At 49.6% G+C, this 117,562-nt stretch overlaps 39 protein-coding genes across 39 annotated transcripts; 26 read left to right on the top strand and 13 right to left on the bottom strand.

Annotated features, from left to right (window-relative positions):
• Positions 1–942: 942 nt before the first annotated feature.
• Positions 943–3,161, bottom strand: BDW47DRAFT_97051 (putative COP9 subunit 3). Its single transcript, XM_024820335.1, has 5 exons — positions 2,822–3,161; positions 2,482–2,718; positions 1,971–2,426; positions 1,757–1,909; positions 943–1,698 (listed from the first exon to the last, which is right to left on the bottom strand). The coding sequence occupies exons 1-5, from the start codon at positions 2,996–2,998 to the stop codon at positions 1,207–1,209; spliced, it is 1,515 nt and encodes a 504-aa protein (XP_024676399.1). The 5' UTR covers positions 2,999–3,161; the 3' UTR covers positions 943–1,206.
• Positions 3,162–3,664: 503 nt separating this feature from the next.
• On the top strand, positions 3,665–5,164 carry BDW47DRAFT_114618 (glutamate-5-semialdehyde dehydrogenase; the record flags this gene model as incomplete). Its single annotated transcript, XM_024814692.1, has 3 exons — positions 3,665–3,965; positions 4,016–4,177; positions 4,245–5,164. 3 exons carry the CDS (start codon positions 3,665–3,667, stop codon positions 5,162–5,164), a joined length of 1,383 nt encoding a protein of 460 aa, XP_024676400.1.
• A 105-nt stretch (positions 5,165–5,269) lies between these two features.
• Positions 5,270–6,318, bottom strand: BDW47DRAFT_10 (60S ribosomal protein eL18). The gene is made up of 4 exons (XM_024811340.1): positions 6,213–6,318; positions 5,987–6,091; positions 5,548–5,915; positions 5,270–5,482 (listed from the first exon to the last, which is right to left on the bottom strand). The coding sequence occupies exons 1-4, from the start codon at positions 6,214–6,216 to the stop codon at positions 5,405–5,407; spliced, it is 555 nt and encodes a 184-aa protein (XP_024676401.1). The 5' UTR covers positions 6,217–6,318; the 3' UTR covers positions 5,270–5,404.
• A 1,605-nt stretch (positions 6,319–7,923) lies between these two features.
• Positions 7,924–9,978, bottom strand: BDW47DRAFT_97056 (putative mitochondrial carrier protein). Its single transcript, XM_024820336.1, has 6 exons — positions 9,856–9,978; positions 9,305–9,795; positions 8,935–9,255; positions 8,554–8,832; positions 8,369–8,505; positions 7,924–8,262 (listed from the first exon to the last, which is right to left on the bottom strand). The coding sequence occupies exons 2-6, from the start codon at positions 9,410–9,412 to the stop codon at positions 8,040–8,042; spliced, it is 1,068 nt and encodes a 355-aa protein (XP_024676402.1). The 5' UTR covers positions 9,413–9,795; positions 9,856–9,978; the 3' UTR covers positions 7,924–8,039.
• Positions 9,979–10,638: 660 nt separating this feature from the next.
• BDW47DRAFT_97059 (RNA-binding protein) lies at positions 10,639–12,662 on the top strand. Its single transcript, XM_024820337.1, has 5 exons — positions 10,639–10,825; positions 11,114–11,170; positions 11,226–11,325; positions 11,378–11,753; positions 11,886–12,662. Exons 1-5 carry the CDS (start codon positions 10,743–10,745, stop codon positions 11,936–11,938), a joined length of 669 nt encoding a protein of 222 aa, XP_024676403.1. The 5' UTR covers positions 10,639–10,742; the 3' UTR covers positions 11,939–12,662.
• A 907-nt stretch (positions 12,663–13,569) lies between these two features.
• sac6 (fimbrin) lies at positions 13,570–16,492 on the bottom strand. The gene is made up of 5 exons (XM_024818309.1): positions 16,023–16,492; positions 15,703–15,913; positions 14,952–15,640; positions 13,864–14,846; positions 13,570–13,803 (listed from the first exon to the last, which is right to left on the bottom strand). Exons 1-5 carry the CDS (start codon positions 16,043–16,045, stop codon positions 13,769–13,771), a joined length of 1,941 nt encoding a protein of 646 aa, XP_024676404.1. The 5' UTR covers positions 16,046–16,492; the 3' UTR covers positions 13,570–13,768.
• Positions 16,493–16,721: 229 nt separating this feature from the next.
• BDW47DRAFT_97061 (DDHD family phospholipase) lies at positions 16,722–20,013 on the top strand. Its single transcript, XM_024820338.1, has 3 exons — positions 16,722–18,352; positions 18,416–19,597; positions 19,673–20,013. The coding sequence occupies exons 1-3, from the start codon at positions 16,854–16,856 to the stop codon at positions 19,797–19,799; spliced, it is 2,808 nt and encodes a 935-aa protein (XP_024676405.1). The 5' UTR covers positions 16,722–16,853; the 3' UTR covers positions 19,800–20,013.
• Positions 20,014–20,961: 948 nt separating this feature from the next.
• Positions 20,962–21,732, top strand: BDW47DRAFT_97062 (PaaI family thioesterase). The gene has a single exon (XM_024820339.1). The coding sequence runs from the start codon at positions 21,018–21,020 to the stop codon at positions 21,501–21,503; it is 486 nt and encodes a 161-aa protein (XP_024676406.1). The 5' UTR covers positions 20,962–21,017; the 3' UTR covers positions 21,504–21,732.
• Positions 21,733–22,103: 371 nt separating this feature from the next.
• BDW47DRAFT_97063 (PX domain protein) lies at positions 22,104–25,268 on the top strand. The gene is made up of 2 exons (XM_024820340.1): positions 22,104–22,862; positions 22,915–25,268. Exons 1-2 carry the CDS (start codon positions 22,306–22,308, stop codon positions 25,241–25,243), a joined length of 2,886 nt encoding a protein of 961 aa, XP_024676407.1. The 5' UTR covers positions 22,104–22,305; the 3' UTR covers positions 25,244–25,268.
• A 211-nt stretch (positions 25,269–25,479) lies between these two features.
• Positions 25,480–26,262, top strand: BDW47DRAFT_97064 (transcriptional coactivator p15/PC4 family protein). The gene is made up of 2 exons (XM_024820341.1): positions 25,480–25,807; positions 25,867–26,262. Exons 1-2 carry the CDS (start codon positions 25,538–25,540, stop codon positions 26,098–26,100), a joined length of 504 nt encoding a protein of 167 aa, XP_024676408.1. The 5' UTR covers positions 25,480–25,537; the 3' UTR covers positions 26,101–26,262.
• A 1,829-nt stretch (positions 26,263–28,091) lies between these two features.
• Positions 28,092–31,762, top strand: BDW47DRAFT_114623 (uncharacterized protein; the record flags this gene model as incomplete). The annotated part of the gene is made up of 3 exons (XM_024814693.1): positions 28,092–28,961; positions 29,018–31,514; positions 31,575–31,762. 3 exons carry the CDS (start codon positions 28,092–28,094, stop codon positions 31,760–31,762), a joined length of 3,555 nt encoding a protein of 1,184 aa, XP_024676409.1.
• Positions 31,763–32,362: 600 nt separating this feature from the next.
• On the bottom strand, positions 32,363–34,895 carry BDW47DRAFT_204 (putative C6 finger domain protein). Its single transcript, XM_024818438.1, has 2 exons — positions 34,495–34,895; positions 32,363–34,308 (listed from the first exon to the last, which is right to left on the bottom strand). The coding sequence occupies exons 1-2, from the start codon at positions 34,642–34,644 to the stop codon at positions 32,479–32,481; spliced, it is 1,980 nt and encodes a 659-aa protein (XP_024676410.1). The 5' UTR covers positions 34,645–34,895; the 3' UTR covers positions 32,363–32,478.
• A 609-nt stretch (positions 34,896–35,504) lies between these two features.
• BDW47DRAFT_97069 (uncharacterized protein) lies at positions 35,505–37,271 on the top strand. The gene has a single exon (XM_024820342.1). The coding sequence runs from the start codon at positions 35,822–35,824 to the stop codon at positions 37,262–37,264; it is 1,443 nt and encodes a 480-aa protein (XP_024676411.1). The 5' UTR covers positions 35,505–35,821; the 3' UTR covers positions 37,265–37,271.
• Positions 37,272–37,463: 192 nt separating this feature from the next.
• On the top strand, positions 37,464–39,328 carry BDW47DRAFT_211 (aminopeptidase P family protein). Its single transcript, XM_024818452.1, has 3 exons — positions 37,464–37,808; positions 37,884–38,916; positions 38,998–39,328. The coding sequence occupies exons 1-3, from the start codon at positions 37,642–37,644 to the stop codon at positions 39,208–39,210; spliced, it is 1,413 nt and encodes a 470-aa protein (XP_024676412.1). The 5' UTR covers positions 37,464–37,641; the 3' UTR covers positions 39,211–39,328.
• On the bottom strand, positions 39,284–40,942 carry BDW47DRAFT_97071 (uncharacterized protein). The gene is made up of 3 exons (XM_024820344.1): positions 40,460–40,942; positions 40,154–40,289; positions 39,284–40,097 (listed from the first exon to the last, which is right to left on the bottom strand). The coding sequence occupies exons 1-3, from the start codon at positions 40,696–40,698 to the stop codon at positions 39,579–39,581; spliced, it is 894 nt and encodes a 297-aa protein (XP_024676413.1). The 5' UTR covers positions 40,699–40,942; the 3' UTR covers positions 39,284–39,578.
• A 286-nt stretch (positions 40,943–41,228) lies between these two features.
• Positions 41,229–42,988, bottom strand: BDW47DRAFT_97072 (TIP41 family protein). The gene is made up of 3 exons (XM_024820345.1): positions 42,576–42,988; positions 42,118–42,508; positions 41,229–42,065 (listed from the first exon to the last, which is right to left on the bottom strand). Exons 1-3 carry the CDS (start codon positions 42,872–42,874, stop codon positions 41,952–41,954), a joined length of 804 nt encoding a protein of 267 aa, XP_024676414.1. The 5' UTR covers positions 42,875–42,988; the 3' UTR covers positions 41,229–41,951.
• On the top strand, positions 42,989–44,844 carry BDW47DRAFT_97074 (aurora family serine/threonine-protein kinase). The gene is made up of 3 exons (XM_024820346.1): positions 42,989–43,402; positions 43,468–44,427; positions 44,481–44,844. The coding sequence occupies exons 1-3, from the start codon at positions 43,307–43,309 to the stop codon at positions 44,619–44,621; spliced, it is 1,197 nt and encodes a 398-aa protein (XP_024676415.1). The 5' UTR covers positions 42,989–43,306; the 3' UTR covers positions 44,622–44,844.
• A 174-nt stretch (positions 44,845–45,018) lies between these two features.
• BDW47DRAFT_97076 (signal recognition particle receptor subunit beta) lies at positions 45,019–46,503 on the top strand. Its single transcript, XM_024820347.1, has 2 exons — positions 45,019–45,472; positions 45,553–46,503. Exons 1-2 carry the CDS (start codon positions 45,260–45,262, stop codon positions 46,303–46,305), a joined length of 966 nt encoding a protein of 321 aa, XP_024676416.1. The 5' UTR covers positions 45,019–45,259; the 3' UTR covers positions 46,306–46,503.
• Positions 46,504–46,950: 447 nt separating this feature from the next.
• On the bottom strand, positions 46,951–48,742 carry BDW47DRAFT_114627 (cystathionine beta-synthase CYS4; the record flags this gene model as incomplete). The annotated part of the gene is made up of 4 exons (XM_024814694.1): positions 46,951–47,565; positions 47,623–48,299; positions 48,360–48,394; positions 48,483–48,742. 4 exons carry the CDS (start codon positions 48,740–48,742, stop codon positions 46,951–46,953), a joined length of 1,587 nt encoding a protein of 528 aa, XP_024676417.1.
• Positions 48,743–50,665: 1,923 nt separating this feature from the next.
• On the top strand, positions 50,666–52,618 carry BDW47DRAFT_97080 (hydrogen/calcium exchanger domain-containing protein). The gene is made up of 3 exons (XM_024820348.1): positions 50,666–51,764; positions 51,821–52,114; positions 52,177–52,618. Exons 1-3 carry the CDS (start codon positions 50,983–50,985, stop codon positions 52,496–52,498), a joined length of 1,398 nt encoding a protein of 465 aa, XP_024676418.1. The 5' UTR covers positions 50,666–50,982; the 3' UTR covers positions 52,499–52,618.
• A 176-nt stretch (positions 52,619–52,794) lies between these two features.
• BDW47DRAFT_97082 (uncharacterized protein) lies at positions 52,795–54,696 on the top strand. Its single transcript, XM_024820349.1, has 4 exons — positions 52,795–52,995; positions 53,068–53,347; positions 53,404–53,883; positions 53,931–54,696. The coding sequence occupies exons 1-4, from the start codon at positions 52,817–52,819 to the stop codon at positions 54,540–54,542; spliced, it is 1,551 nt and encodes a 516-aa protein (XP_024676419.1). The 5' UTR covers positions 52,795–52,816; the 3' UTR covers positions 54,543–54,696.
• Positions 54,697–56,004: 1,308 nt separating this feature from the next.
• On the top strand, positions 56,005–57,437 carry BDW47DRAFT_306 (putative RNA binding protein). Its single transcript, XM_024818710.1, has one exon. It carries the CDS (start codon positions 56,107–56,109, stop codon positions 57,313–57,315), a length of 1,209 nt encoding a protein of 402 aa, XP_024676420.1. The 5' UTR covers positions 56,005–56,106; the 3' UTR covers positions 57,316–57,437.
• A 172-nt stretch (positions 57,438–57,609) lies between these two features.
• Positions 57,610–59,323, top strand: BDW47DRAFT_97085 (putative cyclin-dependent protein kinase complex component). The gene has a single exon (XM_024820350.1). The coding sequence runs from the start codon at positions 58,088–58,090 to the stop codon at positions 58,817–58,819; it is 732 nt and encodes a 243-aa protein (XP_024676421.1). The 5' UTR covers positions 57,610–58,087; the 3' UTR covers positions 58,820–59,323.
• A 264-nt stretch (positions 59,324–59,587) lies between these two features.
• On the top strand, positions 59,588–62,910 carry BDW47DRAFT_97086 (Palmitoyltransferase akr1). The gene is made up of 7 exons (XM_024820351.1): positions 59,588–60,253; positions 60,340–61,143; positions 61,212–61,284; positions 61,347–61,611; positions 61,667–61,779; positions 61,832–62,714; positions 62,767–62,910. The coding sequence occupies exons 1-6, from the start codon at positions 59,933–59,935 to the stop codon at positions 62,467–62,469; spliced, it is 2,214 nt and encodes a 737-aa protein (XP_024676422.1). The 5' UTR covers positions 59,588–59,932; the 3' UTR covers positions 62,470–62,714; positions 62,767–62,910.
• Positions 62,911–65,828: 2,918 nt separating this feature from the next.
• BDW47DRAFT_114630 (L-lysine 6-monooxygenase (NADPH-requiring)-domain-containing protein) lies at positions 65,829–67,360 on the bottom strand (the record flags this gene model as incomplete). Its single annotated transcript, XM_024814695.1, has 2 exons — positions 65,829–66,462; positions 66,543–67,360. The coding sequence occupies 2 exons, from the start codon at positions 67,358–67,360 to the stop codon at positions 65,829–65,831; spliced, it is 1,452 nt and encodes a 483-aa protein (XP_024676423.1).
• A 6,296-nt stretch (positions 67,361–73,656) lies between these two features.
• Positions 73,657–77,255, top strand: BDW47DRAFT_385 (tyrosine protein kinase SWE1). The gene is made up of 2 exons (XM_024818879.1): positions 73,657–76,326; positions 76,384–77,255. The coding sequence occupies exons 1-2, from the start codon at positions 73,822–73,824 to the stop codon at positions 77,116–77,118; spliced, it is 3,240 nt and encodes a 1,079-aa protein (XP_024676424.1). The 5' UTR covers positions 73,657–73,821; the 3' UTR covers positions 77,119–77,255.
• Positions 77,256–81,976: 4,721 nt separating this feature from the next.
• Positions 81,977–82,812, top strand: BDW47DRAFT_388 (cytochrome b5-like heme/steroid binding domain-containing protein). The gene is made up of 2 exons (XM_024818889.1): positions 81,977–82,334; positions 82,469–82,812. The coding sequence occupies exons 1-2, from the start codon at positions 82,158–82,160 to the stop codon at positions 82,544–82,546; spliced, it is 255 nt and encodes an 84-aa protein (XP_024676425.1). The 5' UTR covers positions 81,977–82,157; the 3' UTR covers positions 82,547–82,812.
• Positions 82,813–83,085: 273 nt separating this feature from the next.
• On the bottom strand, positions 83,086–86,995 carry BDW47DRAFT_121528 (putative nuclear migration protein; the record flags this gene model as incomplete). Its single annotated transcript, XM_024815643.1, has 2 exons — positions 83,086–83,921; positions 83,977–86,995. The coding sequence occupies 2 exons, from the start codon at positions 86,993–86,995 to the stop codon at positions 83,086–83,088; spliced, it is 3,855 nt and encodes a 1,284-aa protein (XP_024676426.1).
• Positions 86,996–89,847: 2,852 nt separating this feature from the next.
• Positions 89,848–90,347, top strand: BDW47DRAFT_97099 (uncharacterized protein). The gene has a single exon (XM_024820352.1). It carries the CDS (start codon positions 90,053–90,055, stop codon positions 90,242–90,244), a length of 192 nt encoding a protein of 63 aa, XP_024676427.1. The 5' UTR covers positions 89,848–90,052; the 3' UTR covers positions 90,245–90,347.
• Positions 90,348–92,444: 2,097 nt separating this feature from the next.
• On the top strand, positions 92,445–93,571 carry BDW47DRAFT_414 (haloacid dehalogenase, type II). Its single transcript, XM_024818963.1, has one exon. The coding sequence runs from the start codon at positions 92,687–92,689 to the stop codon at positions 93,482–93,484; it is 798 nt and encodes a 265-aa protein (XP_024676428.1). The 5' UTR covers positions 92,445–92,686; the 3' UTR covers positions 93,485–93,571.
• Positions 93,572–94,246: 675 nt separating this feature from the next.
• Positions 94,247–95,575, bottom strand: BDW47DRAFT_97105 (type 1 glutamine amidotransferase). The gene has a single exon (XM_024820353.1). The coding sequence runs from the start codon at positions 95,249–95,251 to the stop codon at positions 94,400–94,402; it is 852 nt and encodes a 283-aa protein (XP_024676429.1). The 5' UTR covers positions 95,252–95,575; the 3' UTR covers positions 94,247–94,399.
• A 313-nt stretch (positions 95,576–95,888) lies between these two features.
• Positions 95,889–96,266, top strand: BDW47DRAFT_97106 (uncharacterized protein). The gene has a single exon (XM_024820354.1). It carries the CDS (start codon positions 96,024–96,026, stop codon positions 96,186–96,188), a length of 165 nt encoding a protein of 54 aa, XP_024676430.1. The 5' UTR covers positions 95,889–96,023; the 3' UTR covers positions 96,189–96,266.
• A 7,246-nt stretch (positions 96,267–103,512) lies between these two features.
• rasB (Ras small monomeric GTPase RasB) lies at positions 103,513–104,666 on the top strand. The gene is made up of 2 exons (XM_024819111.1): positions 103,513–103,767; positions 103,837–104,666. Exons 1-2 carry the CDS (start codon positions 103,690–103,692, stop codon positions 104,479–104,481), a joined length of 723 nt encoding a protein of 240 aa, XP_024676431.1. The 5' UTR covers positions 103,513–103,689; the 3' UTR covers positions 104,482–104,666.
• Positions 104,667–105,533, top strand: BDW47DRAFT_470 (uncharacterized protein). Its single transcript, XM_024819106.1, has one exon. The coding sequence runs from the start codon at positions 104,851–104,853 to the stop codon at positions 105,454–105,456; it is 606 nt and encodes a 201-aa protein (XP_024676432.1). The 5' UTR covers positions 104,667–104,850; the 3' UTR covers positions 105,457–105,533.
• A 687-nt stretch (positions 105,534–106,220) lies between these two features.
• Positions 106,221–108,582, top strand: BDW47DRAFT_97109 (putative acyl-CoA synthetase). The gene is made up of 3 exons (XM_024820355.1): positions 106,221–106,684; positions 106,745–108,022; positions 108,126–108,582. Exons 1-3 carry the CDS (start codon positions 106,303–106,305, stop codon positions 108,548–108,550), a joined length of 2,085 nt encoding a protein of 694 aa, XP_024676433.1. The 5' UTR covers positions 106,221–106,302; the 3' UTR covers positions 108,551–108,582.
• An 86-nt stretch (positions 108,583–108,668) lies between these two features.
• On the bottom strand, positions 108,669–109,252 carry BDW47DRAFT_481 (uncharacterized protein). Its single transcript, XM_024819138.1, has one exon. The coding sequence runs from the start codon at positions 109,127–109,129 to the stop codon at positions 108,803–108,805; it is 327 nt and encodes a 108-aa protein (XP_024676434.1). The 5' UTR covers positions 109,130–109,252; the 3' UTR covers positions 108,669–108,802.
• Positions 109,253–109,375: 123 nt separating this feature from the next.
• BDW47DRAFT_121533 (putative GPI anchored protein) lies at positions 109,376–109,940 on the bottom strand (the record flags this gene model as incomplete). The annotated part of the gene is made up of 3 exons (XM_024815644.1): positions 109,376–109,592; positions 109,656–109,741; positions 109,791–109,940. The coding sequence occupies 3 exons, from the start codon at positions 109,938–109,940 to the stop codon at positions 109,376–109,378; spliced, it is 453 nt and encodes a 150-aa protein (XP_024676435.1).
• Positions 109,941–112,318: 2,378 nt separating this feature from the next.
• BDW47DRAFT_507 (putative Patatin-like serine hydrolase) lies at positions 112,319–114,630 on the top strand. Its single transcript, XM_024819194.1, has 3 exons — positions 112,319–112,499; positions 112,606–113,185; positions 113,256–114,630. The coding sequence occupies exons 1-3, from the start codon at positions 112,433–112,435 to the stop codon at positions 114,472–114,474; spliced, it is 1,866 nt and encodes a 621-aa protein (XP_024676436.1). The 5' UTR covers positions 112,319–112,432; the 3' UTR covers positions 114,475–114,630.
• A 668-nt stretch (positions 114,631–115,298) lies between these two features.
• Positions 115,299–117,332, top strand: BDW47DRAFT_121535 (DUF803 domain membrane protein; the record flags this gene model as incomplete). The annotated part of the gene is made up of 2 exons (XM_024815645.1): positions 115,299–116,057; positions 116,115–117,332. 2 exons carry the CDS (start codon positions 115,299–115,301, stop codon positions 117,330–117,332), a joined length of 1,977 nt encoding a protein of 658 aa, XP_024676437.1.
• Positions 117,333–117,562: the final 230 nt, after the last annotated feature.

Here is a 117,562-nt window from a genome sequence, read left to right on the forward strand (position 1 = left end):
AAGAGAGATAATTATTATAATTAAAAATAAAGATTAATAATTTAGCTTAATAAAAGTAGATAAGAGTTAACTTATAAATAGATATATAGCTAATATCTAATTAAAGAAGTTTTATTATATATAATAATCAGGAGAATCACTATTCAAGAGAAATAAGTAATTTATTTTAAATACTAATATACTTATTCTTTTACTTGTGTTTCTTCTATCTCATAAAGATATCTATTAATAAGTAGGGGATTAGCTATCTAAACAATATCTATCCCAATCCCCATATTAATCAGCACACCACTGCTTGCAAAATAGTCATTTTAAATGCAATACAGGGTGGGCGGCTCAGTCAGGGTGGGCGACTCGGTTGGGAAATACGTTAATTGACTAGTGATTATTAATTTATCTATTATAATCTAGTCTTTCTAGCTGGTAGTTAATAGTAGGTAGATTAGACCTTTAGCTCCAATCTGGCCTGGCCATGATAGTTAATCAAAAGTCTATATCTTAACCTGACTGGTGGTTAATGGTCAGATTATAGTTAAGGTACAACAGTCAGGTTAATCCACTCTACTACTACTACTACCAAGATATGAGATTAAGTTCTCTTTGTTTCCTTTATTTAACATATTTATATTTCTTGAGCTATTATTATAGTGATTATTCGGTTGTTCTCCTATATAGATTATGAACTTCTCTAAGTAAAGTAGTATTCTGTCTGTCCCCAGTATATTGCTGATGTGGCAGGACTACTATTACTACTAGCGACATATTTTGCAAAGAAAATTAGCATGCTGTAGGGCATGTGGGAAACACCTCTTGAAAGCACAAGGTATTATCAAAATTTCAAAATGTAATTAATAGCGCAGATATGGATTGAAACGTCCAATTAGAATATGATTTCCCCAATTTAATCAAAAATTATTTCGCTTGTCCTGAGTCTTTGAAATATTAAGGATTGAAGGAAGCCTGTTTGTATAAATAGACATACTTTAGAGCAGAGATAAGTTGTATACATCATACAACCCTTCAACCTCCTATAAGATATTCGAGATCACAAGTATTGTTAATAATGACTACAAGGAGAGAGATAGGGAAAGTCCATGGCCTGGTCATTGGAATCCTGTCATCAATATTCAGGAAATGCATCGACTCAATGTTATCTAATACCACAGGATGAAAATGAGAAAGAGCCTGGGCCAATGTTACTTGGCTTCAATGAAGATCACTCATGATGTCCTCATCGGCATCAGCAGCATTGGCATTGCCTGCAGGGAAACTCCTGCCAATCTTTCCAGAATGGTCCACCCATCTCTGAGTCTTTTGCAAAAACTGGAAATGGTCATTGCCGAGATCCAGTTCGACGTTGCTTTGGTTGACGGTGTCCGCGAGTACTTGAAACGACTGGTCCGCTAATATAAGTTGACATTGCACCCGGCGTTCCTGAGGCAAGCGGGACTTTGCTCCACGAGCAAGCCGAAGCATCGAATGATCGTCATTATTTCGTGGGTGTAACAAGACAGCATCTAACATGTTAGACATGATTGTGCAAGCCACAAACTGTTCAATTCCTGAGGATGGTAAACAGCCTGATACACGGTGTGCTACATCCTGCATTGTGAGAGCACAAAAAGTTTTCCCTAACTTTGTAACCATGAATTTAGGGAAAGCTCGTATAACCTGAGAGACAAGGCCCAGGTTATTATCCTGCATTCAGTCAATTCCGAGATCCTAGAAATAGGGACCACTTCATGTTTTCACTCACCATGCACCACACGGATTGGGCGATCTCAATCTCAGCAATGAGTCCACGGTAGTCACCCCGCTCGAATGCTTCAGCAACGGATGCATACGGTTTGGTTAAGGACTGGTAGATTCTCGTGACATGGGACGCAATGATCCCAGGCTCCGGCGTTAGCTGATTTATCAACACGTTAGCTGCTCCGGCATCTATTAAGTGACAGCTTGGCGGATTTTACCCTTCCATGGCCGAGGAGGCTAACTAGAATCCATTTCTTGTATGCTTCCACCATGATTTTGCTGACTGAATTTGTAACAGGAGAAGCAATCACCATACTTAAACAGTGTTGGGCCTTGGACCACTGCTTCAGTGCCATATAAACCATCGACCCATATAGAAGGTATTGGAGACAATCTCTGTATGTCAGCTTCGAAGAGAAATCTGCATTCTCATCGATCAATGCATCGCTAGGTTCATGGACTGCACAAGGCAAATGACGATGGTGCCTTTGATATGCTTGACCCGTGGTTGTAGGGAATAGATAGATTTGTCTATCCAGAACTGGTAACGCATGACCGTATGAATTTGATAGTAAACAAAGCCTAACAAAGACAAGGTGTATAGAAGTGAAAACCCGCGAGCGAGGATCTATTTTGAGTATAGAATCTTTCATGATTTGAACTGCTAGTAGGGGCTATACAAGTCAGTAACAACACCACTACACTAGAAGCAGGTCCACGCCACCCTACCTTTGAAACAGCCAGGGCAGCTTGGGATACAAGGTGAACAATGTTCCGCCATTCCTGACCGGCATATCTCATTTGTATAGGGTCAAATTGTTGTAAGAAAAGAACGGCCCATCCCCATGAATTGCCTCCCGGAAGTACATCATCTGGTAAGATGTTTTTGGTATTGTTCTGGATGGATTGTATGCGATAGTTGAGCACATAGAGATATGACAGGGAATGCTCTGATGGGTCAAGATTCTGCACATGAACAACATTAGCCGCTACTGCTTTGGAATGTATGATACATGAGAGCTATGGACAACACGAGATATGGACAAATGGGTCAGGGGAATTTGCTTACATCTAAAAGATACTGACTAGCATTCGCAATGTCAGAAGGCTTGCCTGGTTGCTTAAGGTAGGAAATGAGGTCACGGATTTGGCTATCATATTTCTCGTTATGCACACCGTGTGGAGATTGTGAACGGGGAGGCAGAGATGTCAGGCGGGTAAGGATCTCTGCCATGGTCATAGACATATGGCACGATCAAATGTGTATCTTGGATGTATCGAACGTATCGATGAAGACTTGCAGAGATAGAAGAAATTGAAGCACTGTAGCATGGAACGGTCCGTTTGATAATGCTGCCAATGGCCAATTAGTTGGTTGTACTGAGGCTGGAAAGTCTGCGTCATTTCAAGTATTGGCGGGGGGTTCTGGGCTATCATGCATAGGTATGAGTTTATGTAGGCCACCGCTTTTATCGTAACATGCCCCCGATTCGTCCTACTTTGTATGTGACAATAACAGGTAACGTGTATTTTACAAGAATAAACAAAGCGACCCACGCTTATACGTTACTTAAACTGACATGAGAACTGGACCCTTCCATGGAAGCCCGGTGTTTAATCTGAAGCATGGGCTTGATACCAGGCATGCTCTAGGGGCTTTAATTAAGGGCGGGTATTACTTCACTCAGTTCACAAAACTCCTTGGCAGCGGTCTTCTTTGTGACTTCTGATTAGTCATACAAGCATAAGTTGGTGAAGAGCAAAGTCAGTACCGAGAAAGCAGGAGCAATTCCGAATGCCGTCATTTTTCGCTGAACTCGCACCGATATAACAATCCATTTTACTTATTGACACACACTCATTTCTATTGACAATTTACCGGTCAGGTTTACGAATCCTCAAGACTTTACCAATGTCTCTTACGGAATCATCTGCCCATGACATCGCTAAGGCTGGCTCTCTAGCCTCTCGTCGTCTAGCCGTCCTGTCCGAAATAGACCGCAATGAGGCATTGACATCACTTCACAATGCCTTGTCAAAGAACAAGAGTTCCATCTTGGAGGCAAATTCTAGGGATGTGGAGATCGCGACGTGTGCTGCAGAAAGCGGTAACCTGAGCCACAGTGTCCTAAAGCGACTCGACTTATCGAGGCCGGGAAAGTATGATGACATGTTGCAGGGTATATTGAGTGTGCGGGATCTAAAGGATCCGAGTGAGTGTCTGAAGACCGGTTTTTGTTAACTTTTACTGACGGCGTCAAAGTCGGAGATGTCACCCTACGGACGCTTGTAGACGACGGACTTGTTCTAGAAAGAGTGAGCTGCCCAATTGGTGTCTTGCTCATTATTTTTGAAGCTCGCCCAGAGGTCATTGCAAATATAGCGGCGTTGGCAATTAAATCAGGGAATTCTGCAATCCTCAAAGGTAAAAACATGATAATATGCCCTATGTTTTCCCGCGAATTGCTCATTGTTTGCTGACCCGTAAAAAGGTGGGAAAGAGTCGACGCAAACCTTCGTTACTATCTCGAAAGTTATCTCTGAGGCCATTTCAAATACCAAGGTTCCTGAGTCATCAGTTCAACTAGTTGTAACAAGAGATGTCGTTGCCTCATTACTTGCCCAGGACAGACTAATCGACCTCGTCATCCCTCGAGGTTCGAACGATCTCGTCCGTTACGTCAAGGATAATACGAAAATCCCTGTACTTGGTCATGCCGATGGGATTTGTTCCGCATACCTTCACTCTGATGCAGACGCAGACATTGCCATTAAGGTAGTCGTGGACTCCAAAACCGATTACCCGGCCGCTTGCAATTCCCTTGAAACATTGCTCGTGCATCAGGATTGCCTTGAGACTATTTTCCCCAAGATCGCCGAAGCACTATTCACGAAACGGGTGTGTCTCCGCTGTGACGCACCTGCAAAAGCGGCGCTATCAGAGAAATTGCCAACTATACCGGATGGCTTGCTGCTGGATGCTACCGATGCCGACTATGATACCGAGTTTTTGGACCTCATCTTGGCTGTCAAAACAATTGCCTCGACATCGCAGCCCAGCGCTGCTATTGAAAAGGCAGTTGATCATATAAATTCACATTCGTCTGGACACACCGACGTCATCTTGACTGCGTCAAAGCAGGCAGCAGACATGTTCATGAACAGCATTGATAGTGCGGGTGTCTTCTGGAATGCTTCGACAAGATTCGCAGACGGGATGAGGTATGGTTTTGGTACTGAGGTTGGGATCAGTACGAACAAGATACACACGAGAGGCCCGGTTGGACTGGATGGTTTGACCATCTACAAGTATAAGCTTAGGGGGGAAGGCCACACCGCGGGTGATTACCATGAAGGTGCTGGGGGTAAGAGGTGGAAACATGAAAGTTTGCCGGTACATAACATCAGTTAGTTTGCGATTTGTCAACGCCTCATTTAGAAAACATATTCATTTCATTTCCACCTCGATTTCACATCTACGTGAATTTCTAATCAACCCACGACATTTGCTTTTGTTGCCACGTCGGCTAGAAATTCCGAAGCTAGCCAAGAAATGAGCCAGTCAACAAAGTACAGGTATAACCCTGTCCGATATTCCAGTTGACCGTCGCCGATTTTGCGATCAAGATCCACAATGAGAGAGAGCAATCCCTTAGACCTTGAAACCGCGAGACCTTCTCCGGCCGCGGGCTCTCTCGAACTTCCGACCCTTGCTTCTCACATAGGGTTTCTGCCACACGTTAGCATTAGACCTCCGGACACCACTTTCAACAGCCCTATAAAAAGTAGACATACCTTGTGGCTATGGGGGCCGAAGCCGAAGTGCTTAACAGCCTCGCGGGAGTTCTTCGGGCCACGAAGGAGAAGCGTGTTGGCTCCAGTAGGCGCACGGAGAGCCAGCTGGTCCAAAGTCATGGTCTCACCTCCAGCCTTCTCGATTCTGGCTCTGGCAGTAGCGGTGAAGCGCAGAGCAGCAACGGACAGCTTCGGGACGTTAAGAAGGCGGTTGTCATCCGTGACGCTGCCGATGACGACGACAGTCTTGCCCTTGTGGGATTCGGTCACGTTAGACGCAAGACGCGAGAGCGAAACAGGCGGGCGGTTGATTCTCGACATAAAGAGTCGACGCAACACAACCTTGTTGAAGTTCGAATCCGTGCGGCCTATGAAGTAAACATCTCGTTAGTCTCGAGCAGTCCGCGTGTTGCAGTTGAATAGGCAGGTCCAGTCGTACGGGAGAGGAAGCGGTACAGCTTCACGAGAACTTGAAGGTAAACGTTCTCGCTCTTCGGCGCCTTGCGGTGGCTGCTGCGCACATGGTGGCGGTCCAAGTCGATACCTATATTTTAAGATTAGAAAGAATGTCACCTGAATTACTCGAAAATTGCATGTAAAGAGATATGCATGAAATAAACAAGTCTTATCATTCAAAACCAACTTCAAAAGGGTGTGAAACATACCCATGGCTGCTGGTGATGGGGATACCTGGAGGTTAGCTAGCTGTCGCACCCGTATGCGAAGTCAAGCTGGTGAGGTTTTCGATCTACGATTTTACAACCGGACGGTGTGTGCGGGTTGTGCCCTACCTTACTAATCACCCAAAAATCCCGAATCAGCGTAGTCAGCAATCAGGTAACTTGTTAGTTTAGTAACTCTGTAAAGCAAAGACATGAGTTTGTAATCTTTTCCAACCTCGTAATATCTCAAAGTTCAGTCCCTACTACATTACCTAAGTAAAAGCTGGCACTCACCAACATATTTGCAAGGAATTAGCAAGGTGTCGAATACGCTGGGTACTTCTACCTGTTGATCTGGAGATGTCGGTATCTCCGACGACGGCTCATATGGTGGTGTTATCACTCATGAACAGACGATTACCCTGTCCCTATTGTCCCCCCGTCTGCTTTCTGCTGGCACTGCTTATTCCAATTCGCCGGCCGTGCATGGGTACTATTATACCATACCTTGCCATCATCAGTAGCGAACTATGGCTGAGTTCATCATTTGGATCGAGGTCCAAATACATATCTCTAGTCAACTTACCAAAGTATTCGCGAGTGCTAGAAACTGTTATTTTAATCAATAAATTTTCAGAATTTGTAGACAGACGGCGTCCTTTGGTTATCCATTATCAATCAAGTCAACAGCAGATCCCATACAACAGGGAATCGGAATGAGTTACTGTTCTCAACGCGACTCAAAGATGTATGTGTCGGCCGTGGCTTCCTCTGATACTTTCTGATACTTTCTTGTAAAACACATCCAGAGGCTCACTCCTTGGAGTAGAATTCCATAGGCGGGTCCAGATCCGTCACATCTTTACAACGTGCATAAACCAAAAAACGTACAAATAATGGTTCTCTAAGAATACGCTAGACCCGAAGTGGCTGTAGCATTCTTGAAAACTCTAAGAAAGAATTAAGCAAGGGCCTAGACCAGGGGTTTCTTATGGAGTCATGGCAGCCATGTAAATGTCAACTGGGGTTGCCCAAAGAAAATGACACTTGCCATGTTGCTTTTCTTCTTCTAATCATCTTAAACTACTTGGTAAGTATTGTTGTCTTTTGGACTATCAAGGTAAGCGTCCCATCGTCGGCCCGCCATCAGTTTCAGTACTCCCCTTGGAGTAGAATTCCATAGGTGGACCCAGATCCGTCACGTCTTTACAACATGCATCACCAAATTGACTTAAGTTCGTCCAGGTACCTGGTCATCCTGTCTATGCACATGTAGACTTGGCCCTGCAGCTTCAAGCTTAATTCGATATCAAATGAACATACTTGAATTACATTCTCAAACATATTTTATACAAATTCTCTTTTAACCCTGTTTACACAACGCATTGAGCTAGATCGCTTGAATTCATAAAACAGCCAATCAATTAGATTAGCCAGTAACGGTTATTGAGAAACACTACCGTCAATGTACGCCCGGCCCTCTTAGTCTAGTTATAAAGATTGACTGAATACTCCCGTGCAGAGTACTGATCAAGTCTGGGACATAGGGGAAGTCGTGATACATGAATATGGTTGTGGAAAAAAGGAACGAGAATTCTAAGAAAGAATCTGAGCCGGAAGTTAGAATTGATGAGAGAGTACGTGCATTGGCTACCTTGGATAATGCAAATTTACAAATTGATTACAAGATGAGTTATCCCATATTTATGGGCCCTTTATCTTGTGTTAGAAGGTAGATTTCTATCGCACTGATTGGACGTAAGGACATGATGGCTAAAGAGACAGCTGATCTATATATTGTTATAGGACACGAGGTGGATTCGTGAGAGTTCACTTGTCGCCTAATTCAACGAGGTAATCTCTTACTAGCTCAAAGCTGAGCCAACTGCTAGCCATACTGGGCGCCACTTTGAGGAGATTCGGGACTATCCCCTTGAAAAGACCACGTAATCCTTCATTAGCCACAATGACTTTCACAGCATCCCAAATTGAAGAGTATTGATAACCCATCCCAGTCATTGTGTTGATTTGAAAGCGTCGACGCAGAACATCACTAAGATAAACGGATAAGCCAATGAGTCCCACTGATAGTTGGGGAAAGCAGAGGAGGTTTCATCCTAACCACTCTTACGAGTCAAATGAAAAGGAAAAGAACTTACAAAGGATATGTGCACGTCTGGGCAACTGCGCCAGAAATTGCCCCAGCCAAAAGCTTACGTAGGGAATCTGGCGTCTTATCCCCTTCTGGCGTTAAATATGTGCGAACCGATTCATATGTCATGAAATTAAGACCAACCTGAACAACAGTCAGTGATAATCAGCATGTTGGGTTTGTCAGACTCACATATGGAGCAACACCGGCAACTGTGGGGACGATACCCCGATAGAGACCTATGATACCACCCTCATTTTTGTATATGAGAACCATGGTACGAAACATCCCTGGTAGCTTTTTGTCGGGACCGCTCTGACTGAGGACAGCAAAAGAAGCTGACTGAATTGAAAGCCGTGTCCGGACGATATCCAGAGGGTAAGTTATTACGACAGACGTAATACCGGCAGCACCTCCACAAATGAGGCGGCGCACCGGTGATAAATCCGCATTTGGTGAAGGTTCCGCAAACTTGAAACAAAGTTTTGTTAAAGACTAAGCGTAGCAAATGATTGAGAGGTGGGAAGAGAGAGAGCCCTGTGGGATTTGTATGAGATTGATAGTCCAACTCACTTTCTTATAGAAGTTATAGCTCCCAAACTGTACCGCAGAGTAGGGAACAATGCGTATGCAATTTGTGCCATTGCCTCGCATAAAACCTCTCCAGCCTTCTTCCTTTCCTATTTTGACAAGAGCTTTCCATATAGATAACCTATACTCTTCCCTGCCAACGCTTTGTATCTGAAGAAGAATCTTTAGGCGCTCAAGAGGCGAGACAATTGTTCTGGAGACTGCACCGGCCACGCCACCGCCAACAAAGGCTGCCGCTACCGGCTCAGAGACCCTTCCCTTGATTTCTCGAAGGAAATTAGGCGTGCTGGTAGTAAATTTATCCTGGGACAATAAGTAATGAAAATTGAGGAGCAAATGGGATTAGCCGTACCTCGACGGGCGTAGACGAAGGCGGCAATGGAGGCAGATGGCTCATAGACTTTTCCCTGACGCCCTTCGTTTCATCGCGTTGAGCTCCGTTTTGGCGATCTAGGCTCATTTTGCGGCTGAGAACCCAGCATCCGAATGCTATAGGTGCCTTAAGCTATCCTTGAGAATTGACGAACGTCCGTTACATGGATCGCACGAATCTGTAGGCAATTCCGATTGTGTTCCTCTCGTCGTCCTAGTCGAGCTTCGAGCATTCAACGAATGAGACCTAACAGGATACTAATATGGTTCCCGGTTTGTTCAGTTGTTGCTGTAGAACCATGAGAGCGACTTAATCCCAATCAAAGCAGCATGTTGAGAGGACACAGCCGTGTGGATATCCTTAGGAGGAAGCCTGTTGGAAAGAGCCGATAGCGTGACAGTCAAGATTATGTCGCTTAGTTGTGCTGCTTTCAAGTGTTGATTCACTGTAGGTATCAATCTTCTGTAGTTCTAGCAGTAATTTGATCATGATTAGTACTAGAGTACGATAAAAAGGAGAGAAACACTCACCTGAGATTAGGAGGATTTGTCAGTCTAGGTAATAGCAAAAGAAGTTAAGAGTGGGTGGTGATCAGAAACAGTGAAGCTGTCTTGTTTACCATCACCATCCAAGGCACACTCCGTGGAACAGTTAACTAGTTCAACTTGTTCATTGACTAACTCCCTACTCCCTAATAACAGCTTCCACCAGTCAAGTGGTCTCAAGGTTTGGTGGTCCGAGCCACATACCCCTGTAATTACTGCCCTACCAATACTCCGTACAATTCAATTATACGCCTATTTTGAGGAACAGATTCGTTGTCCGTGTCAAGGCTTTGTTACTTCGTACTGCCCAAGTAATAAACTCCCGAAGGCCTCTCAAAGATACTACGAGGGTTTCGGATGGCCTGAAATGATCAGGCTGCTTTATGCACTGCTAGGCTGTATAATTTATTACCGGCTATCTCCTAGCTCTCAAAAGTGAACAAATTTATGCTCTCAGCGGAGTAAATCAAAGGAAGCAGGCGATATTACAATGTACTGACAGTAGGCAAGTAAGTACCAAGGTACGGAGTAGTACGAAGTACGGATAGATGTTTGCTTATATGTGCTGGTGGTACCTGCTGAGGTTGTTTCACCGATGACCATGGTATCATATGTGTATTGTATGCAAACCTTGAAGTACCATACAGACGCTGTACATCTCGCTAACTGTAACTGGCGCTCAGGTAATATTAATAACGTCGTCTATGGTGTTTAAGGCCAGCCGTAGTCTCATGGTCATTCTTCAACTTCCTCATTTACTGATACTGTCCTGATTGCTCCCACCATCTGGCATCCAACCTACAACTTATCACTGTAGTGTTGCCCGTGCTACCCCGATATTCCACACGATCCACTCAACGCCCCCAACGAAAATGTCGCGCCCTGGTACTACTCTCTATGTTACCGGCTTCGGGCACGGCACTCGAGCTCGCGACTTAGCCTACGAATTCGAACGGTACGTTCGGCTCGTCGATTCTCACACGCTACAATGACCAGACGAATCGTTGCCCTTTCCGCAATATCCCTACCTCGTCGGAGTCTCGCGATGTCGACGCCGGAACTCGTCTTTCCCCTACTTTAGGAGATGTGATCCTATCCACTAGCTCCCTCCCCTCTCCCCTTTATCCATAGTCACCTTGCTGTGGAATCGCCCGAATGCATTGTTTTTGCACCGATTAGCCAAAATCACCCTTGCTGTTCATATTCGGCTGAAACTTTTACAAATATTCTGACCTCATCCTAGATATGGTCGCCTTGTTCGTTGTGACATCCCGGCCCCGCGTACGCCCTCTAGCAGACTGTGTGTTTATCCCTGTTTCGAAGCCTGCGTTTTTTCTCATACTAATCGGTGTAAGGTTTGCATTCGTCGAATATGAAAGCCGCCGTGACGCCGACGATGCCTATCACGAAATGCACAACAAACGGATTGGCAGAGATGATTTGCTGAAAATTGAAGTAAGTCCCGAAAAGTAGGATTCTCGTTTCGCTAGCTGACAATATCTTCAAGTGGGCCCGAACTCCTCCATCGGCCTCATGGCGTTTCGATTCTGGTCGTGACCGTCGCCGTGACCGTACCCCTCCTCGCCGTGGTCGTTCCCCATCCCCGCGCCGGGGTCGCAGTGACTACTCGCCTCGTCGGGATGATAGGTACGAGCGAGAGTTTGAACGGCCTGATCGCGACTACGAGCGCCGTGATCGCGACTACGAGCGCCGTGATCGCGACTATGACCGCCGTGATCGCGAGCGCGAGCGCTCTCGTGATCGCTCTCGCAGCCCTGATGACAGAGAACGTGAAATCAAAGATGATAGGGATCGCCGTGATGATGATCGTGAAAGACGCGAAGACGAGCGCGAAAATGGTCCAAATGGCGAGGATAGAAAAGGTACAGTTGTCACAGTCCCTGAACCGTTTCGCCTTTTAGCATCATCACCACCTTTCCACCCAGAGCAAGAAGATAAAGGAGAGTGGATCGGTACGTGGTATTGGAGATCAAACTAGTTACTGACCGGGATAGCTTCCCTAGACCCTTTAACTTCCGTCCATGATGAGCTCGACACCGCCGAGTAGGGCGGTAAAACCCATTCATCGCACCAGCCTCTCCTGTGTTCTGCCGAGGAGCAGGCGACTAAATGGAGAAAGATGAAGGACTTTTTCCCCATTGCTGATACCACGCTGTTAGATCAGCAAATTGAAACGAACATGAACACTGCCAGGAGAAATTGTACACCGGTATTTGTCCTAGACACCGAATCACCCTTTCTTGTTTGTTGTATACTCTCAATGTCTTAATCGTTACTGTCACAGTTGCTTCCGACGAAACGGGAAGTGGAGGAGAGCAAAACCAGGGCAAAATGATCCTTATCAATGGTGAAATGAGTTAAAATAGGGATCATAAACTCAGGGGTTTGGTTTGGTTTTTCGTGATTGGGTTTATTTATTCATTCTGGTCAGCAGCTCGAATTTTTGCCGAACGAATCTCCTTACTCCGCCAGTTTTGTCGTCATTGCGTTCCACACGATCTTCGGCGGCCCGTCGTCCGTTTTAATCACAAATTAAGTCGATTAACATTCCTTTGACCCGTCCCGTACGAACCGTCGATACGAGCGAACTTCCCATTATTGTCTCTCGAGACCGATTGTAACATCATAGTGGAACTGAATTAGTAGTAGTAACAATAACTTCGACGCGCGGTGGAGTGCCAGACTGAGAAGCGGAAGGCCAAACAGTGATTATATAAAACCATCAAATTTATGTAAAGGTATATGAATTGAAGGTCGGATGCTTACTCAAATGTTCCATATTCTCATTATGATCGCAAGGCTCAAAAAAAGACTTCTTGAGTCAGTTTATCAACATCGTTGAGGCAACAGGAGCAACGTAATTACGCATGAACTGTAGCAGTAGCCATGCCGTTGTTGAATCTGATGACACTTCGAATGTTGTCTATGCCGATTTTGTCAAAATGCGTGAATTGAGCTCGAAGGTCCGCCCTGAGCGACTACAGCTGGTATATGATATATGGGAACCCCTTTCATAACTCAATCTTCCGCAGGAGATGCTATGACTTACACTCTATGTACATCTTGAGAAATACCACCTCCCTGGCGGCAAAACCACCACAAACGGCGCGGAGCGACCCTATTTTCCATGGCGTTTAATGGTATCCAAAATTCTGTTAGTTCTATACGTCATATCTAGTTTGTTGTTGCGCTAGTATCAAGAGACAACTATCAAGGAAGCAAGATTTTTAGTCGAACTAGCACTTGGATGGACAGGTAGAGCAAGTGACGGATATGCAATTTACTGACTTGATAGGTTTAACCTGGCATAGATTGAGAGACCCTTTTCTTTCTTTTTCTTGTTCTTTTATCACATGATAAAGAATGTGTATGTAGCCACGCCATGAAACTATTTACGAAGTTGTCATGCGGGAGTGCGTCAGGGGGTGTGCCACGGTATTATGTTTGGAGGGCGGAGACGCAAGTAAATATCAGTTGGCTTCCTTTGTGGTTACCTTCTAGTGTGTACACTGAGCTCATTCGGCACTGCATCAACTGGGCCTATACTCCCTGCCATGTCATCTAAAGGCCATAACGCGTAGAGTAATGGAAACATGGTACATGTACTGTATATGCGTTTGAACCGACTTCAGATATAAAAATTTTTTGATCAGACCTAAATTAGACACTGATAGCGGTGCCTGCCAGGCTCGAGACTTGGCCCTTGTGCCTATCCATGTAGTATGAAGTATAATGGACTAACGCTGCTATATTGTTTTATTGGTTGAGCTGCACTACTAAAAACACAAAAGAGAAACGAGACTGAAGGTAGCGGATAAGGAAAAACGCTTGTTCCCTGCAACTGACCGTTGTTGGCATAGCTTGGATTAAACATAATCTATTGCATCTTCTCATATGCAGCCATAAGAGAACCTTTCGACAAAGTCAGTCACTACTGCTAATACAGCTCTAGGGTTTTGAAGGAAGACTCACCAATGAAGGTCGTGATAAGCCGAGAGCGAACTTGGCAGATATCCTCAGGAACAAGCCAAATTGTTGCACCCAGCTTTCTTGCGATGCTGATACTCAATTTCGCATTCGCATAAGCTTCTTCATCAGTGCGGCCGGAGGTGACGAGGTCATAGTCCACGTAGCTACTCTTAATGCCGCTGAGCACGTCAAGGAGGAATATGCCCGAGCCAATAGACGGATCCTTGAAGCTGCGTATGGTTGAAGCTTTGCCACCCTTCCGTGACATATCATTGGCCCAGCGGATCATTTCTGAATCTGTAATTTCACGCTTGCCCATCCGCTGTGCCAAGCTCGACAATGTATTTGTGATGTCCCTTCTCATCAATTGCCACACCAACCCAAGGGTAAGGGTCCGTTGACCGTCAGTAATATCGGCACCTTGGACGCCAACTAGGGAAAATCCAACATGCTTTCCAAGCTCGGTAGCATAGTTTGTGTTTTCAACTGCCTTGAAACGTATCATCTCATTACCAGATGCCGGAGGCTTGTTGACGTGTCTCCAATTGACGCTCCCTGGAATCACCTTGTCATAGGCTTGTAGCAGGATGGTGCCGTCGCGAAGATCATCAAAGAGAGAATTGACTGCTGGCTGAACATCCAGCGAGTTCAGCCAAAGCGTAAAAACCCTAGCTTCGCGTTCTCCCTCTGCGTCGAAATCTTCCACCTCAAGTTTGTCCTCCTCCGTGATTGGGTCAAGGCCTGGTATCGTGTTGAACAAATTGGCCACAAAAGCGAGATTGAGTTTGGGATTTCCAGCAACTAGAGAGGTTGGAGTGAGGAACTTGCGACATCCTACTTGATCTGCATTGGTCAGTACCTGCTCAGCTCGCTGAAGCAGGTCTCTGGTTTGAAGGGGACCCCGCGAGCATGTATCGGGTGCTAATTGGTTAAGAAGAACGGTATAGTTTTCACCATCTTTCACATCGGAGGAGAAATTAGTCACCCTGCGAAGGTATCAGCAAATGGTTTGCTCTGGGAGATTCCGAAAGAACACTGCTCAATGGTCCACGGGTTGTTTGGGAAAATTAGAGTTGGCTGAGCACACTCACCTTCGATCCCATTTAGCATTTTTCAAATGATAGTTGAACCAGCGCAATAAAATTTGCTCTGGAGGCAAACGAAGAAATTGCTCTAGCGTCTCATCATCCTCCAAGAGCCTATAAAGCTCAGGGTGGAGTTTGATGTCAATCTTGCCGAGCAGACCCCGACGGATGATCTGCCATATCAGACCTAAGATAAGGTGTTCGCGAACTTCTATGATATCGCCACTTCCGATATTCACGACCGAGCAACCAATGCCTTTGGCAGAGTTAATCACTATGTTATTATTCTCGGTCATATGAAATGCGTTCAGGCTCTTGATCTTCTTTCCTGGTTTATTCAGAACACGTTCGTCGATAGTGTCCGGAACGCTATCGTTTATCAGTTTTGCCAGAACAAGACCATCCTTGCACTTGTCGAACATCTCGAAGGTGTCTGTGGGAAATGGAAGAAGGTCACCGATATCGGGGTCGCCAGCAAGAATAGCATTGATGTGTCTTGTGAACTCAGTTCTTTCGTCTTCGTTAATGGTGTGGGTTACGTTCGCAGAAGAACCTTGTACTTGGATTCTTCCCCCGATGCTGCCTTTGGAGACATGGCGAGACGCGCCAGCTCCGCCCCCAGGGACCGCTGCAGGAGAGCTTGGGTCACGAACAGGTTTGTTATTTGCTGGAGTAGAACGAAGTTTAGAGATAAGCTGTTATATTGCCCCATTAGTCACTTTACAAAACATGTAGTAACAGGGAATGTTTCACTAACATCAACATAGTCTTCGAGTTCCACTCTGCGAGAGCTATCAAGCTCAACCTCTTTCAAGGCCTGCCGAACAACATCATAGGGCTGGCGCTCGGATTGTTGGGTGGCCTTTATAACAGTCGTCTCATCCAGAGAACCTCTGTCATCGAGATCTAGCTTCCGAAACGAATCTTGGAGAGCAAAGATCTCCCCTTGTTCAAACTGCGGGAATTTCCTGTGTAATTGAAAAAAGCAGTTAGAATCGATGCCACCAAACGATATTGGACCCTAGACCTAGAGCAAGAATAAGGCGGGAGAGTTAATGAAGACTGGGATGAACAAACTTTTGGAGTTTAATCACGTTCATCTTTGTGTTTCGCTCTTCGCAGTAAGAGTTGGTTTGGTATTCCAGGCCAGAAATGGCGGGTGTTGTAAAGAGTCGCTGGCAATTCGAGGCGAAATGAAGAACCAACGTGACAAAACAATCAAGCTTTCAAGAGCAAAATATTGTGACTCGAAACCGTGGGACAGATCCGAGTATGTTCTGACTGAAAGGTGGATATGAGTGATGCTCAATCAATTGATGCTCATGGTTAGGTGGCCTAGACAGTGCTCAATTATTCCCCCCTGGAGAACGATGTGGAAAAGCGGGGTGGGGTCGACTGAGCAAAGGGCAACAATAAGCCAGACTACTACGTACGCCCACAGTATCGATGGGATTTCGTCCCCAAGGCAGCATCGACGGTATTAACCCGGGAGCCTAATATGTAAAACTCGATGATCTTAGAATTTCTAGCCAATTATCAGTGTTGCAAATGTGATGTATTCGCGATCCAGTTACTTATGTATTGAATCTCTCGGGTGACAATGACGCAGTGGACTCGGCTCAGAGGGGCAATGCTTCCACATGCTGAATGTTGGCTGGCCCACCAAGCAAGTTTGGTAACTTACGTTAGTTACGTATTATTACTGCATAAGCCGTATTCAAATCTCCGATCTGCAACTTGTTCCCATGCAGAAGCTACCGAGTGTTTAGTACTTACTGTATCTTCAACTTCTTTTCTGATACGACTGAAGCTTAGTATTCTCTTCTCTGAACGACTCGGTTCCTACCTGAAAGCGTTTGATTAACCAAATTGGCTCGCGTTTCAAACATCCGAGCTCTCCAGGGCTCCATGTCTGGGGAAACTTATCGAGGGACATTCCTGGGGTCAATATCTCCCTGGGGTGTCTCTAGAAGCCAGACACCCCAACAAGCGATTACACATGGCAATGATCCAGGTGTTTTACAACGTTCCCAGGGCGAAGACCATACTGTCACACATAGACACAGAATCAGCTTGCATCGGTACCCGAAAGACTGTCCTCCTCTGAAAGTAAGATGGTTCTACGCTGTCGACTCGCCCAAATGGAAACCGGCGCTCTTCGATAAGGAGAGTCATGAAACGAAACAACTAGCTTCCCCGAAAAAATTCGTTCCTTTTTCCAATAAAGATTCAGAGGCTATTGAAACTACATTCCAAAAGTTTTCTGAATTGGAGCTTGGGGGCGAAAACCCCAACCCCAGGCATGGCGAAGACCATGATTGCGGGCGCAGCACATCAACCAAGGTGCCCGTCAACGAGGATTATCTATTTGATGTGGACGTGGACCGCAGAGAACTCAGCCCTGCCTACTGGAAAGGGCCCATATATGAAGTGCGCCGTGGGACTTGGTTCTTTCAGGACGGCTCCACTATCAAACCATGCGAGGAAAATCTCGCTACCCAGCTTGAAGAAGGTTATCTTAAAGTAAAGCCATGGCGGATACCAAACAGACGGCTTCAATCTCATCCTAGCCAGCATTCATCTACTTTGCCAGCCGATGATCAAAACTCAAGTGCCATAAATTCAAATACGGTCTTTGATTCCCCCGGTCCAACCGAGTTAACCTCGTCTGCATATCACAAAGATAACGCCAACATGCCCCCTACTCCGGCCAACCAGTCTCAAAGCTATAGACTATTTGGTGCTTACATGAACAGCATAGCTACGTATCAAGACTCTTCAAAAGCATTGTTGGCCAACGATGACTTCATGTCTAGGGTGAGCACAACTGTTTATCAAAAGTTAGGCGGTGTTCCTGGAACAAAGGTAGTGCGTGGATTCAGTGATGCGAGGAAGCAAAAGGAACCAGCTTCCAACAACATTGCGCGGAAATCAGATACAGGGTCGCCCTCTGGCTTTCCTGGGACGATTCCTACGGATTCTCAAGACAAAGCCCAAACAGAGACCCTCAAAAGCAGCACAGCTCATGGCCAAAGCCCAGGTAACCAAGGCGTTTCGGACAAAAGTCCAAGATCAACCCTGGAAAGACAAATGTCTTCTCTTGCCGGCGAACCACAGAATACAGATGAACTCGAAGAGCAAGCGCGTAGGCAGGAGGAGAAGGAGATGGAAGATTCGCGAGAAATCGACAATGAAGATAGGGAACGGGAAGTTGATCATTTGATCCTTGTTACACATGGGATTGGCCAAAGGCTGGGCTTACGCTTAGAAAGCATAAACTTTATACACGATGTCAATGTCCTGCGCAAGACTATGAAGGGGGTATATTTAGCCTCGCCTGGCCTCCAGGAATTAAATTCTTCATACGCAGATAAGCACAAAAATTGTCGGGTTCAGGTACTTCCTGTGTAGGTCTACAATTGCGGGATCACGATAAAGAACATGCATGGATGTGTGCTGATCAATCTTAGGAGCTGGAGGCATCTTCTTGACTTTCCACACCACGGTGTAAGGCAAAACCGAAAAGAACTTGATCTTACGGACGCAGACGTCTTAGACAGTGACCTTTACCCAAGCCTCGCCGACATTACGCTAGACAGCGTGCCGTCGGTACGAAATCTGATATCTGACTTGGCAATGGACGTGCTCTTATACCAAAGTGCATATTGCGAGCACATTTCTACCATTGTCAAGGATGAGTGCAATCGCATTGTCAAGCTTTATAAGGAACGAAACCCGTCGTTCCAGGGATCGGTGATTCTTTGTGGCCATTCCCTTGGTAGTGCCATTCTCTTTGATATACTGTGCCATCAAGACCAAAATCCCAGCTCTACAAAGCAAGATTCTGGTGCGGATACGAGCATTGGCCAGCAAGAAGCATCTCCAAGTCGTTCGTTTGACTTTAAATGTGAGGAATTTTTTTGTTTGGGGTCACCAATTGCACTTTTCCAGATGCTCAAAGGAAAGACAATCTCCGGCAGAAGATCTGTCTATCCGTCGCCGCCACCAAACGCCTCCACGCGCTATCCAGCTTATTCCAGTACCGAGTTTGGGTTGAACGACTCCAGATCTATTGTATCGTCGCCAAATTGCGGGCAGTTGTACAACATATTCCATCCATCTGATCCTGTAAGCTACCGTATGGAGCCACTGATATCGCCGGCAATGTCGTCGCTGAAGTCTCAACCCTTGCCATCTGTGAAAAAGAGTCTTTGGACAGCATCCGGGGAAAGCTTGTCAGTATTTGGCAATCGGGTAGGTCAAAGCGTAGGTTCTTTGTGGAATAACCTTACTTCTGGTGTTGCGAGTGGCTTGCTCAATCGTGGGCTGAGTTTGAATTCGGGGGAACATTCTCAGCAACGATCCTATATTGGCTCAGAATCCCAGCAGACCTCGACGTCAGGCTCTGCTAGTCTGGATTCTCCAGGTGGATCCGACGATATCGGACAGCATACTGTGCTAAATCCGGCTATGGAGACACTGTATAATGGCACACCTGGGCTTAACGATAGGTTCGGCAAAAATCAGTTCCAGCCGATAGGGCCCGAGTCCGATGACTACGGGCATACTCAGCACGAAATGAAGCTGAAGGCTGAGGACGAAAAAGTGCGGTCATTGAACTCGAATGGACGAGTTGACTACAGCATCCAGGAGTAAGTTATCCAACGCTGTTCAGAACTGCATCCATTGTAATATTAAGAATCAATTGCTAATATTTTCGTGAACAGAGGGGCTTTTGATATCTCTTTAATTGCCAGCATCGCCAGCCACCTTACATATTGGGCAGATGAGGATGTCAATCATTTCATGCTTTCCCAGATGTTATCTAGACGCAATTCGCGTCCCAAACAATAGCCAGGCATTTGACCACTGACTTCTAGTACAAGAATTTACCTCGGCAATGGGTTTGGATAGAGCCGTTTTTAGATGCCCACCTGGTTGAAGGGCTTGGTGATGAGGAAAAAGGCAGATTAACTCTCTCTCTGCCTATACACCTTTTGTCTTCCCATCTTTCTTTTTTTCTGATTAATTCATTGATGGGCCCGTTTTATACTGCCAGGGCATGGATCTAGAGAGCGCATACCAATTATATTTTCTTTAGCACACATATACTTGCGAATCTGGGTTGCCAAACCTTCTAAGCTTAGCAGTTGCCCATTTCTCAATGTAGACGAGCAAGACCCCTGCAAGTGACGGTACTTTATCGAGCAGTTGATGTCTTCTATACCTGCCAAATCGACTTCACCGAGAAAACATGATCGAGTATCACCCAGTGAGACCAGATGTGATGCCTAACAGCATATTGTTTCAAAACGCAGGGATGTCCCTCACCGCACGGTAGTTTACTTCCTAGTATTCAATGGTCATAATCTGACCTGAATAACTTCAAGTTGGCAGTCAGGGAGGTGTCAAGCAGCAACTGTATGATATACACACAACGATGGTTGCGCAAGCCTAGAGAAATTAGACAATTGTTATGCATATAGTATCTACACACCGTACCTACATGGATACCTAAGGTAGTCAGGCTACAGATACATAATCATCCAGGAATCCAGGAGGTTAGTACTGAGTGCCTATACTAACAGACGGCTCAGTACTGCCGGGGGGGGGGGAATGCCGGGCGCGATGCCAAATGAAGAGTCAGTCAATTAGGGTGCGTCGAACAGCAAGCCCTCGCGTACTTGGAACGTATCGATACTCCGTACGAAGACCAGGTATAGAACTTTACACACCTGGTGTATTTATTACCATGTCAGGGAAGCTAATTGAACCACCTCTTTTTAGGTTCATACGCCAACAGGTTATGTATTTACGTGACTATGGCCAGGTGACTGTCCATTATGCGCAACTCAACGAGATCGTGGTTATATTGATACACTAGATTCGGTAGTACGGTACGGTACAAGGGTGGTGTTTTGAGCTATAAACAAACGTTTGTTGTGTTTGCAAATCCACTTTCCGCACTATAAGTTCTCTGATTTCTTTCTGTAATCGATCTCTGCACCACCCTTCTCCTCAACCTTTGCTCTTTATCCATTGAGCCCGATAATTCGGCGCCAACTGATTATCATGAATCAAAATCAGGAAATGGATCAAGTCCAGAAGGTCTGGGGACGCATTCGTGTCAATAGTCCCATATATGCCTTTCTCCTTGACGACATAGAGATCTATTATGCCGAGAAAGGTGTTTTCCAGGCTCGTCTCCAGGTTACACCTCGTCATCTAAACTCTAAGGGCACCCTGCACGGTGTTTTCTCGGCCTGTGTTACTGATTGGGCAGGTGGACTTGCAATTGCTTCCTGTGGTCTCGACTCCACGGGTGTGAGCACCGATATCCATATCAACTATCTTTCTACAGCAACTGCAGGAGATTGGCTTGAGATCGAAGGCCGCGCTGACAAAGTCGGTAAGACGCTTGCATTTACAACAGTGTCCATCTCTAAGAGATTGGATGCTGAACACGTAACAATTGTCGCGCGTGGCTCTCACACGAAATACATAAAATACAATAACGGCCAACATCCCAGCAACAATACGCAGGACACTGAGCAGTAGAAGAAGGAAAGAAAGAAAAGGGGAGAGATGAGACGGTATTGAGAAAACTACAAAATCGCTGCCTTTTTCTTCCGACATGACATGCATTTACTTTGAATGTTTGGATTCACTCGGGCAGCGTAGAAGAAATCCACTTCTCTTTTGCCCTTTCTGCGGTTTCTACACAAACAGCGAGGCATTAGAGAACAGGACACATTATTATAATTATGTTATACATGAGAGATTAGAGTTCTGTACTATTGGTCTAATACGAAGGTTATTTGTTCCGCCATTTGTTCTCGCCAAACAGGATATCCGTACCTCTGGGAGATTTTTAGGGTAGACGAAGCTTACACCGTCACTCGTGTACTCTAGTAGTTACCGACTACGCCATACCCAGTAATTGACTATTACCGCATTGCATTATTATAGACGGTGTACGGAATACAACCTCGACATTGCTCGGTTTTCCCGCAGGCCTACCAAGGTTAGTTCGCCTGAAGAAGCACGCTGCATTGCTTGTTGTCCAGAGGCGGTGGCAGAATATTCTAAACCACGTCGTTGGTATGGACAACCCGCAATGACGGTCTAACGTAACCTGCCCCGGTACGGATACAGTACTATCTACTCCATATATAGGCCCGAAAGCCACTACCGTTAATTTGACAAACCACCGAACCAACTCCTATTGCAGCATTTCAGATTCGAGAGTCAGTTGTGCAATCGTCGAGTCGACTGGGTGGAGTCTATTGATATCCTCAAAGACTCGTTCTTGCACGCCTTGATTACTAGCCAATGCGACACCTCACGGTGACTTATAAACATGGTCACTTCAGATGATGTGTCTTCTTCCCACCAACCTGAATCTCAACCAGCTAAAGGGACGCGAATAACAGACAGTGCGGACCCTGAAGACGTGCAGTCCAATTCCTCGTCTCCTCTTGTCCAGCCCAAAGACGCACTTGACTACATTCTCAACCTCCTCGCAACATCGAGCACTGAAGGTCTGCTTGGTATTTTCGCTCTTTTGATAGGAGTGACATATATTATTTTGGGACGACTTGGTCTACTTTTGATTGGGATAGCTACTGGTGTCGTCTTACATGCAACGTGGGAGGGAGACGCAAATCATGCCGCGAGTGGACCATTGGATGCACGAAACCCCGTCAGAAGGCGAGAACTTGCATTGGACATCGCGAACAGGCTACTTGATTGGCCGACACGCAAATCTGGCGAGGTTGACCGGAAAAATGATGATCGCCAGGGACAGAATGCTGTCCAGGAAGCATCAGAGATACAATTGGATTATTCTTCCTTCCGTCCCGAAACAGCAGCTGCCTTGCGCTCGTTAACTGATGCAGTCATCAGGGACTACGTAAAGTAAGTCTCCAACTTCTATGTCAACTCACAGACTTACCATAATGGAGTCCAGTTACTGGTATGAACCGATATTGCCAACTGAGTCGACATTTCCCATGTCTTGCCGGCGATTGTTTGCCTCATTTGTCTACGCGGTGTCCTCTCACCTTTCGCGCAAACGCACATCAGATGCCTTTCTAGAATTTCTTACTAATTCCTCCTCCATGATCATTGTATTTTTAAACGAATTGTCCACAGCCCTCGAAAACTCCGGGTCTTCTGCACCGGAGCAGACCATCCTGCACTACATAGAATTACACCCAGAGAGCAGCCTGGCAAATCTTCTGGCAGGCCAGCAACAACAGAAGAAGCTCAACTTGATAGCAGACGATATATTATCTAACTTTCTGGACCAGAAGGCATACAGTTGTCCCACGGTAAGGAACTTTTTACGTGAAGTTCTGTCTGGGGTCGTTTTCGAAACGACAATTTCGAGTCTTTCGCGCCCTGAATTCATCAATGGCTGGATTATCTACCTTTTTAGTGAAGGTGAATCCGAAATTATGAGTGCCATTGATGCTGGCGTTGAAGGGGCAAGGAACCAAGGGGTCGATGGAAAGAAGCAACACGACGATATGAAACAACCTATGTCCCCATCATCGGAGCTTAGTGGGCTGAATCCAAACCGTTTCTCCAGCAGCAGTCAATCCATGCGTGATTCTAAGGATGCAGCTACCGAGCAGGCCTTGGCAGAGACAAAAAGGCTGAGTGACATGATGGTTGCGCAAAACCTACAAAGGCAAAGTTCTGAGCAAACGCGTCATGATGAATCGCAAGAAGCATCATTTGAATCCGATCGAGAAGACGGGGATTTGTTTTCTCAAGACAGCGGTGAAAAATCTAACATGTCCGCTGAAGAAACTATGGATCCCACTCAAGATACCCGAGAAACTGAGCCTTTTCCGATAATCTCTTCAACGCCGCCACCATCATCGATTTCACATCCATCCCAAACCACTTCGCGAAATGACTCGGTATCGCGTCCGTTGACGCTCCATCGTGCTTCCATCTCCGTGGATGATGGGTCAGGTCCTGAAGAAACGTCATTGATCCGTTCTAAACCCGCATTGGATTACCTGCTCCAAATCGAAGCTGTTTCTTCAGATCGCGCAGGATGGATGGTGTTTAGGAAGTACGCCGATTTCGAGTCTCTCCATGAGACGTTGGAAACAATTTCGCGATTGAACAGACTTCAAAAATTTAGAGATAACCATCCCGTCCTTCCTTCGTGGAAGGGCCAGACGCAATACGCACTATCAAGGGAACTTGAGCGATATCTGCAGGATGCTCTTGAGTACGAGCAACTTGCGGAATGCGAGAAGATGAAGAGGTTCCTTGAAAAAGATGGGCCCATCAGTCCTCAATCTGCTGGGAGCTCTGCAAAATCTGGCTTTTCCTTTCCCGCACAAGCTGCGATTGAGAATATGGGAAAGGGTGTTCTAGGTGTGTTCACGAATGCACCCAAGAGTGTGTCTGGGGGAAGTAAGGCCGTTTTTGGTGGTGTGGGTGGCGTCTTTGGGGTAGGGACCGGGAGAAATGCATCCTTCAGTTCTACTGCAGCAAACGGACAACAGGTCTCCGACGGTGTCCATACAGCGGTTGGGTCATCTGCAAGCCACGAAGGTCCTCAGGAACGAAAGGTCGACAATTCACACTTGGCGTCAGATAAGAGCGCAATGTCTGACCATCCAGCGCCGCAGTTGGACCAGGAGAATAGCAATTGTCAGGCTAACTATCCCACCACTCCGTTGTCGGGAGACTCTGAAAATCTAGAACAGCCCGTCCGCCTCTCGGAGTCTACGAAGGACGCCACCAGCTTTTTGAATAAGTCGGGAACTGGAAAACACTCTATCTCTCAAGACGAGACCCGAATAGCTGTGGAGCTCATCTTCGCAGTCATCAACGAGTTGTACATGTTATCATCTGCCTGGAACATAAGGCGCACTCTATTGAATGCGGCCAAATCATACATTCTGCGCCCCGGCAATCCAAGTTTGGAGACGATACGTGTCTTGATGCAAGAATCTATGATCGATGCCAATTCGTCGGATGATGCCCTTGGATCATATCTCACAAGACTGCGTGAAAATTCATTACCAACCGAAGAAGAGTTGAAGAATTGGCCGCCGCCACCGAGCGATTCTGAGAAAGAACGTCTTCGGAAAAAAGCGCGAAGTCTGTTCGTCCAGAGGGGCCTGCCTCAGGCTTTGACAAGTGTCATGGGTGCTGCTGCTAGTCGAGAAGCTCTCGAAAAGGTCTTTGACTGCCTTCAAGTCGACGTTGTTGCGAGAGGTTTTGTTTTTGCAGTCTTCTTGCAAGCCATAAGGGCCGTGACTTTCTAGTATACAGATTTCGCTGATAGTTTTATCGATCAGATTCAAGCAAACCACATGCTACCGTAAATTGAATACATATCGAGTACATAGATCCTAGAAAATGGTAACGAATTTGGGTTCCTGCTGTATTGTATTGTATGTCTTGGCGGCAATCCCTTCCTTCCCGAGGCGGTGGTGCCGTCTTCTGCTCTAGTAAACTACGTAATAACAAAATAGACGTACATATTTGTACTCGAGACCTTCGTCCATCATCTTCACCACGTCCCACTCTATATCTCACTTTACTGTCGCCTACAAGCTATGCCTTTCACTAGAAAAAAGCGCGTGCTTAGTTCCGATCATGATTCTGGCGATGATGAGGTCTCTCATGTGAAGAGAGCCAAACCGATCGGACAAAGTAAACCCGCAACCACTGCCTCAAACTCCTCCGCGAAAATTGACGCGAATGGTGACAACTACTGGGAGATATCCAAAATGCGACGCGTCAACGTCTCGTCGTTTCGAGGAAAGAACATGGTTAATATCAGAGAGTATTACGAGAAAGATGGGCAAGAGCTTCCTGGCAAGAAAGTCCGTTTTTATGACCCATATAGCACATTGCTAAACAGCCCTACTGATTAACATTGCAGGGGATTTCTTTGCCCGTTGACCAGTTTGCTTGTCTCTTGAAAATACTGCCAGAGATAGAGACTGCGCTTGGGGAGCTTGGGGAGCCTGTTCCCCGGCCAGAATATGATGCGATTAAGAGTAACCCAGGCGAAGGAGATGAACAGCAGGGTGAAAGCGAGGGCAACACCAATAACCCACCAGATTCAAAAAAGAATATTGAGATGACAAGCGAGGAAGATGAAAGTGAAGAGTAAATTACTACCAAACCAATACAGTTGAGACCAGTATTTCATATCATGGCTAAATAGCCAATTAAAAAAGTTGTGCTGGGTAGTGATTTTGGAGTCACTTAATAATATGGTTATTTGTGTATAAATATCTCCGAAGATATCTCTAACTAGTATGAAGCTATAGGCAGCATCTTAGTAGTGATACTATTCGCTAGACCAAGTCTTAAGTACTCTGATATATGGCAAGGTTCACGATGTTCATTTATTCAGCGCTAACTAACCATAAGTTTCAATGTTGATTTTGTATAATGTATGTACTTAGCCCTCATGCGTGACGTCTATAATAACTCGGATTGACGTTTACAACATCCCAGCTCAGAAAACATTGACTAAAAGTGGCCTAGTTACAAACCATCTCTTGCAACGATAGCCAGTATCTGAGGAAGGTCATTGGATCTTGTCTTACTCGGTCGAAGATGGACTATCGTTATCTTATTTTATTCATATGTTTTTGATATGAATCAATTTTCCATTTTTGATTATGAAGTATTATTCTCCAATTTTACGGTTAGGCGTATAACCATCCTTGTAGGTTACATAGGCAATCATATAATGGATGTATACATTTTGGAGTACTAGAACACAAGGGGTGGGGCATCAAGAAAGAGTCACCAGAGCAAGGTGTCAACCAAATCACAACTCAAAAAGCGAGATTCTCCAGGATATTTTGTGATATGTGGTCGCGTCCACGCTTTCATGATGAAGCAGAGTAGTAAAAGACACTATGGTATCTCATTGATGATAACACCAGGGGAATGTTCTGATATAGTATCTATGGATTTAGGATAAAAAATATAATGATAGGGATACATTAAAGTAATCCAAGATCCCTTGTGTCCGTTAACTCATTGGATCCAATACACTTGTAAGGGCCATACAGTTACAACATGTATCAAAAGCTGCTGAAAGGCGGGAAAGGGAGCCAACCCCTTTTTTGAGCATTGACCATGGTACCGTCCACACAGCTTCCGCGCTACATCTGGAAGAATAATACTCTTCTATCCATTCCCTCTCCATTCTCATCTTAGTGGTGCCTGACATTGAGAACCGATAACATTATATACTAATACGAGGTCTCATTGCTTGGTTATTGAGCAAAAGCCATAATTATATCAGGTATCAGTGTCCCTTTGGGATTGTGAGTGCTCTAGCCCCCCGCCCCCCCCGACCGGCTTCTTCAACACACGAAGACTGTCCATTCACTTGGAGCAGGGGCTAATTAAATCTGCACTTCGTATGCAGCATTTGCAGGCGGCAGAAAACATTAGTCACCAGACCAGTATCTGGAATATCATCCTACCTTAACCTTCACTTGCTTGTCGCAAACACAGAACAGTCACAATATACCATGCGTGGTGATTAAGAAAGGATCTTGATACCATCTAATTCGCGCCTAGAGGGGAAAGAAAGAACACAGGAGAAACAAAGCATGTGTTCCTCTTAGACTGCCCCAGTTTCCAGATCATGCGCTGAAGCAGACAGTCACTGATTGGGGAGCTAGCGTTCCACTTCCTCATCTTCTACGCAGATTATATTGCTGTAGGCGGTGATATTTGGTTCTCATACCTCAGCGACTAGAAAGGATGTGCGACAGCCCTGTTACATCTACAGTGTCCCCTACAGCTACGGCCTGACCAAGCTATTATATATCCCTGGATTTCACACGTGCGAAATTATAGTCTCGTCTGCCATTCTTTGACACCAATCTATGCTTTCGGAGAAGGCCTTCATCTCATGATTGGATTGGTATATTATCATCATATATGCATAGGGAAAGTTCGAAGCCGCCAATTGAGAACGCTTTATAGATGAGCTTCGCGCCAGATTTTACTACGATTGCCTTTGATACACCGACCTCCATATCAGTCGCCCGGGTCTAATCCTGACTTGGACGGGAATAAATCAACAAAATGGTTGGAAATCCGAAGTTGAAAGGCCCTGGATCATATGACGAAATGCTTCGGCCGGGGTCGACTTCACCCAATGCCACGATTACTGCTGGGGGAACTGCTTCTCACACATATTCACCATCATGGAACAAATTCAAGAGCGATGTTCCCAATGCAGCGGATGATGATTCGAGCTATGGTGCGGTAACACCGACTTTGGGCCGAATCACACCCTCCAACCCGAGCAGCCCAGGCAATAACAACATCCAGGGAGGCCTCGGTACCTTGAACCGGTGGTCCCAATCTACTACCTCCAGTAAAAGTTCCATCATTTTCGCCGGTCATCAACGAAACATTTCCAGTACTTCAACCTTTGATGCGGCCATAATATCGCCGCCAAACAATGGCCCGGTGTTCCAGGGACAGCATGGTTTTCAGCACCAAATGACGCACGACCAAGCAGGTGCCTCACTTCTGGGTTCCCTAGAAGTTGACGCTCCCACAGTCCCCGATGCTACAAATGCCGCCTGGCAGCAACCCGATCTTACTCCTACCAACCACGAACTGAAGTCTTCTGACCTTTTCAAAGACCCGTGGTCGCACACGCGAAATCCCGGATTTAAAGCTGCCGATGACCTTGGACCTCTCTTGGCTGAATCGCAAGATACCATCGTGTCAGAGGGTGAAACATCAATATTTGACGATTTGAATACATCTCTTGCCGATGGGAAAAAGAACGACAAACGCCGGAAGGGCCATTCCCAGAAAGCAATGCTTTCGAAAGCCTTGCAAAAGGCCAATACTGCTGTTCTTCTCGACAATGCAGCAAACTTTGAAGGCGCCATGGAGGCTTATAACGACGCCTGCCGACTCTTACAACTTGTGATGCTCCGGAGCAACGGTGGTGAAGATGAGAAACTAAAACTTCAAGAGATTGTAAGTTTTATCTTTTGGACGACAGAGCGTTCTTGTACCAAATCTAATGGTTTTAGCGGGACACTTACATGATACGGGTGACTGAACTGGAACGCATGGATTTCTCTGGGGGGGCTGAGAGTAAAGCCCTCCCACAACGCCCGATTAGCCAAGAGTACTATGGCGATGCATTGCAACCCTCCCTGGACGACTATCACCCCAAATCTCTTAGTGATGATGCGACTTTTACCCAATCCGCAGCCGTTCCCAGTCAGCAATTACCCGAAGAGCCAAGGGAGTTGACCCAAAGCCACATTCCTCCGAAACGTCAGACACCGCCTCTGTCTACATATGAAGAAGGTGATCAGCGACACACTGACCCTTCGATGGTGACCAAACAGAGCGATGCCAGCTCCCAATTCAACATTCCATTGGACAAGCCTTGGAATGGACAACGCACGTCTTCAGATGCAGTGGACTCCCATGTGGAAGTTGAAACTGGGAAGCGCAACATCTATGACCCTCGATATTCCGATTTGTCTCTGTTGAGTACTCACTCAAGGGATCTTTACGAGTCCACCTCATGGCTAGATACTATAGACGAATCTGGGGCTTCTTCACCGGCTTCCTTGCATTCTAAAGCCTCTTCTGTTTACCTGCGGCACAGGGGCAGCCGTCGGCTTAGCCGGGGCACAGAAGCTGAGTTTGATGCAGCCCTTGATGCAGCTGTTGAGGCTGCCTACGATGAGGGGTTGGAACCGGCGATGGAGTTACGAAACGGAAATGATGACGATGTTGTGGCAAATGCCCGCAGAAATGTCGAGTTGGCGAAGCAAAAAGTACGGGAAGCCGAGCAGGAAGCAGTTGTAGCAATGTCGCGTGGTTGGGAGGCGCGACGCGTCGAGCAGATGGCCCATGATCATTCTAGTGCCATGAACTCGGACTATCATGATGACGAGGCCGAAGAAGAAGAACGTTTATTGGAAGAAATGACAAATGGCTATGTTATGGATGATTTTGAGTTTGATCTTCACTCGAAGTCCGCTCTTCCCCGACAGTCGGATTCAAGCAGCTTCTCTGGTAGGACTTGGGAGAGCTCTGTTGCATCCAACATCACAACGGGCGGCGCTGCCTTATCTCCACTTGCGGAGGATGATGTTGCATCCTTGGCGGGTGAAAAGCAAGAACCGAACACCCTCACTTCAGACAAATCTGCTACAGAAGCTTCTGCATTGACAAACCCCTCGCAAGGACTGACATCAAGCCCTAGTGTTCGGGCTCGAAGAATGTCGGGCCAGACCACAACAGAATTGAAGATAGAGACCAATGCTCGCTCCAAGGATATGGTTGCGTCTAGACCCAACCAGTCCCCTGAACACTGGGCTTCTAGGCCGCCGCCGCCTCTCCCGAAAGATGAACCAACCCATCCAACCTCTACGAGTAGGGCACTAGGGCTTTCCTCCAGCGGACAATGGCCGGCGCATTCGAGCAAGCGAAATGCCTCCATTGGCTCTCTAAGTGAAAATTTTAATGGTGGTGGTTCCGGCAGCACTGCGATACCGGAGGACGATTCCAGAATACCCTCACCAAGCCGATCAATCGACAAAGTTCCTTCGATGCCTGACCATCTAGGAATACCAAGTCTGGGGCCGAAATCTTTTCGAGAAAGGAACCCTTCCTTGGCAGGGCCCGATTCGGCTGTGTATTCGCCAGAAACCCCATCCAGCCAGGCATTCCCTACGTTGGACCTTCAGAAGGGTACAGTCGGTGCATCGGAGCTCATATTACCTGCAGCCGGTGCCACTGCTGTCCCAAATGGTTTATCGAGTGGTGGCATGTATCTATTCGACAGCCATATCCATTCACCGACCAGCCCCGGCACTCCAAATCCGATGGCCTCCAACGCCCCTCTTCCTTTGGAGCCATGTCCTGAATCTTTTCTTCTGCGGCCGTTCTGGCTTATGAGATGCATCTACCAGACGATTGCTCACCCTCGCGGTGGCTACCTGTCAACGAAACTATTTGTCCCACGGGATGTTTGGCGGGTCAAAAATGTCAAAATAAAGGCCGTTGATGAAAAGGTTTCGAATTGTGACTTATTAACTGCAGCCTTACTGAAATTGGCTAAAGTTGACACCTACGATGCTGATGCTGTTTTGGATGAAATGCAGTCACTGGAGAATGTTCTTGAGCAGGTGCAGGCCTCGTTGACAAAGAAAATTGGCAGCGAAGTCGGTGTACAGGGGGCCATGCCCCTCTTCAGGAACCCGCAATCTCCAGATGATACAATGCACGTTGATACGTTGCCCACGAAGACCTCCAGTGTGCCGAGCAAGTCATACCTGACTTCCTGGCGCAAATTACGTTCCAAAAACTCGGGGATAGGCTCTGCGCCGCCATTGACTGGCACGAAGGAAACCAATAAGGACCATTTGACAATAAGCTCTCTTCCAATGACTTCATTGCCAAACTCTCAGCCTGTCAGGCGGGATACGACCCAGCTTCAACTCAACGGACCCAACACGAACTACATGGGTGCTTTGGCCCGCCTTTGCGATGCGGCTCAAGTCCTTGGTAAGTGCAATTCTATAAATCAGTTGTTTATACCAGCTAATATATGAATTGCCTTGTCAGATCAAATTGCGCAGCAGGTCGAAGACCCTGGTCTCAAACACTCCTCCGAAACTTTGGTGGGTTTAGAATTAAGCACTCGTCATGCAGCAGAATTTTTCGGCTTTTTTGTATGCCGTTTTGCCTTGAACGATATAAGTATGATGCTTGATAAGTTCATCAAAAGAGGCAGCGAGTGGGTCCTCATATAAAGCACATCAGTCTTCTAATATTGTCCTCCAATCATGTTTATCACTTCCATCACATGTGCAGGCGCTATTCCGATTGTATCTTGCATCTATTTATCTGTTTGTTTATTTTCCTTTTTGCCTTGCTTTGTTTTGGTTTCGCCTTTCTTACTTCCTTGGGGGCTCCCGTTCCCTGACCAGGTTCTGAATTATGAAGATCATGTCCAAAATACCCCAAATTAGATGATGACTTGTTTGTGATATTTCTTTATTATTATACACACCTCTGAGGATGTGCTTACTAGCGCGGCATGGTCGCACAGTATGTACCTATCCATCAGTGATACTATGGCCCATAGACCTAGTGTCGGGGCTGCAGAGAGACTTTTATAACCAACATCCCTAGATATCAATACAATGTCCAATGCTTCGCTATCTTAGCGGGCACTAACAATCCTACTAGCCCCTGGATGTTCTGTTTAATACATATAATCCGGGGCATCATTGTAGTGAGTGCTTTACCTTTGACAAAATTTCCTCGATGACACGCTGTTGGGTCTCAATGCAATCGCATTCTCGAGAAGACTGTGAGTGAAACAAGTCCTGGGTTTTCTAATCCTAGAGTACAAAACGGACGTGGAAACATGGTTCTAAGTAATTGTAAAATAGCCTTGATCGAGGGAAAAAAGACCAACGGATCAAAATATATATATATATATATATATGTTAAGAAGAGGCACCTACACCCGTCCTCTAGCTGATCTTAAGCAGAGCTGTCGCCGTTTCTCCGCATCACGGATAATTTCCGCAGATAACTTCAAACTCGGGGCGAGGTGGGAATACCTCTCCACCTCTGCTATGACACCTGATATAATCTCGTCCACGCGGGCAGCGGCTGGCAGTAGTCCACAAAGGGCGGGTGACATTGTTGCTCCCATTATCAACAATGATTGGGACACCATAGAAAGCGCGCCCTGCCAAAGGTAAGGCAGATGTCCCTCGCGATGGCTGGTTATATGTTCTAGTTGACGCAACGTTGCCTCTAAACACCGCCAGCAACACTCTCGCACCACGGGATCGGAGGCCGCTTGTTCGTTCTCGAAGACCGCCAGTATGTAAGGTCGATAGATTATAGTTCGACATGCGTAATATCGTAGTCTCAGAACCGTCTGGACCGGATTTGATATTGGGGGGTGCAAAAGGGGGAACTGAACGGATTGAGGCAGGTTGTCATACCATTGGGCAAGTTGAAAATCGAGTTCTGAGACAATAGGGCCCAGTGATGCAAGAGTCAACGTGTTGTCTTTTTGGTAGATCATATGACTGACTCGGTTGAGGAGCCTTCTCAGGGCAATCTCGGCCAAGAAATACCAGAGCTCGTCTCGGCCTACTGAAGGTTCATTGGTCTTGTCCACGCCGCGTTCTTTTCTGAGATCGATGTCACCGTCGACATCATCGTCAATAGAATTGTCGCTATCATCGCCGTCCACATCATCATCGTCTTCTTCTTCTTCTTCAAATCCCCCGGGAAGATCAACAAGTTCTTCAAAGTGTACAATACCCGAATGGGGTAATTCTAGTTCCGCGAGCAGGTCGCTTTCGTAGAGGAGGGCATTCCAGTATATCCTCACGCTCAGCTCCCTCCATTGTAGTGGGATACGAGAGGTGTTGCCAAACAACAACTGTAGTTTCATGCTTGCATTGGATAGGAGGGTCCATGCTTCCAGTGGCCTCACTAGATAAAATAGGTAAGCCGATGTCAGAACGATACACTGGGCAGCAACCACAGAGTTGCGCATCATGACTGATGGGAGGAGGCCCCAGGCAGCAACGAAATATGGCAGTCCTGGGTGTTCCCTGTCCGGGGAGATCGAGGATATGGTGCCGTGTTGACTAGCGCAGCCAAGGGCAAGCACCAAGAGTACAACGCAACTCTCTGGTCCTTCCCGGAACCCGAGTGAAAGGGCGGTTTTGTAGTATTGAGACCATGTGTAGGGATTGACACATGCATACCAGACATTGACGCGCTCAAAAAAAGCCTGGACATACGAGGTCGCATTTGACAAATCGAAACCCATGGCAGTGCTCATTTTGAGGGGTTCACGGACCATCTCCAGCTGCAGAAGAGTATGTGGATCGTAAGGACCAGCAACCAGGTCACGGATCAAGGGCCATTGCAAGAGGTGCAGTGCGGGCGTGGTGTGTAGTTTAGGCATTGTTGAGATGCTGGTCGGTGGATTTGCCCAAGAACCCATTCCAACTATAGACGTTCGTCCACGTGTAGCAGGGACGAGGGTATTTGCTCTCGCGGTCATCTCATCACTGCCAATGTTGGTGTCATTACTGGTGGCTGGAGATGTTGAGGCCACCGGGAAATGACCAGTCAGTCCTACCAGATTAGACTGGAGCAATCCCTCGATTCGGCTCAGCCGATCAATGATTAATTTATCACCGGCATCCAGTTTAATTCCAGGCTCGCGATAAACGCAGTCTGCGTCAAGATCTGTGCAAAGCTGACACCTTGGCCGTGCGCCATTGCACCTTGTTTTTCGCAAACGGCATATCTGGCACTGTTGGTTCCATGATCAACGGTTAGCTCTTTGCAGCCAACGCGATCTACAATTCGAGGTTCTGTGGCTCAGGAAAGATGGAAGTGAGCAGTGAAGGCACCCCTTCACCCCCAGAGAAAGAGCCAAACAGAGCAACATCGAACAGATGGAGGCGAGGAAACAAGAGAGGAAGAGTACGGTACGTACGGCTATGGTTGCACGCCTTCGGGGGTATTCAGTCGCTTCAGAGTTACTTCGTTTCTTCTTGCTGATTTGAAGATCGTGGGAGACCATAGCCGCTTGACTGACGGCAACGTCAAGCGACACTCCCCGGTCTTGGTCTGGCGAAGCGGACATTGCGCTGATGTCCGGGGAGGCTATAGGCAGGATGCGACAGCGTGTTTATCACTGTATATACGAAACACACTGCTTGAGCTCACGGTGTAGAGTACCGTCTCTAGACATAGGGTAATCACATGCCGCTTGACATGGGCCAAAATGAAACGAAGGTAACGAGTGCCTCTCTGGTAGATGTGACGTTAGAGAGGTCTTGTCAGCTCAGGAAAAGGGGACAGCCCGGTGAAGAGGACGATAGAGTCGCGCCACGGAGAATGGTCCAGCGAAACGAGTGTGGGGTTGACTCGGGTAATAATAGCGACGCTTGCACTACATGAATGAAATCAAATCACGGTGACAAGGGAGGCAAAGAGAGACCATTTCAGAGTCAACGAATGCCCACTAGATCCAGGTTACAGCCGGAGAGGCCATCCAGTCTGGACGTCTGACGGTTTGGGGAGCGGGGAAAAGACTAATTTAAAATTGCTGCAGCAGTAAAGCACGGGCTCACTGGTTCGAGACTATGATGATGGACCAAACCCGTCTGGCTAATCTGGAAAAAGGAGGTAAGGCCTCTATAAGGTTAGATCCAGCACCAAACGCACCCCACAAATACCACCGCAATCTGTCCGACGTTTTGGAATTGCCTGACTTTGCCAGGAACATTGCCGCTCTTAAGATTGATCCGATGATTATCCGATCGTTAGTGGATAGCATGGGTAGTAGCTGTATCTTCGCTCCTAGATCAGACGCCGGCAGTCATCATAAGTTCGTGTCAAAGTCGGATATGCCGTACAGAGTATATACACATATATGTATGTAAAGGCTTAAGGTCTGGACGATTAGATAGCGAGAGTGGAGAACAGACACGTGCCGCTGCCCGTTCTCCACACGCGTCGCTCTGGTGTTGTCGCAAAACAACATTGGCGCGCGAACCTGTACTTATCGTTATCATCACCTCACTCTCAAATGCTGACACCCAATTGCGAAATCGACGAAATTTGACGGCTACAATTTCATTCGGCACGCACCTCCGCGAATAATCTTGTTCTGGGCACTGAAGTGACATGGGCTTCTGAAGCTGAAAACGAAGTCTACTCCATAATCCCAACTCTTCCAAGATCGACACCACCCTTTTCCGCAAGAAAACACACGGCAGAGGGCACGGATATAGCATATATCACCTCGATCTACAACAATGCCGCGTCCGCCCGCAAAGCGTAGTCGCCCGACATCCAAGGCCGTGCCTGCTTCCACGCAAAATGTATCGTCGAAGCCAAGGCGCGATGGTGTCAGTTCAGGGGATACATCCAAAGCCTCGACAGAGAATACGCATGGCACGAGAGGTGCATCCCAACTGGAAATCGGCACCGGCACTCAGGATTCGGAAATCATACGGCAATTGAGGAATCAGACACCGATGACCAAGACATATGAGCAGGCGGTCGAATCGTCACCTGCAACGGCCACAGGTAGCCGACCACCTACAAGAGCCCGCGGCTATTCATCTACGCTTTCCATTGCCGGACGGAAAGGAGATATGAGTTCGAAAGTTCCGGGAACCCCGGCCTTTGAAAGTTCGGTATTGAGCAACTTCAGAAGGAGACCTCGACAACCCAGCATTCTCCAGATGATGCAAGCGGAAGATGGCTCTTCTGATTTGGATGACGATTTTCTGGGCGGCTTGAGCCCGGAGGATGAGTCCACGCCGTTGAACCTTTCTAGAGGGAAATCGCTCGCCCTAAGGTCGGCTGCCTCGCCGTCCCCATCCCGCCAGTCGTTACCTTCAAGCGAACGTTCCCGCAAGCGCAAACTGTCGACGGAGAACCGGGATATTGCCAAGTCTCCATCAACAGAGACAGGGTCTGGCGTTGATCTTCCTGAATCAAGCGGAGAAGAAAGTGACCTTAGCGAACCCCCGAGTCCGGCACAGCGATCCGAGTCGCCGGAGCAATTCAATCGAACAATGAGGTCACCCATGAGCAGCAGTGCGCTCTCGAGTCCTTCAGATTCGGATTCCACGCCTACTGCGCATCGTATGACGGGACGTGCAGCAACCCGTCGCAAGCAAGCGGTTGACCAAAAGGCTTCCCTTTCTACAGCAATTCTCCAAGACAAATTTCTTCCTAGAAGACAACTAAGACATCACGATGGGACCGAGTTTGGGGTTGCAAGTGATCAGGAAGATGACGACTTGAGCTTTGCGCTCTCGCAGCCATCATACAAATCGCGACGAAACCGGGAGACCAACCCCAAACATCCATCTAGTAGTCGAACCCGCGCGGCGAAGCAAAAGACACAGAATGCGGTTGGCAGTGAAAAGAAGGCAAACCCTCGCTCGAGTCGCTTAAAACAGCGCAAGGAGCAGGCAAATGCGAACCCAAGTAATTACAGATCCAATTCCCACGGCGCCACTGGAATGAACAAGGAAAACCAACCTGTTGAAACGTCCTCCCCGCTGTCCTCACCTCCCCCTTCGGATGACCTTGAATCAGAGTCAGAATCAGATGCAGATACGGAGCCCAATTTCGCCAGCGAAGAGTTGAAATTACAGGCGAAGAAGTTCGCCGAAGTGGACCGATGGCAAATGGAATTCGAAGAGGTGGTTGTCTCTGGCAGCCAGGGTAGCCCGTCCAGGTAGATTTACTCTCGATTATCCCAGCGGAGCTCATTTCTTATAATAATAAATATTATGATTGATATCCGGCATTGACCTTTTCGCATTTTCTTGGCGACGGCCCTGTGATCTAAATGACCTAGGGTAAACTTACTTCCTCCTTGGGAAATACTCATTCTTTTTGCAACCGCGAGTAATGATAACGGAGACAAAGGATACTGGTACTTAATATAGCACGGCAGTACAATTAAACCGACGGTAACCGGTTCGAGCCCCGCAGCTCGATACCCCGCCCATATCTCGAGGTTTGCTCGACCGATGTGCCACGTTCCCCAAGTCGTTCCACATTGTTCTGTGTCTTTGGAGTTGCCACCCCCCAGGTTGAGAATAACTGATTAAAAATGGCTACCGTGGATGCTATTATAGCTGGTAAATATCCAGCCAAAGCTCATGCGCGCCGGGTTGCCCAGCAACTCGAGACTCACGCGAATGGTAGTCCTACCGTCGTGTATCTGGAGGCGCAGAAAACTCGCATGATCGAGGACAATGACGAGCCCATGCCTTTTAGGTACGTCCCCCTTCATGCGACATCATTACTGTAGTCTTCTATCTCAATCCGAGACTAATCAGTCCCGGCTACCAGGCAGCGACGCCCTTTCTTCTACTTGTCTGGTTGCTTGCTACCTGATTCGTCTCTGGTATACAACGCCAGCACAGACGAACTGACACTCTTCCTCCCCGCAACTGATCCAGAAGACGTGATCTGGTCTGGCCTCCCCCTATCTGCAACCGAGGCCCTTGAGCTCTATGACGTCGATCGCGTGCAAGCTACGCCAGACGTGAATGCCACCCTGTCCTCGATTGCAACCGCGCACGGAGGAAAGGCCGTGGCCTTTGCAATCGCAGACCAGGTTTCGGATGAAACCAAGTTCAACGGCTTCGCAGCGACTAACCTTACCGCGCTGAAGGGCGCCATTGAAACGACCCGCGTAGTCAAAGACGGGTACGAGATCGCCCTTCTCCGAAAAGCAAACGACATCACAGCCCAGGCGCACATTGCGGCTCTCCGCAAATCCCAGTCTGCCACGAATGAGAGGGAAATCGAGAGCGTCATCATCGCGACATGCATTGCCCACGGCGCTCGCGAGCAGTCCTATCATCCGATCGTCGCCTGCGGTGAGAACGGGGCTACTCTCCACTACCCGAAGAACAACGCCGACACAATCGACATTGCGACAAAGAAGAGGAAGGGGAATGTTCTTATCGATGCTGGAGGTGAATACCGCACCTACTGCGCTGATATCACCCGCGTGTTTCCGCTGGAGGGAAGATTTCCGATGGAGACTCGCCAGATCTACAAGATTGTTTTGCAGATGCAGGCGGAATGCATTGCGATGCTCAAGGAAGGTGTGCAATGGGAGGATGTGCATGCGCACGCGCATCGGGTCGCTATCGATGGCCTGCTGGAACTAGGGATTCTTCGCGGCTCGAAGGAGGAGTTGTTTGAGAAGAGAGTCAGCGTAGCATTCTTCCCGCACGGTCTGGGTCATTACCTGGGAATGGACACTCATGACACTGGGGGCAACCCGAACTATGAGGACAAGGACTCTATGTTCAAATACCTGAGAGTGAGAGGCCGTTTGCCAGCGGGATCAGTTGTCACTGTCGAGCCAGGCGTAAGTTACAAAGCAACGCAAAACTTTTTATAAAATGCGCAGACCTGAGGTGTTGTTGATTACTGATATGTTGCTGTCTAGATCTATTTCTGCCGGTTTATCATCCAGCCCTACCTGGACTCTGCTGAGTTGAACAAATACATCGACTCAAGTGTTTTGGAGAAGTATTGGGGCGTAGGTGGAGTGCGCATCGAGGACAATTTACATGTCACCCGAGATGGATATGAAAATTTGACCACCGCACCCAAGGCTATTGAGGAAATTGAAAGCCTGGCCTGCCAGGCTGCATGCTAATGCATGGAGTATAGTATGACAACTAGAGTTGTCAGACATCTAAAGCGATCTTGATTAGTTATGAAGGGACACGCCAGACTGCATTTTGAATGGATAACAGCGTCAATACCACAAAGAGCATTCTCGTAAGCCCAAAGTAGTGATGCGTACGGGCTCTCGCATATACACACCACCGAGTTTTGGCCTAAAATCTCACAATGGCGCGTGGTAGAGGAGCCCCAATTGCACCGGGCAATGCCAATCCCACCATGGGTGGTTTGCATGCCTCGGTAATCGGCTAGATTAAGAATCTGCCAATTGCTTAGGAATCAATCTTAAGGAGTCCTAGCATACCGTATGATCTGGCGGTCTCTGTTACCGGTTTCCAACTAAATACCGCTCCTCAGGCGTTTCCTCCCACTTCCTCTAACTCCGCCTTCCGTCTCAGCTCTATCTAGCGCCCGTTTTTCTTTTTGGTCCAATACTAAACTAAGCACATCGAAGCAAAATTCAGGAACTTCAAGACACAACTTCTTGAATTCTCCCTCGGCTTCATGGCGCAGAACATGGCTCCTGTGGGCCCAGAACATAGCTACAGGCTTCCGAATAGTGGCGTCCTCAGCAGGCGTATTCGTGTAGACATATCGCGCATACGTGATTTCACCCAGAGGAGTACTGCTGATACGGTGGATCTTGGAATGCGCGAGCGTCTTCAAAGACGGGATCCCCAGCTTCTCCGCTAATGTGTACACGCGCGCATGCTTCAGCAATTGCTCGCCGTTATGGTCTTTGCCTGCTGCAGCTGCGTCTTGTTCTGTAGGGGAATCTGCGGAGTAGTCGCGGGTGTACTGGAATTGTAAGAAATAACCGAATGCCTCCACGTTCTCGTTGGGAAGCTCAATGCGCCGCTGTGGAAAGATGGAGTCAGCGGAGTTACCGAGCAATGATCAACCGTGTAACTCACAGGGCCTGATTCAGTAAATCCCGCGACAGCGTCGGCGAGAAGTGGAGATTCCAGCAGGAGAGTCTGATGCGCTGTTAAAGTCGTCTCATTTTCGCCTTTCCCAACGATAAGTTGCACGATTGGAGAGGTTAAGAAGCTTGGGCGGGTCAGTGAGGACTATTTAATCGGACTGACAGCGGAGCGCAAGGGAGGTGCATATGGAGTGTGTTCCATCAGGGCATGACAAGATGAGGTGTGAAGGAGACGACCGGAGAGGCTATATGACAAGCCGCAACACAGAACATCCCAGGAAGATGGGACTCTTACTCAAGAAAATGGTATCCAGGCTTCTTTTGACTGACGGCCGGCGCTTCAGTGGGATTTGCGACGGGTTCCGCGGGTGGAGCGTCTGTCAAGTTTATATTTGGTGCGGTCTCGCCTTGAGTCTCGGTTGTAGGATTTTGCGCTATTGTCATTTCCACGTCTGCGGAGTTGGTATTGGGAGTAGCATCGCTCGGGCGTTGAGAGACCTCTCGAGCTCCAACTTGGACCTGTGGCGTCTCCATTGTTGGAGAAAAGGCGTGTCCACCGACCTTGGAGAGATTAACAGTGGCTGGGAGGAAAGTAAGCTCCGACAATAAACAAGACAAGATCACAATGTATTCAATGTATGGTATATCTAGGCTGAACAACTGAGTTCTAACAAAAACAAAGGGTTTGAAAGGTGACAGTAGACACTGACGTGACTGGGGGAGGTGGATCAGATGTTATTAGCTTCGCGTCGCATCCCAGAGCTCCAACTGCTCTCCATGGGGAATGAGTGGGTGGGCAGTGTGGAGATGCATAATATCAGATACCTACCTACCTTAGGTACTAGGTGGTATGGATAATACCACCGTGTCCAATGATCATGCAGAGGAGTACCGCCAGTATACCGTAAATTACATCCGAGTCAGGTACAACTACTACTAGTGCTGTCTTGGCGTCGCATTGCTTGTACCAGAGCAAACTTACCCCTTTGCCATTGGGCCACAGATCTATACAGATGCTCAAAGAACCAAAGATCTATAGAGAATCATTGGTGATATAACAACATTTTCAAATTACCCAGATGACATGCCTATGTTTGGAAATCCTTGTTACATCATTCTAGTATATTCCTGTCAATGACTGCGAGGGTTCAGATCGTAATTATGCTTCGACTTTCTTTGTTTGTCAAGTAACAGAGTAGCCCGGCGAACGTTCGTCGGCGGTGATTACTTCCCGTTAATGCAGGCATTGAATTGGACTCAGCGAGGGTTGCATGATTGGGTGTTCTGCCATTCTGTTGAATGAACCACCAGAAACGGCGCTCAGACCATGGTTGTGTCTCATCAACATGCCCTTCAACGACTTGAAGCTTTGCAGGCCAACACCATTGAAAACCAGATTTCCCATCAAAAGTGGTGAGACATGGGCTGGATAGGGATAGGATATTAGATCAGGCGGTATGCTCGATCAAAAGGTGGTAGTCGAGTATAGGAGTTTGTCAAGCCTGAAGACAAGCGTACCTAGTGCTCCGGGGGGTTCCCGGGGCGTCTGCAGAGCACATGCAGCGAGTAGAGATACTTCTTGCCTGAGAGTGGTGGCCAGGTTCCCAGTGGAACTCGGTAGACCTGCTGGAGATCTTCTACCCCTGAAAACACCTGATGTTTTCTCCCTTGCCTGCCACTCTGAATGGGGACGGACAAGCGCTCAAGGAAACCCGTTTTCTATTTCGCAGAAACGGTGATAAGGCACACAGACCAAGGAGACATTTTCCATGGCTAACATGAACTGGCTATTTGGTGAGAATGACTCGCTCTGAACGTTTCTCCTTGAGTTGAAGGATCTCTGAAAGCCTATTGGCATCTCTCATGACGGCCGGAATATCATCTCTCGTAGCCGCTAGGGTCTTTCATGAACCGGTTAGCTTCCATATTCAGCCGCAGATAGGATGTGCTTACCCGACGAACGACCTCATATTCACACTCCTTGGACTGATACTCGCGAATAACTTCGAGGGTATCAAAGTCCACATACACTCTTGTATCCCGGAGACGGAAGAGTACATTGTCCAAACGCATGAAAAATCTCAATAGCAAAAGTAGCCGGTCCGGCATTACTCGTATCTTGCAGGATAGCATAGCGATGCCGTTGTCCGCAAGTTCATCCTCGTAAAGGATGACCTCATCGAAAAACAATATCGGGTCCGGACGCTTGAGTAACTCGATAGGTATGGCTTGCGTTGTCGGCTCAAACTCCCTTGCGTTACGAGAGACAGTGCCCGTGTAGTCTGTACTGTAGGACCAATCAAACGGCTTGACGATTTCCTTGATTCCTTCATGAGTTTTCTCTCTGGTCATGTGTTAGCCGCTCAGTGCTTGGATATGCAATCATGCTGCAAACAACTAAGCATCCATACCTGCTACTCTGCCATTCTCTCGAATATGCAACCTTCAGCATCGATGCGCCAGTCTTGTCAACCCGATTCAAAGCATCGAAAGCATTGAAGTTGATACCCCAGCCACTTTTTTCATGCTCTATCGCAACGTAATTGTCACCGAATATCATCTCGGGTGGCGTAATCCCGAGCTTATTGGTCATGTCTTCAATCGGATCGGCCTTTAAGATTGGCAACTTTTGCGTGGTGATCTTGAAACCCTTGACCGAGATAGAACTGGGTTGTTGGGCTCCTGGGGACATGGTAACCGGATCCGCCATGGCGTCGTCAATATATGTTCACAATTTGAGAAGATGATCTGTAGCTTTGTTGCGGTATCTTGAAGCCTAGAGAAACACTAGCAGGATGGTTCCTTAGTCTTGACGTTATATCACTGTTCTGGCGGTGCAATAGGGTGTTAATCCTACCCCGCGGAGGTCGGAGAAAAGGTGGCCCGATAGCGTTGCTGGGGTGATGCTAGCAGGGCGGTTGCGACAAACACCCGCTCAGCACTCAGCACCATCTCACACAGGTTTCCTTCAATCTATTCCTCGCCAACTTGCGCTGTCACCCAACACCCTGCTTTCATCTATTTGGAGGAACCATCAAGGAGCTGATTATGGTTATATGAACGCGTCTCTCTTTTTGTAACAACCTTTTACTTTCTTGTTGTTTCTCCAACACTCTAGAAGCCGTTACGAAGCTCCGTCGCCATGTCGACCAAGACCCTAGAAGCTCGATTGGAGCATCTTTCTGTCAAGGATGAGAATGAATCCGCAGCTCCTAGCAGTGGTTATTCCAAACACAAGGTATTTGCTGTTGGTTCCACACCTGAATTAAGAGGTTTAGTGTGTTGATTGTTGTCACACTCCAGGGCTCCTTGTCGACCGCTGTGTCCCTTGCGGGCCATGGGCCCACGGCGCAGTCGAACAGTGGCAACAGCAGATCCAACCTTCTAAAGCTCGCCCTCCAAAACACAAATGACAACAAGGTGAATGCAATGAGTGCTGGCTCGTCTCCCAGCAAGGGGCATCAGCGTGGACTCTCGCATCGTGCTGTAGACGAAAATGGCGACCAGCGCCATACATCAGCACTCTACGAGCAGCCCGAACCAAAGAAGTTACACCTTGGGATGTTTGAGATTGGGAAACCGCTTGGAAAAGGGAAGTTTGGCCGGGTTTACCTAGCCAAAGAGAGATCCTCCGGCTTTGTGTGCGCGCTCAAAGTTTTGCACAAGTCTGAGTTGCAACAGGGTGGGGTACAGAAACAAGTGAGACGGGAGATTGAGATCCAGAGCAACCTTCGTCATCCAAACGTCCTGAGGCTCTATGGCCACTTCCACGACAGCAAACGCATCTTCCTGATTTTGGAGTTTGCAGGCCGTGGCGAGCTGTACAAGCACCTCCGAAAGGAACACCGTTTCCCGGAGTGGAAGGCTGCTCAGTATATCGCCCAGATGGCTGCTGCTCTGAAGTACTTGCACAAGAAGCATGTCATGCATCGTGACATTAAGCCCGAGAACATTCTGGTTGGTATACATGGAGAGATCAAAATCAGTGATTTCGGTTGGAGTGTCCATGCACCCAATAACCGGCGTCAAACCATGTGTGGAACTCTGGACTATTTGCCCCCAGAGATGCTCAAGCCGGGACAACAAGACAACTTCTACAGTGAGAAGGTTGATCTGTGGAGCCTGGGAGTGTTAACCTACGAGTTCTTGGTCGGGGAAGCTCCCTTTGAAGACACCCCCGTCATGACACAAAGGCGCATTGCCCGAGCGGACATGTCAGTGCCTTCGTTCGTGAGTCCGGAGGCGAAAGATTTGATAAAGAGGGTATGTCTACATCGCTTTTCCTCCACATGCGTATGGCCACTTACATTCCCTAGTTACTTGTCCTTGATCCTGAAAAGCGGATCACACTCGATGAAATCCAACGGCACCCCTGGATCCTCAAACACTGCGTCAAAGACGAGCGCGTCGTTAAAAGGAGTTCTGGTTCTTCTTCAAAGGATAACAACAAGGCATAATTGTCTCTATGCATGACACGGGGTTCTAGGTGTTGATCATACGGAATGCTTTCAAATTTCTAGCGCTTTTTAGCTTCTTCGCTTTTCTGCTTTGGTCTCGGCTTTCTGTCTTTTTGTCTTGAATATGGAGTTGCGGGTTAGGACAAGCTTGGTCTTTACATTGGGAAACCTGGAGTAGTCGATATAATATATGACAATGACTGCATAAATCGATAAAGTGAAGCATTTCCTCGGCATGACATTCAGGAGAACAGCGTAAACCCTAATTAAACACCGATGTTTTGCGAAACATAACGGATAAGGCCGGCCGAGGATGATCCCGGGAATCCTAAAGGTGGCATGATCCAATGCTCCCACCCGTCTTCTTTCCGCCCAACAAAGCTCCTGGCCCACCGACCAAACGTCCACCCACCCAACCTAGCCAGAAACTAGTAGTTTGGGTTTTGGATCCTGCACTGAACTCAAAAATGGTTGGATAGTGGTCACTGGCAACGATTCCGCAAAGAGCTTGATTTCAGGGTTCACAAACCAGACGGAGAGGATAATTGATCTCTTTCCCCGCGCCTTGCCGCTTGCACTGTCGAAAACCACGTCCTTCCTCTGTTGTCCTAGTTGACCGAGCACAGTACACGGCAATTATGGAGTACCATGGCGACTGGAAGTCGTTGTCGGGGATAGCAACGGCGTTGCTCGATGGAAATCCCATAGCTATTGCTCTCACGGCTCTGTTTGCCTTCGGACTGCCTGTGTTGCTTCATATGATCTTCTACAGCCGGGTTGCCTCACCCCCGTCTTCCAACTTCCTCCTTCTCGGCCCTAGTGGCTCCGGCAAGACTGCTTTTGTATCATTGGTAAGCTTCCCTTCCATTGTCAAGTCGACATTGCCTTCCAAGCCAGCTCTGAGATGCTAATTTCTTGTTCTATCGGTCAGCTCGAATCCAAATCGTCCCAACTGGCCAAAAGGCTGTCTCGCACCACGCATACCTCCCAATCATCTACACTGGCAACCGTGAGCCTCCCCGCCTCCGTCCAAACCGCCTCGAACCGATATCGGTCCGTCAACGATTCGTCATTGAAAGACATCTCCCGGAATCCAGTCAAATACCGAGTGAAAGACACACCCGGCCATGGGAAATTGCGCGGGTCTCAGGGCCTGTCCCAGTTGGCGACCATGTCAACATCGAACGATTCCAACATGAAAGCACGCGGGGTCCTGTTCATGGTCGACACCGCCGCTCTTTCGGACCCCGAAACTCTCCGTGACACCGCCTCATACCTATATGAAGTTCTGTTCGTTCTTCAACGGCGTGCATTGAAGAAAAAGAACAAAAACGTGGCCAAGGTCGCTGGCGAAGTCCCCGTCCTAGTGGCTGCCAATAAGCAAGATCTGTTCACTGCTCTCCCGCCGGGATCGGTGCGTCAATGCCTCGAGGCTGAAATTGACCGGATACGCAAGTCGAAGAGCAAGGGTCTCATGGATGCGAACACTGATTTTGGCACGGGAGAGGAAGAGGACGATATCTTGGGCAGTAACGATGTGAACGACACGTTCACTTTCGATCTCCTCGGAGACGAGATTGGCATCAGCGTTGATGTTGTCGGTGGTGCTGTGAAGGGGGATGAGGAGGGTCACCTCGGAGCTGGGGTGAGAAAATGGGAGGAGTGGATTGGACAGTGTCTTTAGACAGACCTCCGATGTATTCTTGCTTGATTATCTCGTCTAGGGAAATTGTGCAGCCCTACTATGGAAGTCAAGGACTTCCAAATCTAACATGATAACGCTTTACCTATGCGTGCCGGCTAGCTATGTAACAGTGGAAATGGCATATATCGAGGACCCGGAGACAGTGGTATATTGGAATATAATATCATGACTCTTTTATACTACAAGTGAGACTGTCGCTATATGATGTATAGTCAATATCGAAGAGATTGCGGTAGCATATTTTGGGAAGGTTGAGTCTATAGACATCTGGCCATCCGAGAGCTTTGGACACCCGTAGAGCTACGATGCGTAGAGCCGGAGCTGGAGTGGTGCCACACGAAGTAATTTTGGTGCGGTGTGAGTGTCACTGCAATTCCAACAAAAAGGCGTCTCGGTGGTGGTCATGTCTTGTAACAGCATTACGTTATATGTAGTTGACTTGGGAAAACCATGAGAACTCTAATACCAGATCCCATTGAACATGACGGACCATATAGTGGCGTGTGTTCATGCCTTCTCCCTCTTTCTATACTTTATATAGGTCGAGCCAAAATTCCTTAATTACATATAATCTCCCCACAATGCACATTGCATTTGCATGCGAAAGTCTCAAACACATTAATTTCAGTTAGAGCTCTGGTTGTGGAGCATCCAAGTAAGCAGATCAACCTTGGTGGCAACAGCCACCGGTCTCATGATGCCCTGCTCGTCCTTCTCAGTGATAACAGCGGCACTGTTCCACTCAAAGAACCGGTTCAAGGCGCTCAGCGGGGTATCCATCGTGATCTCGACGAATTTCCGATTCTTGATTTTGGGTGCTGCGTTTCCGTCGCCGTTGGCCTTGGGACTGGCCAGTCCCATGTCTCTGGGGTCCGTAACAACCTCGGAAATCTTGTTGAAGTTGAACATGGCATCGGAGACGGGGCTCTTTCCGGATACGCGTCCGTGGGTGACTCGACTGAGGACATTACCCAAGGTGACGAGGCCGGCGAGTCTCTTTCCGGACGGCGCGAGCACGGGTAGTTGGTCGAATCCGCGATCTCTCATCATTTCGATCGCTGTTTCGCAGGGCGTATCGGGGCGGACGGTGGTGATCGGCTTCAACCGCAAGGATCGGACCTTCGAGCCAGCGAAAGGATCTTTTTTGTCTTGAGCCCGGAGTGCCGGGGAAAGAGGGGTAGCTTCCTCCGAGGGAGGGGTGAGGAGGCCATTTGCGGCAAGCCAGTCGTCGTCGGCAAACTAGAGATATATTAGGACTCTAGCATGATGGATGAGGGAGGTCCGCCGTAGACATACCTTTGTGAGATAGCTACGGATGCTATCGGGCATGACAACCACCACAACGTCATCTTTGGTAAACTTGTAGTCATTCGCAGCTTGCACCAAAGCCGAGATCGCGCTTCCACTGCTCCCGCCAACAAGAAGACCCTCCTCGGCGATCAAACGCCGAGAGTACTGGAATGATTCTTTGTCGGCAGTCTTATACCACTTATCGACGGCACTCTGGTCAAGGACTTCGGGAATGAAATCGTATCCAATGCCTTCCACCTTGTAGGGGTCGTTGACATGCTCCTGGTTCAACGTGGGCGGCAGAGCCAGAATCGAACCGTGAGGATCAGCCGCGATGACTTGAACATTCGGGTTGTGCTTCTTCAGGCCGCGCGCCAGACCGGTGATAGTGCCGCCGGTTCCCGCGCCGGCAATAATGGCCTTGATCTGCCCATCGGTTTGGGTCCAGATCTCTTCCGCCGTGCCGAGTTCGTGGGCGAGGGGGTTGTTCACGTTCCCATACTGGTCCAGAATGTGGGCGTTCGGCAGCTCCTTCTCCAGACGCTTAGCAACGCCAATGTGGGATTCGGGGGAGTCGTATGCGGCTTCGTTGGGGGTACGGATGATAGTTGCGTTCAAGGCCCGTAGTACAGAGACTTTCTCCGCAGACATCTTCTCCGGCAGAGTGATGATCGTCTTGTATCCTAATTCAAAAAGATTAGCAACGGTCCAGCGAGCGACAGTTCGGATCAGCGCAGACCAACCTTTCACGGCCGCAACAAGAGCCAAACCAATACCACTAATAGACGACAATTAAGCGATTCTGTCAGTTCACCAAGACACGATCAATTGAAGGGAGAAACAAGAAAGCAAGAGGCGCGACATACGTGTTTCCACTGGTAGGTTCGATCAGGGTATCCCCGGGCTTGATGCGCCCAGACCGCTCTGCCTCCTCAATCATGCGCAGGGCAATGCGATCCTTAACGCTACCGCCGGCATTGAAATATTCCAACTTCGCATACACCTTGGCCTCGATCCCCAAGCTCTGCGGAAGGCGGTTCAAGCGCACCAGAGGGGTGTTGCCAATGTGCTGGGTGATGGTATCCAGGGCCACCGGAGGGACACCGGGTGCGGTAATTGAAGACATTTTGGATCTCAAGATCGAATACTTGGTCAGTTGTGCGCAGAAGATATAAACGGAAATATAAAAGAAAAGAAAATTATTGTATTTGAATCCAAAAGGACCTTGATAAAAGGCACAAGAGCTGTGTTTTGCGACAAGGGAAAAAGATCTCGTAAGAAGTTGCCCCTCCCGATAGTAGCCGTTTGGCCACCGGAGAAATCCCTGCATGCATTCTAGTTGATTTCGAGGTATTCGCCATACCCATACCACCAGAACACGCTCTGGGTATGTCCATGAAGTACTACTCCTCCCCCATTACTTTCGGACTTGAAAGAAGCGAAACCCCAAAACCAAGAAGATAGAAGGCAGATGTTGATTAACCATCACATGATTTACCATCCTAGAATCTTTGGAACCAACATGTCCATTTGTTGATGACAATCAATGGACTAGTTGAGGGATCAGCATGTCGATCTGAGTGACAATACCATACCTTAATACATCGCACGGCAGGATCGAGGTAGCCCTTGAGCCAAGGACGGCGTACCGTTGCGGATTGATTGCCCAGCCTGTCACTTTTGAGTCCCTGAGTCCCTGAGTCCCTGAATCCTCCAGAGGACTCCGTACTTTGTGTATGTCTCCAGGCAGATTCATTAAATCTGTTCAGATGGAGTACACTTGGGTGTGTTACTACACCCGTGTACCAAAAAGACCAATTTAACTCGCATACTTGCCAAATGACTGTGTACACCCATCTCAATACACATGATCCATATTTGAAATTAAACTACTCCGTAGGTAGCTAGATACCTTGTATGGTGAGGTTTTTTTTGGGCCAATAATGACTCCATCCCACAGCACGGTGTAGGATTATTGCTCGGCAAATTGTTGTCAATCAAAATGACTAAATGATAGGACACTTCCAAGATACCAGAGGCTAAGATTGGTGGGTCGGTCAATATTCGAGTAGGATGTCCTTGTCTATGGAGGCAAGCTGGTCAATTATTCAAAGGTACACCAGTATTGTATATCATCCCACCTTCGGCACTGGCTACAACGCCAATGATATATTTAGTATTGTCAGCTTACTTCAAAGTCTAGGATGACATTAAGCCTCTATATGCCACCAAGCTTAGGGTACAGCCGCCTCGCCTGTATAGGATCTTAAAATATTGATGATCGCCAGTCACTCTGCCCTCCACAGTTGTCAGCTGGAATGTCGTTGACTCTGATAGGTGTCACCGTAAAATAACCTTTCTCAACTCCTTGCGAAATCCTACCCAGTTGATAGGTCGATAGCCACATGCGTGCTTAAGGTAAGTACTGCTGCTGTGAGCCTATTGACTTCATCAGCCAACAAAACCGTGCATCGTCTGTGTGGTTTGTCGGTATGATATACAGAGCAAACACACACATCCATGTTATTGCCAATGAATCAAAATGTTTCTCGTTGAGCCCCAAGACACCGCCAAGTACCTAGTCAAGGTGGCTGTGCAGAACACACACACTATAAATATGGAGACAGCACCACTTGGGCCATCAATCACTTACCATATACGGAGTATACGGAGTACAACTGTACGTGGGACTGGCAAATCGATTCATTACCCGATCCTGAAGCGTTGATATAAAGAATATTCATAGACTCTTACAAAGTAGCCATACCACACCTCACCCACTTGGGTTAGTCTTGATACATGGGTTTGTTTCCCTCCCACGAGTCTTGCGCTGCCACGACCACAGCCGCTCACCACACGGGCTGAACCTAAAACGCTGGTGCTCTTGGTAGTCTTGGATGGTCTCCTGAATTAACGTTCGCGATCCCCATGTTTTGATATAATTCCGCTCGACCCCGACTACTACAGATTTGATCTCGCCGAATCAATTATAGTTGTGGCATATAAACCTACCTTGGTGGTCCCTTTTTTTTTTGTTTTGTTGTTTTCTTTTCTAAAAATATTCGTTCTAACGGCACGAGGGCCCCTTACTCTTGATTGTTTACCCAAGCCTCATTGTTGCTGATCTTTGCAATAAAACCTGTGTCTGGCCCACTTCCAAGTTCAGTCCTTCCTATCTCATTTTTCTCTCATATAATTGTATAAAGAATTCACCAACAAACTGTTGATATTGGGTCACTCGGATTATCAACCTCTTTGTTCTGTCTCTGTGTAGGGTAGGAAGGATTCCATACTTCCTGACCGATACACAGGAGATTTTCACACCCAACGCGCCCGCCCTCGGACCGGAATCCATTTCGTGTCGCCATGAGAAGCACCCATGAATCCTCCCCACGGGAGGGGGGATATCAGGACGCCTTTGTGCCGAACCAAGACCATCCAGGAGCGAACCCAAATCACAACGGGCTGCTTCCGTCTCACAACGAAAAGGCCCACCATGCCGACAGCACGTTGTTTCGCATCGACACTGCTGGTGAAAGTGGTCGAAGCGGGATTCATCCGCTTCTGTTCCTGAAGGTTTGCTTCAGGAGCACCTGTACCTTGTCCATGCTGGTAAACGTCCTCTGGCCGTTTGTTCCACCGGCTATTGTGCTCCATTTCGCTCGACCAGACCTTCACGTATGGGTCTTTGCGCTAAACTATATCGCCATGGTTCCGTCGGCGAATCTTCTGGGTTTTGCCGGTGGAGAATTAGCAAAAAAGTTACCCAAGGTGCTTGGTGTTCTGCTGGAGACAACCCTGAGCTCGGTCGTCGAGATTGTTCTTTTTATGGTCTTGATCAAAAATGACAGTTTTGTTGTCATCCAGGCGGCTATCCTAGGGTCGATCTTGGCAAATCTTCTGCTCTGCTTGGGATTATGTTTCTTCCTCGGTGGTTTTGGGCGGGAAGAACAGGTCTTCCATGAAGCAGTTAGCGAAGTTGGCTCGGGGCTCCTGCTGGTTGCAGGGTTTGGCCTGTTAATTCCGAGTGCCTTTAACGCAGCTGTGCTCTCCAAAGCCACCGCACCCCTCCCGGAGGCACTCCTGAATGAATACACCTTGACCATTAGCAGAGCAACTGCCGTGCTCCTCCTTGTTGCCTTCCTCATGTGGGTTTATACGCGTTGCAACCCAGGTCGTGGCATCTCTTACTGACTCGTTTTAGGTACCTATTCTACAACCTCCACAGCCACCACAGCATCTTCGACGAGGTCCTCGAGAAAGACGAGCATCGGGATGAAGATCGGGAAGAGGAGAAAAGACGTGCCAAACTCACCCTGGTTGAGTGTTTCATCGCTATTGCGGTGTCACTTGCATTCGTGTGTATGTCGGCTGTTTTCTTGGTTCAAGAGATCGAGCACATCGTCGAGAGGGGAGTACCCGATAATTTCATGGGTCTGATCCTGGTTCCGCTGGTTGAAAAGGCAGCGGAGCATTTGACGGCCATCGACGAAGCCTGGTGGGTTCATTCCTCGTCCCAACGCATCCCGAAGACAAAAACATAAATTAATCATGGTATAGGGATAACCAAATCAACTTCGCCTTGTTCCATTGCCTTGGCCCATCGATCCAGACCGCCCTCTTGAATGCACCGCTGGTGGTAATCGTTGGCTGGGGCCTCGGAAAGGACATGGGTTTGAATTTTGAGATCTTCATGATAGTCACCGTTGTCTTGTCTATTCTTGTGGTCGGAAATTTCCTGAGGGATGGCAAGTCCAACTACCTTGAAGGCGGGCTCTGTGTGTTGATTTATGTTATTATCGCGGTCACCACCTGGTACTACCCAGAGGTGCATGAAGCCGGCCATGCGCCGGCCCATGGATCGGCGGCCCATGGATCCTAGTTAACCTGAGCTTAGTTGGGAGTTTAGAATAGATCGTTCAAAATATTAGATCATTTGAATCTTCTCGCTGTAGAGATACGTTCGAAGTAGGACCGGACCAAATTGGGCAGCTTGATAAAGAACCAAGAAAACAAGATGTTTCACGACCGCGACTTTGGTAGTGGTGCAAGAATGGTACATCTCAAAGATGGCACTTGAAGCGGTAACCAAGCGGTGACAGATGGGTAGATGAGTAAATTACTGGTAACCAACTGACTAATAATTTCCAACTATGCCAGCTCCTGTCTATTCATCCTCGCGAACCGAACAAAACAAACCATGGAGCTCTCCACAGATCCAACAAACACAGTACTATCCATATTGAAAGACCGCAATATTCGCGCCAGTCGCGATGATATCGAGTCGGCGCTCAACGACGCGACTCATCCGGAGAATGTCAAATGGGTGGAGGAGCATTTGAGTCCGGACACTCTTTTGTCGCAAGAAGAGCTCGCGCTGTATGGCCGTTATACTGTGATCCAATTTATCGCGTCCTGTTGGCTAATCCCTGTGGTTTTTAATCTACTTAGGTATTCGAAGCTAGACAGCTCGGGCATTCTTCGAAACATTCTCCACGACTCCGACACTGGTGCGACCCGGCCGTTACACGACGGAGAACTGCGAAAGGCGACCGATTCGTTAAATGCTTCGACAGGGGAGATCCGGAAGCAGGTTGATATTCTAGCGGCGCAACAAGAATCTTTCAATAACCAACGCTGCGTCAAAGGTGAGCAGGAATTGAGGTCGGCAAGAGACATTGAGCGACTACGGTCCAAGCACGAGCTGGGGCGACAGAAGACATCTTCGGCGGTACGCAAGCTTCATAATCCACATCGCGTCGGCAGTTAGCTGAGTCAATTTTACAGTCCAGTGACCTCGCTCAGGAGTTGGAAATCGACTTGAAAAGTGAAACGGAGAAAGCGGTAGCAGAAGGCAAACGGATACTGTCTTCTCTGACAGCTCGACTGAAGGAAGACGACAAGGTCATTCTGAATCTGGAGAAGACCGCATCTACAATACAAGGTGGCGGTGATGACTCTTTGGTAATTAAACGGACATTAGAGCTGGAATCTTTACTCGCAAGCTATCTCGCTGAAGAAATACACTGTCGGCTGGACCGTCTATACCTAGAAGGTATCGAATCCGACGATGCGGGATTCAACAACCCAACGAGTACCGAGGATGATGCGTGGTCCGGCCTGTCCGAGGAGTTGGAAGCGTTATACCCCGAAATCGAAATATTAGCAGAGATGTCTACCAAGCAACAGTGTAGCGGGCCTATACTGCGAGAACTCCAGAACCACCATGGCAAGCAGCGCGTTGCATCTCATGAAAAACTTGACAATGTATGTTGCTACTTTGGCTTCCTGATTCCCTTGCTCACCACTGGCAGATCTCCGACATAATTGGTGAAATGACCTCCTCGGCCAAGTACCTCACGAAGTCCTTGCAGAATCGCGAGTCGCTCTGTGGTATTCTCGAATCGTTTACCTCCACGTACCGGTTAGAGATGGGCGACCGTTTCTCCGAGCAAAGCGCTCCAAGGCGGGACACACTGAGAAGACTTTCCACAGCCCCAATGGCGACATTTGCTCCCGATTGCGTTGACTCCGCCCCGGAAACCCCGGTGCTTGCTAACCTAATGCGCCGCGTAGGATTATCATATGAGTCGGTGTTGAGCTCGGAAGAGAAGGGTGGCGGTGCTACCGAGCTTGCTGAAAAGAGAAAGCAGGCGCTTGAATGCTTGCGGAGCTATAGCATTGCGGCTGATTCGCCGCTAAAGGACGAGCTGATTCCAAGTGATCAGGCATCCATGCTTCTCCTGTCTTCCTTGGAAACAAATTCACATTTTCAAAGCTCGCTTGTCGATCTCGATCACGAGAGGGGACTGGAAGTCCTTGAATCTGAATTGGGTCGTCTCCAGAAAGGGATGCAGAAGCTCGATCTGGACGTGGTTTATCGACGAGACAAGACCCAGAGCAATTTCATGGAGCAGTGGTCATAACGCGACAAGACACAAGGGGCACTCCTCCTGTGCCCAATCTTTGTCCTAGAAGGATTGGCCGTTGACGTAGATGGATGGACTAGAGCTGTGGCTGTCTCCACTGATCATAATGTCTCGCGATAGCCTCGCTCTGGGGTAATAAACCGCAATTGATGGATATGACTTTTCCAACACTATGATATTTAATATTCACAATAAGCTCTTCTCAAAGCTACATACATCATTGCAATGCCTAGCCACACAGGACGGTGGCGGTGCGAAATCCTCCTAGGTAGATCTGCGCCACATCACCTGCAGGCTGCCAGGATGCATCAGTCCATCCAGTCATTCATGCTATTCCCCGCCATTCGACCAATCTGATCTGTTCTCGTCCTTCAGTTTGGTCCACATGGCAGGGCCTGCGAGACATCATTCATGCGTGCCATGTGCAACCATGATATCCCCTGAGTTACTGCTTCTGCGCCAGTTGAATGATATTATTGTTGTCGACGGGCTGGAAGCCACGCCTTAGTATGGATGCAAGTCGCCCGTGCCCTGTAGGTACCCTCGGGCGCATACAATGGACTCCTCGGTAGGGCTGGTCCCACATCGACAGCAACGTCAGTTGGTTGATGCAGACGGTTGTGACTCGTGCCCTGTTGATACCTTTGTCTTCAATAAAACCCTTTTGTGATGTCATCTCTTTCAAGGACTGCCCTTTTTAGTTCCCCTTTGTCGGAGACGTTCTTTTGCCTTTGCCCTTTGTTCTGTTGGGCCGGCTGACTTCAAGTGAGCCCTTGTGACCGAGGCCAGTCGACTCTCTTGCCCGCCCACCCCTTCTTTCCTCATGGACCCACTAGGTAGAGAAATACGGGGGCTGTTCTTGGGGTGTCTGCGGTGAAATCCTTCGAATGCAAGCCTATTTAGAGTCCGTTTACCCAATCGATCGCCTAGGCTGCCAGTGGCACAATTGGGTTCGGGAGGCTACTGTCGTCTTAGGTACTAATTACTGCTATATACCTACCTGCAAGGAACCCTCTCCGGGCTACTCCAACCAAGATCCTTGAAAAAATCGCCCTTAGGCGTGCCCATTTCGTGTAAATGCTCGCTAAGCCTCTTGTAATTGTTCAAGTCATTCAGTCACCCTTAAAACCAAAGGCATCCCCGGGCGCGTTTCCACCGCCGGGGCGTTTCTTCAAAGAAAGTACATACGCCGAGTCCAGTTCCAAATCAGGCGTTTAAAACGCATGACTCCGACACCACATGTCTGTCTTTGTTTCCATGACATTGTAGGTTTGTGAGAATCCATTTGTCTCTGCAAGTTGAGCCGCGTAAGAGATCGAGCTCTTCTTTGTCGGTGACTATTAATATGCCCCGTCATTGTTAAGCGTGGGTCTTTTGTTGTTCGAGTATAGTATCAAAAATTTTGGATGTCCGGGCTGCTGTCGAAGTACGCCTGGGCCTTATATATCTTTTCTTTCGCTCTCGAGTCATCTCCAGTCTCTCAGCTCTGTTGCGCTTCATTGAAGTGTGCCTTGCGCACCTAACCAGCCCAGTGTATCAGGATATTGCGCGATAACGAAAGATGTGCCTGGCTAAGGACTACGCGGATGTATATCCGATAGAGATCCGCACGAAAAAAGTCACCCGTCGCAGTCTGTTCAGCCTGGGCACTGGACCGAGCAGACGCACGCAGCCACAAGACTGTGCTAGATATCAGCAATCTTCGTACAGTCAGCCGCGAGTCTCACAAGCAATGAGGGTGCCAAGCTTTCACATCATCGAGCCACAGGGACAGAGTAGGAAGTGTCATGCCGAGAGAATTTCTTCTGCAAGACATTCGATACCTCGAAGTCGACCATTCCAGTTCGACTTACCATCCATCAGGCGATTCACGGATCGAGTCAACGATCATGGATTACGCCCATCAAGGTGCCGCGACAGATCGCCCCGACCATTTGCGGTCGATTCCCCGGAGGTAATAACGAGAGCACCGCGAAGGCCTCGAGTGTCGACGTTTACTCAAACAAGTTCCGACTCAACGCAGGATAGTGATACCGATGGATTCGAAGATATTGAGTCGGAAGACGAATTGGATGGTTCCTCCTCTTGCAGCCCTCGTTACTCTCGCCCTAGCCAGCCAACGAGGAATCCCAGACCCCCTAGAGAGCGAACACCCGTCAGTGAGCGTGAACCTATGCGCACGAGACAGCGGCGGACTTCCAGTCGGCCAGTGGAGATCCATCAAAGCAGCAGCCCCATCCATGGCAGTGACAGCGAGAGGAACATGGGGCGGCGGCGACAGGTACGCTTTGCCGAGGAGGTGGAATATGTCCAAAACACCAGTCGGGCCAGAGGAGGCAACATAGCTAGTAAGCTAGGTGGTCGGCGACGTACCTCTCTTGATCATTCGAACCAAGAGACTCCCCGTGTCCGAGCGGACAACCGGCGTGATTCATTCAACAGCAGCCCGCCCCCAAGACTTCGTTCACCTCCATTCAGAGAGACGCGTGGAACGGAAAGGACATTTGCGCATCGGCTCCGCACCAGTCGCATTTCACCACGGATTATTCAAGATGGCAAACGCCAGATGTCAGATGCGGCAGTGCGCATTTACGCTGAAGCTCGATCGAGGCGGAGACACGCGGATTTTGGGCATAATCTCAGATCATACACCGTGTGGGGGCGAAGCCGCCCATCAGGCCATTTTAGAGAATCTCTGTTTGACGATTCGAGAACATCGTTCGATGATACAGAGCGACATGGATATGGTCGGCGTGGGCGTTGGCGTTAAAGTCCCATTGTTTTAAGCGATGACTTGCTTGTATTTCATCGAAATAGAAGGATACCCACTTAACGCTAGTTAGTCTGTCTGTATATGTGTATAAAGTACCTATGCGTATAGATATATGTATCGATTTGATTTAACGAAGTAAATACCGGTAGGTGGAGGCACTTGGGTACCATTAGACATCAGATCTCTAGATGTGACATCGGGAAATTGAATGTCCGACCGACAAACACCAAGTCGAGATTCCACTACTTCTGAGTATCCATCTACATCCTGTCACCGTGATTTTTGGCATCACTTACTCTTTCTAAGTTGGGTGAATCATGGCTATGCGCTAACACACCCTTTTCCATCATTTAATTCTGTTATTCTCGTCATCAACAGCCTTATGTGAGCAACAGTGAGCCTGTTATCTTGAACTGCTTTGACATCCAAGACCCATTCACCCACAAGCTTGTACTATTCAAACTACAAGGTTGCTTTTTTTGAGAAAAATTCCAACTGGCAGCATCGATCATGAATCATATCATCTAGAAACGTTTCCTGTTTCTCTTGCCTCGGTATCTCATACTGGATCACCTCTAATTCCAGCTTTCGAGCGCAACCACCAAAAGTCGAACTCTAGTCCACGAAACAAAGGTACCAGGGGTCACGTCATAATTTGGGCTAGGTCCCACCATGCCACTCGTGCCCAAGCAGCCTTATCTACCTGTGAGCCCAGGGGTGCTCCTTGCGTTCATACAACTAGATTGCCAAAGATTTGCTCTTTGTCGCAATGGACGGTCCTGATAAATGCGACGGAGATGCGCAGGTTTTATCCGCAGGCGCAAATGATTCGACAGCACAGCACGACCTGGAGGCCGCTAAGAAAGATTTCGATATCCCACCAGCGACTGCCCTAGAGCTCTTGTACCTCAACATCGAGATGCTTGTCAAATCAGCTGAGAGACAATGTTTACCCGTTGACAGGAACTCGGTGGGCGTGTCTGGGGCTCGGCGTGATAGCATCTCCAGCGGAGAAGTCACTCCAATAAGGGTCACCGAGTTGCACTGCTCTCCGGCAGGTTATGTTGGGGCCGGTCATGATTTTGTTCAGCAGAGCGTCCTGTCCAAAAGGTTCGTCTCAAAGCGCGAACCACCGATCAACATGAAGGACTATCTGCAACGGCTGCACCGATACTGCCCGATGTCGACAGCTGTGTACCTAGCTGCTAGCGTGTACATTACTAGAATGGTCGTGGTTGAAAAGGTCGTATCATTGAATTCGAGGAACATGCACCGCCTAGTGTTGGCTAGTCTCCGCGTGGCCATGAAATCCCTGGAAGATCTCAGCTACCCCCACCATCGTGTAGCCAGAGTCGGTGGGGTGAGTGAGGGCGAACTGTCGAAGCTCGAGATCAGCTTCTGTTTCCTTGCAGATTTCGAGCTGCGAGTTGATCTCCAAATGCTCGTCGACCAGGTCAAGTACCTTGAGCGGTCCACAGGCATTGAGGGGGGTTGTTCCTGATTATTATCGCCATACTTCTTGATTAAGCCATAGCTATGGGCTCGTTAAACCCCTCCAGTGGCAGAGAGGGAACATACCAGCCCCCGAGCGTGTCAAATCCTACACCATTGACGGCGATCCTATGGGCGATGTCTTCAATCTAAGCTACATCCGACGGGATTCTTTTGCATTGAGGCCTGGGCCCAATCATGATTGAGATGCACCGATCTCCTGCCCTTCTATGTCGAAAGTTGTCCTCACCCTCTCCCTGTTTTCTGTTCCCCCTTTTTATGTAGGAGGAAGGGAAGGGGCTCTTTGTGGTGGCTGGACCAGGCTGGGGGCTTCTTGGAATAACCCACGACATTACTTTTTTGGGCACTTAAGCATTTTTGAGTTTCAATGCGTTGGCCATTCATCTGGTGAACAAGAGAGAGCCTGCATACTCATGTTCCACAGGATTGTTCAAGTTGGTCTCTTGAATAGTAACCATTCTCTGTTCGAATGCTGAATCAGCGGGTGGCATCCATCATCAGGCAGTAAACAGTAAACCAACTACTACTATTCTTCATGGAAGAAAAACTAAAAGGAAAGAACAACACTTGCCTCTTCCCCCTGTGTAGATAGACCACCTGTATACGGAAGATCCTGTAAGGCACTAACCTCGACTTGATTAGTCGTGCTTGGAAATCGGGCTCCAGGCACCTACATTAAGGTCGGCGAGTCTCCAGTGCGGCGGTCTCCCCGAATAGACTAGAAGACAATTGGCTCTTGCACATCCTCCGAGCCTCAGCCTTTCCCCCTTCTCGATTCCATCTGCCTGGTCTTCTGAATCCCCAAATTTTCTTGTTCTGTTTGTTATTCTTGATCTTTTTCGCTTTCCGCCAGGGGACATATATTCTTTTCCCGCACATAATATTCTTCCTGTTTCTGTTCATTCGATCTGATTTCAGACGTATAGGCGACTCTGACCTTTCTTCCTTTCGTGACTTTGACCGCGCAATGGTTGTTGGGATACCGTGAAAGAAATCGCCAGACCGAAACGCCTACCACCTTCTCTCATCCGTTTTTTTTTTTTTTTTCGCATATCTTCTTGCTGACGGCTGGGTCGGGCGCTTTATCTCCTAACCAGAAATTATGGGAGGGCCACGATTAAATACGCACACCATGTCTCCGCCGGGGTCGCAGAGCAATAGCAGCTCTGCTGGGCTGGATTCCAACAACTCCTCTCCCTCCGAGCGCAAAAGCACGGCTTCTCCTCCACAAGTCGCCCCTCAAAACGCCAGCGTTGAGCTCAAACAGATGAACAAACCGGCGCGTCGCGGGGGTTCAATTCCGCTTGGAGAGGACGTCATGCAGATTGCCCGAATCGGGGAGGTCCCAGCCATGCAAAGGTTGTTTGATGAGAAAAAGTTCACGGCAACCCATGCCGATGAAGAAGGGATAACTCCGCTACATGTGTGTACCACCTGAATCCTCCTTTTTGGGGTCGAAGTCTACCCCGATAGTGGAGGCCTATACTGACGCCTCATTTCTTTCCTCAGTGGGCGGCGATCAACAACCAATACGCGATGTGCAAGTTCTTGTTGGATTCCGGCGCCGACGTGAACGCCAAAGGAGGGGAATCGGTAGCAACACCAGCAATGTGGGCTGCTCAGCGATGCCATTATTACATTGTCCATTTACTCCTCCAACGCGGCGCAGACCCTCTTCTTACGGATGTCCAAGGATACAACATCTTACACCTGGCTACTATTGATGGAAATGCGTTTTTATTGGTGTTGCTGCTGCACCAGGAAATACCGGTGGATGTCGTCGATCAACAGGGCCATACCGGTCTGATGTGGGCAGCCTATAAGGGATTCCCTGCGTGTGTGGACCTGTTCTTGCGCTGGGGCGCCAATCCAAACACAGTTGACGATGGCGGTCTCACCCCCCTTCATTGGGCTCTGGTGAAAGGATCCTTGCCTTGCGTTCAACGACTCGTAGAGTATGGAGCGGATAGGTTTTCCAAGACCAGTGATGGTAAAACGCCCGCGATAGTTGCGGGGGAGATGAACACCACCCGGGTGTGGTACCGGGCTTTGGACGAGTGTGGGTATGACCTGGACGGGAATTCAAAGACGCTGCCTTTTGGCTTGACGACTTGGGTGAGGAGCAAAAACGCGATGTCGAAGTTTTTCTTCCTCTGGCCCTTTCTTATTGTCTTTGTGGCCATTTGGATCCTCAGCAACATGCCGATCTATCTTTCCATTCCAAGCACGCTCGTGGTGGCGTTTGGCCTACAGTGGGTAGCGCAGAAGGCGGCCAGCCAGGGTCCTTCCGAGTATCGAGTACTCCAGAAAACAGTATGCTTGATTCCCTATTCTACTAATCACCACCTTTACAGCCATTACTTTGCTGACTTCTTGCCCAGCCATATCTATCGGGTGTATTTGCGGGCACTTTGTTCTGGGTTGGAGTCAGATACGTTTTCCACGTCCTACCAGGTACGGTGTCTCCCCAAATGGCTGTCTACCTTGGGAGTTTGAGCACTGACAGTGGCCTCCAGCGACTTTTTCTTCGTCCCCAATTTTGAATGTGTCATTTGCAGTCTTTTTCTGCCTGACTGCATATTTCTATGGTTGCTCGATGATAGAGGACCCCGGATTTGTGCCCAAACTCGGCAGCCGGAACCAGCAGAGGGCTACTATTGCCGAACTGTTCGAGCAGTGGAAGTTCGATGAAGAGAACTTTTGTGTTTATTGCATGATCCGAAAGCCCTTGCGGAGCAAGCACTGCAAGCGCTGCGCGCGTTGCGTGTCGAAACATGACCAGTGAGCAAGCTCCGAGAAGTTGCTGGCAACCAATCTAGTACTGATTTTTTTTTAGTCATTGCCCATGGATTGACAACTGTGTCGGAACAAATAATCTACGCCACTTTGTCTTGTATATCACCTGCTTGGAGATCGGCATCCTCTTGTTTTTGCGATTGACATTCAACTGTGAGTAACCCCGCCAATTCATAGCGTAGTGAACTTGCCTAACGATCGCTAGACATCAATGTTCTGCCATCTCCTGCGGAGGCCACGTGTAGTGTCATCAATGAGAAGTTGTGCTCCTATGTTCTACGCGACACCTTTACCCTCATTCTTGTCTTGTGGGTTTGTATTCAGCTGGTCTGGGTCACCATGTTGTGCGCGGTTCAGCTGGTTCAAATAGCGCGGAACCAGACGACGTACGAGAACATGAGAGGTCACTCGATTGACAGGAGTTACCCAAGCTCGCGCGCCTTTGCCTCTGCCATGACCGCTGGAACTACATCATTTGATGCTGCTGGTCTCTCATCCAACGGCCAAGGCCCAAATCCGATGCTTGGCTCATCCCACCGACAACGGCGTCATGGCTGCTTACAACAATGGTCGTCTCTTCTCGGCGTTGACGCCTTCTTCGCGACGGCACGGGATGGGTTGCGCGATCGTGTGCGGACTGGCCGGCCCAAGAACCCCTTCTCCAGGGGAGTTGTTACGAATTGCCGGGATTTCTGGTGCGACTCGACGCCGTATTTCGGCCGACGGGAGCCTGGAGTTGCGATGCTCGGCGGAGAGACCATCAACTATAACCGCATGTACGAATCTCCGTCACAGATGTATAGTGGCGGGGGGTACCGCAGTGTAGCCGGTGAAGAGGTTTGAGGACGGTTGTCCGCATTCCTTGCCATTGCGGCTGTTTGTCGCCGAAGTTGACATGATGATGACCATGTACGTGGCTTAGAGGCTTTATGTTGATATGTATACAGGACAGTGTTAGATGGAGCGTGTGATATCCTTTCTTGAGCTTTTGTTTGATTGTCATGCTTTGCATGTAGGATAGACCACAGGTATTCATATGCTGTGCCATGAATAATAAAACGGTGCGAAGACTATTCCTCAGCCTCGAGCTACATAGGCATTAGATAAGCTCAGGCGTAACCATCTAGATGTCATGCCTACCACCTGTTTGTATAGACTGGAACTGGAACTGGGTCTGCAGTCATGGTCAAGGGGTCAAGACCACCTAATGAAGCCAGCGACCCAGGGTACTTATTGGCACGCTGTAGGTAGAAACCAGGATATTTGACCGATGCAAGTCTAAAGGATCACATACAAGGATAGAAAGACAGTTCCCAAAGACGACAATGACCTAAATTGTCTTAAACACAAGTATTAGAAACAATTTTCTAAGGATTCTGTTGATCGTGGTAACTGGTCTGGCCATAGTAACACCAGATAGAGCCTGGAGGGTACGGATACCTACCATTAGCTAGTTAACAGTACCATACCACACATAATTACATACATACATACATACACCGTCAAACACGTATCAAACCAAACACAATACCAGGCTAGCCAGTAGGGGCTAACCAGTACCTCACCTATTAGAGTCCACGCTCCCCGAAACACCCGACGTCGCAAGGAAGTAAACATAGTGAGAGGAAAGTCGGAGAATAAATCAAGTTCTATTTCTTTTTTTTTTCCACAAAAAACCATCTAATATCAATTCAAACTAAATAAAAATAAAAAACAAGGAAAGCTTGTATACAATTTGTAAGATAAAAGTGGAAAATAAATAAAAGCTTTTTTTTTTTTCCTTTTCTTTTCTTAGAAGAAAAAAAAAGCCAGAAAAGATCAAACCCGAAATCAAAGTCATTTATCGCACTAAGATCTTATCTCGGCAGGAGCTCGGAATAACCCTGCTTTTCTTTCTTTACTTTTTTGCACTTGATTGATCCCCCCACCCCCCTTTGGTTTGCTTCCTCGACAGGAAGAGGGAGACACAGATCTTTGGCAATTGCCTGACAATCCCTGATCGTCGTACCTTATGATCATTCTTTTTCTAATCTTCAAATTATCCCCTCAACCTGTCCAGTGGAAAATACCTCTCCAACGATCTGCTCCAGATTGAAGTCGGCACGGGACTACGGAAGCGACAATATCATTATCAGATCATGCACTTGTCTGGATAAGGGCAAGGCTGGACCCGCTACGACTACTGCTACTACTATACTACTACGTAAGAAGAACCGCAACAGTCACAATACGTCAATGCCACCATGCAATAAATAAATAAATGAATGAATGAATGGATGGACGAAGCACATATTAAAGATAAAAGCCTCACGGCGTTGGTACTTGGTAGCTGGCTAGTTTAGTACCTCGCTAAACAGCGATTCCACGGTCAATTCTGCTCTCAAGACATCGCCGGAGAGTCTGCAGTGCAGACTTGAATAACCTTCCGCTGGCCCTACTGTAGTCGCGACTAGCAGGCATTGAGTGACCTGATGGTACCGTATGTTACGTTGGTGCGGTGTGGTGGACTAGTGGGGTGAAGAAAAGCGGTGGAGAAGGCGAGAAGAAAGTTCGGTAGAAGAGCGCAGTACATTCCTAAAGGAATCAAGACACCAAGAAACAAATGGGAGATGATCGGCTGTGGGCTGGAGTCGTCGCCTGGGGCCGACCGATCCAGGTGTCAGGAGGGACTGGGATGATGGAGATGGGAAAATGGGATCATCGGGTAGCAGGAGAAGAGGAGGAAGGTCTATGATGTATGGATCATACGTTGGAGAAGGTCGGGGTGAGAGATTGAGAGGGAGAGGAGGATGAAATGGATCAACATGCCATGCAAACTTTGACCGAATGTCGATTCAATCTCTTCACAGCATAGGGATATCATCAGATACAGTGTAGGGCAGGTACCTCAATCCCACCCTACTGAACGATAATAAGGTGCAGGAACAATGCATATCGGTGGATAGCAAAGAAACCCGACGATACGACCTAGGTAATAAACTCGATGATGCCAATATACGACTCCACCTTGGCACCATCATATGTGGGACTCGCGAAAATTATCAATCAACAATCAATCAGTACGGAGGACCTAGTCCACCACTCCGTACAATCCCAGCCCTGCAAATCAGGAACCAAAGAGCGCAAGAAATCACGAGACATAACCAGGCAACGTGGGAAAAAAGTGGAGAGAACGTAATCAATCAGTAGAAGCAAGACCCATCCCCCTCCCAAGTTCATTTCCGATGATGATGGGATGGATATTGAAATAATTGGATACCTCCCTAGCCCCAGTGTTAGACTGTCTTGGCAGACGAGCGTGGCGTAGACAATGACGAGTCAGCAGCAAAAAGGCGGCCCCAGCCTCCAGCCATGGTTCATTTTCAGCTTTTTTTCCCACAAGACGGGAACGCGCCTGGTATTTTTTGTTTGTGGAATGGCGCCATCTGATAACGAGGGAAAAAAGAAAATAGAAATTTTTTATCTAATCAGATTATCAGACCGCCGGCTGTTGGATCCGTTGGAAATTAGTATGACCCCTATAAAAAAAAAAAAAAAAAAAAAGAAAGAAAGAAAAAGAAAACAAACCAACAAAAGTAGATGAAAAAAAAGGGTAAAAATCAGCTCACAGCTACCCGGAATCCTCCCGACTCGAATACTGAGTGAGTAGTGTGTACCTCCTGTGATTCTTCGCTTAGGGCTCCCCCATCTGAAGTTCTCTTCAACGTACCATACCGGCTTGTTGGGCTGAGTGTCCCGGCACCGGCCTCGGTTGACGCAGCAGAGCTCCACCGAAGGTCTTTTTGTTTTTTTTTTTCTTACGAAAGTTAGTTAGGTCCCTGGCTAAGTCTGACGAGGGTGCAAATTTCATCACGAGCTTGGTTGAGATTGGGTCCTTTCTTCTGGTCTGTGTGTGCGACTGTGCGTGCAGAAAGTAGATGCGGCGAAGTCACTGTCTTGATTCTCATCATGATCAAGCTTAGAAGATTAATAATTGAATCAAAGAAAGGAATAGAAGATAAAACTGTATGGGTAATAATGAAGTATATAGGTATAATTGAACACAATCCAAAAGACCGATATGCCTGTTATATCGCAATTGCTGCCCTCGCCCCTTTTTCCTTTCCTCCCCCCGTCCTTTTTTTTCGATTGCTGAAGTTGATTATCTCACTTCATGGCAATAAACAAAACCACCAATATAGCTGAGGAAGACCTAATTCCGTTTATAGCATAGCGCGAACTCTAGTGGTGTCCTGCACCGTCGCACCGAGCTGGCTTCCAAAGAGGGATTCCACCATTTCTCCACCGCGCGCCGCCAACACAGACAGCAGGCTGTCACTCAGTCCGTGGGTCTTCTCATTACAGCCCTGCAGCCAGATCCCGGAGTCGGGGCTGACCTTGCTGGAGTCCATCTCGACGCGGTAATCTCTGGCAGGGGTCCACTGCTCCTGGTTCGCAGGGCGCAGGTGCTGCACACTGCGCAGCAGCTGCTCGTGCGCGTTGCGGTAGTAGCCCGTGGCGACCATCAATGCGTCAACCTCGACGGTTTCCTTGCCGTCTCCGACAATGCTCTCCGATCCGTCCTTCACGGCCTTGACGTGGACACGCATGCGGTTGTTCGGTCCGTTGGTTTCGACGCGCGTGATCTTGCGGGAGGGGAGGATGCGGTGCTGCCATTGGGTTTCGTCGGGGTTCTTGATGCGCTGGAGGTACATGTCGTTGTAGATCTCTTCGATGAGCTCGAGGCGGACGACGCTGTAGTTGGTTGCCTTGTCGGCGAGGAGCGAGCGTTGGCGTTCGGCGGGGGAGAGGTTGAAGAACTTCTCCACTCGTTCGGGGTTGAAGACCTCGTTGACACTTGAACTGTTAGCCTCCATCAAAGAGAGGGGATTTTGAATGGAATCGAATAGCATAAAGAAAGGACTGGGGCAGCTCACAATGGTGAATCGTCACTGGGCCGCATGGCCGTGTCTCTCATAATCAAGGTCGTCTTCGCATTGGGGTATTGCTTCTGGACGTCGTGGAAGATCTCCGCGGCGCTCTGTCCGCTTCCAAGGACCGCAATGCTGTAAGGTTCCCGAGCATCCTTCAGCACGCCCGGCAGGCCAGTGCAGTACTGGGAGGAATGTAAGATCCGCGAGTCTTGAGGAAGGCCCGGGGGAAGCTTCGCCCTGCCACCGAGAGCAACGACCACTTTGCGAGCCGTCCTCGAGCTGATTTCACCAGTCTCGGTATTGCGGGACTTGACCGTGAACGAGTCGACGAGGGAGCCATTAACGTCAGTCTTCCCGGGGACCACCTCAACGACCTCCTCTCCATAGTTCACCACATCGTTAAAGCGCTGCGCACACCACCGCATGTAATCCTCAAACTCCATGCGACTGGGGAGGAAGGTGCTAAGGTTGGTGAAATGGATCAGACGGTCATTCTGGTGGAGGTAGTTCAAAAAGGTGAAGCTGCTGCGCGGGTCGCGCATGGTCGCCAGGTCCTTGATGAACGAGATCTGCATCCGGGAGCCTGGCACCAGCATACCCGAGTGCCAGGCAAATTGCTTCTGTCGCTCGAGGAAGCAGACCTTGGGTTGCCAGCCAGCGGGGGCAGATTTATTCAGGCACGGATCGATGGTATCGTTCAGGGCGATTGCGATCGCGAGAGAGGCCGGGCCAAACCCGACGCAGAGGAGGTCATGGAGCTCATCCTGCGGCACCGGGCTCAGGCGGGCGGGCGCCGCCGAAGATCCATGGGGGAGGGGCATGTTGCGATAGTTCTGGAAGCCAATCTCCGGCTTCCGCGACAGAGGTTCCATTGATGGGATGTATGAGGTGGGCTGGGAAGTATGAAAAGCGCAACGAGATGGAAGAGAGAAAGTTATGGAAGGTGAGGGGATGAGATGGCAACGCCGCAAAGCCAGCGAACACAAGAGGGGTTTATATACAGGTAGATGAATAGAAGGTGATCACGGATGAGGAGAGAGGGGCGGGCCATGCTCTAAATATATTCGCGGAGCCCGTTGGAGGTCAATGTGGAAATTTTTTATCATTTGGTTTTAGTTTGAGAAAATAGAAACCAGAAAATCAAAAATCAGGACCAAAAAAAATAAAAAAGAATAAAAAGAATAAAATAAAATAGAGAAAACTATAACTGGAAAAGCTCCAACTGACTGAACCGCGTCCCGCGCAGCGGATCCCATGCGACTGGGGCAGGTCTGGGCAAACAAGTCAGACTGTGGTTTCTTTGGCAGCGGGCCGGAAATGGTGTAGATAGTCAGTCCAGCTTCGGTTCCACTGGGTCTTGTCGAGTCCAAGACAAGAGGGATTTTCTTTTCCTTTCTATTTCTTTTTTGGTTAGTAGGGGAGAGAATGGGGATCTCAAGAAGAGCGAGAGCGAGAGAGAGCGAGAGCACATGAACTCGGAGAAAATTGTTTAGAAAAAATGGGGTAAGAGCCAAATCAGATGTCGGTAATACCGATACGGCATCATATAGGCTCAGTAGAGATCACAACATGGTGATCTGGTCCTGGACACCAGACACCCTGACACCTTATGGTAGGGTTTTGCTCACTGTAGATGGGGCAGAAGAACACATACTCTAGCAATCAGACAATGACAGTATCTACCTACCTTCTGATGGAGCAAGAGTTCCGAGTTCTGACCATATGGTATGATCAGAGATACACCACACTGTTCGTTAGCGGCCCATATAGATGGATGATACCCATACTAATTACACATCAACGATCCTTTGCAGTGTAGAAGCCGTATCATTCGCTCGTCCACACACACCACACACATCGACAAGCGCAGCAATTGGGATGATCGTTCATGGGATTGGAAATTCCAGTCCAAATAGGGAGCCCCGCAGGTCCGGACCAGATTTTCAGTTGTTGCAGCCGGTGGGATGATGGGACGTTTAGATTAGATCCGCCGCTGCCCGACGTCGGGAGTTATGCCTTGGGTATCGTAAGTACAGGATACATACCAGTACAGGGTATCGGAAGTGGGGACCTGTACGGTCGAAAACAAGGTACCTCGGGTAGGAGGAAGTATGAGGAATGACGGAGGTACCTCTGATGTCACTTCTCGATCCCTGGGCGCTTATTTAGAGGAGGAGTACATCATATTCGTCCACGTTGTCTTCACGTTACTGGCGGGTTGAATCATAGGCAAACCTTATGAACAGTCTAGTATCGATGATGGAAAATGACTCCGGGCCAGGCTCAATCACGTCTTGCTATTTGATCCAACACTTGAGGATGTCAACATTTTGATACTACAATTAACACCACCGAGCCACCAATGGGGACATAGATAATCTACGCTATCATTATTTCATCGATCTATCTTTGCAAAGATAAAGAAAAAGAAGAGAAGCAAAAGAACGGCACACCCGGCACGTACCCACATGCATAGAAGGGTATGAGCTACGACGGGGTTTCCGTGGCAGGAGCGGCATCAGAACAGATCGAAGGTCTCCCCGCACCATGGCTCCTAATCCTAGACATCGTCCCTGACAGCCTCGTACAATGACATAACGGACAGGGCGGAGATAGGTGGGGAACAGCATTATCTCCAGAAAGGGTGGGGTTGAATGAATGGGCCGTTTGCATGTGCCTATATTTACTAAGGAGTAGAAACATACAGGTTTTCCGTCACCTACCCCATGCTATGTTCTCTCCATCAGGAATAGGCGACACGCAGAGGAAAGAAGACTATTTCAGTCAGCAGAGTCCGAGAGGTTGATGGAATCGACCATAGCATGGTGCACTTACGGGCGATTGTGGAATTCCACCACTCATCATCCCTGCCTCGCGTCAGGCAAGTGTTGTTGCTCTTAGCCTCGTCGTGCAATTATCGTTCAACGCATACCATCAGTCTCTAGGTATGGGCCTTCAACCGTCGGATTGTTTTGGTGTGCTCTAGTTCTAGGCTAATTCGACAAGGTTGTCAGTGTACGTCACCGGAAGAGCGGGGAAGTCCTTTTTTTTCTCCTGGCCGCGGATACATGGATGGAGGACGGTGAAAGAAGATGACAGCCAAGCAGCTATTTATTAGAACAGCAGTGACAGTCTCATCCAGGCCGGCACCTGTCTTGAGGAATTGTGTCCTACATTCTACCTCCTTACTTCGTCAGTGAGAAGTGTTCGGCGCTCTCACGAGACGGGGCCCATTATGGTGTGCAATACAGAACAGCGCCGCAGACCTCCCAACTTACTGCGCGTGTCTTGATTCGGAGTTGCCCGTACATTTTACAAGTGCACCTTGACTAGATTATTCGCAGGTCAAGTTAGGTCAGGTTTTGGGTCAACCCAATTCTAGCCTTCCTTCGCGTATTTTTACTAGATGTTCTTCTCCTGCTGGGGTTTTCACAAAACAGCTGATACCAAGGGTCGATTCCGCCATGGCACCGGAGCTGCATTGACCTGCAAGCTCTGCCCGCCGTGTTTTAGGAAGTTGCAATAATCATCTCTTGCAGCTCCCCCCCCCTCAAGTAAACAGGACCACCCTCCACGATTAATCACATGCGTTTCAAGGGTATACATGAACTCCGAGAGCAAGGGACGGAAGTGAAATGGCATTTCCGTTGGCTAGTCGTGTTGATTGAATCAGTTCTGGCCTTCAGCAATGGGCCTTTACCTGTCAGCAAGTGTCAACGCCAACTGCAGCTACATCCGTCTCCTAGCGCTCCATTATAGGGCATATCCAGTATAACCCAGTTACTGTCAGGGAGCACCCTTCTTTCGGTACTACTGCGGAATGTATCCATATCTCTCAGGAGAGCGAACCTACGTCATTGATCTAGGGGGACTGTTCTCGAGCGGTACGACTGTGGAATGCATTCCTATCTTTCGAGAGAGCACACATATGTGACAAACCAGGGGGCTCTGCGGTCATTGCGCAATACCAGAGAGACATAGTGTCAACATTGGAGTAGTCCTTTTGACTTTCTGAGGGAATGATTCCGGGGATCCAATAACCGGTTTGCCCTTGATAGTTCCGACCATGACACCAGCCAACTGGAATGACAGCAAGGGACGAAGAGTGACGGGGTTTGACGACTGCTGAGCCGCACCGTGCATAGAATCCATTGGAAGCAAATGTTGAACTAGTACTTGGTACCTAAGGTAGAATCCCATGATTTCAGTGGCTTGAGATTCCAGAAGCGTCCTGTGCAACAGCCCTAGAATGACCTCTCACAGGGTACCCCGTGATCGGACGCATCGTATCTATCTCATCACGCGCATGCAGGTTTTAGCATTGACCACCAACCTAATCTGAAGCTTGGAAGCTAAAGGATCACCGATTTAGGGTTTTACAAACCTTGAAGAGGGTCGACCAATGCGGAAAAGCGGTGTAAGGGGTAGCAGATGCAGGTATACTGGATAAATAAAGTTAACTCGGGCCACAGTGAGTTTCGGCAAGCCATTTGGGTGCGGTATTTGATGGGTCGTTTGTGGGGAAGGACGCATGGGGAATTGATATATTGGGTTGATGGGCTCGTCGGTCTTGGTTCCACGACCGAAAATCAATGAATATAATTTATTGGTAGGAAGGTTGTACAATGGTGGTTGATCGTTTCGGGACGAGAAACCGATCATATATATATACAACGTGAATATATATGAGGAAGTGTCTACCAATTAACTTCTATAGTATCTAATAGAATCGTAATCATACTCTTTAACTATACACAACCCTGTATGTCTTCTTCTCCAGTCAGACCCTCATATACTACGGGGTAGTGTCGAAGATCGAACCTTCAATCGTTAAGCGTTCAGTGCGGAGGATCTATGGGAAGATCCATGGGGAGATCAAGTGGGGAGGCTACCGATAGTCCTCGAAGCCAAGTCCAGTTTGGCAAGACTCGATTGGGAAATCACGAAATGAGCTACAGCATGTTTATCTTGGGAGAAAGTGATAATCGGGCGCGGGCGAAATGATGTTGGTGGTGGCTTGAGATTTTGGACAGGTCGAAAATTGAGGCTTGAACACGTGGAGTCGAGGGGCTTGTTTATCTGAGGTCTACCGGATGTGGTACAGTGCACAGGATACCTAGGTATTCATTACAGATGAGGATGTCTGAGTCTCACACGTAGAAGTTTCAAGGCTTGTTGAATCTTCTTATTAAAGAAGGGGAGCTAGAAGGCTACGAATGTTCGATGCAGATTGAGACTTGTGGAAGCATGGAACCCACTGTTTTAGATAGTGTATAACGTTGGGATAAGATGGCTTACTCAGCAAATACTGTTCTATTTTTGCCCAGTGACGCCCAGTGATTTTTCGCCACCGTCATTACGAAACCATCCTCCAGAAATCAAGTTCGTTGATTGCTAACAAACGCAGCAAATTATGGCTCCAGAGTGTAACTGTAACCGGCCCCTCTAGAGGTGCACATGCAAGGGCGAATCGATTGCTCATTTAATCCGAAGCCCCCGCGTTCCTTATCATTATCGCGGTGTTTATAGGACTAGTATGGTAATGATGGTATTGTAATGAAGTAGATGGGGAACAGGACGTTCCTCGAATCTCTGTCTTTTGCATGTCGGTCATTCAGATAAATGTATACTGCTGGATATCCAACGAGTAGTTCTCTAACTATGATGATCACCATCAACGGTAGCAAGAGAGTGTGTATAAGAAGGAGAATGGGATGTGCTGGTACGACCGAGTATCGATAATCGACCACCCGGGAACCCTTGCGGACAACGCGTGACGCACCCGGATCTAAACTGAATCAGGATCGTCGTCAACAACAAAAGACGCGCTCAACGCGTGCGAACGGCGTTGGAAAACAATCCAGGTCCCACTTGGCCCCAGTTGAGTTGAACTTGGGTAGCATCAGCACTTTGTACCTCGTATCAGTTCGTGGTGGCAATCGCTTCCTATAGATTTATTTTCTTGGGTCTATGTCAGCCACAACATCTCTCATCACTTCAACAACACGCATCATCTGATTTCCTTCCCTGTCTTTTCTATATTATCTTTCTACTTGCCCTCATTTCCTTTTATGGAGTCCAGATCCATCATCCACTGTTTCTTGACGGACTCGACCAGAACCCTAATAATAATAATTTAGTCAATACAGACAGGAAACGCGACTCCTCCCGGAAGGGAAATTCCTCGGACGATTCCTTCAGTAGTGAGGTATCGCCTCTGCATACCGCAACTTCCGTCTATCACCAGCCCCTCCATCCACTCGCGCGCCCATCCCTTTTTTCCCTCTCTCGCCCTTCGCACTCGACTCGCGTGGCTGTCGAGATCTTTCTCAAAGGCAGCCTGACTTCGCACCCCCTTGCGCACACCCTCTGTTTGCCCGACGACCTCATACATCCGGGGTTTTAAAGAAAGGGAGACGGAAGGGAGACTGTCCTGCGGTTGATTTCCCTTCTACCAAATCGAATCGCTTCTTCCGCGTCTCTGCAATTCGCCTGCCTCGCGCGCATCGCTGTGCATTTGTCGCGGTCTTGATCTCTCTTGTTTCTTCTTTTCTGTTTTTCTACTCGATATTTTCCTATTTTTTTTATTTTATTTTATTATCTCCCATTTGATTTGGTGTTTTTCTCCGTGTCAAACCCTCGTCGCGCCTGGTTCCCCCCTCCCCCCTTCCAGTCGCTCCTGCAGCTTCGCGACGCGCTTGCTTGTTTTGACATCTTGTTGTCATTCTGAAACATTCTTCACCGGCCCAATTAGTCCTCCCAAGCGCCGGAGAAGCAAATAAAGAAATTGTTGCGTTTCAGGCGCGTGGCTTGGTGTTGTCGGCGCGAAGAGGGCCCTCCCACCTCCTCCCCTCCAACCGTGACGAGGTCGAAGTGGATGGACGCACCAGCAACCTCCTCGAGATATTGGAGGCTCACGCAACTCTGGTGTGATGTTTGTCCACCACTCATTTCACATTCCAGTTTGTTTACACTTGGTTTCAACCGCTAGTACCGCATTTGTTTTCCACAGCATTCCACTGCAGCCTTTACGGTTCTTCGACCCTTTCACTACCTAAGACACGAGACCCGCACCGCCACACACCCTTTACCAATCACTCTGTTATTGTTGTTGTTCGGACGCTTCGCGAATTCCTACCTCCGACTGTCGGTCGATCTTTCTGAACGTCGTTGAATCAACCTCCCGTGAAGCCGTCTTTCGAAGGGGTCGCGAGACTCAAACCAACAAACCCTTCGACTCGTTACCATCGCTTTATTCCAGCCGAGAGGCGACTTTTCCATAATGGTCGCGACGTTTTCGCCGCACCGCGATGCGGGTGGTACACTACATCTACCGTCACACTCAGGCATCCATCACGTTGATGCGAGCTCAGCCCTGCGCCAGCTGCGCCGGTCACTATCACGATCACCCTCCAAAAGCTCCAACTTCTCACTTCTCGCCTCTCGGAATCACTCGCCCTCGAAGACCGTATCACCTTACGTTTCCTCGCCTTTGTCACCTTCACGGAGGTCGCCCCAGAGTAACTTCGTGCTCTTCCCCAGTTCCTCCCACCAGTCGCCATTTGCTGTTCCCTACCCACCAAGTGCAAAGATCTCGAGGCCGCCCATGCGCCGCGTGCGAACCTCTCCTAGGAGTCCCAACAAACGTGCCTTAAACGTTTCGACCGATCAGGGGAACGCCAAACCCGCCCAACCGGTGCCAACAACGTCGGGGATCGAGAATGCACTGGCCACCCCCGTGTTGAATTTCCCATCCGATGACGAGACTTCCGAGGCGAATGACGCTTCTACGTGCCCAGAAAATACACTGGGACCTCGGCCAACTCTATCTCGAATTGAAAAGCGACGAAGCGGAACCTTCGGCTCATATCCGACTGTTAGCCCACTGAAGCGCAGCGACGGAATCATGAACCTGGATCGCGCATCCCGTGGCAGTCCGTCAGCAAAGAGACGGAGTGTCCACGCAGCCAATCTCTCGGGAGACTTCGGTATATTCGACGGGGAGAGCGCTTCGAAAACTCCGGAGCGGCCGAGGTCTCTCTCCCCGAGGGAGAGCGATACGCCGCCATTCCCCGTGCCTGCCGCCGCCGCCTTCAGTCCATTTGCCACGATCCCAAAGCGTTCGTCTTCCCTTAGACGGTCAACACTCCAGCAACGCCAAAGTGACCGCTCTCTGTTCGCCCGGGCCAGGGCTATGGACGATTCACCAGAGGACCCAGAGGACCCAGAGGATTCAGAGGACCCAGAGAGCACAACCCCCCCCAGTGCGCGTCCTCGAATGTACTTTGACAATAATATTTTCCAGAGCAGCCAAGAAAGTCCCTTCTCTCCACGTCCAGCGCCGGGCAATTCTCTCTTCTCTGCTGGAACTGCGAGTGCCCAAACCCGCCCACCGGCCCACCCGCTTTCCAGGACCATCACGCAGTCTTCATCCAGCTCGAGTCTGGTAGACGACTCACCCACCCATGAGCCGGTCCATAAGACCGAACGCCCGAGAGAAGCGCACGATTTCTCGAAGTCTCTTCCCGCCGGTGCTGCTCGGCCAGCCTTCATGCGTCAGCTCAACCGTGAGGATTCGACATCCTCGACGGACTCATTTGCGACGCCGGAGAATTACAAACTAGTCAAACCCTTGCCAGCGGCATTTATGTCGACCGGTCTCATTTCGAAGAAGAACCGCAATGTAGAGGACCCCCAGGCTATGTTGGGCTCTAGCAAGAACATGCCAGATACCCCCTGCAAGCGCCCAGTGAATCTGTTTCCCAACGTGCAAAGACCACTGCCCGAGCAGTCATTTGGGAAGTCAATGTTCATGGGCCAAGCAGACGCGGGCCCCTCTTCCCCCTTTAACCCGCCGAATACACAGCCAAAACAAAATCCATTCGCGCGAGGTATGGGGATATTCGGAAACACCTTCAGCAGGCCTGAAGCCTCGCGCCGTGGGAGCTTTGTGAGTGTCGATGGCGACGACTGTATGCAGTCTCAGTCGCCCTGCGGTCGGCTAGACAGCCAACCTTTGAGTGAATCCGATTTTCCACCAACACCAACCAAACAAACATTTTTCCCATCCCGAACCTACCCCCCCGCGACGTCGCAGATTGCCTCCCTCGAGCGACTGTCCGAAGCCAGAGGGATGAACTCTAGCCCTCTCTATGAGAGATTCCAACGTGAATCGCCTCGGACGCCGCGGGAGAATTTCTTCCCCCCGGACCCTAGTGGCCTGTCCATCTCGGCACCCGGTGACCAGCAAGCCATCAAAACAGACTTCAACTCCTCCAATATGCCGGCGACCCCAACTGGTCCCCGCGATTCTTTTCTGCAGTCTGGAAAGCGACCGAGCCTGCCTTTGAATCTATGCCACGCCCCAGACGTCGATCCCAGCTTGACGTCGCGTTTCGAAGATGTGGAGCTGATCGGAACGGGGGAGTTTTCTCAAGTGTATCGCGTGGCCCGTACCCACGGTACATCGTTTTCCTCTGGGTTCCAGAGTGGGTCTAACACCCCCAAGCCTATCCCAGACCAAGTGTGGGCCGTGAAGAAGTCGAAACAACCTTACTCGGGGCTTAAGGATCGCGAGCGCCGTATCCGGGAGGTAGATGTGCTGAAGTCTCTGACTAGTTCGGACCACATCATTGCGTTTATGGATAGCTGGGAAGACACCGGCCACCTTTACATCCAGACGGAGTTCTGTGAAGAAGGAAGCCTCGATGTATTTCTTGCCCAAGTCGGGCTCAAGGCAAGATTGGATGATTTCCGGATCTGGAAGATCTTGCTCGAGCTCTCTATGGTATGGTTTATCTGACACTCGCCCATTTTTCTTGGTATAGACTAACGTGGTTGACAGGGCTTGAAACAAATCCACGACATGGGCTTTATCCACCTTGATCTGAAGCCAGCCAACGTCCTTATTACCTTTGAGGGCGTTTTGAAGATCGCCGATTTTGGCATGGCAACCCGATGGCCGGCAGAAGAAGGGATAGAAGGTGAAGGCGATCGCGAATACATCGGTCCTGAAATTTTGATGGGCCGCTTCGATAAGCCCGCGGATATATTCTCCCTGGGGTTAATCATCTTTGAGATTGCCGGTAATGTCGAACTACCCGACAATGGTCTCTCATGGCAAAAACTCCGAAATGGCGACATGAGCGACGTCCCCAGTCTCACCTGGAGCTCCGAACCTGGGATCTTACGCGACATCTCTGGGGCTCCGGTCTCCGAGGAGCCATCATTCGAGGAGTTGTGTGCCTCTGACTTCGGAGAAGATGACTTTGGAATGGATCACTTCCTGGGAAGTTGCAAGCCATCCGAGCGCAAACCGGTGCCGCTCGCTCGGACAGGCGAGCTTCTTGATCCTCCAGATTTCATGGTCGATGCCAACCATGAGCAAGCACTGGACAAAATCGTACGGTGGATGATCTCACCGGATCCATCGGACCGACCCACGGCCGACGAGATCCTTGAGACATATGCCGTTCAATTCACCGCACACCGACGTCGTGCTGGTGCTACCGTCTACGAGGGCAACTGGGGTCCCGCTGATGAGATCCTCGCAGAAGATGCCGAGATGATCGATGTGTAACCAGTGCTACCTGACATATTAGTGCATTTGGATGGAGTTGGAGCTTTTCTTTATTATACCATATAATGACGGCGTTGATGCGAGTGTGCGACCTCATCCCTCGATGTTATCCTCTTACGACCAAGCTAGAAGGCCTCTTGTCTTTATTGCTCATTCTACTACCGACCACCCTCTAGGGTGATTTGCGTCTTACAACTTTGACCAAGCCAATCCTACGAGGGTTACCACACTCTTTTCGAATTTCCTTTGTTGATGATGTCCTGTTGACTTAGCGATGATGCCGCAGCTGTCTGTTGCAAATGCACGATTTCCCTTTTCTCTTTTTCTGCATGACTGGAATCTTCTTTTTGCAGCTTTGGGGCTTTGGCCTTTTTTTTTTTTTTTTAATCAGGGAGCCCGTGTTTGTGCATTTTTATTGTTTTTCTTGAGATTTTACGCAAGGATCTCCATGACAATGATGTAGCAGGCGCTCCGGTTTGCTAACTGTATCTTTCTCTTTGCTTCTTTTCCTTTGTTAGTGTAACTCGAATATCTCCTTGCCTTTTTGTGACCTATGGACATCGGCGTTGATAATGATGATGGCTACATTTGATGCACTCGACTTTTTGTTTTCTGAGCTGTGATGTCTCCACCTTTATGGATTGTTGAATTTCTTTTTACCCATTCTGTCTTGTTTGTAGAACATGTCTCTATAGCACGAAAACACTGAAATGTGATCAAGCGGGCTTGATACCAAAGTACTGCTTGTGATTTATGATAGTCTTGAATGTGCGACTCTAGAATGCTAGCATCATGATTGTATAAAGCTTTATCGTTCATAGTTATATACATACGTGGTAAGAGCAGGTTACGGGTACGATGGAGTACCTCGCGGAGCGATGCTTGCCACTTGCCGATGTCTTGGCATTGGAGTTCAACCTCCCGCGGCGACGCGGACCATCTTGCGCTTCACTGTTTTACCATCAACTCTCCGCCGGATTGTTCTGCACTAGGGTCCTCCTCTCATAATATTCGCCCAAACCACACGGATTTCCTTACTCTCTCTATTACCTCCGAAATTGAATGAAAGGACAATTGCGGCAATGCCAAATACGTGCTAGATCCAGGTGCCCGTCAAGACCGCCCACCGCAGGCATCGCACGAGCAACCAAGACTAAATAGGAACACACCGGACTATCTCTTCTGTGCTCCCGCTCTTTCAACATCAACTCATTTCCAAAAACCGAACCCCAAAATGGACGACAACCGCACCTTTGTATCCGACTCCCTCCTCCGCCTAACCAATGCGTCAGACTCCACCGCCATCGACTTCGTGCTCGCAATCGCCAGCTCCGCGACATCCGCCAGCGCCCTCCAAGACCAGCTTGTTCCGTTCCTAGAAATCAGCTCCGACGAGGCTGGCAAATTCTGCAATGAACTGTATCGGCGGGTTGGGAAGGGGGCGAAGAGTGCGAGTAGTGGCAGCGCGCCGCCGAAGGAGCGCGGGGCGGATAATGCGGCTGCGAAGAAGAAGTACAGGCTGTTAGATATGGAGGATGATGCTGCTGGCTCGTCGTTGGGACCCTCGAATGTTGAGGTTGACAGAGAGCGGCGGCGTCGGAGAGACAAGGACCGTGGCCGGGAAAAGGATGATGTCGGTAGTCGTCGGAGTCGCGGAGACAAAGAGGAGAGCCGGAAGCGCGATCGCAGTCGCGAGGAGGCAAGTGGGGACCGGTACCGATCGAAGAAATTGCGGCGGCGAGATGCCGAGGACTTTGAGGACCGGTGGGGGGACGAAGAGATTGGCGAGGATGAGGAGATCTATGAAGGAGAAGAGGACGCGCAGGGGGGCGATTTCGAGGAATCGCCGTCCAAGCGCACACGGTTGGAGGACGGGTCGGCCTCGCCCCGGTCTCATTCGTCTGAGGAACTCGATCCGGAGGCGAAGAAGGAGAGGGATCGGAAGCGGGACTTGGAGGAGCGAGATGCGTTCGCGAAGCGGCTGGCTAACAAGGATGACGGCAAGTCGAAGAAGATAGTCGAGGACCGGACGCGGACCAGCGAGGCTGCACGGCGACGGGCTTTGGCGGATGATGCGTCGGCCCGAGCGGAGGTTATGCCGGAGCTTCGGATGCGCTCTCGCCAGGAGTATCTCAAGAAGAGAGAAACGGAGCGGCTGGCGTTGCTGCGACGGCAAGTTGCGGAGGAGACGGCTGAGATGCGCGAGAACCCGAGTCTCAGTCGCAGGGAGAAGGAGGAGTTCGCTCGGAATCGGGAAGTACTTCGGATTGCGGAGGAGCGACTCAAAATCGACGACTATCGCGATGGCTACATGATGCCGGATGACTACATCACTGAGAAGGGGAAGATCGATCGGAAGAAGAAGGAGGAGGCTCTCTACAAGCGGTATGTCGACCGCGATGACCAGGGCCAGGAGCGGTTTGTCACGGAGCACGAAGAATGGGAATTGGAGCAGACGGCCAAGGCCAAGGCGCAAATCAAGCGCGCGGAGATTGTGGATGAGGGGAACTACGAGTATGTCTTTGACGATTCGCAGAAGATCAGCTTCGTCATGGACGCCAAGATGGAAGGCACCCAGAAACCGATGACGCAGGAGCAGCGCGCCCTACAGACGCAGCTTGATGCTGCCGAGAAGAAAGCGGCCTCAATGGAGGAGACCCGGAAGAGCCTCCCCATCTACCAATTCCGGGAACAGATCATCGAGGCAGTGAAAAACTACCAGGTGCTCATCATCGTCGGAGAGACCGGGTCAGGGAAAACGACCCAACTCCCCCAGTACCTCCACGAGGCTGGCTACACCAAAGATGGGATGAAGATCGGCTGCACGCAGCCCCGGCGAGTCGCCGCTATGAGCGTTGCGTCTCGTGTGGCCGATGAGATGGGGGTGAAATTGGGCAACGAAGTCGGCTATGCCATCCGTTTCGAGGACAACACGAGCGATAAGACTGTGTTGAAATACATGACGGATGGTATGTTGCTACGAGAGCTCCTGACGGAGCCGGACTTGGGCCAGTACTCCGCGCTGATGATCGACGAGGCGCACGAGCGGACGGTACCTACGGACATCGCGTGCGGTCTTCTGAAGGATATCGCCAAAGCGCGCCCTGATCTTAAGCTGTTGATCTCGTCCGCGACGATGGACGCGCAGAAGTTCCAGCAGTATTTCAACGACGCGCCGATCTTCAATATCCCTGGACGCCGATATCCCGTGGACATCCACTATACGTCGCAGCCTGAGGCCAACTACCTGGCTGCCGCCATCACCACCGTTTTTCAAATCCACATCTCCCAGGGCCCTGGTGATGTGCTGGTGTTCTTGACCGGTCAAGAGGAGATTGAGGCGGCTGAGCAGAGTCTGCAAGAGACAGCGCGGAAACTGGGGAATAAGATCCCGGAATTGATCGTCTGTCCGATCTACGCCAACCTGCCGTCTGAGCTCCAGACAAAGATCTTCGAGCCCACGCCCCCGAAGGCGCGCAAAGTTGTGCTGGCCACCAACATCGCCGAGACGAGTCTGACGATCGACGGGATCGTCTACGTGATCGATCCTGGTTTCGTCAAGGAGAACGTGTTCAACCCGCGGACGGGGATGGAGAGCTTGGTGGTCACGCCCTGCTCGCGAGCATCGGCCAACCAAAGAGCCGGACGAGCTGGTCGAGTTGGGCCCGGCAAGTGTTTCCGGCTGTACACGAAGTGGGCGTACCACAACGAGTTGGAGGAGAGCACTACGCCGGAAATCCAGCGAACAAACCTCAGCAGCGTCATCCTGATGCTGAAGTCGCTCGGGATCGACCAGCTTCTCGAATTCGACTTCATGGACCCCCCGCCCGCGGAGACTATCATCCGAGCGCTGGAGCAGCTCTACGCCCTGGGATCTCTGAACGACAAGGGCGAGCTGACGAAGATCGGACGCCAGATGGCCGAATTCCCGACAGAGCCCATGCTAGCCAAGGCTATCCTAGCCGCCGATCAGTACGGCTGCGTAGAGGAAGTCCTCTCCATCGTGTCAATGCTAGGCGAAGGCAGCGCGCTATTCTTCCGACCCAAAGACAAGAAGATTCACGCCGACAGCGCCCGCAACCGATTCACCATCAAAGACGGCGGCGACCACCTAACGCTCCTCAACGTATGGAACCAATGGGTCGACTCGGACTTCAGCCTCGTCTGGGCAAAAGAAAACTTCCTACAACAGCGCAGCCTAACACGGGCGCGCGACGTGCGCGATCAGCTCGCAAAGCTCTGCGACCGCGTCGAAGTCTCCATCAGCACCTGCGGCGCGACCAATATACAGCCGATCCAGAAGGCGATCACAGCGGGCTTCTTCCCGAACGCAGCGCGTCTGCAGCGCGGCGGCGACAGCTACCGGACTGTCAAGAACGGGCAGACGGTGTACCTGCACCCGTCGAGCACGCTGTTCGAGGTCAACCCTCGGTGGGTGATCTACTTCGAGCTGGTGCTGACGAGCAAGGAGTACATGCGGAACAATATGCCGCTGCAGGCGGAGTGGCTGGTGGAGGTGGCGCCGCATTATTACAAGAAGAAGGATCTGGAGACGTTGGGATTGGAAAGAAAGATCAAGGGGCAGGGAGCGACGGGGGAGAAGAGTCGAGATTGAACACATACCTAGTTATACAGTGTAATCATATCCATTGTCTACCCTACTTGGTGTTTTGTAGTCCTTAAGATAGTAGATGCCTTAGGCACAAGGTACCATACAATGAACAATCCGGTTCACTTGGTAGTGGGGAAATCATAAACCAATAACAACCCGTTGATTTCAATTGACCGCGGCAGGAGAATTACCTCGGCTGTCCCCCTCTTCTCCCAGCCATTGAACCCCGGATATATCATCAATCAAGTGGAGTCGGGACATCATAGGCTTCCTTACACCTAACACATTCGAGACCGCAACAACATCTAGACCAACCTTCTCTCTCCTCTTCCACTAGAATACCTCAATAAATACCACTACCTACCACCCATCTCCCACCTCAAACCCAAAGACAACAAACAAAGAAATACAAAACCAAACCAGCAAAATGTCCAAAGCATTCACCCCCGCAGACGTCTCCTCGCACAACAGCCCCGACAAGGGCCTCTACATCATCATTGACTCCAACGTCTACGACGTGACCAACTTCGTGGATGAGCATCCTGGCGGCGCTAAGATCCTGAAGCGCGTTGCTGGCAAGGATGCTTCGAAGCAGTTTTGGAAGGTATCTTTCTTTACCCTTTTCCTTTTTTTCTTCACTCTTATTTTGTATGGTGTTTTTTCAAAGAGGGGAGGGGGGGGATATTTGAGGAATAAACGAATAGATATTTGATGAACAAAGCTGACGATAACGAATAGTACCACAACGAGTCCGTCCTGAAGAAGTACTCGCCCAAGCTTAAGATCGGCGAGGTCAAGGATGCTGCGAAGCTGTGAGGGATATCGATAATAATCTGTTATTATTATGAGTCGATTGGGAGATACCTATTTTCGAAAGGAAAGGAAAGAAAGATCTAAGATAAACCACGTGAACAAGGGGGAGATACACGACGATGTGAAGGACGTGACTTAGAGAATGTGCATAGTGTGGCTTCCGAACCGATGTCTGTCTGTTGTGTTTTTGACTAGAAGCATAGTGTTGTTATTTTTGGATCGCTAGATAAATCTGTATGCTACTTAAGTTATTCCCTATACTATCTGAGTATCTATTCATCTATCTATCTATATATTGTTCTACTTCGGACTTCTCGCTGGAATGATGTTCCATATATTTATTATACTCATGTATTCTGATTATCCATATAAAACTAACATAATACCCAAACAAATATCTCCAAGCATAAAATAGTACTTCCCTGTGGTATAAGTGCGATCGGTGAGAAGTAAACCGGGATATCTCACAACAAAAAAAAAAAACAAAAAAAAACAGACAAGTGAAAAAAAAGGGAAGGAGTGTTGTAAGTAAGCTATATACATTAAAACCCACGGAACAGATCATCATCCTCGGTAGTCAAGGCCGGAATAGGGGCCGGGATATCAAGGTCCAGATGAGCCGGGCTCCCCGCGCTCCACGGACTCGACGTCTTGCGCTTGCGTCGACCGGGCACGCGGTTGCGGTTCGACTCCGTCTGATCGATGAAGGCTTCCATGCGGACGGTGCCTACCGCGTCGAAGAAGTTCCCTGTGCCGGTGCTGGCTTCTGACGTGCGGTGGCTGAGGCTGCTCCGGCCGCTGTTCACACCCGGTCCCTGCGACGGGGTATGTGCCTCTGAGGAGCCTCGCGTGGACGCGATCGAGGGCATTGTGGCTTGGCTGGAGAAGTTGCGGAGGACGGGCATTCGCGTGGTGGGATTGCTGCGCTTGCGGGCGTGGTTCGAGAAGCGAGGCACTGTGGGCGGGTCGGCTGCTCCGTCTATTGAGTCGGCGGTTTCCAGCTCTAGGGGCAGCTCGGGGACCGGCTCTGGCTGGTTGAAGGACAACTTTGGTTTGGGCCCCGGGCGAGGCCGGCCTTTGGCGATCTTGATGGAGTCGCGGATTGGGTTCCGGCGGAGGGCTGGGGCGGGCACCGGTGACGAGAATTCCTCTTGTGGGGCGGGGGGTAGAGACGCGAGGTCTTGCACGCCCATTGTGGAGTGGCTTAGGAAGGAGAGGGCTGTCAGCCACACGTAGTGCCGTTCGATGCTCATGGCCGTGAATTTGAGTGCGCGTTGTGGTGTCAGAATGAGGATGGATCGGTTGAATTGATTTTGCGCGTTGGTCCCCTTGGGCAACGGGTTGTCATCCTTGACGTCGAGAACGGACTGGATTATCACTGCGAGGACGTTAGCGATCATGTACACGTACCAACATTATGAAGCGGAACGTACACTTTCTACCAGTTTTCCCGAGCAGCGCCGGCCCACTTGTTGGTTGCTTGCTGCTCCACATCACGGCTCGCTCATACGGAGCGAGCCAGACCCATCGTTTGTGCCGCACGCCGCTGTTGGTGATGCTCGCAGACACCTCGTCCGCGTTTCGACCCTCCCAGGAGTCCTTGGACTCGCCGACTACGCCGAATGATCTGCGTCGCCGGACGTACTTGAACATCCATTCTCCGACCATGGTCTGAGCTATCGCGTCGACCACGCTGGTTGGCTGGACCGACGTCGCCGCCGAATCCTCTCGTTCGTGGGCCAACGTGTGCGGCGCCGCACGGCGGACCGACCGGCGACGGCCCCCATACTTGCCCTGGTGCGCTGTGACATCGTCGTACGGGAGAGGTGGGTATCGAGGACTCTCAGGAGCTTGTGACGAGACGGACATGGCGGGGGAGGATCGGCTGCTCGGTCGTTCGGTGTGATCCGTCTGGGACATGGCAGCTGCAGACCGCACTCGTCGCAGGATTGGTCGGCGGGCAGCGGGTGCTCGCCCGCGGTCAGAGAAGTTTCGGGGGTTTGAAGGAGTCGGACTTTGTCGACCATCGCTTCCTTCAGCAGGGAATTTCCTGGAGCTCAATCGGATCGGAACCGGGAAGGGAGGCGGAATGTTCGACGCACCACTGGCGCTGGCGCTGTCAAAGGTCGGTTCACTCGGACTTCGGGCCCGTATCTTCTGATGGGCAGACGCCCCGTTGGAGATCATGGCCGCTCTGCGAATGTCCTGTTGCCGACCCCCCGAGGCCACTGTCCCGGTACGTTGTCGGGAGGTACCATCCACATCCCTCACACTGGAACCCGAGGCATGGAAGAGCTGAGAATCTGGATCGAGCAGATGTTCATCTTCAACCACTTCGGGCAAGACGGGGTCGTCTAGAGTTGAACGTTCTTCGGTGGAAACCAATTTCCCTCGTCTGAGTTTATAAGTGGCCGTTGGCCGGTTAAGGAAAGCGTCGTCGGTAAAGATATCCCTCGTGCTTTCGGGAGAACCCTCATCGCTCGACTCTTCAAATCCGGCGAACAAACTGCTCGATCGGAGCGGTCGCCTCATCCCTGTCTTGGATTCCTCGGACAGGGGCCCGTTGTCGTTGTTGCCAGGGTAGGCTTGCACACGGCCGGGCGGCTTACTCCGTGACGGAGCTTTCGGTGGCAGCGGCGGGGGCTGCACATCGCTGGGAGGTCTGGTCCTCGGGGGAGGAGCCCGATACGGCTGAATGGGCGGATCGCGATCGTTCTTGCTCGGTGGGAAGTCCGGTATGGCTGAGGGGAGCAAGCTTGCTGGTAGCTTGACAGGCCGCTGGTCGATGCGAATAGGCTCCGTCTGCATTCCCACTGTCTGATAACTCACCATGGGCCCAAAGTTGGCCTGACAGGAGACACTCTTGGTTTGTGGCGGGAGGACCACGCTTCCACGTGGTGAAGGAGGCTCTGAATGAGGCGGGTGGATTGCAATCATCGGAATTTGAAGACTGTCTGAACCCGCACCCTGCAGGGCGGGGCTGGGTTTCTCCGGCTCTGCGGCAAGTTCCTGCTCTGTCTGGACTGCCGTAGACACCGTGATCGCCCGCTTGGGAGCGGAAGGTTGGGGAAGTAATTCATCGAGCTTGGGTGTACGTGGAGGAGTTGGGATATCGCCAACGGTCTGGCACGACGTCGACACCATGTCAGCTGAGTCTGTCGATGTGCCGCTGTCCTTCGTCTGACCCGAGACATCCCTGTCATTTTGGGACAACGGGTATTCAAATTCTGGTGACATTGGAGACGGCGGCGGGGAATACTGGATACCCGTGTCTTGATACACAGCCTTTGTCGAGACCTTCACGGATGTATCTAACTCGGAGACACCGTCCACCTTGATTCCTTGACCGTCCACTCCGCTTTCCAGTGAGAGGCCGAGGATTCTCCGTGCCTTGGCCCCCATTCCCATCGTCTGGGATATTTGAGAGTGGACTGACGCAGGACGCTCTTCTGGGAGCGCCTCGGGGGAATCTGGGGCCATATCATCGTCCGCTAGATCGAATTCGTCTTCCTCGTCAAACGCCAATTCGTCCGCGAGATTCATCCCATCCGACTTGCCCGACGGGATGTTTGCCAGGCTGGCAACAGAGTACCGGACGTTGTGGAAGTCCCGGTAGTCGTCCTCGTTGGAGCTCACACTGGTGACGCTAGTCCGGCGTGGACCTTGACTGCTGGAAAGGATACTCGCGGAATCGCTGTCCTTTCCAAGGGCCTCTTCCTTGGCCGACGCGGCCTCGTCTGCATTCGTTGCAGCCGTAGAGCGGAACGAGCCAGCGGCTTGTGCTGCCGCCACTTCATTCAGGACAACCTTGAGACGACCTTCGACAACATGGACTTTGCGCTCCAGGGCCCGGCGATCCGTCTCCCACGACTCCCTCTCGCGGTCCCAGAGCTTCAAGGACCGCTCGAGTTCTTCATCTCGACCGCGTGCCTTCTTCTGGGCCTGGTCTAATTTTTTGCGAACGTCGCCAATGTTATCGAGCGCCGTATCACGCTCCTTGGCCAGCTCCGTGAGAGCGGAGGACGATCCGCCCTCCAGTAAGTTAAGCTGATGCTTCAGCGACCGGGTCTCCCGGGTGCTCTTGGCCAATCGATCGCTGAGGTCGTCATTCTCGATCCGCGAGTCATCCAAGGATCGTTCCAGTACATCAATAGCTTTAGTTTTGCCTTCCACGTCCCGTCGCAGGGCGAGGATCTCCGAGACTAGCGACGCATGCAGTGTGGGTGTGAACCTCCGAGGATCCAGCGGCGATATCGTGTCCTCATCCATGATATCTTCGTAGTCACTGGGGCGGTCAGGGGAGGCGTTCTCAGTCCGAAGAGAGAAATTTGAGGAGGAGTAACCCGCAGACGAGCCTCTTCGAGTCTGTGCGGGGTGGTCTGTCGGGGGAGTGGTTGAGGGTGTAGGAATTGCCCTCGTGGGAGGGCTCTGGGGAACCGCGTCTGTGGCCATCATTGAGCTCATTCGAATGGCCAAGCCACGCAATGATTCAAGATCGTCGCCCTTCAAGCGAACGGACCAAGTTGTCGCAGGAAATGGATGCCGACAGGCTTATCAGTCAAGCCGTTGTATACGCAGCACCCATTGGTTTGCGGGACACCGATGGTGGCCAATTGATAGATTGATGAGCCTGTCGAAGGCGCTGACCAGCAGCTTTGAGGTTCCGATTCGACGCGGCAGTACGTATTCTGCGAGGAAGCAATCAGTCACGTCAGGACGCGGAGGATAACTTGCGGGGTGCGGGACGGAGAAAGAGGAAAATGCTGAGACGGGTTGGGCACGCCACAGTGACGACTGACATGAAGTAGGTGGTGTTTTGTTTTGTTTTTTTTTTTTTTTTCCAGGCAGAGAGCGGAGATGCAAAGAAAGAAGCGCCCGGACGCGTTGCGAGATGACAATCCGTGAGGAGGCGAGTTCACGAAGCGGGGGGTGGCAAGCAGAAATGGGGAAATCGAGGTCGGAAGTTCCACCTGCCAGCAGTAAGGACTAGCGATTAACGACGCGGTCGAGATCCGCGAAACGGAGCGATTGACATTGACGCTGCTCTCCGAGACTAGTTCAATGGGACATCGAGTCTAGACAAATGACCAGGCCGCGGAGGAGGGAAAAGAGGACGACGAGATGGGAGAGAAGACCGTTGGATCATGACCGATCACGAACTACTAACTAGCCTTGCGGCATGGGGCCGGCGTGAGGAAGACCAGCCATGGCTTCTGCACTAACACGTTAGCCCATCCAGGGGGTGTTCGTTAGGGGGGGGGATGTGGAGAGCAAAGTAGGGGGTGGGGGGAGGAAGGACACATGCACCCGATTAGTGAGGAGGAGCCATCTCAGTGGTCCACACCAGCTGCCACAGACCTCAGTCTGGATAGAAAAGGTCCGATTAACAGCATGACGCGGGAAGGGATACGCGAATCAGACCAGACGATCCGAAGTGGGTGCGGTGGTCTGGATGACGAGTGGCTCTGGGATTATTGAGAGGGGGGGAAATCATCGTGAGCAACGACAGCTAGTGGACCAATAGTAGCAATTACACCGGAGGATTGAGGGGGCAAAAAGAAAAAGAAAGTAGAAATAATTACAGGAAGTCAAAAATAAACCAAGAAAGGTACTAGAGAGAAATTTAGATTAAACATTATTAAAATGAAATGAAACATTGGAATCCAGACGGCATTGAAGGCACAAATTAAGGGCAATGGGGACGCAGTATCAAAACCCAAAGCCACAATCAAACCGGGAACTGACAATGCGCCGGGAATGGATGAAAGAGAGACAGCTGAAACACGGAATTGATCGGCTGGGTTGGACCGGGATGGGAGAGAGAAAGAAAAAAGAAATTGAAGAAAAAGGGGGACAAAGAGAGAAGGGCAAAGGAAGTCAAAAGGTTGCGATGATTGGGAGATCCGCGCAAAAGTACCTGGAGTGGCTCTCAGTCAGTACTAAAGGGGGAGCTCAAGCTCAAGCTCAAAAAGACCAGACCCACCATGATCAAATGCATGGATGATTGGAATCTCCGGAGAATTAACCAATAATGAATGTGTCACAAGCATGAAGCGCAATATCGGCTTCAAGAATTCAAATCAGTCAAATGAATATGCACAGATGTCTTGCATCGGCTCAGGAGTCCAGGAGCATCTCTCTTCCTGACCCCTGTCCATCCGGTCTGTTCCCTCATCCACTTTCACTGAGATAAGATTAATTCCCTATATTATAGTCATACGATCATCCAGGGTCGAGCTGTGGCTCTGGAGTGCGATCGTCAAGACTTAATTTCCAAGGTCTTTGAGAGCCCCTGGTCCGTGTTTCAAATAGGGACACCAGATCAATAACAAATCATAATCGGAATAGTCATAGTAATACTAAACCGGAGAAAAGGATAGTCCAAATCCAACGATCACCGACCATGTCAACCCGCTGGAAATCTTAATAGGCAGCGCTCCGGAGCTCGGTCTGGTCTTCCGTCGACTTCGATCTCCACTTGTCTCTACAGTCAGAAAGATGCGACTCGTCCGAATCCGAGGCGCACTTGTCGTGGACTCGCGACGAGCTGATAGTGCGTGATTTGGGCAATACAAGTCAGCGCAAACGAGGCCTCCCTGACTCATGGCTCAGATGGTCGATCTCGGCATTGCCGTCGACTAGGAGAAAAATCCTCGATTCAGTGACCAGGAATCATTTCGATTCGACCGGATGCGTTTGCCGACAAGGACCCAGCCGTCAGGGACGACATACACGAGGTCTCAACACTCTTTTCGGCAAGACGTAAACAAAGGGAGGACCCGAGCGCGATCCTTGGATTTGATGACTGGATAGTGGATGGCCGAATTCAGTTTCCGCCCCGAAAGTTAAGACCGCTGGATCCACTCATTATTCCCACTAACGAGTCCTCCGTCAGGTACTGAGTCTGACCGTGACCCATTGTTGACTTGGTTTTGCTTCTTGGGAGTGTCTCGATGAAATCGTAGAAAGTATCGTTAATTTATTTTCGAGCGGTCGCTTTACCAAATAATCGTCCCCTATAATATGACTATAGCCCAGTTCTGCGGTGGACGAAATTGCCATTGAGATCGTACAGTCGAGGAAACCCGAGTGTGTGGGAAGGCAAGGATAGGTTGCTGCATGCTGCATGAGCAGAGCCAGAAGGCGGTGGCGGTGGCGGGTGAATGAGATTGGAAGCCATTTCCCCGGGTGTGTGTCTTGGCTACGATAGAAATGCTTCGTACTTTGCCAATCCTCAATGGGATATTGGATATACGACAACACTGCCACTCTACGGTGGTATCGCCATCTCCCGAGATAGCCATTCTCAATCGAGAAAAGCGAAACCGAGGAACGAAAAAGAAAAGGGAAGCCGAAAGGAGAAGAGGCAAAGAAAAGGCAACCGATGTGACAACGGCGGCGCAGTAAAAGAGTCCACTTTGTCGCGGTCACTTGACAGGTCACGATGCTCTGTCACGGAAGTGTCGAACTTCCCCATAAACGGACGAGTTTCTATCACCAAGACCAGTGATGACTGTCTCTCCACAGAAAATGGTGCATACGAAACTAGTGGCAGAGCCGGGGCCGCACCGTTTACGGATCAGCGGGACTGCAGCTGTCATTATTGCCAATGGAACCGCAGAGTGGCTTGGGGGTCACTTAGGAGGGCAGCTAACGGCCAGGCGACCACGGAAGCATGCAGGGTGCTGTGATGTGATGTGATGGATCGAAAGGATCATCACACGGGCCTGCCGACTCCTATTTTTATCGTCGCTTGATAAGGAAGTACTCGATGGATTATATGGCCAAAAGGGCATAAGCTGCGCGTGGCTATTTTCCAGCTATTATTTTTCTTGACTGAGTAGCTTGTGAAAATCTACACTATATATCTATATCTACTCAGATCAAGCTTCTCATTGATAGGAAATCAAACAGGTTCTGATGGAGTAATTTCCTGAAAAGTTCCATTAAAAGAAATCCAAACCTACTGACTATTTTCTGTGCCTTGTAGCAACACTTGGGACAATTCAAAGAGTAATTACCATGGAGTGAAACATGTCTATACCTATGAAGCCTAGAGTTAGGGACCACTCAACACCACTCCATGGAAAAACAACTCAAGACAGACCAGGAGGTCATAAGATTAAAGCAGCTGTCATCTTCCGACAAGATGTCAGACCGTTGCTGCCAGTAAACGTTCATCGACCAGGGTGCCCATTCCTGCATGACCCGGCAGCGCTGGCTATACACATCCATTTGGTTTATCTACGCCTCGGTGCTTGCTACTTTCCCATCGAGATTTGGGATAAGCCGAGACTGCACATGAAATTCAAGCCTCAACATCAGTGGCGTGTTTTGGAAATGCGGATGTCCAGTGGAAGTTTGATTACAGCCTATCTCGAGTTGGATCGGTTTACTGCAGAAAACCTCCGTTTGCCATGTGGAAGACTAAAAATGTTTGTCTAGCATGGCTACTTTCAAGGGGTATGCTGGATACATTTCAGGTACTGGGTTGACAAGGTTACGCTGCGAGGAAATCCAGTCTCCAAAAAATATCATCCTCCTCTGCCGTCAAGCTTTGAAGTGTACAGAAAACACACCATGTCGGCGTCGCTCATGAGCACGCCTTCGACAACTTCCAGCTTGTCTTCTGCTTTATGTATCTCTGCGTCGAATCGACAAAGTGCTTTATAGTTAAGTATCATGTCTACTCAGATCTCAAATGATTATGTCGTCTTCCACAAGAGAAAAGCATATCAAGAGATAAAACGACCAACAACTCATCCAATTTGATGGGGGCATCGATGTATCCACATTTCCAACCTCCCCGGTGGGATTATAATCCCATATGTCACCCACACTACTCTACCCAGAGCAGGATATGAGCGGAAGGTATTGCGAGTGGACTGCCGACGATGTCCTGGTAACTATACGTGTATAATTAGAATTCAGATCCGGAATGCGTCCTTCAATCTTTACACTCACGGGGATCTGGTTTCCCCAGAATAGAGAGTATGCTCAACTATGCACATCCGAAGATTAGTAGCCACCAGAGTTCAACCATCTTTTGGGTTGCAGATATCCTCAATGGGCACATCTGTGCAGGAGTCACCCGAAGCATCTGCCGGGCTTGCGGCGTCAGAAGTCCAATTCTGCATCAGTAGGGACTAGCTTCTGCTCCGCCATCTATAGCTTGCACCCCAATGCATGTTCCAAAAACAAAATGCTGTGGAGTATACCTATGTTAGTTGCACTGCAGGATAAAGTTCATATTGAGAGGCTTACGGCGGGTGGCTGTTTCTCTGCATGATCATTGCAGAAAATCAAGTCTAGCTACAATTAGATTCATGTGCAATAATAAACAAATCGCCACCTGCGCTTCTTCAGTACAGGTTGAGGATACAATTATAGGATTCTTTGAAACTTGACTTAGCTAGTAATTGAAATATTATAGTGGTCGATAGCACGCATGGAACCAGTGGTTTGGTGTTTGGCCATTGAACATGATGTATGAATCACGAACCGATATGCCACAAGATAAATTGCTTGTCCAATATCAAGCAAAATCCCTTACTCACGTCGACACGCAGAGCAAGGGAAATGAGATCATGAACAACGACGAAGACAGCCGCACGGTGAGGGTACACAAAGGAGAGTTCCCTTATAGTTTACCCATCTGATGCTATGACAAGGCTTAGCCGATATACAGAGTCTAGCTTGAAGACAAGATCGCTGACCGGGTGAGATTCGGGATTTCCCGGTCCAGACCAACTTGATTGATATGAGTCACTCAGTCTGGACGAAGTTGAAACAGTAGGTGTTCCTGCTTATCACTTCCCTTTCGTTCGAATCTATCACGATCACGAGCTTTGGAACCCCTCTCTGACTAATAATTAGCGGCTGATGAGGGGTATATATTCCAGTGATGTTGGAGACAGATGCTTAATGAGAGGACTGTCGTCGATCTTCTGGTACATGATCAGATAAACCGTGTCGGATTCAACATTTCGTGACATTTTTGGTTTCTAGCTGTACGCTCACTAAATTTCCTCAGATCTAACCCTGAGTTGAGTGAGTACTGCCCTTCCTGGACCAACATGAAGTCATTATAATAACGATAGCTATGCAGGAACTGTCCATTAGCCACGAGGATTAGAACCTACCATGTCGAACAATCCGCCCCTCCAAGTGCTCCTCTTCGACGTATTCGGGACAACCCTATCCTGGAGAGACGCCGTCACGCGAAGTCTCCAAGGAGCAGCCACAAAAGCGCTGAATGAGTCCCGCGAGTCACTTTCACCAGACGAGCACGAGCGGGCATCAGCACTGACCTATCAAGACTGGTTAGCCATCGCCGAAGAATGGCGCGAGTCCTACAACCACTTCACGCACAACTTCGACCCGTCGTCAGGTTTCATGCTCGTCGACCAGCACCACTACGAGTCCCTGTGCGACATCCTCCAACGCCGCAAGCTGGACGGAGTCTTCACAGACGGCGAAAAGCGGGAGTTAGCGCTCAGCTGGCACCGGCTAGATCCGTGGGCGGACACCGTGCAGGGTCTGGCTATGCTCAGCAGCAAGTTCAAGACCTGCACGCTGTCCAACGGCAATGTGTCACTGCTGGAGGATCTGGTGAAACACGCCTCTCTGCCATTCACCGATATCGCCAGCGCGGAGCACTTCGGGGCGTACAAGCCCTCGCCTAAAGTGTATCTGGGAGCGGCGGGCCGGTTTGGAATGCAGCCCAACCAGTGTGCGATGGTGGCTGCGCATCTGAGTGATTTGAAGGCCGCAAAGGCCTTGGGGTTCCAGACAATTTATGTGGAGCGACCTCAGGAGGAGAATCTGGATCCGGAGCAGGCTCGGCGGGAGGGGTATGTGGATTTGTGGATAGATGAAGAATCTGCTGGGTTCGTGGAAGTTGCAAAGCGGTTGGGAATTTCTGTGACGGGTGAAGTATAAATTGGTGATTGGTGACTGCGAACATGGGGAGGTTGATTGTTATTATACTTGATAGACTCATATCATCTTCACATGGCGATGTTTAACGCTCCTATCACTGGATTATTTTCATGTACTTCTTCTTCCCTAAAAGAGAAAGAGAGAGATTGACAGAACTGCGTACAAAATACCTTAGCCACTCTGACTTCTGTCACTATTCCCTTATCATTCACGTCACAAATGTGTCATTGTGACTGTGATGGGATCACGGCATTACCAGCCCGCCTTGTTGCCTTTCCAACTCCTCTTACTCTCTTGATTCAAGCCCACTACCTCTCGCTTCCCCCTTCCCTAATTTCAACCAACTAGCTACTTCTTACTTCTTCATTCTGAACCACACTGTCAATCTCAATCTCATCTTCCTCATCTCAATCTACCACCTTGATTTATCCCAGCTACTGCACCAAATTATTGAACAGTACCTTGGTAAGGTACACAACTGACCAGCAACCTTAGTATTTTAACTTACAAGGATCAAGATGTCAGCATCTGCCTCTTCGTCTAGCAACTATTCAGCCACTGAAAGCTTCCGACCGCTCCTGGAGGCAATTGTCGACCAGCACTACTGCAGATATGACCACTTAGTCGCCGTAACTTTTTACTGAAGGCTGATCTCACCACGGCGCACAAAGATGTTAAGAACTTTCCGCATATCCTCGCAACACTCGGATGAGCCCCTGCTGAAGAAATCAAACTCAATCAGAGACAAAGCATAGACTTTTTTTTTATAGAAATTATTCTCTTTTGCATTTACTTGCTTCCATGGGACCATGGTGCATGATACTCATAAGTTCCATGCTGTTACCTGTGCCTCACAATTTCCGCTTTCTTGTTCATATATACAGCCATAGACACTGCCAACCCATCCCCTTAAACCTAAGATGGTTCATCCTTGTCGTCCATAAACAACCGCAGTATCGCTTTGGCAACTTCAACGCCATCATGCTCCAGATGTGCCGTCTCGGCCGCCTGACCCGCATGCTCAAGATCCTTAATCCCGCCGCGATCCACCCTCATCTGGATCTGTCGTTTCACCATGTCCTCGTCAAACGCCAAATGCGCTTGAGTCGTAAACAGCCGGTCCGGGATGTACAACCCCTGAACAGGCGTATGCTCGCTGCGCCCCCAGCACAGTACCTCGGTGTCCGCGGTGAGCAGCTCGTGCCCTGCAGACGCAGAAGTGGGCAGCGTGAGAACCTGGTCCTGGTGCATCTGGTGCAAGTGGACGTGGTCCTCGCGCGTGCCGAAGAGACGGCGGCCGACGGGCGTGAGCATGATGCGGCAGTGACCCAGTTCCCAGTCTTGCGAGGGAGTGGGCCCAACGGAGCCGCCGAGGAGGCGGGCGAGGAGCTGGTGGCCGAAGCAGACGCCCACGAAGTGGAACTCCGGGCGTTTGATCCAGAGAGCCCTGAGGAGCTCCAGCAGGTCCAGGATCCATTGGTTGTTCCCGTGCGCATCGTACATGCTGCCCGTGATGAGCAGGCCGTCAAAGCCGTCGAATTCCTGCACGGTTGGGACGCGGCCGCCTTGTTCGGACACGACGAAAACTTGGTCCGTCTCCACGCCCAGAGGCGGACGATGGGCGCGTCCAGCTTTGGCAAAGTGCGAGTGGATAATGCGGCCAAAGGAGCCGCGCTCCGAGTATGTGTCTGGGTGAGGCTTGTCGGTCTCGAGGACCATCAGGCGTATGATGGGCGCCGATGGCGTGGGTTTGTAGGTCTGATCCATGCTGTGTAGATACTTGCCTGCTGATATGGTGGTAACCGAAAATCCAGCAACTTGGTTGTGCCAGAGGAGAAAGAAATTGGGCGACTTAAAAGGAATGCGACATAGCGCACGGTATCTTTCTAGGCTGCAGCTTTACCTGCAGATGCCAAGTGAATCATGGAACCCATCAAGGCATGGGATGAATGACGTCATCATTTTCGCGCTTTCGTAAATCGTAAAACGGGCGGAAATGAGATCGGTTGGCTAATGAACAAGTCCATGTCTCTCAGCTTATTGCAAATGCACCTGGACGTGCGGTGGGCAATGTGGGTAGGATTAAGAAGAAGAATAGATACTATATATCAAGGCAGTCGAGGCTATAATTTAATTTTTATACTATCAAGACCGGAAGATTTAACAAGAATTGATAGATCAGGGGATTCAGGAACATCACGTGTACCTGGTAGTTGATTATGTCAGGATAGACAGGGGAAAACCAATCATATGCCTCGCTGCATGATGTCATTCGTTTCCATTCCATCTCAACACCTCGAGTCAGGTCTATTCGACGTCATAAGAGTCTACATACGACCCAAAAACTCGGTGATTTGCACACACATTACTGTATATGTTGCTTGGCTGTTCTACTAAATTTTAGGCCACTTTCACTTGTTATACAGAGAATCAGACTTCATCTACTAAGTGATTGGACCATATAGCTCCCATCCACTTTATCCACCCGCCCAGGTACCTGAGTTGACAATATGTTAACCCCTCCGTCACATGAGGTGATATGCAGATTCTTGAGAACCCCGTTGTAATTGTCTTTCTGCGGATGAGATCGCATATTGGATGGGATCACAGGAAGAGACAGTCCGGTTGTTTCATGCGCGCCGCTGGTCTTCCCATGTATCTATTCTTCTCTTTTGCTCACTACCAGATGCACATTTCAACGTAGTGTAGTCTAATTTCTACGTGCTACCAAAAATCCACTTGGGTGATAAAATTTGATGGTTTATACAGTTATGCAGGTGGTCAATAATTGGTTGTCCTTGTTCTTATTCAAGGCAGGAAAGATGCAATTCTTGAAACCTTTACTACATCCATCGACTACTTTGGACTCAATACCATTCAAATTGGGCTATAACTTCTCCAAAGACAGAGTAAATCGCGATAGACAGCGATGAACGGATGATTTGGAAGAGTCAGATCTCGTGAGACGGGTCTGGGAGTCTTAAAGTGGAACAGAAAAGACCGTCCTGCTTCCCATTTACGTGAATTTTCTCCGACACTTCCCTCGCGTACCCGGCGTTAGGCTCGCAAAGTATCTGCTTAGAGATCCTACAAGATCGTTGATCTGGAAAAGTCTTCTAAAAAGAGGTCGATGGTAGAGAGTTCTACTACAGTGAGAAACTTGGTCTCCAGGTAGGTCTGAATTGGAAGTGCTCATTGAAAACTGATACCCTACAGAGCGTAGAAATCATCAAACAAAGCCTCCGAAGAGAGCCAGTCTGTTTACCAGACACTCTCTGGCATATGCTCGAAACGAAAAGCTTGATCAATTAGCAGATAGATTTCGGAATGCGGACGTCTGCGAGGCCCCATTGAGACTATTTGCGAGAAACATACAGCGAGGCCTGGAAGCTTATTTTGTTTTGCGCTAATGGAGTGCACCAGGGCAGTCAGAATCCTCTATGTGCGCAGCTAAAACAGTGACATCGACATGCCGTTTGATGTGGGAACCAAAACCCAAGTGCTGAAGATCCATAGCAGATGGCTTGACTACAGAGCAACACATGAGACTCCTTGCAAGGCTTTTGTCCCGGGCAACATGGCCACTTCTTTACTTTATGTGATCATATCCTTGAAGTGTTGGCCAGAGAGGCATTTGGAAGAACATTGAAACGGACTTATATGCGATGTCTGGCACAGTTGTATTGAAACACAATTGTATACATCGTCGAAGTACAATACCTCATAGTCCTCACTAAATCGTTCGTAGTCCCTCGGCGTAGAACCGTGATCATCTTTACTGTAGGTGGACGCACCCGCCTTCAGTAAGATGTCCACGGCCTCCGAAAACCGGCCGTGGGAAGCGAAGTGTGAAGCAGACCTGCTGCCTATGTATACTCTATCGACATCCGGCTTCAGCAGCACCGAAAGATCAGAATTGCGTCTCTTATTTACAAAGAGGAAGGCCGCTGTTCTATTGTATGGAGCTTGGGTTTTCATACTACATTGCGGAAGACATCAATCTTGTCGTGTATTGTTGTGAATCCAACAGCATCAAACGGGCGGTTTGCCAGCTGCCGACGTCAATGGGATAGTTGAATACTTACCTAGTTTATATGGAATAGGCTCCTTGGTACGGAGTACTGTGTCCGACCTTGATCCTGACACGAGCGAACAGAAGCGGATAAAAGAGAAAATTGTAAGATATAATCTGATCATGAAAGATCGAGCACCCCGGATTCAATATGGACTATTTTAATTTCACGAAGCCTTACCTCTAAAGGATTGTCAGCATCTTTTGAGTACATATGTCCAGAAATACTCAAGCCCCACTGCACCGTTGCTCCCCGCAGGCTCTGGGATCTATATCGTCCCCCCACAGGGCCGAAAAGGTGCAGAAGCGCTGGAAATTGGCTTGCTTGTGTACCTTGCCGGGGGAAACGGGAGAAGAAGGTAAAGTCTATGGTACTTAGCCTCAGTATTGTATTTTGCTTACAAACCGCAGTGTTTTGGTTCATCGCCTTGTCAAGAGTGTGTTGCATCAGAGTCTGTGTGTATCTTTGATATCTTGCAAAAATAAACGCCGCAAGATCGCCCGGGAGAATACGCAGGAATCAATCATTGATGCAATTCATAATTACATATGTTGCAGCATGGTACTCATGATGATGTTCAGCATCTGAGACAAAATTATACAACAGGCCGCCTCACCTCAGCATGCTGTTGAATGCTTGCACTTGTTTCTTTCCTCTCCAGGTACGAGGTTGGGTTTCTATGCAGATCCACATAAGTCAAACTACTAAGGGGTCGGGGTCTCTTACTAGAAGGACAGAGGAAGATCAAAATAGGGTATATTAAGTAAGTCCCAGCATGGTCACTCACTCCAAGCCCTACATCCAATCTAGTTTGCAAGAGAGCTTCAACAGCGCACTAGTCTAAGCAAACCCAGTCTGTCTCCCTTACCTACCTTACGATCCTTCCTCACGGAAGTAGCTAAGTAAAGTAGAGTAACTCCTCTACAATCCTCCAACCCGAAAAAAACTAAGAAGGGGCAAAGTTAGTAGGTGATCCGCAATTTCCCGACGGGGAACGGAGTAGAACCCCCCTAACTAGTCCTAGACCTGAAGTTGAAGGGCGTACCGATAGTCAGTTAGTGGGTGGATCCGCGGAGGACATTTCCCCTGTCTGCTTGTCATATTCATAACAGGGTTATTTTTCTCGCTATTCGAATTTTTTTTTCTTTCATTCTTTTTTGGTCTTCGGTAAGTGCGTACTACGCTTGAGACATTAAGCCTCGGGCGTGGCATGCCATGCATGCTATGCTATGTCATGCAAGATGGGAGATGTGCCGGGATTATGCACAAGCGGGCGAGATATGCAATGCGGGTGGGTGTTGGTGTCGTATATGCTTGCTACGTTACTCTATCCTACAAACTCTACTGTACCTGCTGGTATCATGTATACGAGCCGTAGATAGAAAAGGGGTTACAAAGTAAAAGGAATGAAGAGGAAGGGAGAAATGAAAGAAAAAAAAACAAGAGAAGGGAAGGTACTAGGTGAAGAGTTGAAACAGCCTAACAAGGCTTCTAAAGGAAGAAGAAGAAAACATCGAGCGGCATGGTATCTAATTCCGTCGACTCCTCCGGAAGGTTGCATGAGACTCGGTTTGATTGTGATGGGACAATGTTAATATAAAATCCACAGTGTGGTATTCGGGTCACTAGAGCGAGCTAGTGAGCCACCTTCCTGCTGATTTGATGAATGATATCAATAGAAACGAGAAAGAAGTAGGAGAAAATATTACTTAAAGAGTAAATAAATAGATGAAAATTTCAGTCACCGTGCGTTATTAGTCGGTCCGGTAGCCGACTTAGCCTAGGCTTCGGACCGTCCGACACGTGGGATTAAAGGCATAAAATAATAACCATGACAATATGAAAAGTGGGGACAGAAAGATACATAGGTAGTAATTGACTAGAGGGCTAGAGGGTATGTAAGCTGTACTTGGGCGGAGGATGGACCCCCCTGCGACCACACACAGCACCAATGGATAGGGCGACAGGGATTAAAAGGTCGAAGACATGATGAGGAATACTCATAGCTGACCCAATGGTTGTCCCATTTCCATTAGCAATTGGAAGATCATGGCATACTAGGGTAGTCACTCCGAGAATATGCTGTAGGGATAGGGCATATCCATACCTAATAGATCGCTAGGCACGGAGTAGAAACTGCCAGTAACTCAATGAGCCGAAATCGGACCGAAGGGCCTAAATCAACGATGCTCTTATATAGTACCTCCTCTGGGTACTGGCAGGCAGTACTGGTATATCCTCGTTAGCTCCCGTGGAACCTCCGTACCCGCCATGGACCGGCCCGGCATCTGTCCCGACCAGACGGCCGCATGCATCGAGACTTGGGGGAGGGCTCGGTCCGCACGCCAGGGGACAGACAGTTCTTGATTAGGAATTGATTAGACAAAGACAAGGGTCGGGGAAATAGTCTCCCCTGTCAGATTCTCTCTAGGTTGTTACAGATCTTTCTTCTTTGGTGATGGGGAGAAGGGAAACGAGACGAGGGGAGAAGACGAAGGGACGAAGGGGAAGGGAGGGAAAAAGTACCTGCCTACTTCCCTAGTCTCCGTTGGAGTATGTAGAAAGGGGCCGAAAAGACCTCCCCACCATCCGGGCGATTGGTGATGATCGTAAGCTGTCATAAAGGTTAGTACCGTAGGTAGGGAACTAGGTACAGAACGTTTGACATGTGACATTGGTTTTCTCTCAGGATCCAAGATGGGATAGTGATGGCACCAAAGTAGAAGATCCGAGCAGAGAGCCTTGGCTCCACGCATACCGTGCTTGCTACACCCATCACAATCGATCAACACGCAAGGAAGCAAGGGTCTACTGCCACATGGTATTACATCATCAATGTCTCAAACTAGCACAGACTCCGACCCCAAGGGATACATGGAGTTGATCAGGATCAGATTATCGAACTAACCACACCGGCGGCGTCAAGTATCCCGAAGATCAGGAAGACTCATTTTAGCATGGCCCCCAAACGTCGCGGAAGTTCAATGTCGTTCCCCGTTTGGAGTCGCCAGTCCCGACTCCTCGCCAGTGGGTAGAAGACTAGAAGTTTTGGACAGACAAAACAGTGGAGCTCATTGAGGGCTGAAGCCTGAGGATGATGTAATGATTCGGTGTTCAGTTTTGAGTGGGGTATATGTCAAATTCTAGAGACATCCTTCAATGTGGCCCAGGAATCATACTTTGTGTACGTATGTACGTACTCTGTACATGGTAAGATGTACGGTGCCGACTACTGTGTAGAGGAGGAGCCGAGCTTCTGGAGTTTCTGTTCGCTACCGAATGAGCACGACTCGCTTCGCCTCGAACCAAGGACCGTTGTACTCTAGACCCGTGGATGAACATAACGTGCTACTCCGCAGGGGTGCGAGTAAATCTGTCATATCTACTAGTCAATAGTTACTCCGAAGGGCTACTCCGTATAGCCGTGCCTAATGCTTCGAAAATCATCACCGTCCCTCCCTATGGTGTTTTATTTATTTTTCTCGTGGTAAAGAGCACAGAGCACTCTGTTGGAGCATGATCCCTGATCATCAGGATCGAGTGGCACGGGAGGGGAGCTACCTTAGCTACCTAGTAGCTATTCTTGACTGGACTGATTGCTTATACTGCTATGATGACCTGGCACAAAGCCAGCCAATCCACCATGGAATCGACTCTGAGAGAATAGATACTAGGTATACTTCTGGTAATTCCGTAACTCCGGCCTTCCGGGTGGACCACTATGAAAGGGGAATACTTGAGAAAGCCAGTTGACAATTGACATCGGGTGACATCAATCATGTCGTATTGCGAGTGGCCATTAGGATGAGCAAAATTCATTATTCCATGTTCATCCTGATCATGCATTCCCTTGTTTCCCAAAGCTTCCATAAAATCGAGTTGTCAGTGTCTAGCAACCAACCATAGGAGTCAAAATCCGAGGGTTATTAATATGACCAAATGGAACCAAAGAAAAGGGGCAACTGGGAAGAAAGACCGAACGCACAAACATCCCGTCCAGGCTCATTGAAGCGGGTCCAGCAAGTCAAAGTCCAGCCCCCGGAAGACCCTCCCTCGTTTCCCCTGCCAATTCCAACACTCTCCGACTCCATCGTCTCTCTCGACGTCCCCTCCTTTCTCTCTGTTTCCACATTCATTCTTCTTGCTTTTGATATCATCGTTCGTTTATTTATTTATTTGTCTATCAACTATTCACTTTATTCTTGTTATTCTATTGTGTTTATTGATTGGTCTAACGTCTATTTCCATGTCATTTCTGATTTCCAACCTCAAGCTCTTGGTGGATCCCAACTAGTTGGTCGGTAGCTACCCCCTAGCTACCACCAGCTATCACTACTATTGATGTGGTTTGTTCTTTCGACTCTTCCACCAACCTGGCTGCTGCCCAGTGATCACACTATACTAGTTGTACCACCTGTCGTCCTCGAAAAAAAAAAGTGATTGATTCCTTTTGCAGCCAACCAACGGAAAACCGAGGACAGCAATGGAGACTTCCATCCTCCATACGGATTGGATTCTCTCCTAAACTAAACCGAGTTCAACAAAGGTTGAATCATCGACTCCGCTGCCCCATTTCCTGATCATTCCTATAATTCCCTATAATTTCTAGTATCTTGAAATATAAAAATTTCTATAATTATTTTATAATGGTTTTATTTTATTTTATTTTTTTTTTCAGTATTCTTGACACCATATTTTCTTTTTTCTTCCTTCTTTATAATTTAATTCCATTAATTCCCCTTCCCTCGCGTTTATTATACCCCTACCCTTGCACTCCATTCCTCTATCTTTCTATCTAACCCCGTCTTCCTCCTTGTACGTGCACTGAGACTCCATCCTTCTAAATCCGTTTGCTCCTCCCTGGGTTTAATTTGCTTTGCTCGGGCTGTTTCATCTCCTCGATCTTTTCTCTGGTTCAGCCCCTCCTTGTCTTCCCTAGCCAAGCCTTTTTTTCCTCTTCGTGGTTCGGTAGTCTCTTCCCCTCCCCCTCTTCGCTTGTCAAACGTCCCAAAGATTAGAGACTTTGATTTTTTTTTTCTGGGTCTTCCCATCGTTACCCGTCCGTACGGTGAATACCATACATCCATCCATACAACTATCCATATAAACTATTCATACGACCATCCCATACGGACTGTGAACACGCAAAGTTCACTCCCATACTCCTCCCACTTCCATATTTCTATACTCCTATACTTCCTACCGTCCGGGACCTGCGGCATAGATACTATATCTTCTTGTCCACTTCTTGTCCACTCTTGGATACAAACATACAAGCCTCGTCTGCATCGTGACTACTGTGACACTGTCTCGACTGGCGATCCTTTCTCCGGCTTATATTACCCCCTCACGTGGCGCAAACTGTTTGAGGCAAACCTGTGAATCCTGAACCGAAGTTTTGGGCAAAGCACACGCCAGACACCCAGTTTTATCTGATTTTCCCCTCTCCTGTTGTTGCACGGAACCACGGGTGAGCCCATCTATTATTGAACTCTGCCGGATTGACCCATTTGTTCTGCAAGTGTTGGCCGCCCATCCGGTTCGAGTCCGAGAGTTTAACAGAATTGTTTCTCTCTCTCTCTTGATTATCCTCCACCGAGGCAAACGTGCCCTGTTGATACCATTACCATTATTACTGACTCGACAAAGTCTGTCAAAATCGAAAGGTACGTACCAGTGTTCTCTTGGCGAGATGGGGACTGTTTTCGGAGGGCTTTGGACCACGGCCTAAAAGCAACGATGATTATTCCGGTGGCTAATGGCGCACTACCAAAATAGCCGTTCTTTGGACTCCCCAGTTGTTTCGCACCACTCCGTTCCCGCGTCCGTGCTCAACCGTGGAGCATTCCATACTTTGTCGTCTGCTCTTTTCTTCACCCTTTCCCATCATATTCTCATCCTCGAACTTCTTCCTCCGTTTTTTTCTACTCCCCCCCTTCTCATCCACAACGACTGGCGCCACTTGGACACACATCTAGCACACGTCGAAACTCTCGCGACCTCCTCCTTTTTTCCCTCGTACTCTTTTTTTTTTTTTTTCTTCTTTTTTTTTCTCTTTTCTTTTCCTTTCCTTTTTTTTACCTCTTTTCTTCCCCTCACTTGGTTCCCGACAGGAACTCATTCTACTTCATAATGGCCGGAAAAATGACGTTGTATAAGTTGGTGGTACTTGGGGATGGAGGTGTCGGCAAGACCGCACTTACAATTCAGGTTAGCTCTCAAGTTTTCCCCCTCCAATTGGCAGCGATCATGCGGTACTAACATTGGATCTCCGATTAGCTTTGCTTGAATCACTTCGTTGAAACATACGACCCGACCATTGAGGATTCGTACCGGAAGCAAGTGGTGATCGATGGTCAGTCTTGCATGTTGGAAGTCCTGGATACTGCCGGACAGGAGGAATACACCGCATTGAGGGACCAGTGGATCCGCGACGGCGAAGGCTTCGTCCTTGTCTACAGCATCACTTCGCGGGCGTCCTTTTCTCGGATACAAAAATTCTACAACCAGATCAAGATGGTCAAGGAATCCGCCAACTCCGGATCGCCGTCTGGGGCCAGCTATCTGGGCTCCCCCATCCACGCGCCGTCGGGCCCAGCGTTGCCGGTCCCCGTGATGTTGGTCGGCAACAAAAGCGACAAGGCTGTCGAGCGTGCCGTCTCCGCGCAGGAGGGGCAGGCCCTGGCGAAAGACCTGGGCTGCGACTTCGTCGAAGCTTCCGCCAAGAACTGCGTCAATGTCGAAAAGGCCTTCTACGATGTGGTCCGGATGCTGCGGCAACAACGTCAACAGCAGCAAGGGTCAAAGTCCCAGGACCGACGGCAGACCGGAATGGGCCCGATGCGTGGAGATAGCGGCGCCGAATACCCCAAATCATTCCGACCCGATCGTCCCGGAAAACGCAGGTTCTGCAACATCCTCTGAGGTGGGGGCTCTTCTCCGATTTTCCCTGGCTTAATGCGACGGCCGAGTCATCCCATCAGACCTCTCCTGCACGTCTCTGGCCCGTCATCCTGGGGACAGGGGCCATATTGCCCTTGTGATCGGTCTCATTCCTCACTCGTTCTCTTTTCAACATCCCTTCCCTGAGCCCTCCTGCGAGCTTGCTTCGCGCGAATAAATTCATTGTCCATATTGATCGCAGGCCACCCTGGTGCTCCTCTGGCTCGGTACCCGGTTGCGCAACACTATTTCCTTTTACAGACGCCAGGTTCTTACTTTGGATTATTATTATTATTATTATTCCCCTACTTTTTCTTGACGTGTCGCCCGTCCCATCCTACTACCTGCTGGATGCAATGGTGGTTATTTGAACGAGGTCGATGTATGATTTATACCATGAATGACCTGTGGGAGGCGATCTATCATTTTCCATTCCCCTTTTTTTATTTTCAAGTCTATTGGGTGTTATATTCCTTTTTTTATAGTCTTGTTTTATTCTTTTTCTTATCTTTTTATTTTTTTCTCTTTTTGTCTTGGGCTCTTCTTGTTTCGAGGGCTGGAGACCCTAGAGCTATTGGAGGCTATAGAACGTCTCGCGGGGATTGCAATCGTGTTGGCTCCTCTGATTCTTTTTTTGCCTTGTTTGGTTGCTTTTTGCCTGACTCCCTGGTTCAACCCATTTTCCACACCCGTCACGACTCTATCAGAGAAACTCTCGATGACCACCATGCTCGATGGTGGTCACACGAACATTTGGACGGGATCACTGAAGAAGAGAGAAGGGAAATGAGATGGCAGAAAAGAACAGCCAACGGACAGAACGAGGTACCAGAAAAGCCGAACAAAAAAAAAAAAAAAAGTGAGTTGATGGAACGACGGTCTGGCTTTCGGCCTCGGGGACCAGCGAACGACAGTCGACAGTTTAGCAGGCATTGCGATATGATACCCTACGGCTGAGCTTTGAGTTGTTGATTTTCGGATGCATTTGCAAGTAAACCAAAAGAACAATAAAAGAGGTCGGCTGTTCAGTTAGGATTTTTTTTTACATTTCTATATGTATCTTACATTTATATTCCTTCTTTTCAACCAAAAGCCATAGAATACAACAGATATTTGAACCCCAACCAGTCTTAACGGTGATTGACAAGATCCCGCCAGTCCGTCTTTCACTTCCTTGACCGAATGTATCTGTGGGAGAATCAGTCACGCGTGTCCGAATCCACGATCAAAGCATGCAAGACCTGCATAAGTAATTCCCTACTAGTTCGTCAAAAACAAACAAAATATATATATGTATATATATATAAAAAACAATGCAAGAGTGAACCTTGAACAAATCGAGAAGACCTGTATCATGTAGCAAGGAACTGGGTAGAAACAGGGTCAGTGGTCCAAGCTTCGATCGACGTGCGGGGAAAGCTTCCGGTTCTTTCTCTGCCCCCTTACCTCGGTTTGTCCCCCGCGTTCCACTACTGAAGCTGATCTGTCCAACAAACAAATGCCCAGGAATGATGACAAAGGGAATTCCACAACAGGGTCACTAAGTTGAAAGGGAGGACAGCAGTGACTGGACACGGAGGAAAGGAAGAAAAGAACGACGGGTGGATCCCTTCCCCGCATGTCTCATACCCCCCTCGTCTTGGTTTCTCTTCTGAAAGCCCCCTCGATTCCCTCGTCGGGTTCATCCCTTGACCATTCTTTGACCGGACGAAACCAAATTAGTTACCTTCCCCTCGTCATACATACGCACATACATACATACCACCTTCACTAGTCCAGTGGACTGACCGGACTACTCACCACATGATGCCCCCCCACCCCCAACACGCAGTCCACCACTCCTCCCTGCAGGATCCCGAGCGCTTCTGGTCTCACCACGCCGACCAGCTCGATTGGCACCAAAAGCCGTCATGTGCCATCGGTCGCCATTCCAAGACCCTCCCCAGTGGAGTCCGGCACGACCATTGGGCGTGGTTCCCGGATGGGGAGATCTCGACGACGTACAACTGCGTGGACCGCCACGTGCGGGACGGACGCGGAGAGAATATTGCTATTGTTTGGGATTCGCCGGTGACGGGGTCGAAGGAGAGGTATACTTATCGACAGTTGCTGGATGAGGTGGAGGTTTTGGCGGGCGTTTTGAGGGAGGAAGGGGTGAGGAGAGGGGATGTGGTGATCATTTACAGTTGGGCCCCCCACGATACATGCTGTCGATTTGGAGATGGAAGACTGACTGGCTGACTAGTGCCCATGATCCCGGCTACTCTCATCGCTGCCTTGGCCATCACTCGACTGGGCGCCATCCACGCGGCCGTCTTTGGCGGCTTCGCGCCGAAATCGTTGGCGCAGCGCATCGAGGCGGCCAAGCCCCGCGCTATCTTGACGGCTTCCTGCGGGATTGAGGGATCCAAGGGCCCCATCCCTTATCGCCCGTTGGTGGAGGGTGCTGTGGAGGCAAGTAGTTTCAAGCCGGAGAAGATCCTCATCTGGCAGAGGGACGAACACCGCTGGAATCGGCCCGACAAGCGAGGGGGCCAACGGAACTGGCAGCGGTTGATGAAGAGCGCTCGCATGCGCGGTATCAGGGCAGGGCCGGTCCCCGTGAAGAGTACCGATGCGCTGTACGTGATCTACACGAGCGGGACCACGGGGCTGCCCAAGGGTGTGGTCCGCGAAGCCGGCGGCCATGCCGTCGGTCTGCACCTTTCCATCCAGTATCTGTTTGACATCAAAGGGCCGGGCGATGTCATGTTCTGCGCGTCAGATATCGGGTGGGTCGTCGGGCACTCGTATATCCTCTATGCGCCTCTCCTCGTCGGAGCCACGACGGTCCTCTTCGAAGGGAAGCCCGTGGGCACTCCTGACCCGGGCACATTCTGGCGCATCGTCGAGGAGCACAAAGCCAACGCGCTGTTCACCGCCCCGACTGCCATGCGGGCCATCCGGAAAGAGGACCCCGAGAATCGCTTCTTCGAGGCGGTCGCGCGTCGCGGAGGTCTCCGACACCTGAGGGCACTCTTCCTCGCAGGCGAGCGCAGCGAGCCCAGTATCGTGCGGCTCTACCAGGATCTTCTGACCCAGTACGCGGCCCCGGGGGCCCTAGTCATCGACAACTGGTGGTCGTCCGAGTCAGGGTCTCCGATTTCGGGGCTAGCGCTGAGAAGCGCTCTGGGCGTCGCGCAGCAACAAGCTGTCGACGCCAATCCGGTCAAACCACTGGCAATCCGACCGGGCTCGGCGGGTCTGCCTATGCCCGGGTTCGACGTCCGGATTGTGAGCGACGAAGGGGAGGAGCTTCCGCGGGGAACGATGGGCAACATAGTCATGGCGGTGCCGCTGGCACCGTCCGCGTTTACAGGGCTGTTCAATGACGACGAGCGGTTCTACCGGAGTTATCTCAAGCGGTTTGATGGACGATGGGTTGACACGGGCGATGCGGGGATGATTGACGACGAAGGGTATATTCATATCATGGCGCGGTCTGACGATATAATCAATGTAGCTGCGCATCGGTTCAGCACGGGTATGCTTCTCTTCTTTTCTCCCTCCCATTCATATTTGTCTCACCATACCTACCTTTCCCCATCTTTCCTATCAACCAAACCCTACTAATATATCACAAAAAGGAGCAATCGAACAAGCCATCCTCTCACACCCCTCCATCGGCGAAGCCAGCGTAGTCGGCATCCCCGACCCGCTCAAAGGCCACCTCCCCTTCGCATTCATCCAGCCCCGAAGCGGCACGGGCCCCCTCCCGGCAACACCGTCCGCAGAATTCTTCCGCGAAGTGAACGGGCTCGTGCGCGAGCAGATCGGGGCGATCGCCTCCTTGGGAGGCATCATCCAAGGACGGGGCATGATCCCCAAGACGCGCAGCGGGAAGACCCTTCGCCGGGTGCTGCGCGAGTTGGTGGAGAATGGCGTGCAGGGGAAGTATGATGCGCCCGTGGGGGTGCCTCCTACTGTTGAGGATGGGGAGGTGGTGGAGGTTGCGAGGGGGTTGGTGAGGGAGTTTTTTGAGAAGAAGAGTGCCGGTTTGGCGAAGCTTTAGATGACCATGCTATACTGGGTGGGCTGGAGGAGATGTGTGGGATAGGGGAGTAGAGAGATGTATGGGTGTGGTGGATATCTAAAGTAAGAACTAATTTGAGTATCGATAAAGTCAACTCAGCATTGCATAAGAAACACTAAGTAAATTAAGAAATCAAGCGAAAGCTACATAATAAGAAATCAATGTAGCTATCATGTATGCATGGATAATTAAGTCTGAACGTTTTGAAGCAGTTGCAAATGCGACCCAAGTTCAACCAACATACAAAAATTGGAAGTCAAAAACCCTCGGCGAAGAAGTGATCGAGTCAAATGCGATAAGATAGTAGTAGTAGTAGTAGTAGTAGTAGTAGTAGTAGTAGTGATATATAAATAGCTCGATATATAGATAAATAAGTAGAACAAGAGGGATATGTCGAAGATCGTAAAAGTAATATATATGTAAGTAGGAAAGTAGTAAGTAGTAAGTAGTAAGTAGGTAGGTAGTAGTGGTATCGGAGTCGCGTATAGGATAAGTGATTTCTCTTTTCTTTTTCTCCTCTCTTTTCTTTCTTTTCCATCCCGTAATGAGCAAGGTCATAGGAAAAGGGACAGTCAGAGAAAGCGTCAAGCAGATGATCAATCATCATCACCCAAGCAACAAATAGCAACAGCAACAACAGCAACCCATTAAATAATCCAACAAATAAATAAAAAAATCGAGACCCATACTCGCAGCGAAACAACAACACAAGAATCAAGTCAAGCCAAGGCAATCAAAATCAATCAACGGAACGAGGTCATATACTGCAATTCACACGCCCACATCCACTAAAGGAGCGGAGGCTTAGAGCAGATAAGCGACGAGACCGAAGACGGTGGCCAGACCGGCGCCGGCGCCCGCGGCGGCGCGCGAGGCACCACCGGTGAAGATGGGAGCGGCGGGGGTGGTGGCGGAGCCGGTGGGGTTGACGCCGGGGGTGGACGACAGGGGAGTCGAGGAGGGGGGGAGGATGGGGTACTTGATGGGGGTCTTGCTGGGGCTGGGGATGGCGGTGCTGGAGCTGTATCATGTTAGTTTGATGATTTGATGTGGAGGGGTGTGTTTGGATGGGGGGGACACATACCACTTGTTGCAGTGGGTGATGGTGGAGGTGATCATGGGGCGGGTGACGGTGTAGGGGAGGCCGTTGCTCGTGGTGATTTCCTCGGACTATCTTGTTAGTATACTGGATACCAAGTGTAGGGTATGATATACATACAGCAGGCGTGCTGGTGACGGCGGCAGCGGAGCTGGACGGGCAGTAGGTGGTGGTTTCGGTGACCATGACGGTGGAAACATCCTCGGCGGGCTCAGTGGCGACGACACCGGCCACGACGGCGGCAAAGACAGCGGCGAAAGAGAGACGCATGTTGAAGGTATAATATATTCGTGATAAGTGAATTATTATAGAGTAGAAGGCGAGAAATCGGACGTGAAGCGTAAGTGGAAGTGTAAGTTGGTGAGAAAGAACGACTGGAATCAACCACGAGTGGTAAAGAAAGAATGTACTCGGCACAAGGACCGGGGAGTGGAATTGATTGACAGAAGGTAAAAACGACGGTGATGAAGAAGAAAAGAGAAGAAGAAGAAGGGAAAGAAAAGGAGGGGAGAGAAGAGAGGATATAGGGTCGGACGGGGTACCTGGGCTAAACTTCTCTGAGAGTCCCCCATCCTTTAGTTAACTCTGAGTTTTTGTTTTTTAGTTTTGATTTTGATTAGCCCGTCGTTAGTCTCGAGAATTATTAGTTTGATTAGCTGGATTTCCACTCCAATCATTGAGAAACACGGACTTCCTGCAACTGCTGGTTCGGCCGTCGCGATGATCGTCATTTCGTGGTGATACCAGATTACTGTGGATTTACCGTTCCATTATCCATCTGGGGCCCATTTACTGTGGGTAGAACTAAACACACGCACTCGTTTATATTCCCCACGCACCCCCCTTTTCCCTCTGCATAATGAATTGTCCTGCAGGTTGGAATCCCCTACCCTACGTGTGCATGATCTAGGAGATTCGACTGCATTATACAGAGTACACGAAAGTAAATTTCTACGTTTTCTCCGAAAATCAATGTATATCCCATTTGACGTGTTTATCCAACAACTCAAATTGCGACTGGCGAGTTGCAGAAAAACTCATCAGTCGTGCCGTGCGACTGCAAGGCACAAAGCACAAGAACCAGGACCAGGACAAGTGAGACAATAATAAGATTACTATACTCAGTCAGGTATAGTCCTCCGCACTAACGAGGTGGTCGGTCTTGGTTTTTCTCTCCTGTATCTCGCGGGTCGGTGAATCCAGCTGCTGCTTTGCGTCCGACTGGGGTCCATCTGACAGTCTAGACTTTCAACGTCCTCTTGATCGCCATTCTGGTGGAATACTTTCCTTTCCGGTGACAGCCTCGTGGTCAGGAATGTTTTCTAGACACATTCCGGTGGTTGATATGGGGTACTCCGTAGAAAAGGACTTCGGAGAGGACTGAGGGCACGTCCCGACCAAGGGGCTCGTGACGATTTCTGCCCGAGGGATCCCTAGCATTAGGCACCTTGCTTTTTTGCCATCCCTCGAAGAACGAGCAAGACAGAGCCTTCCGTGGGACCCACTTTCAGGGAGGACGGGGAATGAGATAAACAAGTTTTGTATCACTGGATGTATCTCCTGGATAAGATCGATGCAAATTATGTCTCCGGGTCTTCACTGTGCTCCATTAGCTCCATTGTGCTCTATCCGTAGGGCTTCCAGCCCACCAGCCTAACAGACTGTTTGATCGATTGTCATATTAGGCTGGTTCCTCCGATACTACGGATATCCCGTATTTCCTTTCGATCCGGAGAAGAGGCACAGCCGACCGATCTGAATCTGAGTCTGAATCTGAGCCTTCGTCTTCGTCTTCGCGAGATGAGATAGAAAATTTCGATCGACCGTGGAACGTAGTGCGAGCTGATCATGATGATGTCCTCGATTCTTGAACCACTGCGATCTCAAAAGATTGTATATATGTAGTGGCACATGGCTCTGTTTGCTTGAACCAAGGGCATGGCCGTTCTATTTCTGTCCCCATGATTGTTCCTGGACAGACCCGTGGATGTCAACGTGGGATCCACAGTTGACCATAAAAACCACCCACCGGTTCACCTCTCCAGCCTCTTCAGACTCTAAGACTGTTGGGAATGTCAATCCTCCAACATGACTCTTGTCCTGACTGATGTGCATCGTCGTAATTCGTATTCCGAGAGAATCAACCAACCACCGACCGGGCAGAGGTAGCACCGCCTCAATGACGCAGCCCAACGAGGAGACACAGTAAGAACTCCCACCGCCACAGTCAGACCCACCTTTCAGCAGGAAACCCAAGGTTGATGGAATTATCTTTGCTTTCATCAAATCAGATCCTCAGATACTTCCAATTATTCAAGAAGAAGAGTGAAATCAAATCAAAAGAAAGAATCTTAGACTCGGATTTGTCCGCCCTACCCGGCTTCACTAAGTACCCAAGGGTTGTAGTCATCCGTTCGGCTAGTTCACCTGCGACTCTTTGACTTCTTCTTCATTCCTTCTTTTCCTCGATCTTCCTGACCCTTTCGTCATCATCCTTGTCGCCCGGACTAAAAGGGAAAAAAAAGAGAAAGAACCCTTTGTCTTTCATTCTTCCATTCCTTCCATTCTTTCTCCTGTCTCTCACGACTTCTCTGACATCCTCCCTCCCCCCCCCCCCCCCCCCCCCCCCCCCCCCCCCCCCCCCCCCCCCCCCCCCCTCTGTCAATACCCTGAACCCCGCTATTACCGCCCCGATCAGGCCCCGACCTATCTACATCTCCCTCTATTAGGCAGCTGCCCGCCCTCGAGGCGATCAAAACACCATGGACTCGGTGAACTTGCGCCGCAAGGACACCACCAAGGGTCCGCCTTTGCGGATCCTGTCGCTAGGTAGGTTTTCTAGATAGGCATACTTGCGCCCTTCCCCCCCTCCCCCGGGCTCCCCCCCACGTGAGATTAAAAAGCTGACAAGTCGATTTTTTTTTTACCTTTTTAGACGGTGGTGGCGTTCGAGGTTACTCCATGCTCATCATCTTACAAGAACTCATGTACCGCGTCTACGTCGAATGTGAGGGTAAAGCGCCCCGTCGCGAAGAAATCCCCAAACCATGCGACTACTTTGACCTGATCGTCGGCACCGGCACTGGCGGCCTGATCGCCCTCATGCTGGGCCGGTTACGCCTGGACCTCGAAACATGCAAGGAGGTTTACGTGCGCATGACCCGCCGAGTCTTCGAGACGGACAAGACCATCGCGGGAATCCCCTATCGCTCGACTTTGTTCAAAGCATCCCGGTTGGAAGAGGCCATTCGCGAGTGCGTCCGTGAACACACCGTCTTCGAGGCCGAGGGGAACGACCAGACCAGTCCCGCGTCGAACCGCCACTCCATGGCCAGTGCCCCCTACAGCCCCAACTCCGTCCTCCAACGATCGGTGAGTCGCGCCAGTTTCAGCACCTCCAGCAACTCCCATCCGTCCACTCCGACCAGTCACCGGGGTTCTACTTTCATCAACGGTCTCCGCTGGGGTAATCCCGATGCCTTGCTGTACGACCACCGAGAATCTCGAACCAAGACGTGAGTCTAGAAACTTCTTTCTAACCCTCAATTGTCACACTGCCCACTAACCATTAAACCGTCGGTATAGTGCGGTCACAGCGTTGTACAAAGGCACCACGCGAAGCAACTCCACCGTCCTCCTGCGGTCATACGACTCCCGGAGAGAACCCCCGCCCGAGTTCAACTGCACGGTCTGGCAGGCCGGTCGCGCCACCGCAGCCACCGGACTCGCTTTCAAACCGATCCAGATCGGCCAGCACGTCTTCATCGATGAGGGCGTCGGCACCTACAACCCCTCCCCGCAGGTCCTGGACGAGGCGGCCGTGAACGAGTGGCCGGGTCGCGAGATTGGCGTCTTCGTCAGTATCGGTACGGGTCGTCGTCCGTCGGGCACCAACAACCGACAACACGAGTGGTGGGAGGATTTCTTCGGCGACGCCCTGGGCACCTTTGCCGAGGCCCGTCGACGGTTGATCAACAAGATCGAGGGGTGCGAGGATATCCACATGGAAATGCTGCGCGACCATCTCGCGAAGCGCAACGTGAGCAAGGACAACTACTACCGGCTGAACGTGGAAGTGGGCGTGGGCGAATTCGGCATGAACGAGTGGAACCGACTGGTCGACATCAGCACCAACACGCGACGGTATCTGACCAAACCGGATGTCAAGCGGCAAATCCTGGACGCGGGCGTCAAGTTTGCCAAAATTGAGCGCATGCACCGTCGCCTGGCCGCCCGGGACAGCATGGCCGCCGAGCCCGAGAACGAGTACCTGGCCACGCCCCAGGAGGAGATGGGACTCTTCTCGCGCCCGGCCGTCTCCGTCTCGCCGCCCCAGACCTCCTATCCCGACGCCGTGGAACTGCCGGCCGAGTTGCCCGGCGACTTTGTACCAATGGCGCCTTCGGGACCGCCGCCGCCGCCGCCAGGAGAGGACTATCTGCCGGTCCATCCCACCCCGCAGGATACGGTCGGAATCTCCCATAGCCGCAGGTCAGGGAGCGATGGGGGGAGCCTGGCCCCCAGCGATGCCAGCCGACCGGGGTCGCGACAGCAGCCGTATCCGTCGCCGCGGGTGAGTTCAGAATATGGGGGGATGCCACCCCCGGTGCCGCCCAAGACGCCGATTCCGTATCCCGACGCCAGCCAGCCCAGTGAACTGGGCGGGATTCCGATGCCCATGCCGCTCGAGGTGCGGAAGAGCCCCGGACGTGGGTCGACTGGAAAGATTCGGCCGCCGTACCCGGTGGATGAACCACCGCCGGTGGTGAACCGACAGCGCAAGCCCAGTTACCACGTGCGATAATTATTGTTATTCATTTAATTTCTTTCTTTTCTTTCTATCAAGCATGCCACGATGGATTGACTCATGACGGAACATGACCATTTTCTACTTTGTCTTTCATAGCGCGGGGGGTTTGTGGAATGCCTGTATGTATTTTGAGACTTGTATAATGAGCAATGTGGACATGTTTCTTTTTCTCTTCATGCTTCCCTTTCTAATCCCTTCTGTCTTTTGTTCTACTTCTATTTTTATTTTTATCTCCTTTATTGCGTTGTGAGTTCCATGGTTCTGATTGTCAGGACGTGGGAGAATGGACAGAGATACCCACCGGTTCAGGATTCAACACAAAGGAAATGACAGGATTGTGGCAATATAATATTCAGATGAATTAGTTGACCAGATGGAGGAGAAATCTCACCACTGATCAGCCTTCGAAAAATTACGATACGGTCTAGAGGATCTCGATGCGTGGGATCGGCGGTGGGTCTGACAATCTTCCAGCCTTCTGCATTTCTTGGCCTTGGCTTGTTTTCCGCTTTCTCTATCAATAATATGAGTTCATTTATTTGAACAGAATGTTCTCCTTCGTAAATTAACCGGTCAATCTATGTGTATTAAGTAGTGGACATCTAGAAACTGTCATTCCCCCTTTTTCTCCCCCACGTGTCGAGCCGCCGAGCTTAAAAAGATCTCCGACATTCCTGAAACCACGCGGCGTTTATCCTGCATCCCCTCTTCCGCCGTGCTTTCCTCGATCGCCTGTCTCATGTCTCGCTGTCTGTCTCGAACTTTATAATCACACTCTCCTACGACATACACACGCTCTGGCAGTTCATGCGACACCGATGAATTTCCCCAGTTCGATGGCCCACGCGGCCCTCGAGGCCCGCTCCGGCGAAGAGAGCGGCCGCCCCGCCTCCTACAAAGCCATCGGCATCAGCCTCGCCGTCGCATCCGGTCTCTTCATCGGCGTCTCGTTCGTGATCAAGAAAATCGGCCTGCTCAAGGCCAACGTCAAATACAACGAGGAAGCGGGCGAGGGGTACGGGTATCTCAAGAACTTCTGGTGGTGGCTGGGCATGACGCTCATGATCGTCGGGGAGATTTGTAACTTTGTCGCTTACGCTTTTGTCGATGCGATCCTTGTGACGCCGCTGGGCGCGCTGTCTGTCGTCGTTACGACTATCTTGTCTGCTATCTTTCTGAAGGAGCGGCTGAGTTTCGTGGGTAAAGTTGGATGCTTCACGTGCATTCTTGGGTCGGTTGTCATCGCGCTGAATGCCCCTGAGCAGTCGTCTGTCGGTAATATCCAGGATATGAAGCACTTTGTTATCGCCCCGGGGTTTCTGACCTACGCGGGGATCATCGTGGTCGGGTCGACGTTCACGGCGCTGTGGGTGGGGCCGCGATACGGCAAGAAGAGCATGTTCGTCTACATCAGCATCTGCAGTCTCGTCGGCGGGTTGAGCGTCGTCGCGACGCAGGGTTTGGGAGCCGCCATCCTGGCGCAGATCAACGGCGAGTCGCAGTTCAAGGAGTGGTTTCTCTACGTGCTGCTGGTGTTCGTCATCGCTACGTTGTTGACGGAGATTATCTACCTCAACGTACGTCCTCATCCTTTCCTTCTTCCCTTCTAACCAACCGTGTTCTGACCCCAGCAGAAAGCCCTGAACATCTTCAACGCCGCCCTGGTCACCCCCACCTACTACGTCTTCTTCACGAGCGCCACGATCGCGACATCCGCCATCCTCTTCCAAGGCTTCAAGGGATCCGGCATGGAGATCGCGACGGTCGTCTTAGGGTTCCTGCAGATCTGCGCCGGCGTAGTCCTCCTCCAAGTGTCCAAGTCCGCCAAAGACGTCCCCGACGCAGCAGTCTTCAAAGGCGACCTCAACCAGATCCGCGAAGTCGTCACACAAGAGGAGCCCGAATCAGAGCCCAAAGCGGACTCCATCCGCGGCGCAGCGGCCATCGTCCGACGGTTCTCGACGCAGAGACGCACGATGGAAGCCGAAGAAGCAAGACGATACTTCCGCGACCGGTGCGAAGACCAAAAGCAACCCGCCGAGAACGAGGTAATAGAGTGGGACGGCCTGCGCCGGCGCAAGACCGTCCTCGGCGACGGCCCGACCATGGCTCGATCTGCCACCTTCCGAACGACGAGCACGCGCACACCGTCTCTCAAGAGCCCACTTCCACCACTAGGCATGTCGCGATTCCCAGACGAAGACGATCGCCCGAGCACCACACACAGCGGAAACTCCTTCCTCGAGGAAATCCGCGCGCGCACGCGCACCTCCAGCATCGTCCACCACCCGTGGCAGCCCATCCAAGAGGAGAAGGAGAACGAGAAACCAATAGTCGACACCAGCTACCGCGGCGCCTCCACCACCACCACAACAACAACAACAAGCGAGCCAGACCCATCCCCACACACAAAACGCCAATTCTCATTCAACATGCCCCACCGCCTCAAAGGCGGCAGCAGCAACAGCAGCACCGATCCCCAAGACGCCCTATCCCCCAAATCCTCCTCCCCGCGCGGCTTCCTCCGCCGCCATCACCAGGAGCCCAAAGACTCAGAAGAAGAGCGCCTGGGTTTAGTACGTGGTGACTCGCGTGACTCGCGCGAAGAGACATATATCGAGAAACTCGACCGAATAGACTCCAGCGAGAGCGACGACTGGTCACCGGAGTATCGACACAGACCGACGACATCTATTGATAGACCGCAGCGACTACGGGTGAATCCCCTGCCGCCGTTGCCGGATGAGGCGCCTTATGATGGGCCGGACCATGATCCGTATCCGCCTGGGGGGTTTTATCGTCGGGAGGAGGAGGATGGGAGGGGGTGGAGACGGTATGAGGATGGGAAGTAGTGGGGTCGGATAACTGATGATGTGCGATGTGATATGAGTTATGATAATGTATATATTAGACAGTATAAATTCGAGTAAGTAATTTTGCCTCGTGGCAGGATGAAAAATGAATGTAAACTGAGTAAGAAGATAGCATATAACAAGGGGTATCACAACCAACACCATATACCGAACAACAACACCGCCCACATAAAACCAAGCAAATCAAAGAAGAATAGAAGAAAAGACAA

This window comes from Aspergillus candidus, assembly GCF_002847045.1.
Source record: "Aspergillus candidus strain CBS 102.13 unplaced genomic scaffold BDW47scaffold_1, whole genome shotgun sequence".
Lineage (NCBI taxonomy): Eukaryota > Fungi > Ascomycota > Eurotiomycetes > Eurotiales > Aspergillaceae > Aspergillus > Aspergillus candidus.

Excerpts from the sequence above, each read along its gene's own strand:
- BDW47DRAFT_97051 (XM_024820335.1), bottom strand. The coding sequence starts at position 2,998 with ATGTCTATGACCATGGCAGAGATCCTTACCCGCCTGACATCTCTGCCT. Across the intron at positions 2,719-2,821 it reads CTAGTCAGTATCTTTTAGAT|AATCTTGACCCATCAGAGCA; the intron begins GTAAGCAAATTC and ends GTTCATGTGCAG. Across the intron at positions 2,427-2,481 it reads CTGCCCTGGCTGTTTCAAAG|CCCCTACTAGCAGTTCAAAT; the intron begins GTAGGGTGGCGT and ends TGACTTGTATAG.
- BDW47DRAFT_10 (XM_024811340.1), bottom strand. Across the intron at positions 5,916-5,986 it reads GCTGTACCGCTTCCTCTCCC|GCCGCACGGATTCGAACTTC; the intron begins GTACGACTGGAC and ends TTTACTTCATAG. Across the intron at positions 5,483-5,547 it reads TCGGCCCCCATAGCCACAAG|AAACCCTATGTGAGAAGCAA; the intron begins GTATGTCTACTT and ends AACGTGTGGCAG.
- BDW47DRAFT_97056 (XM_024820336.1), bottom strand. The coding sequence starts at position 9,412 with ATGAGCCTAGATCGCCAAAACGGAGCTCAACGCGATGAAACGAAGGGC. Across the intron at positions 9,256-9,304 it reads CTTCGTCTACGCCCGTCGAG|GATAAATTTACTACCAGCAC; the intron begins GTACGGCTAATC and ends TTATTGTCCCAG. Across the intron at positions 8,506-8,553 it reads TTGCCGGTGTTGCTCCATAT|GTTGGTCTTAATTTCATGAC; the intron begins GTGAGTCTGACA and ends ACTGTTGTTCAG.
- BDW47DRAFT_97059 (XM_024820337.1), top strand. The coding sequence starts at position 10,743 with ATGTCGCGCCCTGGTACTACTCTCTATGTTACCGGCTTCGGGCACGGC. Across the intron at positions 11,326-11,377 it reads ATGATTTGCTGAAAATTGAA|TGGGCCCGAACTCCTCCATC; the intron begins GTAAGTCCCGAA and ends AATATCTTCAAG. Across the intron at positions 11,754-11,885 it reads AAATGGCGAGGATAGAAAAG|CTTCCCTAGACCCTTTAACT; the intron begins GTACAGTTGTCA and ends TGACCGGGATAG.
- sac6 (XM_024818309.1), bottom strand. The coding sequence starts at position 16,045 with ATGAACGTGATTAAACTCCAAAA. Across the intron at positions 14,847-14,951 it reads AATGCTAAATGGGATCGAAG|GGTGACTAATTTCTCCTCCG; the intron begins GTGAGTGTGCTC and ends ATACCTTCGCAG. Across the intron at positions 13,804-13,863 it reads GCTTATCACGACCTTCATTG|GTTCTCTTATGGCTGCATAT; the intron begins GTGAGTCTTCCT and ends CTTTGTCGAAAG.
- BDW47DRAFT_97061 (XM_024820338.1), top strand. The coding sequence starts at position 16,854 with ATGTCTGGGGAAACTTATCGAGGGACATTCCTGGGGTCAATATCTCCC. Across the intron at positions 18,353-18,415 it reads CGGGTTCAGGTACTTCCTGT|GAGCTGGAGGCATCTTCTTG; the intron begins GTAGGTCTACAA and ends GATCAATCTTAG. Across the intron at positions 19,598-19,672 it reads GTTGACTACAGCATCCAGGA|AGGGGCTTTTGATATCTCTT; the intron begins GTAAGTTATCCA and ends TTTCGTGAACAG.
- BDW47DRAFT_97062 (XM_024820339.1), top strand. The coding sequence starts at position 21,018 with ATGAATCAAAATCAGGAAATGGATCAAGTCCAGAAGGTCTGGGGACGC.
- BDW47DRAFT_97063 (XM_024820340.1), top strand. The coding sequence starts at position 22,306 with ATGGTCACTTCAGATGATGTGTCTTCTTCCCACCAACCTGAATCTCAA. Across the intron at positions 22,863-22,914 it reads GTCATCAGGGACTACGTAAA|TTACTGGTATGAACCGATAT; the intron begins GTAAGTCTCCAA and ends AATGGAGTCCAG.
- BDW47DRAFT_97064 (XM_024820341.1), top strand. The coding sequence starts at position 25,538 with ATGCCTTTCACTAGAAAAAAGCGCGTGCTTAGTTCCGATCATGATTCT. Across the intron at positions 25,808-25,866 it reads AAGAGCTTCCTGGCAAGAAA|GGGATTTCTTTGCCCGTTGA; the intron begins GTCCGTTTTTAT and ends TTAACATTGCAG.
- BDW47DRAFT_204 (XM_024818438.1), bottom strand. The coding sequence starts at position 34,644 with ATGTCCGCTTCGCCAGACCAAGACCGGGGAGTGTCGCTTGACGTTGCC. Across the intron at positions 34,309-34,494 it reads GAAGGCGTGCAACCATAGCC|TGCCAGATATGCCGTTTGCG; the intron begins GTACGTACCGTA and ends TGGAACCAACAG.
- BDW47DRAFT_97069 (XM_024820342.1), top strand. The coding sequence starts at position 35,822 with ATGCCGCGTCCGCCCGCAAAGCGTAGTCGCCCGACATCCAAGGCCGTG.
- BDW47DRAFT_211 (XM_024818452.1), top strand. The coding sequence starts at position 37,642 with ATGGCTACCGTGGATGCTATTATAGCTGGTAAATATCCAGCCAAAGCT. Across the intron at positions 37,809-37,883 it reads GACGAGCCCATGCCTTTTAG|GCAGCGACGCCCTTTCTTCT; the intron begins GTACGTCCCCCT and ends CCCGGCTACCAG. Across the intron at positions 38,917-38,997 it reads TTGTCACTGTCGAGCCAGGC|ATCTATTTCTGCCGGTTTAT; the intron begins GTAAGTTACAAA and ends GTTGCTGTCTAG.
- BDW47DRAFT_97071 (XM_024820344.1), bottom strand. The coding sequence starts at position 40,698 with ATGGAGACGCCACAGGTCCAAGTTGGAGCTCGAGAGGTCTCTCAACGC. Across the intron at positions 40,290-40,459 it reads CCTGGATACCATTTTCTTGA|CTTCTTAACCTCTCCAATCG; the intron begins GTAAGAGTCCCA and ends GACCCGCCCAAG. Across the intron at positions 40,098-40,153 it reads GATTTACTGAATCAGGCCCT|CGGCGCATTGAGCTTCCCAA; the intron begins GTGAGTTACACG and ends ATCTTTCCACAG.
- BDW47DRAFT_97072 (XM_024820345.1), bottom strand. The coding sequence starts at position 42,874 with ATGGCGGATCCGGTTACCATGTCCCCAGGAGCCCAACAACCCAGTTCT. Across the intron at positions 42,509-42,575 it reads AGAGAATGGCAGAGTAGCAG|AGAGAAAACTCATGAAGGAA; the intron begins GTATGGATGCTT and ends ACACATGACCAG. Across the intron at positions 42,066-42,117 it reads AATATGAGGTCGTTCGTCGG|ACCCTAGCGGCTACGAGAGA; the intron begins GTAAGCACATCC and ends GGTTCATGAAAG.
- BDW47DRAFT_97074 (XM_024820346.1), top strand. The coding sequence starts at position 43,307 with ATGTCGACCAAGACCCTAGAAGCTCGATTGGAGCATCTTTCTGTCAAG. Across the intron at positions 43,403-43,467 it reads GTGGTTATTCCAAACACAAG|GGCTCCTTGTCGACCGCTGT; the intron begins GTATTTGCTGTT and ends GTCACACTCCAG. Across the intron at positions 44,428-44,480 it reads CGAAAGATTTGATAAAGAGG|TTACTTGTCCTTGATCCTGA; the intron begins GTATGTCTACAT and ends TACATTCCCTAG.
- BDW47DRAFT_97076 (XM_024820347.1), top strand. The coding sequence starts at position 45,260 with ATGGAGTACCATGGCGACTGGAAGTCGTTGTCGGGGATAGCAACGGCG. Across the intron at positions 45,473-45,552 it reads AGACTGCTTTTGTATCATTG|CTCGAATCCAAATCGTCCCA; the intron begins GTAAGCTTCCCT and ends TCTATCGGTCAG.
- BDW47DRAFT_97080 (XM_024820348.1), top strand. The coding sequence starts at position 50,983 with ATGAGAAGCACCCATGAATCCTCCCCACGGGAGGGGGGATATCAGGAC. Across the intron at positions 51,765-51,820 it reads CTCCTTGTTGCCTTCCTCAT|GTACCTATTCTACAACCTCC; the intron begins GTGGGTTTATAC and ends GACTCGTTTTAG. Across the intron at positions 52,115-52,176 it reads ACGGCCATCGACGAAGCCTG|GGATAACCAAATCAACTTCG; the intron begins GTGGGTTCATTC and ends ATCATGGTATAG.
- BDW47DRAFT_97082 (XM_024820349.1), top strand. The coding sequence starts at position 52,817 with ATGGAGCTCTCCACAGATCCAACAAACACAGTACTATCCATATTGAAA. Across the intron at positions 53,348-53,403 it reads GACAGAAGACATCTTCGGCG|TCCAGTGACCTCGCTCAGGA; the intron begins GTACGCAAGCTT and ends TCAATTTTACAG. Across the intron at positions 53,884-53,930 it reads CTCATGAAAAACTTGACAAT|ATCTCCGACATAATTGGTGA; the intron begins GTATGTTGCTAC and ends CACCACTGGCAG.
- BDW47DRAFT_306 (XM_024818710.1), top strand. The coding sequence starts at position 56,107 with ATGTGCCTGGCTAAGGACTACGCGGATGTATATCCGATAGAGATCCGC.
- BDW47DRAFT_97085 (XM_024820350.1), top strand. The coding sequence starts at position 58,088 with ATGGACGGTCCTGATAAATGCGACGGAGATGCGCAGGTTTTATCCGCA.
- BDW47DRAFT_97086 (XM_024820351.1), top strand. The coding sequence starts at position 59,933 with ATGGGAGGGCCACGATTAAATACGCACACCATGTCTCCGCCGGGGTCG. Across the intron at positions 61,144-61,211 it reads ATCGAGTACTCCAGAAAACA|CCATATCTATCGGGTGTATT; the intron begins GTATGCTTGATT and ends CTTCTTGCCCAG. Across the intron at positions 61,780-61,831 it reads TTTGCGATTGACATTCAACT|ACATCAATGTTCTGCCATCT; the intron begins GTGAGTAACCCC and ends AACGATCGCTAG.
- BDW47DRAFT_385 (XM_024818879.1), top strand. The coding sequence starts at position 73,822 with ATGGTCGCGACGTTTTCGCCGCACCGCGATGCGGGTGGTACACTACAT. Across the intron at positions 76,327-76,383 it reads TCTTGCTCGAGCTCTCTATG|GGCTTGAAACAAATCCACGA; the intron begins GTATGGTTTATC and ends CGTGGTTGACAG.
- BDW47DRAFT_388 (XM_024818889.1), top strand. The coding sequence starts at position 82,158 with ATGTCCAAAGCATTCACCCCCGCAGACGTCTCCTCGCACAACAGCCCC. Across the intron at positions 82,335-82,468 it reads CTTCGAAGCAGTTTTGGAAG|TACCACAACGAGTCCGTCCT; the intron begins GTATCTTTCTTT and ends GATAACGAATAG.
- BDW47DRAFT_97099 (XM_024820352.1), top strand. The coding sequence starts at position 90,053 with ATGACTGTCTCTCCACAGAAAATGGTGCATACGAAACTAGTGGCAGAG.
- BDW47DRAFT_414 (XM_024818963.1), top strand. The coding sequence starts at position 92,687 with ATGTCGAACAATCCGCCCCTCCAAGTGCTCCTCTTCGACGTATTCGGG.
- BDW47DRAFT_97105 (XM_024820353.1), bottom strand. The coding sequence starts at position 95,251 with ATGGATCAGACCTACAAACCCACGCCATCGGCGCCCATCATACGCCTG.
- BDW47DRAFT_97106 (XM_024820354.1), top strand. The coding sequence starts at position 96,024 with ATGCAGATTCTTGAGAACCCCGTTGTAATTGTCTTTCTGCGGATGAGA.
- rasB (XM_024819111.1), top strand. The coding sequence starts at position 103,690 with ATGGCCGGAAAAATGACGTTGTATAAGTTGGTGGTACTTGGGGATGGA. Across the intron at positions 103,768-103,836 it reads AGACCGCACTTACAATTCAG|CTTTGCTTGAATCACTTCGT; the intron begins GTTAGCTCTCAA and ends ATCTCCGATTAG.
- BDW47DRAFT_470 (XM_024819106.1), top strand. The coding sequence starts at position 104,851 with ATGCAATGGTGGTTATTTGAACGAGGTCGATGTATGATTTATACCATG.
- BDW47DRAFT_97109 (XM_024820355.1), top strand. The coding sequence starts at position 106,303 with ATGATGCCCCCCCACCCCCAACACGCAGTCCACCACTCCTCCCTGCAG. Across the intron at positions 106,685-106,744 it reads GGATGTGGTGATCATTTACA|TGCCCATGATCCCGGCTACT; the intron begins GTTGGGCCCCCC and ends CTGGCTGACTAG. Across the intron at positions 108,023-108,125 it reads TGCGCATCGGTTCAGCACGG|GAGCAATCGAACAAGCCATC; the intron begins GTATGCTTCTCT and ends TATCACAAAAAG.
- BDW47DRAFT_481 (XM_024819138.1), bottom strand. The coding sequence starts at position 109,129 with ATGACCTTGCTCATTACGGGATGGAAAAGAAAGAAAAGAGAGGAGAAA.
- BDW47DRAFT_507 (XM_024819194.1), top strand. The coding sequence starts at position 112,433 with ATGGACTCGGTGAACTTGCGCCGCAAGGACACCACCAAGGGTCCGCCT. Across the intron at positions 112,500-112,605 it reads TTTGCGGATCCTGTCGCTAG|ACGGTGGTGGCGTTCGAGGT; the intron begins GTAGGTTTTCTA and ends TTACCTTTTTAG. Across the intron at positions 113,186-113,255 it reads CGAGAATCTCGAACCAAGAC|TGCGGTCACAGCGTTGTACA; the intron begins GTGAGTCTAGAA and ends CCGTCGGTATAG.